The following is a 143,677-nucleotide window of genomic DNA, read 5'->3' on the forward strand; positions in this document are numbered from 1 at the left end:
ATTATCCTGCAAAGAGAAAGGTAACCGGGTTTGGCACACAAATGTTTCATCATCTTTATTTCTGACACACACACCGCGAGACCGAACAGGTTCAGGTTTCAAAGGAACCACCGACGGTACGGTAGTAGCAGCGGTAGGGCAGTCGGCCCCTGACCGTTTGTATAACTAAGCTAGTAAAGGGTATGCCTGTGGCGGCCGAAGTTCGTAGGGAACCGGAAGAAAATCGCAGTCGGTCCACCTGCCACTCTCGATGATCTTGATCCGTATGCGATCGTTGCGACCAGATGACAGTTATTAGGCGGAAGGTGCAGCAGTACTGAATCGCCCCGTTTCCTGCCCTGGCTGCTTTTAATGATCGAGTGTCGCCTAGCCGAGCCGGAAACGATAAACCTAGGCGAGAGAGAGACCGTGTGAGAGCGAACGGGAGATCACTTCACAGGATCACCGCTGAGCGTGGTGACCGACAGTAGGTCGCGGTGCTCTGGGGTTGAAAAATTAGACAAAATCCGCGAGAGCCGGCGCGTAATTCGCGGGCGCAACGAGAGGCTCGGCCGGTGCGCGTGTGGTCCACTAAATGTTTTACTTTTACTTTTTAGCAGACACAGACGGCGCGCACACACGCCTTAGTCCTCAATTTGATTAGCGCACGCGGGGTGGGATCGGACGAACACCATCACGCGTCGTCGTCGTCGCGGGTTGCAATCCGGCGGGCCGGTTGCTGCTGCTGCGGTGGCGGGGGTCCGCCGCCAGTCGCTCAAATCGTGTGTCGAACTGACGTAACAAGCTGAGCCCACTTTCATCAAACGTGCGCGTTTTTAGGAGGAGATTGTTGCATACCGAGACACCACGCGCGAGTGATCCTCAAGAGGATCGCGACGATGACGATGATGGCGATGATCGTACGATGATGATAACGTCGTGAAGGCGAGTGGCTGCACCAATACGCGGACCAGGCCGGGTTTTTCTCGTAAACCCTTATAGTAGTACCTTCTCAGGTGATTCCTCAGAGAAGGTCAGTATGATCAGTGTCCATAATCCTTGATTGACACCCGATCAACAGTCCTGATCCTGGCTTCGGACCAGCACCGATCAGTGCGTCAGTTTCGCATCTCGCTCGCATTTTCAACTTGACGTTTACGTCATAGTGCTGGTGCTGCCCGCCGGGATCTGGTTTCCTTGGGCGAAACGGCATTCACATTCTGTTTCAATTACCAAAGCGGAGCAGCAACAGCAAGCGACTAGAAGCGGAGCAAGCAGAAAAAAAAACGACAGAACGATCTGTCGACAATGATTAGTTGCGAGTCCGAGGCTGGGCGAACGGTTCTGTCCAGCGCTCGCTCCGAGACATGGTAATCGGCCCCCGAAGCGGCTGCACTTGCACTTGATCGGGGGGCGCACCAGAACACGAACACCCCACAGAGTCCATCGCACACGTCCATCGGCGTTAGACTTCTTGGCGACTCGGTGCACGGCCATCGGCCGACTCGCCACCAAGTCTGCCAAGTGTGACGGGTGCCAAGTGTGTGTGTGCATGTGGGTTGCAATTGCAGCCAATCGGTTCGCCCGATCGCCGTCGTCGTCGTCGTCGTCGTCGTGACATGCACCACCAAACAGGTTGCCGTGCCGTTGGCAGTGCATCGGAGTCTTGGCATCGGACCTGCTGCAGGCGGCGGGAAGATGGTTTTGATTTCATCGTACGCACTTAGGCGTGTGCTGCTACTGGACTGCTGCTGCTTGTGTGTGTGTTTGGGGCGCGGACTGCTAATGTGACTCAATCACTGGGCTCCAATTAAAAGGGCAACGCTTCTAGAAGGCGTTCGAACCGTGGCACAACCTTAGAGTAAACATTGGAACAAAATGATCTTCCAAAGATCCAAGTCTAAGGCATCTGAGTTGTGTATTTTCTACGACTTAGGACGCGCCTTCAAGGGCATCCTTTCCTCACAATCCGCCACACCAGTTCCGTGGAAATTGACGAGACTCGTAAATTTGCCACCGAATACCAAGAAACGCTCAGCGAGAGAGTGACACGCGCGCTGTTGAAGATCGAATGAAGACGCTGATGAAGATGGCCGCCAAAGAGTTTGTAGCAAAATTAGCAGCTCCGGCTCCGGGTCCCGGTGGCCCAAAAATATCTCTTTAGCCGACTTTTTGCGCGGTCGTTTTTATCCGTTGCCCAAACGAGACCTTCTACCGCGGGGCGTCTTCTGGAGAACCCGCGGCGATCCCTTTTCCTTTCTATTTTTGGTCACATTCCGACGCGCGGGGTCCCAAAAGATGCAGAGGTTCAGTTCAGTTGTCAGTCAGGCGGCGACGGCTCCCACGACAGTGCGTCGCCGCGTGTTTTTTTTTTTTGGTGTTTTGTTAGTCGCTTACATTCTTCGAAGCCGCCACGGGTGGCGCTAATTTTTGGCGCACAAACATCAAGGCGCCAGGCACCCGCTCCGTCGCAAGGTCGCCCCCCCAGGCGGCATGCAAAAAACGCACACAAAACCCGCGGCGGCCGACATGAGTCAGACACGTGCGTTTGCGTGTGTGATTTGTTTTTGGCCTCTGCGCGCATCGTAGGCAAGAGTGACGTCACTACACTGGGAGCTTATCGACCAAACGCCAAACGTGCCCTGCGGCCGCCCGGTACAGAAAGCCCTAGAAAGGGGTCTCTCTCGCCTCAAAGCCTCGTGCCGGTGGATGATAAGCGCACGCAGGTGTTAGCGCCAAGAATTTGTTCTCCGGCGCGTTATCGGTCGCGGAAAATATTGGCGTGCCCAGTTGACGGACACGTTTCCAGCGTGCGCCTCCGGCATCACTCAATGGCGGACACGCGTGTTTAGTTTGTTGCGTAAGAAGCGCGACACGTGCACTGCGCAGTGCAGCGGGCTCGCTGAGCTGTAGGTCCGGTTGGTCCAATTCTGAGGTACATATTGGGGAACTGATCAGCCGAATATCTGGACCGGAATCTGGAGTACTAGGTAGTGAAAGTAATGTAACCTACCCAGAGGGACCCAGTTGAGAACGTCCAGAAACAATGAATGAATTGACGTCCCGTCCCCGCCGATTGCGTACGTGGCACTATGGTACTCTGCAAAGTAGTTTGAAGTGTCTTCCGCGCCTCTAGTGATCGTGTGTGTGTGTATGTTGCGGCTCGGTGAACCCTGCGGTGCACTTGTTCCGCGAACTAACCCGACCCGACGGCAATGCACCCGACAATCACTCGCGTGCGCGTATCTCTGATGCCGGATCGGATCTTGGCCCTCTCCATGTGATCGGCATTGGAAAGAAGTGTATGCTGGCCGCACACACACACACCGAGCCGAGGAGGGTGGCACACCAATCGAGCGCGCTGCAATCAACACTTTGACATTTAAATTGTCCGCATTCCTTTTGGCACATGAATTTAAATACAATGGCCGCCATCGAAACGCGCCCGCCCGACCGATCGTGAGTGATCGCGGGGATGCCTATGCTGGAACGGACCGGCGTGGCGGGGGGCCAGATACTTTCCTCGACCGCTCGGTTTTCCCAGCCAACCCGGAGCCGCGCACGGCCTGGGTCTGGGTCTGTCCGATTAAGTATTCCGAACAGAGCCAACCCCAGCGTGGACGTGAGAGGAGGTTTTTGTGGGACGCGCATTCCCCGAGTCCACCCGAGGGTGTTGCACCGCCGGCGACGTCACGTTATGAAATGGACCCGCGAAAGGGGTGTGTCACGCACCACGGCCACAACATAAACTGTCGTTGGCATCCACCCAGCAACCCGCACAAAGAGAGGGAGGCCCGCAGGCGAAGCGAGGTACAAGGAGTTCTACGCTCCCCGCGCTGCGAATGGCGGGCGCACGGGCGAACGGTTGATAAAAAGTGTATAATTATAAATAATTGATTTATTTATCTGCCAACCGAACGGCGGACGATGTCTCCTTCTGTTTCGCGCGCCAAGCCTAGGCCGACGAGAGGGTCGAGGGTCCTCTATGGCTGCCTGCTGGCCGTTGGCTCTTTATCTCGCGCTAAAGTACGCCATCATCATCATCGCCATCGCCACCGCCATCGGTCACAGTCGGTACGGGGAATTTACGCACATTAACGCGGATGACCGCGCGGTGCCGTCGGTGGTGGTCGGTGTCATCAGCCGACCCCACACAACCCCCAGTGCTAGAGGTGGTTCCGGTTCTTGTGCCTGTTCTTGGTTCGCGCGGTCTTGGCGCTGGAGGCCCCAGGACGTATCGATGCAGCGTAATTGCAGCGCCGAGGTCTGGTGCGATGATGCGTCTATTTATAACACCCAAGTGATCCTCGTGGATCCTTCCCGACGTGAGAGGCGATCGATATTTTCCTCCGGCGCGATGAATCTTGGGAATGGCATTTCAAGTTCGGGGAATTTGCGCTTAGAAAATCGACAGGTACACGATGCATTGGCGCAACAATATTTTTAGCCGATCTCCATCCGAATTGTTTACCTTGGCCGCCTATGACCGCGGAGCTCTCAGTTGGAGGGCGGCCCACTCAGTTCGGTGGCCTATTTTGGTAGTAGCTGATGTCATCACGATGATGATGAGTGCAACGCCAAAGTCGATCGTTAGATTTTCCCGGAAAATCACTAATCCCCCTTTTGTGTTGCCCTTTTGGATGGAATGCTGGACCGTGGCCTACAATGAGGGCCCTGAGTCAGCGCCAGTATGTCTGTGCCAGCGAGATCTAATCACTGTCCGGTACACGCACACACCATCACGGTCGCGACCCGGATCGGATTAGGATCAGCCGCACCTCGCCGCGGCTAGTGCTCTCCGAGACGGCCAATCGAACAGTCGAGCGGGGTGTAGAGTGTCGAACGATCGAAACGAACGATAACCCGCGTGTGAGTGTGCTCCTGCTCTGAGAGAGCGCCTGACACCGAAGGTTGGTGCAGTCCTTTGGCCCGTATGCCAGGCACGCGCATATCCCTGCCCGGCGCGCAAATCAGTGTGCAGCGCACGGCAGGTTCGCAAACTCCTCATACGCTCGAACCCCGATAACGCCAACGAAATACCGATCGGCGTACGACGAAATAAGTCTTCGCCTTCGAACCGCCACCCTGTCTGTCACGGCGATCCGCCGCACGGCTAAGTGAAGGGTTTCCAATCGACACCAGCAAAAAAAAAACAGAGAGTGTAGATCACATGGATTTATTTATTTACTTTTTTCACGTACACGCAAACTGCGCGCAGCAACAGCCACAGTGCCTTAAGCCTTAAGAGAGGAAGGGACAACACTCACGCACACACACAGAGAGAGTTGGAAGGTTGTGTTGTGTTGGCCGGTTTGCTTTTTTTTCGTTTTGGGTGATTGCGCGGTTCCTTCCCCACCGATCACCGGGCTGGTGGTACCATACTGTCTGTCGTGATCGCCACCCGGCCGCCCCGCCGGTTTCCCTTGCCGGGCGCAGCGATCGCCAGGTAATTAAAATCCGGTTTTTGGTGGACCCCCCCGGGTGGCGACTGCGTAGATCGCCCCGGGTTGGAGTTTCCAGGTGTTCGGGGAGTTGCTGCTGCTCCCAATCTAGAGCTTTAAAGTAACACCCTCCAACACTCGACTGGCTCCACTTTAAAGTGGATCACGCAGCCGCGTCCCCAGAGAGCTCCCGGGAACACTCGGGAACATTCCAGAGAGTAGCGCAGTTAATTAGAAATGCACCGATCGCTAAATCAGATGAGTAATGCTAATCGTTTTATTATCATTCGAGCGCCTTAGTTTAACGATCAAAACAACCAATCAAACGATTAGCGCGCGCTGCAGTTAATCAAACGTCAAACGAGATCAAGCGTCACACAACGGCGCACACCACCACGGTGGGTGAGGGGGTCTAAATGGGTTGTCCCATTAAAAAAAAAAAAGACCGGGAGAATAACAGCTTGCAACCTCATCAACGGCACGGCTCTTATTACGTAGCAGTTCGGTGCGGTGATCGCGTTAGCTTTGCTGTTTGTTTTTTCGCCCGACTGGAATGGAATTCCATTCCGTTCGCTGCGTGCTGTGCATTCGCAGTCGCGGAACCACAATTCCAGATGGCCACACAAACACACACCACGAGCGAGCGCATCCTGAAAAGAATCGACTCAAGAACTCAAGGAGTAAACAGAGAGATAAAGGGCAGGGATTGTTTGGAAAGATTGGAGCGTCTGCGGATTAGTTTGCTTGCTTGTTGTAATTTGTTTGAGAAGCAAATATTTTGCCAATTACTCGGACTTGGGAACCGCGGACCGCAGGCGTGTGACACACGTGTGCCAGCACGTGCTGCGCCATGCGACTGTGTTTAATTAGAGGAACCTGGAGTCGGGCGCAGTCACGCCGATGTCGAAGAACTGTTACATGATACCGCTACGGGGATCACCACACACACAGGCACACCGTAAACTGTCTGTCCCGTCACCGATGACTTCCGTTTGATCTATTATTACCTATGATACGATCATCAGCGCGACGCGCGACGCGCACGGATTCGTCTCACCTGATCGGCGGTAGGTCGGCGAAATATTATTAGACACTGCCCCGGGGTGTTGTTGGCCCGCCTATTTCTGGTGGGGGGGTAGCGTAAACAAATGGGCCTATTAATAGGCCGGATGCACCCTGTCACCTGTCTGGCCGCGCGATGACACCCGAAGATCGCCGCCGACAGACACTGATTGATGGGTTGGCGATGTTCCTCAGGTACCTAGACCTACACTCGCACTTGCCCCAACAGAGAGCGACCATTCTCCAGGAACGGTTTTAACTTCTTCTTCGACGGTGCGTAGAACTCGGGGCCACCCCGGGGGGTTTAATTGAATGCTTTATGGACTTCCGAAGCGCTGCGGGTGACATCATGGGTCCACAAGCCTTGATTCGTCCGCGCGAATTCTTTCGTTAATTCCTTCGCAATGACGACACGCGCGCCGCACTGCGCGGCACTGCGCTGCGTCGCAAGTGATCTTCCGTTTGAAGTCGGCACCACATAAATCACAATCACCCTCTTCCCCACCCCGCCCCGGACGGACCGGAATCGCGCTCCTTCGCAGGATGCAGGCTCCCGATACGCCGGGCGCTGCAACTCCTCTACTCTTCTAATCGACTCCAATTGTCGGGAGTCTTCGTCGGGTTCGTGCGAAATGGAATCAATCAATATAGTTAAAGCCGGGCCCGGGTGGCCAATTGCCGATGGTGGCCGCATGGAAAATGCCAAACCAGGCAGAAAAGCCAGCTGTTGTGTCCCGCCGCAATGGCAGCCGCGCCGAGGTGTTCGATTGCAGCACGTCGTTTGTGCCGCCTCGTCGGTCTGTGTCGAATTTTTGCCTGGACAACTGTCACTCGAGGCTAAAAATAACTCCCGGCCGGCCGGCCGGTGGACTAAACCTAACGCGAAAAGCCTGTCTGCATCGCTGGCCCCATTCCTAACCCGACCCACCCGACCCAGTAGCAACTGCGTCCGTTCGATCGGTTTTATAGCAAAATAATTGGTTTCCAATTACAAAACGAAAGGGACCGAGCGAGAGAGACAGAGAGAGAGCGAGAAACAGATGGAACATTGGCTGATAGTATCGCATCCGTGGACTTGGAGTTTGTTGCATTTCTGGAGACATCGAGCTGGTGTGTGACCCGGAACAAGGATCTTTCGGGAGCTACGCACCCTCTCGGACCTTCGGTTCCCTGTCCGCTGGAATGACTGGCCGCTCTGCTCTGGAACACCTGCGCCGGGTGGCCGAGTCGCCATTGCGCTAAAAATAGAACCTCGCCAAATGGGAGTGGGAGTCAACTAAGCGGCGGCCACCCACAAGTCCGGAATGAGCCCGGAACAGTCCCCATTTGGAGACACGCGGGGCACGCAGAACAAGCTTCCAGCCCTACTCTGGCCATCTAGAACCCTCCTCTCTCTCTCTCTGTCCGCTGCACCCTGAGAGTGTCAGCACAACCTTGAGGCCGGTGGGGGACCGCGCTTAATGGTGGGTCGGTTGCGGTCGCCGCCGCACTCGGCAAGTGCATCGCGGCGCGCGCAGTGATTTGTGTTTTGTTGGTGGCGAGCTGGCGAGGAACCGGTATTCTGTGTTTCCCTTCGAGAGACCGACGAAGTGGAAGAGGGGGTTTGCAAAACTTCCATCACGCGAAGGTTGAGCCGTGGCCGAGCTCTGCCCCGGCGGCTGGAGGGAGGTTGGGCACTGTTTATTTATAGGAAAAACCAGATCCGAAGGATCCGAAGGGCCGTGACACGCTTGGTACCGGAGAATTTGCTCGCTACCCGGGCCGGGCCCTTCCTCGGCGGGCCGGCCAGTATCCGGGCGCTTCGGGTGAGCTTCGAGTGATGACGACAGCGAGCTCCAAATCACGCCCCCCAATCGCCCCTGTTCATTAGGAACCGCGCGCGCGTAATTCCAGGCGTAATTTCATCTGGACCCCCGGACGAGGAAGCTGGCCATTAAGAGCGCCTCACCTCGGAAAAACCTCGGTAGGTCGCCTGTTTTCGGGCGATCGTTCGACCGTTGTCCGGGAAAACGCGCGGACAGCCGGCGCGGGGAACAATCAACACGCACCTTAGCGTTAGCGTGCGATGGCCGGACGGTTACCTCCCATATCCCGTCCGATTGACGTCAATTCCCACCGATCGGCCAGAGACGACCACCTGATGCTGACGACGGTCCGCATCCGGAACCGCTATAAATAACTCGGGCCCGATCACTTACGGCCCGCCCGATCGTATTACGGATTGCGGCGGCGGATCGTTCCGGTCGATCAAAATCATCACCCCCGGATCGGTCGGTCGGTAGCATCCGGCCCGCGCGCTAATTGGGTACCGTTTATGCCTCCGCGAGAAGCCCTGGCCGGGCAAATTGTTCTACTCGGTCCGGTTCGACACTTGGACGTTCCGACGGAAATTGAAACTAATATCCATTGGCCATTTGATATCCGAGCACGACGACGCACGACCTTCGGCAGTGATTAATAAACTGTTTGTCGTTTGGCCACACGAAACGCCGAATGTGCAGCCCGCGGGGCGGGATGTTTTCTTTCTTTCTCGCCGTTCGTATTTGCATTTCCCTTTCCACGCGGTGGCCAAGTGCGTCGCAAGGCGTGCAACCGTCGGGCGAAACGTCGAAGATCAAGGATTTCCGCCGTTCGCCGATTACGGTCACGAAATTGCGCTGCAGCCGCTGAGTGCGGTGCGTAGCGTTCTGTGGTGCCGGGTTTGTTGGTTCACTAACCTACCGAAAAAGCCGCCTCAAGGGCACAACATCCGGTGCCCTCTCCCGGAAGATGAAAACCCGGCATCGATGATAAATGGCCGATCGGCCATATTAATGGCCCCTGGCACACGCACGCACGCACGATCAAACGAGTGTCACGATCACCGCCCGAGTCCCGGTGGATTTGCGTGTCACTTTATAGGATTAAATAATTAAGTAAACATTAGTCCGCCCGGGGTCCGGCCGGGCGGTGTTTTGCTGTGCTGTGGCCGACTGTAAACAGCTTCTTCGGGCACCTTTCAAGTCGGGCGCTTTCCCAAGTGTGCGACGCGTGCTCCGTGTTGGTTTTGTGAATGAACGATTAATTCGGACTGCGCCGGTGATTTATGGGGACACGCCGCCGCCGCCGTTGCTCAGCCAGCGGTGGGTGAAAACTCATTCAAAACGCGTCTGGGTGAAAACGCGCTTTAATCCGCGATGCAAGGGGTCACTAGGCAAAGAGGTGATGCCAGGTGCCGCGTGCGGGGTGGTGCGATGAAGCGACCGCACACACCGCATCGGCCACTCTGGCCAGGTTCGGTTTCAGGTTCCACACCACGACGCAATCGGCGTGTGAAATCTCGACTGTGCGACTTTCGGGTTTTTAGTATTGGCCTACCCCCCGGCGCGGGGTGTCACCTTTATCACACACACACACACACACACACACACACACACACACACACTCGAAGTGGTGGTTGGCATTTAAGTTTCGATTTTATAATTCGCGGTTCCCATGAACCACCGGGTGGCTCCATAAAACATCGGGCGGCCGATCGACGAACAGGTGGAAGGAAGTCCCCCGGGTGCCGGTGATTAACCGCTGCGTAACTCACGTCACCTGGCTTAACCCTTCATATGGAAACGGTGGAACTGGAACGTCGCTTCATTCTAATGTTACTAGCGCTGGTTCGAGTCGTACGATAAACTGTGATCCGCGATTAGCTCACGAAGGGTTTAACAACCGGTGACTCAGTTTAATGGGCTCATAACAGCGAAGATTTACAGCGCTCGACGGCGGCGGCACCCCTGCGAGGATTACCCGTTTCGCACTGTGCAGCCGCGGGATCGGATCGCGCTGACCACCCTCGGAAACATCTGTTCCCCAGAGCACGATTTTTTCTCTGCTTTGTGGGTCTGGTGCTCTCCGCGAATTTGAGACACACATTTGCGGCTTGGTGGTTCTGTTTTGTCAATTTTATTATGCCTTCTTTTTCATGCTCATTTGCATATTCTGCTTCCCATCGGGCGGCGGTGGCCTGCCCGTGAAAGAGCAGCAGCGACACTCGGGCCGCCCGCCCGTCGGTGCAACACGGCCCGACACGGGCCGGCTTCCTTTCAAGTTGACCAAATCTCTTCCCACCACCCGATGTGTGTGGATGACATTATTTATAAGCTGCGATCCGTGCGTCGACGATGCGGTTCGCCGTATGTTTGGTTTGTGGTCGGGTGTCACGCTGTGAAGCTACTTTTCCTTCCTGTTTCTCATACTACGTATTATTATTTTATTTTTACTTGCGATCATTTGGGTTCGGTTAACAAAAAGCAGATAAATCCGAGAGGGAGCGCGCCACATGGAGACGCATGGTGTATTGTTTGGGAGTCAATTTAGTACATCGGTCGACTTTGGATTCAACAATCAATAGGCCGTCACCGACAGACACTCCCTCAGAAGTGTCCCGACACGGCCGTAAAACCTGCTTGCGCAAATTGAGCCAGCCGCTCGCGTCACGTCGGGTGCGCATAATTTGGCTCTGAAATTGGCAGCAAAAACCGAAACATGGAAAGCCCCACACGGTTGACACGGTTTTACGCCGAACCTTGACGCGGCGACACGAAAGGTCGCCCGTTTTTGGGCTGTCGAACGCCGCGCGCCCGGCACCTTGTTGGGGTGTAATTAACATATCAATAAAAAAAAAGCAGAAACACTGTCGCCTGGGATTCACAGGAATTTCACATCTTCGCCAGCCGCTTCATCGCCCGCTTCGTTTCTGCTCGTTTCCCCTTCATTCCAGATGTGTTCCCGCAATTTAGTGATTTCGTTGGCATTGATTATCGCACTGGTACCACTGTCAACCGTAGCCTTACCTCACCACAGCATCGCGAAGCGCAGCTCCTTCTTCGACATCGAGTGTAAGGGACAGTTCAACAAACAGATCTTCTACCGGCTGGATCGAATATGCGAAGACTGCTACTCGCTGTTCCGAGAACCCCAGATACTGTCCTTCTGCAAGTAAGTAACGGGTGCCACCGGCACGCACTACACTAACACAATGAACCCATGAAGCTCATCTTGGCAACCAACTTCCGTACTAATTCAGCAGAAACCATTTCGTAGCGCAGAGGGGTAAAACTGCGTGCATCATCACGACCGCTTTCCGCGACCCAATCTAAACGCACCTTTTCGCACCTTTCCGCAGGAAGCAATGCTTCACGACAGACTACTTCAAAGGCTGCATAGACGCGTTACAGCGAACGGACGAGATCGAAAACTACAAACACCTGATTAAGGTCCTGAACGGGGCGGATCCCAATACGTTATAAGGGCTACGCGTCGCGCTGATGCTAGTGCGTGTACTAGAGCCGATGTTGTGCCACAATACTACCCCTCCCCATCACAAGTATTTGAGAGAAGAGCGCCCGTGACCAGCCCGTGCAGTGCGCAAGTGGTGCCTCGAGCAAGAAGTGTAAATCGGAAGTCGACGGCAGCGCCCGGAGTCAGTGGGATGCGTGCGAATTGTTGATGGCCGTACAAAATGAACGAGACCAGTATCGAAGTGAAGCTACGGCGCAGCAAGCGAACGAGAGACCGATCGATGGGGGGCAGCCAGTGCGGAGAGCCATGGCGCTTCGCCGCTGCTTACCCGTACCTGTTGCACAAAGCAGAAGAGGAGGGCCGTCCGGAGTGGAACGAGCGATCGGCACCAGTACCAAATATGCACCACCAACACCATGCCGTTTATTTATGTTTCTTCATGCATTTGAGTTCTCTTGAATTGATGGTATGTTTATTTATTTTATTTTATTCATTTATCCTTTCCGTTTTTTTACACTCGTTTTGAATGTTTCGTCCTTTTTTATTCCGGCTGATGCCGGCAAATTATTTTGATTTTTGGACACTTTCGTCCTTCATTTTTGTATCCTTTGGCGAATGAAAACGCATTTTGAAATTGCAAATCCATTGCACACAACACGCACTCCGATCGGTCGGTACTAAAAAACTGTATCCAGCCGTTAGTACACGCGACAAGACGGGCGGGCTCTTTGAAATATTTCAAAGGCAATTTTTCCTCAATTTTCAGGACCATTTTGCAGCACGATTTTTGAACCGCTGGCGAAGCGGCAGTTTTTTGCAACAACTTTTCTGTGATTTCGTGTAACTAATCTTCCCTTTTTTGCGCGTTTTTCTTCCATTTCTCTTCACAGGGAGGGCTGTTTTGGGACGGACTACTTCTTGGCGTGCGTCGAGGCACTGTTCCTTGAGGAGGAGAAAGAAAAGTTCATGAAATGGCGCGAGATGCTGGGTAAGAAGTAAGGGACCACCCGGTCCCCCGCCCGGGTAGCGGCACGTAGAATGGCTGAAGTGTGGAACTTTTTGCTTCTTGTTTTGTGAAAACACACATGCAAACTCCCTTCCTTAGACTGGAACCCGCCACCCCGCCCGAGCTCTCTAAATGTTTTGTGCAACAACGATTTCAATCGAACGAGAAACTAAACCAATATACAAACGTGCAAAGCGGGAATAGAAAGCAGAAAAGAAAGCCCGATACATTTGTTCAGTGTTAGGAAGTTGTTTATGCTTAAGTATGTTTCTGTAAAATATCTACAGATACCTCTGTCGGTCGTAAGGTCGTTTTCCATTATGCGCGCGCAACGTTCAAGCCGGTTCCGTGCTTTTGTGTTTCAATTCGCGTTGAAGCGGGCCAAAGCGGCAGGTTTAGGGCATTGCGCCGGAAGGAAATGTGTGTGTACATAATTATTTCACGTAAAAACCCTACTGAGTATCGAGCTAGTTAAAGTTACAAGTAATGGCGGCATCTAAATGGCGGTGTGTGAATGTTGGGCGGACCGTTAATGGATGTTAGAATCTAAAAGCAGGCAGGCAGACCGGGTTTGAAAATGAGTGTGAATGCGAGGCGCGAGCCGAGAGATGAGATGAGGACAGCCGGAGTGGGTCCGAAGAACGAATGGACAGAGCAAAATGGTATTTATTTTAACCCTTAATCGATGATATAAGAAAACACCCAAACTATATGCATATATTTTATTTGTCGATCCTACAATTGCATCGAGCATGATGAATAAAGTATATCTTGTATGTTAGCAAGTGGTTCCGTGAGCAATTTAACTTATTTAGCTATCATCAGTTCTTCGACGAAACAGCTGACGGAGGGTGGCTTGAGCAGGGCGCGCGCGTGCTTGGTCAGGCGAACGGACGGACGGAATGCAAACACCAAGTGCCAATAGGAATGTAGCGGTGGAAAAGGATTTTTGAAGAATTGTAACGTTAGTCAGTCAAAATGTGGTGGCTCATGGTGCTAAGCTGATGCTATCATGCGGGAAACGCAACGGCCAAGAGGACACTTCAGTTCGCTAGGCTCCGTGACCGTCGCAAGCCCTCGGCTCTGCGTGATACAACTGCGTCGGATAAGTCGGTTAAAGAATGCGCGATCGGGCGCCCGATGCTGGGGATTTTCCTTCGTTTTTCCTTACCTGCTTAGCGAGGGACACCTTTTTTACGAAAGCCAAGCTTCTGTTCAATGCAAGACGAAATACATTTTCATTCAGCAGTGATCGACAACATCCTGTGTAAACTGTGTATTTATAATTTCAAAAGAAAATGGAGAAATGTTTTAAAAATCTAGTCCAGAAAGCACGCACAAGCACACATACACACACTACCGTTTAGTTAACTTTAGAGATACACGTTGAGATGAGAGGACGAACCACTGGAAAACTGCAAAAAGTCAGACAGTGCAGAGGGCAAGGCCGCTACTATACTATAAAATACTGTTTCTTCGCTCCTTTTTTTGTTGCTTTACAATATGATTGCACGATTTTTTGCAAATAATTCTGCGCCGGAACTGCAGAACGGCAACGGCAATCCTATGTGACATTCCTTGTTAGACAGTATTTCCCTCGGTTTTTGTTTCGTTACACTGATTGTTTCTTCGTCTTCTGTTGTTAGTATTGAGTGATTTCGTTACCGATCGAAAGCTTCCGAGTCAAACTTATTCCGCTTAGCTTCTGAATAGTAAAACCCCGACCGACCACAAATGTGCCCTATTTTATCACTAAAAAGTATCAAAAGTAGATTCAATGTGAGATGAAACCCGTATCTAAAAGATACACCAAACCACCAGAACGTAACAGCGAGCGAACCTTGAACCAGTTGACCAGCGGTAGCTAACACTTCTTCGTATAATTGTACAATGTTTTTTCCGATGGCCAAATTAAGCTTTATGTAAGAATAGTAAAGCTGTGACGAAAGCACAAAACTATGCGATTAAACGTGTTTGATGTTTTATGTCGCGCGGATGTGCCCTCTTCTAGGCTCTAGGGAAAGAATGTGGGAAGAAACTCAACCCCTCGTTGGTGGGTGGCGCACGCGCCCCGAATTTTAAGGGAAAACTGTTTTGATTGCAAAAATTGTGACACGGAGCCAACATGATAAACTAATACACTATCGATCGGAGAAAGGAATATGGAAATAAAACACGAGAATCATGAAAGAATCGTACCAAAGCGGTCTCTCTACAGTTTCTTCACACCGTCTGGCCGCTCACTGGGCAAACAGAAAGAACTCCGGTTTGTTAGCACACGCGTTCACCTACTCTCCAAACCAGCCAGTTTTAGATGTAAACATGAAACGTGCGTTAGCAGGTTGGCACAATTAGGGAATGTTTATTGAGATTATATTCATATAATTGTACCGGACACATGAATGTTAAATACAAAACAAGTAGAAAATCGGTGGCTACCGTTTCACCAATCCTGATAGTTGCAGTGGTTCTGGGGTCACAAAGCTCATCACTAACGTTTTATTATGTCTATCACCAATGGGGATACGAGAATTTGATTGAATGGCGAACTACAACTAAATGGGCTGGAAGTCGGGCTTCCACAATACTTTTTCGCCGATCGGGACGCCGATACGAGTATCGGCAATGCGGGAAATGCACCATCATAGCTGTTCGACGGGTGTTGAGTCACGCGGATCATCCTCTACGCGAGAGGGTTGGGGGTGTCGTAGTCATATACGTCCATGATGTCTTCCACTATGTCCCAGAGTGCATCACGTGTTAAATCAGGACAGAAAACCTGCAACAGAAAAGCCCCGTCACAACCGCTTATCTACGAACAACGGTGATCGCTTCAAACTCACGTTGAACCAATGGTCCTTCCCTTCGGCTTCCTCCGTTAGCGGCACTTGAACGCCGTACACTTGAAACGCTAGCGCCAAACTGCAGACCGCGATGTGCGCCGGATTGTAGTCCAGTACTTTGTCGCTGTGGTGGAAATCGTGCAGGAAGGCGGCCGCGGCCCTGGCGACGGGCATGTCGTACCAGCTATCACCACCGAACAAATCTTGCAGCGATTTCATGTAGTGCACCAGGAACTTGTGCGGATGCACGACCGTCATATCGAACTTGAGCATCCGACCGACGAAAAGTTCGCCCTGGACAATCGAGTCCCACATCGCCCAGTACTCGTCGCACAGATCCAACGGCTGTGCTCCCGGATTCATGGTGCAGTGGGCCACGTTGATGATGTCACGTTTGCGCACCTTATCGTCCTTAGCCTTGGCTGCCAAGTACAAGCACGTGCACGCAATCATCTGCAGACGATTATTAATGGAAGATCAGTCAATCATTCAACCGAACTTATATGGTGCAGAGGGCCAATTATATGGTGCAATCTATCCTACGATCTACACAGACACCTGGCAAATGGAATGTTTACATCTAAAAATGTTTAAAGTTTGTCTTTCAGCTAGGAAACAAAATTTAAAAGCATTTCGATAAGGTTACGGGATTGTTGACCTAATACTCACGTATGGATCGTACTCCGGGTCGCTGGTTGCGCGGAAAAATCGATGATACAAAACTGCGGCCGTGGCAGAGGTCAGCGGTTTCATAACCAGCTTTTGAGCGCACTCGAGCAGGAATCGTACGGGCAGAGCCTTACCCTTCTGCGTCCTGCGGGGAAGGGAATAGTACGCATTAATAACGTGACATTGCCGTGACGAAACAGCCCACGGCTGTGATGCGTGCGTTTCTCACTTGTAATCCACCGGAGCCATACGTTGCGACGCAGAAAGCACTTCCTTCCGATGGGGCGTTAGCAGGATTATGCTTTCGTGCATCATTTTTGCGCCGGGAACAGAGCAACGATATTCAAGACGAACGGAACGTGGCGATTTTTACCTGGCGAGTAGAGGAAAAAAAGAAGAGATCGAAACAAGCATCCGGACAAGCAGCAAAGGTGATCGTGATCGAGCAAAAGCAAATCTCACGAGACGAAAACGTGGTTATTAGATCATCAAGCTATCGAAAACTGCTTTTCAATGTTATTCGACCGGTTTTTTATTCTATTGCCACATACGCAGAAAATTCGCGGAGGGGATTCACGTCGGGAATAGAAAGTTCCATCCGCGAGGACGCCTGTTTCACGGAACATTCGAGGCTAAACTTTTTGCAAGGAATTAATACTTACTTTGTGGTTTATTGGTGATCGGCAGTATCGGCGGAATCTGCCCGGTGGACACAAACACGGAAAACACTGAATTTCTGGAGTAGAACCGGAATGTACAAAGGATTTTGTTAATTTGCCCCTAACCTAAAACACGAAACGTCAAATAATTTTTTTTTTAGCTTCTCTGGTTGGTTTTATGATTTCGACCGATTTTTGAACCTAACTTTGAAACTGCGAACTTGAACCTGACACCCGAGTCAACCTACGAAAATCCCGAATAAATCCGAATCCAACCTACGAAAATCCCGAACACGAAATGCGCTCAGAAAAGACATCCCCACTCTTGAAGTTCGATGCGCGGGCTTATTTCAACCACATACGTCTGTAATAACAAATTGCAGCATTCAAGGCGTTTTTTCCACACTTTTGGAACGATTTCAACCCATAAAATATTAGTGTTAACAGATTTTTGTCAACGTTCACGATTCCTTATTACATCTACTCTTCTTCAAACCAGAAAAGTTTTACTATTTACTTTCATAAAACTGGAAAATCGAAGCTACCTTTTGCAAGCGTCAAAATCGGTTGCCAAAGCGCTGTTTGCTATGCATTCCGCAGTGCTCATTTGAATGAAATCCTTGCCTTAAATTTTCAAAAACCATGCTCGATCGCTTGCCGCCAACGGTTGAGAAAGCTGATTGTTTACACACAAAAATCATATGACGCCCGAAAGGTCATCGCAGACAAATAGTACCGCAAATGGGCGAGAGGAGCAAATGGCATTCGGACCGCAGTGCGCAGGATTCGCGCGCGTGCTCCAGATTTTCCGCCCCACGATTGACAGAAGTCTCGGAATCGACGAGAGTGAAACTGTGGCTATACTGCAAGTGTGCGGTAAACAAAAGTTATACAACTTATTCTAATAGAAAGCCGAGCAAATTAGTTGTACTGACATAGTTCAACCGCCGTACGTAATGTGGTTCGTTTAGCTCGGACATACGCTACAACGTGCAAACATACAACACGTTTGAGTAAACACTACATTCGCCCTATGATGAATTATTAACATTCGGCCGGAAGCATCGTGGTGTAATCTGTTGGTTGTACTTCGTACAGTGTTTTGCATTGCGCATTAGTGTTACGTGATGCATGTCACACGAGAGGACATGATGACCTCCAGCTAAAAAAAAGCAGCCAAAAATACAGTGTACGTGGGTACGGCGCCTTTCGAGCACTGTAGAACGTCCAGGAACTGAACGCTATGCTAATCGCGCGTGTGTAAATTATTCGTCGCCATTATGCGATGCGCTTCCGATCTGTCCGTCATCATCGCAACCTCGGTCTCGGCGGAGAGAGTGTCGCCCGCCAATGCCGCCTACCGTTACGGAACGGATTAACTTACCAGTCGCCGAACCACGAGAGTCACTTTGGGGCCGTACTTAATCCTCTCCTAGCCAGAGACGTTTCTGCTCCGTTGGCGTCATCTCGGAGCCGAGAATGCCGCCGACGTTCTAGTTACGGTGCGAGAGGACGTATCCCAAACGGGCCGGGAGATTTCAAACAAGGGGAAAATAAATTTAGTCCGTCGGTACAGCTTGACCGGTCCGCTTCGCAGGAGTTAATTTTTCGTTTCAGTTGCCCATTCGTTTTTTTGTTTCCATTCGCCACCGTTTCCAAATTCGATCGCTCCGAGTTACGCTACGAAATTGTGTTTTTACGCGAAATTCCCCATTTTGAATCTCGAAATCGACTCAAGCTGTGTTGTGGCTTGGTTTTCCGGCCGCGCAGTTCAGGGGTTAGTTTAGTTTTCTTTTTCAGCGTGCTCGCCAGCGCCAGTGATCGGACGGTCCGGTCGATCGGTTTGATCTTCGACGTGATTATCAGGCTGAAAGATTGATGCGCCAGTTGACGAACGGCGCACGGTGGACGCGCGGCAGCGCAAAGTACGAAAATAGAAAATTTTCTGCATTTCTGCAAACCGAACCGACAAAACAAAACCACAAACCGAAAAACCGTTCGGGTGACGTGACGGTGTGGACTGGTGAATAATTGGAGAAAATTTGCCACCAACGCGCGGATAACGCGCGGCGACGGTGACGTCGGCGCGCCGCGGCGTTGGGCACAGTGTATAGCAGTTATCGGGAAGATGGCCGAAAAACCACATGCATAAAATATTCCGCCTATAAATAGGTGCTCGCCGTCCAAAAATACGGTCGCCCATCCGCACCGCGCGCCCGTGGCGTGACGGTGACCGCCGACCGAGGGGCGCGGGGGGACGGGCGCCGGAGACACCGATACAAGGTGCGGGATTAATCGACCGCGCGGCCATTTTGGCGGCCACGGCCTGCCTTTGGCGGAGTGAAGCAAAAGTTTGGCGAAAACGTTTTGTTAAAGTGCGAGCATAATTTCACCTCCGTGATCCTTCGTCGCGGTGCTGAATGAAAGTATAATCCGTGCCGGCACGACTCCCTGAGATCATAATCAGTTTTATTCTATTTTTGTCAACGTTTAGCAGTGCGTTTGCCGTGATTGAAGATCAAAGTGCACGATCGGCCTGTGTGTGGTCATTACCGCGGTGTGATTTCAGTTAATTCCTCCAAATTAAACCCGGCAGCCGGTCTGGTGGAAGCCCGGAATAGGGGGCACCGATGTGCAGTGTTATGTAACCGTTCGGTCCGTAAACATTCAACCCTAGATCTCCATTCTGGTGGTCGGGAGAAAGTGTAGCAGCGCAGCCCCGTGAAGATCTCGGACGAGAATAGCGTGAGTGACGAGTGAGTTCAGCGGCGTGTCGCGTCATCACGCGGTTCGAGCCGGCATTGAGTGAGTCGGGATCACCACTAGCAACAGCAGCAGCAGCAGAAGCAGTAACCCGACGGGTGACATTCAGGATGGCCACGGCCAGCGGCCACCGGTTGGAGCCGACCAGGAGCGGGATGGGGCCGCGGAAAACCATGATCATTATGGTGACGGTCGTCGGCTGCGTCGCTATTTTGTGGCCCAAGGTTTTCTACCCCATGATGATGGGCAACGGGCAGAACAAGAATGTCATCAAAGACCACCGTGGCGCCGGTAAGACCTCTGCGCTCTGCGCCTTGTTTTCTTATTTACGCCCATCTCCCGTCCGACGATCGCCGTTCAAGATGGACGATTCGGGGTTCGATCAAAGCAATTTGTAGGGCTTAAAACAAAACAAACCAATTGAGATCATGCGCAGGAATTCGAACGAAGCTATGGCAGGCATTTTTCAAGTTAACGGCGTCGTAACGGTGCAATTCAGCCCAAAAGGGTTCAATTACGCACCGAAAGTGATCGCTTTCGACGCGTTTCGTAACGTCAGCACTTTATAGCAGGGTCAGCACGTGTTGCCTGACACGTGACATAAGAGAACCTTCCATCGGCGTTCCGATGATCCCAACAGCGAACCAATTCAATCTTCCAATTCCGCTGCACACACACACACAGGTTGCTGCGGCGTCGTGTTGGACCAGGAAACGTTCGCGAATGCATCGATCAACGTTGCGGAGCAGGAGCAGCAGCAGCAGAATCTGTTCCGCAAGCGGAACTATGCTCCGTTCGTCGAGATTGACAGTAGGTTCCGGTTGCTGTTCATATTGTGTGTGTGTGTGTTTGGAGGGCCGTTCCAGGAGTAACACTACTAACCAAGTTTGGCAGTTTCGTGTGCCTTGTGTGTCCTTGCATAACACCTTGTGCTGCCCCGAGGGGCTTGTAATACACGCTCCACGCAGTCGACACAGTTCGCTGACGCCGGTGGGCCGGGATCGGGTTCTACCGCAGCCCAAATGGCCGTGTAATTGAAGCTTTAGCATCCCCCCAGCCCGCTCGATGTATACCGCATGCCTTTCTCACCATTGCCGACGTTCCGTTCACACGCAGGTATACGACAGGAACGACCTCCTCATCTCCGACCGGAGGCGGGGATGCACCCAGCGATGCGCGAACGGGGCCGTGCCATTCCGCACGCCGGCGCCGCCAGCGGGGAACGTCCGCATACCGCACCCAGGATCGTGGAGGGCAGAGTGAGTATGACTTTCGGCCTCCCCGCAATCTTTCGGAATTCTTCCGATTCCCCACAGCACCGAACGCATTCTCGGACGAGGATGTGTAGCATGAGGCACCGGAGCAGAGTGTTGCACTCACGAGCATCGGGCACGATCCTCACCGTCACGGTTCTGGTCTAACAGCATTACTTCGGGTCCCGCTTCCAACACTCAAACAATCTGTTTCAAATTAAGGCCACATTAAATCGTTTCAATATGATCACCGAAATTAGGTGTACCGCCCGTGCTGCTGAGTCCATATTTCGGCCGCAACACCCAAACGGTGTTGTTGTCGGCGAGGATCTATTTTTACCATCAAAATGTCATTGAAGCAATTAGCCATTATGCTGAGCGAACGAATGGTAACCCGTTTGGCAGAGCCGCCAACAGGTGGTGTGGTCGCCGACAGGAACACAATTATGCGCCTCCTTTTTTCTGACATTTCTCTGACACTTTACGCACGCTCGAGTCTCGAGAGCGGGCGAGAGAAAGTAACTGGAACTGGTCTGCCAACCGAACCGTTACACCGCAACCGTTAATCAGTTTGGGGTGGGTTTCCTTTTGCGCCGGCCACCGGAATCGGTGATACGTGAGAAGGCGTCTCATCTCAGTCGGCGTTCTATAAATACCCGAGGGCCGCGGATCATAGTTCGCTACCGACACTTGACTGTGACCTTCAGCATTGTGTCTGTGGCCTAAATCATCCTCTAGGCCGACGAGGCCGCTGCAACCAGCGGACTTATGCAACGTTCTTCAACTCATCAAGAAGACTCAACCGCTCAAATGAACGAGTCCTAATTGGTTCGACTGTTGCCCAAGCACTCGATGCTAATCGCAATTAATGCCTGTCCCCCGTCGGCTATCGGTTAGCATACTTTCGACGGCCCGATAGTTGATGGAACTTACGATATGCATCATTCAATATTTGACGAGCCGTCCAATTAAAATGAAAATCGTAACTCTTACCTCGCTCGCACTGTAACGGTGCGTGAAATGAACCTGTTCCATATTCATTATCCGCCACCGGCCACACACACGGTTGGTGTGAACGAAATGGAGGAAATTGACAGACACACTCACGGTCGCTGCACGGTGCATTATTGGCCGCCCAGTTTCCGTGATAAGATCACCGCCCCGTGAACCTGCCCCGCCCCGAGAGTCTGCCCAGAGTTGGTCGGTGAAAAATTACCAAAATTTCACTCACCCATCATCCGATTTCGCTTTCCGCGGGCACACTGTGCGGGAAAACTTTTCGTTGGCCCGTTCGCCCGGGCGTTCGTTCACCTTTTTTACGGTGCGCCGCGCCCCGCGAGTTCAAAGCCGCCCGCGGGAAAATAGGTTAGAGCGGCCACGACGTCGTCGACGTGATTATTAGTTTTACGCCACTACGCCTGGAACTACGTAGAGGACCATTATGGAGCGAAAGGCTTGCAAAATTACGCTGCACTGCCAACCCGGCGGGGGCCTTAGGGATGGCCGACTACGTCGCCCGGTGATGGGCCGATGATGTGAAACCGGTGCACCGGACGTGTCGGACGTGTCGGACGTGTCGGACGTGTCGGACGTACCGAGATGGATTTGAAAGCCACCGAAACCAAAGACCCGAAAATTAAAACGAGAGTAAATTGGATTTCTTTTAGCTTCGAATAAAATTTGCTGGACACGCTCGTCACGACGGGGCTAACGGTGGCGATGGTCCGATCGAATGAAATCCTAGCCATCGGGCAAGATATCCACGGGTAATGGCAGTTAAAGTAATAAAAGTTTACGATCATTAAAACATACTTGATTGCTAATGCCACAAGACCCCGCAAGGCGAATCGTCAGATCGTGATCGATTTCGCTGCTGGCGATCGATAGATGAAAGTCAAGGTATATGGTGCTACTACCCAAACTATAAATGATCGTACGAAACTAAACTATTTGATTGCAATAGACGTGAGTCTTTGCGCCATTGTCCACAAGATCTGTCATACGATTTTTCCGGTCCAGCCAGAAGATAGCATCCTGCTGGAAGGTTTTGGGATCTTCTTGAGATCCATCCAATCCCACTAGCCGCAAGTCGCATTCAATTGCGCATTACATTGCCCATCCAAGCCATTCCAACGTTCGGCCTCGGAGCTCCAGATAAATTCCCCAACTCCCAAATGGGCTGCCAAAACGGCACGTTCGGCCGTAAATTCGGCCGCCCCGGGCCCGTTGCGAAAATGAGACCGTACCGGAGTTGTCGGAAATAAATCGCCCCCTGTCCGGCCGCCCGCCCCGCCCGCGCGAACTGTTATTAATATTTTCAACTTATCTCGGCGGCTCCATGGCGCAGCTACCGTGGCAGCCGTTCGCGGCACTTCCGACCGGCACCAGATGGCTCCAATCACGGCCCTGGCCGGTGGTGGTGGTGTTAGTGACTCTCCCTTAGCCACCACGCAGTTGCGGGGTGGTTCTCTTTTTCCGAATGCACTTTTCCGCCCGACCGATCGGCTCGGCACACGCACACCGCCGAAAGCCTCCGAGTGGCCGAATAAGCGAACCCACCGCAACACACCCGGAAAACCTCAATCTCTCAATCGTGCGCGATCTTTTCCCGGCGACGGTACACGCGCGTTGATCGTCGAGAGCTGAAGCCGAGTTGTGAAGAAAGTTGGAATTGGGTGAAACTGTGCGGTGAAAATCGATCCGGGAGTCGAGTAGAGTTCGATTGCTGGGCTCATCAAATCCTCCGTCCCCGACGGAAACAGTAAGTGGTCCCGTACCGTTGATGGGTAGAATACACCACCTCCGTGTGACGATTATCGATCGCGCCTGGCCTGGCAGCAGCCCAGCAATAAGCCCGCCCGTAATGATGGCTCACGCGATCCACGTGTTTCGTTTAATCGCACCGCATGTTCACAGGCCGAGTTGTTGGCGATAAGGCGCCGAGTGTTAGCAGATTGTAAACGATCGGTTGAACAAACCGATTGAATGTCGCGCGCTTAAGACGAGCTCTCGAGTGCGGGGTGCGGTGATTCGGTGCCGCATTTGCTACAAACTAGCCGGCGGGCGAGTTCGAGTGGCCGTGCGATTGATTGCTCACCTTCATTACCGTCAGGCTTATCAGCGGGGCCTAACCCGTATCCACGTATCGGAAGGGACGCTATCCGTTGCGAGAACTTTGCGCACGGCAAACAGTGGGGTAATAAGGAAAAGAAATCCCCGTGACTGGACAGCGGACACTGAGATTCCTTTTCCACCCGGTTTTGGAACCCCGGCCTCGGCTGGAACTTTTTTGTGCTTGATCGCAACGCTTGATTCGCTTCGTTCCGTCGATCAGCAATGAGAATGGGTTAAGCAGAAACAGGAAATCGGGGCGGGAAAATGAGAAAAACCCACACCGTGCGATGGCTGTGAGCTTTTTTTTGTTGGCCGCAAGAAAACCGCAAACTCCCGGGTGTCTTGAGGCCCGGCCCTGGCCCCCGTTCCCGATCTGCAGACGCCGACTGCCAATAATTGCAAATCCGTTTCCCGTTCTTCTTTTCTTCCCCTTCTCTCTCTCTCTATCTCTCTCTTTGTCCCGTTGCAGCCCGGTCCCATACCTGGTATGCGTCCACCTTTGGGAGCTGGATCACACCAAGCGACAAAGTCCGCCAACTCCATGGGTTTCATAATGCCTCTCTATACCATCGGTATAGTTTCATTCTTCATCTACACCATCATGAAAGTAAGCACAGCTCGATCTTTCTGCCCCTCGGCCACTTCCCTGATTGTCTGATCTTCCGCTCTCTCGCTCTCCCTGTGCAGTTAATATTCAAAAAGTCACCGGCCACACCGTACGCCGAGATTAAGCCGGATCCGGCGTTCCGCAACGAGGTGTTCACCACGGAGCAGTACATCAAGCGACCGGACGATGGTACGACGAAGCTCGGTAAGTGGCATCCACTCTACTGCCCCCCACGTCCACTACTCGTCCATCTGCACTCTGGCGTACCCTCTCTCTGGATCGCTCTCTCGATATCTCCCTCAAAACTCGTACCCGAATCAGTCAGTAGAAAACTCTCGCTCCGTCCATGATGCTCCACGTCGCCCATCGGCGAAGATCGGTGGAGCATGCCGAGACGACCGGCTGCTCTACCGTGTGCCCACTCATCCTCATGTCGCGCCACACCATGTCACTCTGTAAGGCTTACTCTCGAGCCCCAAGTGGCCCTCCGGTCACCCCAGCAGCTTCATCCCCGCTAAGATCGCACGCGTCAGCGTGGCTCAGATCTCAGTAGTAACCGCTCGCCAGTAACCGCCACCGCCATGCCCGCGATCTTCTCTCCACAAAACTGTAACAACCGTGCCGTGTACTTACACACCATTCTCTGTCTGTTAACCTTCCCACATGCCAAAAGCCTGGAAAGATCATAGAGCAAGTAAGCACATAGCCGTAGTGTCAATCCGTATTCTAGAGGGTCTGTAGTACTCACACCTCACACACAGCCCGGGGTCTAGCACATCAAGCCGTGGGAATGTGGTTTTGATTTCTTTCAGTTCAAGTAGCGTCCCGGTCAGTAATCCCCCGCGGTTGATCCTCGCGCGAGCGTAGGTCCCCGAGTTCTGTTGAGTGCTGTGCATTGGCAGGATTATCTCCAAATGTGTCTCCCTTCACCTAGCTCTAGCGATGGCGTGGCTTGTGTTTTGGCTTTAAGTTTGAACCCCAGGGTTGATCAGCCCCAGTTCCCGAGTGCACGGCGGGTTCCAGTCGGTTGGGTTCACGCAATGCGGCCGTCGTAAACGATTCCCACAACTCCCGCCCCAAAACTCCGCACAGACCTTTCGAAAAACGCTGAACTAATTAAAGATTCCTAATTGCGCACCAACCGAGTCAGTCAGTTTATTATTTCAGTTCAGCACACGATCGCAAGGTCGTTGATGACACCGGTCTCACCGGTGGCCCCAAACGACCTCTAGCTTGTCCCACGTCCCAAGTGGTCCGTGCGTGCAATCGGTGCAATATTTTTATACGGGCGCTTTCCGGCCACGACCTCTCGCTGCCGTGTGTTCCGTGAAAGGAGACCTGTCCTCCGGTCGAACGAGCAACCAGCAACCCGTGCCTGTATTTTGCGGGCACGCGCCCCTCGCAATTACCGTAGAAAGTCCCGTCCGTCCGTGGTGTTGCGCTTGATTGCTTCCGTGGATTTTCGGCTTAACTGAGACCGACCGATCCGACCGACGGCGGCCGACTGTGGTTTGTAGAGTTTGTGACGCACCTGAGCTACCCCCTTGTGTTCCGTATTCTTTCGTTTCGTTTCGTTTCGTTTTTCCGTTTGTTGTTTTGGGTTGTTTTGTGTTTGCTATTTTTCTTTACCCCTATCTACTTCTAGGCCAACAACCGCATGCAACCGGCCCGGTCACGAACGGTGAGCTGGTTGCATCGGTGGCTTCGTCTGCCAGTGGCGACGAAGCTGCCCCGGTAGATCATGTCTCTGTGCCTGTGTCAGAGCTATCGATCGCCCACGAGCCCCTGTCGGAACCTGCTGCTGCTGATAGTGGTGCATCTGAACCATGTGCGGCCGCCGTGGCCGAGAAGCCCGAGGAGCCGGAGCAGAGCGTAGAGGCTGCGTTGTACGAACCGCCACACGATCCCACTACCGCGAAGGTAGTCGATGGAATCGTCGTGCAGAAGTTCGTCCCGCTCGAGGAAGCGTGCTCAGGAGATGCTCCCGAACCCGAAGCTGTCCCTCCAATTGCCACGGTGCCGGTTGAAGTCGCAATCGAAGAGATGGTTGTAGTACAGCGACTGCAAACTATGGCTACACCACCCGTGCAGCAAGACATCGTGGAGGAGGCGTCCGAAATGCCCGAATCTAAACCAATCGATGCTGTCCCTGAGTCAACCGGAATGCCCGAAGAAGTAAAAGGAACTGATGAGCCCGATCATGCCCCACATGTTACCCTGGAAGCCGCCGTTATTCCTCAAGAACCTGTTGTTGAACCGACCACTGGTAGCGATGTGTCGGAAGTTGGCCAAGAAGCTACACCCGAACCAACTGCCGAGCCGATCCGTGCTGAGGAGCCTGTGAAAGAGGCTGCCGTCTTGGAGATCGCAACTAGTGACGAAGCAGAAGCGGTGATCGATTCGCACGAAGTCACCGAAGAACTTGAACCCAATGTTATCGCCGACGAAGAAAGTGTCCCGGCATCGAAAGAAGAAGACGACCCAGTGCCCACCGACGAACCGAAACACGCAGAAGTTGAACAGAACGAAACGACGGAGACGTCCTCTCCGAAAGACAATGTTCCTGATTCGGAAGAGCTCCTTGTCACCGTTGCCGTGGCAGAGGAACAGAAGCTGGAAACTGTTGGCAGCGCCACGGAGGAGCGCAACGAAGGATCAGAGCATACTGACCCGGCCCTGGTGTTGGATACGGAAACATCGATCCGCGTCAATGAGACGGTCGAAGACATTACGCACGCGGCCGAGCAGTTGGTTTGCGAGGTCCTCGAGCAAGCGGAATGTCTGGCCAAGCAGCAGGAAGAGGAAGACCAATTTCCAGACCTGCTGCCGGCCTACGACCCGGCCACACAGAAACTGGTCGATGGGCTGGTGATTGATCGATTCGACGCGGAAGCTGTGAAGCAGCTGGAAAGCGGAAGTCCATCCCAATCCCTCGATCCCAGCGTGGCCAGCGAGCTGGAAGACGATGGCCCCGAAGGGGATTCCATCAGCGAAGACACGTCGCTCAGTGTGGCGTCCGTGATCGAGCAGTCCTCAGCCTTACCGGAAGCGCTGATCACGACCGAACTGGTCGCGACCGACCGGACGTCCAGTGAGCCCGTCTTCGTCGATGGAAACGATCCCACGCTCACGGTGGAAACGGAGACCGTGCTGGAAGTGGAGGCGGACGAACCGGCCGCGGAACCGGAACCCGAAACTTCTCGCAACCGGAAGAGCGTCTCCATCGAGGAAGTGCATGATGATGCGGCCATTGTCGATCAGGCCGAGGGAAGGGTGATCGAGGAGCACATCATCATACCGGTGCGTATCGAGAAGGTTGCCGGTGGCGCAACCACGTCCATCACGGAGGTGGCGGCCGATGAGCCGTTTGTAGAATCACCGCCAACCGCTAGCACGCTGCCTAGTCCGCTTGCCGGGCTGGACGCGATCGACGAAAAGCAAGAGCAAGCTCCCGAGCCGGATCACGCCACGAAAGAGGCGCTGGTCGAGCGCACGCTAAACGAGGCCGCCGCCGTTGTGAACGAAATCGAGTCCATCGTGGACCACATCATCACCGAGAAGCTCATTCAGAGTGGCGCCGAGCCGCCCAGATTGGCCGCTTCCGCCGCGCTGGTAGTCGAAGCGTTCGAGTCCAAGTCCGCCAGTGTGCCAAGCATGGTCCCCAGTAGCACTAGTAGCAACCTGCAGGACACACGGGTCACCACTAACGGGCTTACTAATCCGAGTGACGTGCCGATTGTTGGCGTTACTAATCCACCGCCGGTGGTTTCCCCGCTGGCCCCGACTCACGAATCATCCTCGCTCACAACATCCACACGATCGGACGCATTTCCCGCCACACTCACAGCAGCCGCCAGCCCCACACCTCAGGTTCCCCCCGAACCGCACGCTGCCAGTTCCAGTGAGACACACAGTATCACTCTCGTCGCAGATACGCATCCCGACCGGGCCAACGACCGCAACTCGGCGGGGACCGGCAGCGCTAGCAACGGGCATCTAGGGCCCCAGGACGAGCACCGATCCACCGACGCACCGATGGCGACGGCAGCGGCGACCACACCAATTGGCCAAGTACCGACCAGTGTCAGCAGCGTGACTAATCCCAAGTTTCTCACCTTGACTCTAGCTAACTATAGCACTAGCAACAGTAGTGGTAACAATAGCAATCGCTCGTCCTCCGCGGTGCCTAACCTCGCGCAGCCAGCGGCGGCCCTGTCGGTTGGCGGTGCCGACAGTACCGACCAGCTGATGGAGCTCGAGCTGCTGCGCAAGAAGTTGGACGAAACGGAACGGGCCATGACTAAAATTATCGCCAATATGGGCACCATCCCGAAGGGCCAGGTTAGCTGATTTTCGTTTCCTTTCTTGCTCCCTAGCTCCCCTAGAACAGTTCCGGTTTTGTTGTGTACGTTTTGTGTTTCTTCTGACATTTTAATATTCTATTATATTTTCTCTTCATTACGTGGGGCTCATTGCGCTTTGATTTTATCACTGGCCTCAGTCACTTCCGGTTCCGCAGTGACCTCTGGCTCCTCAGTCACTTCCGGTTCCTCAGTTTCCTCGGGCGCCTCAGTGACCTCGGGTTCCTCAGTAACTTCCGGCTCGGCAGTCACCTCAGGTTCCTCAGTAACTTCGGGTTCCGCGGTCACTTCGGGTTCCTCAGTGACTTCTGGTTCATCGGTCGCCTCTGGCTCCTCGGTTTCTGCCTGTTCGGGGTCGGTTTCCTCAACTCTTCCCGGTTCACTTGCGGTGCCATCCGATCTCTTTTCCGTGGGGCCACCTGCAGTGCCGTCCACAATTACTTCCAAACGCTTGCTTGCCACACCCTGAGCCACAGCTGAGACCAAAAAGTATCCTCGGTCCTTGTAATGTCCATCGGCGGGTAGTGCACTCGCGTCGTCGAACACACCCGACGCAACCACTAGGAACAGACAGAGTACAGAGGCCCGGCACTTTGCCATCGGAGCGGCGTTGTTGTTCTGGCGACGTCCGACTGAAAACTGATCCACGGCGAAGGAGGCAAACTGGCACCAACCGGCGGCACTGGAACAGAAATCCCCTTCGGGGTTTGCCGCCTTATCTCCGCTATCGCCAATCGCGGTCCATCTGTTAATCGAGTACTTCTGCAAGGATTAGTCGGTACCGTTCAAGTGCTCCGCTATCGTCCAATTAAGCCCAGGTTTCCCTGTGAACGTGACCCTGACGTTGATTCACGCAGGCGTCCCCAGGGACATACCGATTAGCTCTCTAGCCCTCAAATCAACGCTTCTCGCGTCCGGGACGCGTTTTGGGCCGACGGTTAGCGATGAAGGGGCCATATTTGATAGATAGTTTGCGATCACCTCGATCCTCGCCGGGATCAACCCGGGGCGCCTCCTTGACCGGTTTTGTTTTCAGCAATCATTGCACTAATTTCGTGCGTGCCCCTCCGTCACACCACACCACTTTTGACCACCTTTTTCTTTGCTGTTGTGTTTCGTTTTCGCGTACGCTCCTGACCGCCGTGTGTTTGAAACGCTTGGGCGCCAATTTCTTTGTTTTTTTTTTCTGCGATCATCCCCAACAACCCATCATCGCACAGACAGAGCCAGACAGAGTTAACTTTCACCCTGCGCTGCGCCTTACTAATCGATATCGAACTGTGTCTTTCATTTCTCTCCCTCACGATCCGGCTCCCGGAAAATCGAACCCAAAATGATTCCCTCACACTCATGAAACACTCACGCAATGCGAAATGCTACAACAAACACACGGAACGACACAACTTTCCAACAACCCCCCCATTTTAAATGTGCCCAAATACTCGCGCGCGCCGCCACGCGGATGGCCCCTCCGTGTGTCGATCGCAAAATCTGTCTGTCCTTCGCCAAATCTTTATTAACAGTCGTCACGGCTATTCAAGGTCTAATTACCGCGGCAGACGAACAGTTGCTGAAGATAGATAACATTAAGAAACAAGCGATGAGCAACTTAAGCAAGGTTAGAACACACTACCGTCAACTTTTACCTCTGTTTCTGTGTTTTTCCCTTTTTGTCGCCATTATTAATAGGTTTTGTTTTGTTTCTCCCATTTACCCTTAAAACAAAACAGTTGATGTTGTTTGCGTTGTTCGAGTGAATCCCCCGCAACATCACGGCCCCCTTATTTACCGTCTCTCTGTCCTGTCCCGATAACCCCGCAACGATAGCCTCCTGGGTAGCTGGGCCGCCGGATCCGTCGAATCTGAAGGCAGTTCCGACCTAAGGGGCTGATCACAAATTTAAGCCCAGTGGTGTCCCAGTGCTCAGGAGACTCGCTGTTTGGGAGCCTTTTTTAATTTCCCAACTTTTGGTTTTAACACACGAAACACACGAAACCCTTAAAATATACACAAAATTCAACAACATTAAAGCCAAAGAGTGATTTGTCTTTTTGTTACCACTACTCAAGTGTTTTATCGTTTTCCTTCTTCCTCTTGTAACAAACATCGATCTGTGCGTGTTTTTCTTTCCTTCTTTTCTGTCTATCTATGAGTTTTTTCAAGCTAACTTCAATCTATCAATTGGGGACAAACCATTCCCCGTTAGCAGTTCTTTCCTTTTCAAACACTGTTCAACAACCTACAGACACACACATGCCTACGACTTCTTGTGTTTGTTTTCCCGTTTTTACTCTTTCTTCGCTAATGTTTCGCGTAAGAGTGTTTGGCTTCTGTTTCCTATTGCCTAATGTTTCCGCGGATTGCGCCAAGTACGATAGTAATGCGGGTTTCATATCTCACCTCACGCCGGAACTGTGAACGCCAATCAGGAAACAAACGCAACGTCGGACGAGGCTGACTCTTTGGCGAAGGAACCGTCGTCGACGGTGGACGAAACTTCTGCTGCGGCTGGCACCGAGGACACCGGTGATGAGACAGTGACAGCGGCCGCCAATGGACATGCAATCAAGCCGATCGAATCAAGCGACGCAACGGTGTCCGAGGCCGGGGCGCAAACACCCAAGGAAGCTACCGGTACACCGGAGAAGTTGGCCAAGAAGCGCGATCGTAGCACCGAACGGGGCACGGTTAAGGTGATGGCCATGGAAGTGACTGCTCAGCGCGAGAATGGCAAACGGTTGAGTCGACCAACGACGCCACTGCTCCCGATGGGACATCCGGAACCGGTAAGGGGCGGAAATGGACACTGTAAGGACGACTCGACTCCACAATGCTCTCTCTCTCTCTCGCAGGCTGCTGCCGCCGTGGCCGAAGCACACGAAACACGATCGATCGTGCTCGATGGACGGTTACCGCACGATTCGAAAATCCTGGTGGCCGACTCCGAGACCGCGGTCGAGAAACTGGATCCGGAAAACTCCGACGAAGAAGAAGATGCTCCGGTAAGTTGCGTAGCCGTGTCTGTGTGTGTGAAGAATGGAGGATCATCAACTTGCGGTTTCCGTAGGTGATATTGAGCGGCAAGATGACACTCTCGTTGATCAACATGGACTACATTGAAAAGGATGCAACCGGAACCGTGGCCGTCGGAGGTATGTCTGGGTCGAGCCACCTCCCTGGTATTCGCGGCTCATTCCTACATTTTGTTACGCATTTTTCTACAGAAATCGTGACGGAGCTCCACAAGCCCGAGCAGGAGGAAATTGCGACAGTCCCGACCAAAGGCGGCGATTAGATTTGTCTGCCTCGTGGCACACTATTGCCCGGTTCCGGTACCGTTTCGTTCGAGAAACACAAGTCTTATAAATACTACGTGTACTTTTCTATCGATAACAACGCAACGCAGGTCCAGCACTCGGTGTACTGCACACAATCGTAAAACAACAATAGGGCCTGAAGGAGTTTGCCAACCTAGACTTAGACCGCCAACTGGCGGTCCTTTTCGATTCGCACAGCCGAGAAGACTTTACTGATGCCAAAAGCAAACCACATTTCAATCGCATGCACCTACCTGTTTATTACTGCGACTGGATTGTTACGGCCAAACGGAGTGATAGGCAGGAGAGGAGACGCCCTCGGCCGTTTCGTTCTGTTTGTTTCACTTGCTTACTGATCATCTTCCAAATATCTCAAAAAACGAAGGTAGACACCTTAAACAACTCGGCACCCCAGTGACTCCCAATCCTCGTTGAGCCAGATAGGGTGAAGCAATATTATAGTCACTTATTTATTATTTTTATGTTTTCACGCCCGATCCGATCGGGTCTGGAAGCAGTAATGCATGTAATACTCGAAATAGTCAGTAGCACAGATTTGAGAGAAAAGCAATGCCGTTATTGGGAAAAATATATAAATATAATTTTATTTCACTTCCATAGGGCGAGCAGAGAAATTGGGCGAGCGCGTACAGTTCTGCGCGCGAAGGGATATAGCAATGAATTATGAATGTATGAATTTATCAAGATTCTAATAAAATCGTTTATCTTTATAAAGAACACCGGATGTGCGATTTTATCGAGCAAGGCGAAAGCAGGACATCATTTAGTAGTTTAATGCGTATCCTTCATTCGTTTTGATACATTCAAATTGGGAGACCTCGTATCGTATCGTAAGTATATCGCCTAAATGCAGACAACGCGCATAGCATCAGTTTAAATATCTTCAAATCCTCCTAACGGATACCTCGAACGTTCTTTCTGTAACGTATTTTTTATTTAACTGGGTGGCGGTGAAAAGAAGTTGAGTTGCTAAACATTTAAAAAATATGTGAAAAATGAGTACATCTTCTTTTTCAATTCAATTGAGGTTCTAATCAGCGAAATTTGGACGATTAAATGACATTTAGATTTAATCTCGTAGACTGGTGCGGCCATTAGTTGCCAAAGCTCAATTTTATCAGTGCGTAAACAAGTTTAGTTTAAGTTGAAAGCTTGATCAGCCAACCATTGAGAACATGTTCAATATGTTTTACATATTAATGTTGGTGAGCTGTAGTTTTGGCAGTTATTAAACTTGTTCTGAGTTGAACTAAAATTTCTTCAATGCTTCTTCTCTGCTGCCTGGTAAACGAGTAATTCGTTCTTCAGGTTCAATTTTGATTTTCTATTCATAAATGTGACACAGTTTCTAAAATATCTTTGCCCTACATGTTAAAAACTCTTCGATGGATTTTTAATAGGGTAGAAAAGATCTTTCGTGCTTAGGGGTGATTCGGACATTCGGATCATATTTTCTCATGCATTTCTAGTTTTGGTTCAAACGACACATTGTACTATATTGCTGGAAAAGTTTCCTAAAAAACGAAATTAAACATATTAACTATAGTTATTTAATGAAATCGTTTGCAAGCTGAAAGATGAATCAAACAAAAGGTTGCGTATTTAAATGAAGCTCTACGCACACTACTAAAGTAGCAAATGGGACACACCAAACCATCGGAGCCCGAATTCCGCCTACACCACTAATTTCCTATCAAATACAGTGATGTAAGCATCGTATGCAACAGCTCCTTGGTGGTCTCGAATCATTCTCGAATAGGGTTTGAAGTATTTTAATTAAAAGCGCTAAACTAAGTACATGATCAGTTTCGGAACTAGATTCCATCAATAAATGAATTACGTATGATACGATGCATTACCATTGGCTAGATGTCACCTATTTTTGAAACCCACTGTCGATCATACACGATAGCGTTCCAATTGATTCCCAACCATCGGCAATCCGGACACACGAATTTAGTTACCTGTTAAACTTCAACGGAAAGAGACGGATTTCTGATTCTCCGTGCGCCGCTGGATAATTACCGTTAACAAAGAAATTCCGGCTTTTGGTGGTATTCGTGTGATAACGCGTTGTATGTTCTACGGTCCGTCGCTTGCGCAAATTTGCCACCTACGATTTCGTGCTTCCAACAAGTGTTGGTGGTGGTTCGGGAACGGTTCTCGGGACAAATCCAGTGCCGGCGGGCCAAACTGGCGTGTCTTTAACGGTGTGTAATTTTGCGCAATGGCGCAACGCCTTCTGGACGTCACCGGGAGTGCTCAGCGGCCAAAATCCAAAAAACGTGTCCTGGAAATTTTGTCCGCAAATGCATCTACACCGTACGCGGCGACGGAGAGTGGCCAGAAGCGTTGTTTTCTGGACGTAACCTCGAGCGTGACGTCGTCACCGGCGGTGACGTCCTGCACGCCACACTCGTCGGGGTTCTTTTACACCTCCATGGTCCGCATTTCACGTGGCGTTCAAACGATTGTTCCACAGACAGCCAACCGCCAGTGTCAGGTGTCGGTGATACGGAAGATCCGGTCCACGGCGGCCACGCAAACCACACCGGCACGAGAAGACGAGGAGGATCCCGTAAGAGACGAAGTTGGTTGCCAAACGGATGATCCCGCGCCCTGCCAGGAAACTGGCTGTGGCCCGAGTCAACCACTGGTGAGCTCTTCGATGGATGGAGTCGCCTGCCAAACGGAACACTCTGCCCTGTCGGAAATGGCCTTTACGCTGGCCGACAGCCTTCAGACCAGGAGGGCTTCGGTGAACGATGAGGACGTCACGCAGCCATCGCTCAGTGACCCGGTCACGGTGTTTCTCGACGGTATAGCCCAGGAGTACGGCATCAAAACATCCACCGTCCGAAAGAAAAAGAAAAAGAGGAACAAAGAGAAAAACCATGCACTTAGCGAGGAAATGGTGGAGGCGATGCAGGAGCGGATCGTGAGCAAAGTGAGCAAAGAGCTTACGCAGAATCTCAATCGGACACTATCGCGGTTGTTCGCGCGACATCTGAGCGCGTATCGGCGCAAACTAGTGATCCATCGGAAACGGCAAATCCGCTGGATGGAGCAGCAAAGACGTCACCGAGCATCCGCCGGTTTGCGCAAGGTGATCGTCTGGCGCAAACCGTTACGACCGGAGGTCGACGAAAAAGCGGTCCAGTGCGAACCCGACGCGAATGGACCGAGAGTGGTGAATGTGGGGACGCAATGGATACGCCAGAAACCACAGCAAACCGGTGCCAAGCGGAAGGCCACGAAGGTGCCACCGGCCACCGATTCGAAGAAACCACCGGCAAAGGTAGTAGCCTCGAAGAATAGTAAGGCCAAAGTAGCAGCAAAGGCAGCACCCAGTAGCGCTACTAGCATTCAATCTACTACCATTCCCACAGGTTCACGGAATTGTCCCCCGGCATCGTCCGGTGCCGGCGTTGTTGATGATGGATGCGACGAAGCTACTTCCCGACGACAACCGATGCGACAAACCAAGCTATCCGGGTACGTCGAAAGACGAAACAGTAACGATGCTACCGTTGACCGTCGACCCCGACGGAAACAACAAGGAGAATGTGCCTCCGAACGATCAAAGTCAGTAGAGCCGGAGGATCGTGAGCCGCCCGCACCCAACACGAAAGCAAAGACCCAACAACGGAAAAAAGAACGCCACCGCCAGTCGCCGGAATTGTGTATCGATGAAACGCCATCCGAATTGTGTGAACCGTGCGAGCGGAAGCACTACCCGTACCGTAAGCCGGACTGCCACTATCCATCGCAGTGCTCCAAATCGACCGAAACGTCATTTTTAACCCCCTCGAGGCTGCGCGAACCACCACCGCACTATTGTGACCGCTCCGTTGGCGGGATTCCGAACTACTCGATGCTGCTCAGTCCGTTGGAGCAGCTGTACATCGATCGACAGTACAGTGGCCGCCCGCTGTCGAACCGTGATCATTTCGATCACTTTTTTCATCCACTCGACGCAGACAGTGTGCCGCCGACACCGACACCGACACCGCCACGACGGCCACCGAGCATGGTGTACGTGAACCGACCGGAACCACGTGTGCTCGTTCGGAACAAGCACAACCGGAGCACCAGCGTTCTGGCGCGAGACAAATCACCACCGACGGTGCGCTTCATTAGCAGCCAACAGTTGTACTCGCAGATTGGTCGGGCGGTCGAGAACGCACTCAACAACAAAACCCTCAATGCGCTGGCCACCATGTACGGGGAGCCGATTATCGAGACGTTCAACGCGATGGAGTCCGAATCGAACGAGGCACCACCGGTACCGGCCGCCAGTGGTGGAACCGTGGCGTCGAACGATGCCTGCAACTATCGTTCGCTGGAACCGGAGCCGTTTATTTGTAGCAGTGCCAAAGACAACCATCAGCAACCACCGGCTCCGTTCCACCCCGAGCGCTCGCCGAGTCTGTCCCCGATCGTCTACGAGGAAGAAAGTGGTGAGGAGAACCTGTAGCTCTCTCGATAAGGCTGTCGCGAGAGGCTGGGATACATTTTTGAACCATAGAAATGTTTATCCTCAAGCCACATTTGCCAGCCGTTCTATGTTTATTGCATTATATACTTTTAAGTGAACTTTCAAGAATTTGGGACGCGTGAAGGGTTGGCAAGAAGCAATTTTAAAACAGCTTAAAATTGCCGTCTATAGTTGACTTGTGCGTAACTGAATTCGGAGCCGGTTTCCTTTGACTATCAAATTGAGTGTTGTCTTGAAGATCTTTCTTATTTTCTCTCCAAGAGAATTAATTAAACCCTAGCAGTAGTTCCTCAGAACGTTTCATTTCCGTATCGATAAAATGTTTGAAATAAATACATTATCTTCTGTTTTAAACATTAACTATGTGAATGGCCTGTCGTAACGTTTAAAAAGAAAGTAATACTTTACCCATAATTAATCAGCAAAAGAGAGAGTGGCACCACGATTTGCAAAAACCGTTTTACCAAGTTCGAATCGGGCGACCCATGCGAAGGCCACAGTTGATTTGCTGACACAACATGCCGGCTTGCTTGCAAAACGTAGCGTGCAAGTTGCATACCAAGGCAAGAGATTGACCATTAAAAAATGAAGCGATCCTTCCAATGAAATTTCCTGCGAAAAATAACTAAAAGAAGTAATCTAAGAAGTAATGTATTATTATTATCTTAGAATTCCAGATAGTCTTCTTCTGGGTAGCTCAAGTTGTAAATATTTTGAATCACATCAAAAAGATTTAGTCGAAATGTGGACACCACCACGAGCGGTTTGGTTTTTGATCGGTCCGAAGTCGAGCGAGTTTTTTTGACAAGAAAAGACGGGAAGTCCTTTGTTACTGTGGCCTGGCCGTTTGGGCGTCTCTGCGCCGGTGCGAAAGAGACGGATATGCCGTGCTGTGTGCTTTTTTGGTTTTTAGAAAAGTTGGACGCTATAAAATTACACACTATACAAGTTTTTGTGTTTTATGCGTGATAGTTTGGATAAAGCTCCAAACGAATATTTGGAGAGCGCCGTGAGATTTCCCGCGTGACTTAGTGAACAAATAGCGATAGCAGTGGTTTTTTTTGTCATATTGGCGTTTCTTCCGGGCAGGCGCACCTGCCGCAAATCAGCACCGTGTTGATGGTCTAGCATAATTCTGTTTTTGTTTGATAGTGTGTAAACTCGGGGCCAAGTGAGGAAACAAATAAGTAGAAATTTTTTCCCGAACACCAGTTTCAATGGTCATATACGTACCCCATCTTTAAACAAATTATAAATATCAAAATTCTTTTCGCGTGTGGTTATACATACAAATCTACTTTCGAAAATCGTATATTCTTCCGAGAACGAAAGTCAGACAGACGAAAAAGCAGTCGACGATGTTCCAGACATTGTACCCGTGCCGCCGCATTGTTTGGGGCGCGCGCCGGCCAGCGCGCCAGCACATAGTGATGGTCGAGCGTAACCTTTGTTTTTTGTCGTCGATGAAGTCTGGAACAGGGGGCATATAATGTAGGAAAGGGAAAAAGAGAGAGCCAGCGGAGCACAGTGAGAAGGCTTACTAGACGCGACGTGTGGTACTAGAGCAGCAGCTCATCAAAATTGTAACTTTTGGTTCGGGCGAATATAATTTTGACCCCCACATTACCAAAGATCGCTAGCGTAACTTTTTGGAAACACCCAGGGTTTCCATTATTCATTTTTCCATTATTTATTTACCTAAATAAAAACATATTATATGATCTGAAATTGATAAAGTAGAGTCGAAATAAGTCAAATCAGATACTCATTACATAAATCTTAAAATCGTAGTTAAAAAATCCCTCCGAAGGAAAGTCTAAATTTACCACAAAATCTCTGATTCGACTTAAACTAGACCTCACTGAAATCGATCTCAATAGGCTATGCCATTTTAAATAATTAGTTTAAGAATTTTTAGGTATCACGATCATTATCACTATATTATAAATTTATAGAAACCTAAATTAAGGCATATAATAATATTTTTGGATTTGATGAAGTGGAGGCAGAGCAGGTCAAATCAGATATTTTTGGGAAAATCCCAAAATCGTAGTGGAAAATCCCTCTGTAGGGTTCCTCGATTCTCACCACAAAATATCTGGATCGATCTAAACTAGACCCCACTGGAATCGATTCAAATAGGTTATTAAGATACAATTATTTAGATATAGTAGTAGTTAGTCTAGTATATAAAAGAGATAAATGACAAGCTATTGCAGGTCAAAGTCCCTAAACGTCATCAAACAACAACCAGTTTACGTCTCTCGGAAAGGCCAGGGCTTCAAACACCCAGGAACCCTGATTGACAACTGGTAGTTGAATGAAATTAAATTTAAAAAGAGACGAATGCTAGGCTATTACAGCTCAAAATCTCTATAATACAAAAGAAAAAAAAAAAAAAAAAAAACATCAAAAAGAGCAACGATTTCGACGTCCGTTTTTGATGTTTCGTTTGTAGGAAATAAAAATGGTCTGGAAAGAGGCAATAAAAGGACCCAGTCGGTTTCCGAAGCGAATGGCTCCCGATATTTCTTTCACAGAAAGCCACAGAAGCCACAAGGTAAGTTTTATGCAATCAATTTGTTTTTGTTTATTATTATTTTCTTGAAAAACGTCTTCCATATACGCCATTTCCATTGGTATAGTTCATATTAACACGCAATAACGCTGCGGAATTCCTCCTTTCATTTCGTGTGACTATCTTCAGTATTTCATTGCTGGCCTCAGTCGGGTTATCGCTCGACTCTATATTACGCTCGGTTGTGAATTCTATTATTTGGTAGTCCTTATTGACTGATTTCATTGAGTGTGGTAGATGTGGTTGTCTGCTGTTCCGATGATCAGCCTGATTTCCGCCGAGGTTCAGGCTTCTTGCTGCTTAGAGCACTACAAAATTTTGTCAGCGGCAAGGCCATTCGTGGTATATGTAGACTGGAGGGATCCATGGGTGTGTGTGTGTGTGTTGTGGTATGGGTGGCTTTAATATCTGCACGTTCGGCAGAAAGGACGGCAAATTTGAACGATTCGATACTTCGTTTACATCAAAAACCTAATTATGAGTGGAACAATAAATTTCCCTCCCCTTGCGCGCTGCTTTCCCTCCCCTCGCATAGAGTTCATCTTTGGTGTTTCCTTTGAAAACAAATTCTAGATGCACAGTCAGTGATCGTTTCCGATTGCGCCCTGCTTTTGTGTCGCTCTTCGTCCCTTCGTTCACACATTTCTGAGAGTTAGTTTTATACGAGGTGTAGGTAGTGAGATCGTGGTTGTTGCCAATGCCATAATATTGTTGCTTCCTCTGCTAGTTCCTTCGTCGTGCCTTTCGGGGGTTGCCCACCACCGAACCGGGCGCGAAAGGAGCTCCCCTTTTTATCCTCCTGTTTTGCTGAGTTTACTCTTTCGATTTGGTAGTGTATTGACTGGAGTACGTTTTTTTGGGAGATGTTGTAGTATATTGTGGTTTCCTTGGTGTCTAATTCAGTAGTAGTGCGCGGTCTCTGTCTATTTGTTTTTCGGTTCGCTCGTTTGCGAATCGTGTTCGTTTCGTTTGTTGCCTATCTAAATGTGTATCTCTTTTACATGCTTGCCCCCGTTTTTGCCACGGGGGTTTTGCCCTATAGTGTGCCATCTCCGATGATTGTTTGTCGATTTAATTATTTCATGATTTTTTTCCATTAGTAGTTCACAATTCCGCTGTTTCGTTTTACTAGAAAAGTAAATCGGATTAAGTTAATTTCTTGCTTTCTTTAGAATAATAATACAATAATAATTAGAATAATATAATATAATAATAATTAGAATAATTCCGTAGAGATTTGACTAGACTCGGTGATTTCCGTATTATCGATTATTAACTTATCGCGCGCTTTCTTCTTCGCCGCCGCCTGTCGCACGATTTTCTCCTTTCTGCGCTTCGATGCGCCTTTAGTCTTTAGTCCTTTTCTGGGCGCGCGCGCGCACCGGCTATGAGTGATGTTGAGCCGAAACGGACTTTCGAATGGTTCCCGCTCAACACTCGCGCGCGCGCGCGCGCGCGTCCGTCATCATATTACCTTAGCTGCTCTCCTCATTTCAATCCTTAAATATTTATACACTTTCAATACTTCGTCCGTTGTTCGATCGTGCCACCGACACCAACATCAACCGTGTTGTACTACCTCCTCTCTTCCTACTATCCCGTCCAGTAGGGCGCGCGCGCTCGAGAGCAAGAAATTGCACCGAAAACAGCAGTGTTTTAAATGAAAATAAATTATCGCGAGAACGCGATCCGTTCTCTCGCAGCAGTCTGTACACAATTTTCTTTTGGTTTCTCGCTCTGCACACGGTTCCGTTTTCCTCCAAGTGCAGTCCTTCAATCACTAGCCCTGCCTTCCTGCCCTTCGATCGAGCTTTCCGAACCAGTGTCGCTCTCTTCGTTGTCGAATTTCACGTGCTGTCGGCGGTCCGTTGACCGTGAGGTGTTGTAGAGGAACCACCAGCCAGCCAGCTAGCCAGCAGCGCTTCCTGATTGTATTGGCAGTTACTCCGTGTGTACTTCCCTCCACTGGATCCTCGAACAAACGGACGGAAACGTCGAGAGTTGTTGGATGGTGTTGATTGACGATGTGAGAGAGAGATAGACAGAGCGCCTCCCTCCGCGATGTGTCTCTCTCGGCGCTCTCGGCAGTCTTTGGTATTCTGGGTATGTTGTTTTTGGAATTCAGGACGGTCGAGAGGATCACCCTCACCCTCGAGTCGCCGTCGTCGTCGTCGAGACCCGTGTTGCTCCGTCAAGGCGCTGCGGCGCTGTTGCGGATTTTGCGGTAGAGTGTCCTAACAGCTAGTAGTAGTAGTGGCAGGAGTCGCTTGCAGGCTGCTGTGAGGGCAACACACCACACGGCCGAGCGCACACACAGGTATCGTTATAAAATATGTATATGTATAAAGTCTATATACAATCACAATTGATTTCCATGTTTCATCGAGGTTTGATTTTCCGTTCTCCACACTCTCTGCCGGGGGGGGCCGGTCTCTTCTCTTGGCCGGATTCATTCGGATGGCCCGAAATTTCGCACTCTCTCTCTCCAGAGTTAGGACCGTTGTGATCGTTTAGGGTCCAACACAACCAAGCACAATAGGGGGGGTTGCGTTTAGAACGCACAACAGGACGAGAGAGAGAGAGAGGAAGAGATGAGTCCACCCATGAGTTCGGGAGTCCGCTTAGAAGCCAAAGTTGGTGAACAGATGCTGCTTGAACACCTCTTCGCTTTCCTCCTCGAGCCGCTGCACGGTGACGGTGTTGAGCAGGTTGAACACGATGGCGAAGATCGTGCAGGCGGCGTACACGCCGAGGGCCACCCACCACAGCAGCTGCTCGTGCAGCTTTTGTTCAAAGTTTTTCAGCACCAACAGCCCGATGGTAAGCCCGGCCAGGGCCCCGGTGAGGTGCGCCACGTACGATACCGTCGGCGCCCCGCTGGCCGGTTCCACCGCGTACCGGGAGTAGATTGCGAACCCCACATCACAGGAAGCTGTGGGAGAGAAAGACACACAACAACGTTCATTAGTCACCGAGCGGATGACGGGAAGGATCACGAGGATCGCTACCTACCGAATAGGAATATCGCCAGCAACCGGAGGACACCGTACTGCATGTTGCGGTAGTTTAGCATAACATTGGCTAGATGGGCGGCCAGCAGCGCGTACACGCCTCCGCTCGCTCCCACGAGGTACACTTCCGGATCGAACACACTGGTGCCTGTAAAAGAAGCGGGGGGAAAGGTTGTAAGAAAAGTGTGCAGGTTGACGCGTTTCGCACACACTTACCTAACGATCCGGCCAGGACGCCCGCTAGGTACACGCATCCTATCCTTGCGGAGCCGTGCACCATCTCCAGCGGTAGCCCAACCAGCAGTTGGATAATTAGATTAAACCCTAAGTGGAACCACCTACCGGGAAGAGAGAGAGATAGAGATCATTAGGACGGAGTGTTCGGGAAGGCAAGCCTTTGTGGCGCACTTACCCTGCGTGTAGCACCATGTACAGTAGAAACCGCCACACCTCTTGCCGTTTGTCTGGCCGATAGATGAACATCGAGTCGATCGGAACCGGGCCGGCCGGATCTGCCGGACCCAGCGTGAGTGAGTGGTACACGAAGAATCCGAGCTGCGGAGAGAGAGAGAGAGAACGAGAAGCGAGAGGTTAGAGCGATCGAACTGTCAGAGCAAAAATCATAGATCGGTTCTTCCGCAGAAGCGATCTAACGATCGTTTTGCGTTATTACCCCGCAAACACAACCCACACAACCGGGCGCCCGCCCGCCCGATGACGTGTGCTTCCGGTTCCGCTGCGCAAAGCAGCGCACACCAACCAAATCAACGTAAACCAACAACAAACCACAACGGCGGCGGCGGACGTGTGGTGCTAAAATTAGGTTAGCATAAATTCTCGCGAAACAAACACGGGTGTTCGGTGGGTGGGTTAACGATCACGCGGCCAGCTCCAGTGGCTTCTTGGCCAAAGGGTTCAACAAAACCAGACCGCGGCGTGACTCATCAGCGCGCCAGCCAGCAAGCAGATCGCGGCAGGTAAGGAGAGGTGTTAGGTGTGTGTTTATCAATGAATGGGGTTCGGAAGAACCAGATATTCTTCAATGAACCTCGGGGTTAGGGCGCACACCCTGCCGGGCGCGTCGTAATGAGATTCGGAAAACCCATTTCCCAACCAGGCGCACGCGGATCATTACGCAATGCGGACGCACCGTGAAAATAGCTGTTCAATTTCAACAACAGCTCGGAACACAATGTTTCGGACGTTCCGTTTCCGGGCCGGTTCCGCGCAGGACGCGCACGAGGATACGATCTATTAGGGCCTGCGGCCACATTCTCGAATTAGAGCACGGTCGTAAATCATTCAACGGTCGGTCCGTTTGGGCCCTCTTCGCCGTGGAGAGGTCGAAGAAGACATGCAGAGAGAGTGTCACATTCCATATTCCACTTAACAAGGATCATCCCGCCCGCTTCGAGAGAAGGCAGCAAAAAACGATGGCCTCACTAAAAGCCTCCCGAGTTCCGAGGAGAGGAGATCCGTCGTTTCCGGGGTCTCGGTTCCTTCCTTTGACAGTTTTCACTTCCGCGCGCGATCGGTTGACGGTTTTTGGAACGTTTTTCTTTTCGGGGGAAACGTCGACAACACATTTGCCTGTTTGTTTGTTTTGTTCTCCATTAACACACCAAGCATATTGGAACTCCCGATCTTTGTCCCGATCTCCCACAGAACAAAAAACCCGGGGGCGTTAAGCCAGGGCTTTCGTCGGCTATTGGATTTATGCAAGACGGGAAAACATTGTATTCTTATGTATGAAAGTGCTGTGTTTTACCCGTTAGACCCAGTCATCGGTTCCGGCCATGATGCAAATTTACCGTCGTCACGCAGGCGATTTGCGAGATGGCGATCGAGCATTGAATATCAATTGACATTGCGCACCGGAGGGACTCTTCCATTACCAGCCGATCGTGCCCTTGTAGAAACATCGATCATCAGCCACCGAGAACTGTTACTTAAACGAGCCGCTTCCGGCGCACTATTCATCAGCGTGTGACCTTAGAGAGCGAGGGCGGCTACTGATCGTTATTGGGAGCAGGAGCAGCACCCCTTAAACGTAACCTCGAATCCCAACAACCGAACTCGAACTCTCTCAATCGAATTTCCCACAAAACCCACAGCAGTCTATTTTATGCGAACCGAAAGAGATTTGTTCCCGCGACTTGGACCGCCCCATCCTCTATTTTTTACTTCCGATTTATGGCTTTTTTATTGCTCGGGGCCCCCGTCCCTGAGTCCCGACCGCCGACCCGGAATATGACACGCAGTCCAGGGATGATGGCTGGGAAAATGTCTCATGATCACCACCATAACGTTGTTGTTGTTGATGATGATGATCACGCGTGTTGTAAATTTTTAAGGGAAATGCTTTTTTCAAAGAACTTTCCGTCCCGTGGGAGAGCCCAGTTTTCACACAGACTAACACGCGAAAAGCTGACCGGCAGCTTTCTGAGCAAATGGTACCGAATCACTCCTGGTGGATCACCGCTTCATGTTGGTGGCCGAATGCTTTTTAATCGAGTTAAGCGTATCACACAACACGACGCGGCCTCTGCGGTGTGTACCTAATCCCCCGACCGGGTTTCGGAGAGCTGGGCAGGAGTGATTTATGAATTTACACAGCAACATTAGAGTAATGATCCTCTCAACTCCACCTCTGAGAGATGGAGGATCCCCACGGATCCTAGTCTGGAGTGTGCGTGCGATAGATTAGTCACGGGTTATTAGTAAAATCAATAAACATCAAGGGCGATTAACCATCTCCGCTCTCGCTCGCTCTCTCTCAGCCTTTTGCCTCATTATTCCGCCGTTAGGCGGCATTAAAGCGAAACTTTCGGGGTCTTTGAGTGATCCTAGAATCCCGAGAGCCACGGGATGTGTTTTTGTCCCCTGTCACGCCCGCCAGCCCCGTTTGTGGTTTACTATCCATCCAGCATATGATCATCATCATCATCATCGGCTCGGCTGTTGCTTTTAAAATGCGTTGCTCTACAACACGCAGCTCTACTCAGAATTGTGAAGAGTAATTACGTACGCCTTTCATAACGTGTACGACACACAGGCCCCACTCTGCTCGATTTTATCAGCACCTAACCCACCCCCGGGGGGGAGGAATCAATTGGAGAACTCCCAAAGCCACTGCTGGCGCGAGCTTTATAATGAGTTCTTTCGAAACGCGGCACATTACACGGACGAGAGGGCCCCGAGTGGGGCCCCCGAAAAGCGTGGCGGGTTGTGTGGCGCACGCGTAATACGTATATATTACCAAATAATTGCAATAAAGTTGGGGGATGCGGATCGGGAAATCAGTGCGCGCAGTTCACACCCCGAGCAGAAGGTTGATGTGCCGGCCGGCGGCTCGATAACCGCCGTTCCCCGTAATGGGCGACCGGCAAGTACCGGTACCTGTGGCCACTCTCTTCCTCCCTCCATTCCCCGGCCGACCCCCTCTTGATCCTTGATGGATTCCAAGGAGCCACGCGAACACAGAAGCCGGTCCCCGAGTGGTTTGTGGAGCGAAACCAAGCTAGAGCGAGAAGAAGGACCCCGTTGCTTTGCCGCGGGGCCGTGCACGGCAATAAACACCCCCGAAACACACAACAACACGCACAACGCACCACCCGACCGACCGACCGCCCAACGGTGGTTGATGATGATTTCAACCCGAACGGAACTAATTGCCTGTGCCTCTCTCTCTCCATAAGAGCGCGCGCGCGCGGCGCGCGGTGGTTATGCTGCTAAAACCCTCCACCACCCACCCTGCCTATCTCCCCCGCGTGCGCCCGCGGTGGGTGAGTGGTGAAATAATTGTTTTTAATCCACCCCACAAAGAGAGGCACACAGCAGCGCGCGTCGTACCGTTACCCTGGCGTTTCTGCCGCGTCTTGGAGGTTCTTTTGCCACACTCCTCTTTCGGGCCGACTCCTCCTGGCCCCCACAACAACAACAACAACACGGCGGTGATCTCCATTTGTCACGGTCCACCACCGCCCGGCCGGCGGCCGCGAGAAGGAATTGTCTCACACAATTTGCTCCAAAGCCGCCAGCAACCGAGAGCCCCGAAAGCGTTGCCAAAACATAATTCTCCCACCAGAATTCCCACACACCACTCGCGGGACGACCCCACAGAGGAGCGCACCCGGGTATTCTTCGGGTTCCGCCGCCGCCGTTGTTGCTGGTGCTGTTGCGAATGGAATTTGTTTTGCGCGCGCGCTCGCGATGAGAAAAGATTCAACCCGAAAAGACGACGGTTTTGCGCACGGTGTCGCGAATGGCACCTGATCCGATGGGAACCGACTGGGAAGACCGGAAGTGTCGTTGGAGTCTCTGCTTGCTTTTGGGCAAAACTGTCGCCACGATCGCTCTCTCTCTCTCGTTGGGTCTCTATATCGACGGAGCGATCATATAATAAGTAATTAAAAATAATTAATATTCCTAGCATTCGATGGCCGCCGGATCGGGGGGCAGCGCGCTAGAAGAACCACTCCGCTTTTAATTACCCCCAAGACTACGGCCGCCCCTTGTCTAGCCCTGGCATGGGGAGCAGCGCCAGCAGCTCATACGGCTGTGTGGGCTGTAAAACAATCATTAATAACATTTCATAAGTCTGCCCCTCGGGCGGCGTCCAGTCGCCTGGAACCGCGCCTGGAGAACGGACGGAAGAAGGTAGCACAGGCCCACAACCGACAAAAGCGCGCCGGTCGGTCGGAAGTGCGATCCTAACGCGGTCGACGGACGGGTTTAGTACCATATTCTTAGAATCGACACACACAAAACGCAGAGTAAGACCCCGATCCCGTGTGTCGTGATCCGGGATCCGGGGTTCGTAGGTGGGCTCTGTGGCTCTCCGTGAGTTGAGTTGTGAATGAGCTTCCGCTCGACAACCCCGCGTGCCGTTGTTCTCTCTGCGCTCGCATTCCGCAGGATCCGCATCCGGGGGTTATATCCGGCCCTCTTCTCCGGCGCACGTGCGCACCTTCACAGCCCCGGAGAGGGACACGGTTGGTCGATTATTAAAACCTGCCGCCGCCGCCTCCGGGTCCTCTCCCCTTCAATATCGGTGATCGGCCGCCTGCCCTTCGGTGCAGGAGCAACAACACCTGGCGCGGCCGGCAGTTCTTTTCACCTGGTGCAGCTTTTCAGCAGCAGCACAGCGAGAAGAGACTTGATCGAACATGTTCCGTCGGTCCAGATTTGGTCCTCAGACATTCCACCTCCAGCAGCAGCACGCTTTCTCACTCTTTCTTTCTCTCTTTCTCTACGTCGTGTGTCTCGATGCACCGGATGGTCCCGGGGCCGAGGTCCTGTGGCCCAAAAGAAGGACCACAAAGCGGAGCGAAGCGGAAATAAACCGCAACACAAGCTGCTAGCTGGCTGCCTGGCTGGAGGCGAAATTCGAGACAAACGAGCGCTCCGCAAAGAAGTGCGGCGCGCGTGACATATGGTGCGCGCACTGAGACCGGGCCGCCGTCGTGCGTGTTCGACCTCTTCCTCCTCGGAAGCCCGTGCTCCTCCTTCGAACACACACGTCTGTTTGTTTTCGCCGGTTTTTTTTCTACCGATCGACCCCCTGGGTCTAATTATAGCTGATCAGCGTGCGTGCGTGCGTGCGTGAAAGATCATCCATTTTGCCTCCATTCTTTCGCGGAGGAACCGCCGTCACGGGTTCTTGTTGGTGAACGATCGAGAACACGTGCCGCTCCGTCGAGAATTGATGCTTCTTCGATGGTCAACACGTAGACACACACACCTCGCTGATGATGATGACCACACCACACCGAGCAATCAGCAAGGATCACAGCAGGACGAAAAGAAAACGGAAGCGGAGCGCAACAGATGGCCGTGCGTCTGGTGCCACGACAATTATTTGGTCCTCTCTGCCTTTCGCAGAGAGGGCACGCATACCAATGTCTGCGCGTTAATGTCCTTTAATGTCACACAAAACACACAGTCACACGGACCTTGTCTCACAGGTTGACAAAGAAATATCGTTAAAAAGCAATTTAAGAAGGACAATTTAAGTCCCAGAAAATCCCAGATCCCGAGCAAAGTCCGTCCGGCTGAGATTTGGTTGACTCTCCTAATGCAGGAGAAAATTTTTGCAACTTGATCAAAGGAGGCTCAATAAAGACACAGAGCAAAAATATGAGTAGCATTTTGCCACTGATTAAAGGACATATTGAAGTTCAGCATTAACGGCCAAACCGTTACAATTATAACATTGATTAAAAATTTATAAGAAGGTCCGGGATATTGCTACATCAACAAGAAGAGTTATCAACAAGATTTTGGTGATCGGTGATCGATGATCGATATGCATATTGGGATGTGTCTAACGCTCCAACCTTGAAGACGCAGACATGATTCTTAGAGTTGATGACATGAACACGTACAAATTAATAATAAAAAGGCTAAAAAGGCCCACGGAATTTAGACACAATTTAATGCTGCAATAAGTACGCCCCGCTAGCTACACATTCATCAAACGTGAGTTAATTACATTCAACAATAACAGTTATCGGCCCCCAATGTGGTTCAGTGACATTCCAGGAACTCCTCCTCAATGACCCCCTTTCGTCTGCACTTGCAAAACACAAAAAGCTCAATGTTAAACAGAGCAGCAAAAAGCCAGCCCAACAAGCAGCGCGCGCGCCGCCGCCGCTAATCAGGCCATTTACGCGCCGCCACATTCAATTGAGAAATTACAAAAACCGAAGCGCGTAAACCACACGCCGCCCTGCTCCGCCCGCCCCGCAGCAGCACGATCGGCCGATGGCACGTGACCAAACCAACGCCACGCGCGCGCCACGAAATTGAAACAATTTGCAAACCCCGCGGCCGGTGGCGGCATCTCCCCGCGCGCTCTTTCTGGCGGAAAGAAACGAAAACGAAATCTTAAACGTGGCCGCCACCGCAAGGCGCGAGCCCAAAAGTAGCCCCGCTCACCAAACCAACGTGTAGAACAATATTTGCTCATGGCGCACGACTCAAGAGCCGCCGACCGCAATTTGCACGCCACCAGCCGGCCAGCCCCGAGACGAGTGCGCATATCCCACACGATTCCGGGTGCATCCTCCGGGTGCATCTGCGCGTTATGATTGGTAAATCACGATTCTGCACTTAATTCCCTGCCCTCCGTGCCGCTGGCGGGATCGAAGGGGGAGAGATAAACGATCGCACCAGAGGGAGGATCACCGCCGAAGCGTGGAACGGTGCTGTGTGAAGGGATTAGGGCGTGAGGGTATGGCATTATCGAGCGCACTGCTTCTCTTTCTCCTGCTGCTGTTCGAGGCATCGTCCCCCCAAGTCCCCGACGACAGCTTGGTGGTAGGTTCCCTCATGTGTGACGGTGGCCCCGCAGGTGTGCGCACGACCGCACTCAATGGTGCATCGACAAAGGGGAGAGAGAGAGAGCAAGAAGTGCATATGACTCAGCCCGACGACCGGAACCACTCCGGCATCGATGCAACAAAATCATAAAAGAAAAATCGTACGAAATGGTGAAGGAATGCTCGCCTCACAACCGGAAGTCCCTCGTCCGGGCCGCTCGTGTTCCGACTATACGCCGAGACGCCGACGAAGTGCAACGAACCTGCGGCTGCGATGATGATGAATGAAATCGCTGCACGCCACAGGGCGCGGAAGGAGTGCGAAAGAGAGCGCGAAGAGTGACAACATCCGTTTCCGGGTGATCAGAAGAAATCGCTTCCACCTCACATTCCCACACGAGGCGATGGCGATGATGATGATGGCGATGACGATCGCTGCCGCTGGTGCAATATGGGCAAACATAATAAACGGGAAGAAGAAGCTGGCCATGGGGACCGGGCGGTCCTCGAGTTGCCGTGCCGTGTGCGACGTGAATACTAATAATCGACCTCCGCCGATACAGGCGGCCCCTGGTGGAGTTTCCTCTGCCTCTCCCGGGCCTGTCTCTGTGGGTGGGTGCAAGCGCCACATACGCCCCGGTAAACACCCGCGTCCACACCCCGGGGGGAGTGCATTTAATTTAGTACATAAAATCTTGCACTACGAAGATGATGCTCCCCAGACAACCGCCGATCACGGGACGGATGACGAGGAAGATTGACAGAAGCAGAGGCTGGAAGAGCACATGAATGGAGACGATTGTCAATTATGATGTTAATTTAGGACCGCTCTCGTCCCGCGGGGCAACTATGTTGCTGGGCGGGCGTGTGCGCGCGCGCCCTCGAACATCGCCACGCGGGAACGTGAGAAAAGTAAACATAACCGCGTCGTGTCACCCTTCACGGCGCCTTCCCTCCACACACCGGGAAAAGCATGACAAAGTCACGCTGCTCACGGGCCGGTAGTGGAATCCACCGAGAGGACCGATGGCCGATGACTAATCTGTCGGAACGGAACACATTCCCGGCCCACGCGAGCGCTCATCGTCAGAACGCGCGCGGTTCGCCAAACGAAAGACTTCAACGCGGCGCAATGCGAACGCAAGCGACGAACCTCTTTCCCAATATTCGATTAGCGCAATGCGCCAAGCGCCGAAGCTGGGCTGCACAATGGCAGCATGGTCTGGGCCAGGAGATAGATTTGGGTGGGTGCGCGGCGTTGTGACAACCTCACCCCCACCACCGACCGGGGGGAGCTTATAGGAAGCACCGATCTTCGTGCAACGCGCGGCGGCGGATATTAAATATTGAAGGGCAAAAAGGGGAACAGGGAAATGATACATACCTCGACAAATGTAACTAATATCACAAATAACGGAGGCGGACAGCATGAATAATTGTCTGCATAATACTTTCGATCCCGCTCCTCGGGCAGCACCTCCATCGCAATTACGTGCACCATCCTGCGGAAGACGGGAGAGAGAGAGAGATCGGGGAGTTAAACACACATTCCTGTGGAGCCTGCGCTGAGATCCACACAGCAACACGATGAAATCTGGCCCACACGGGGTCGGGGGGGTCGGGTGGTGGGTTTGGGGGATCACAGAATCGGAAAGAAATTGGCTGGCGGATTAGCATAGAGGTCGCCCGCCGTCTCGCGACGACGCATTTTCACGACCAAGCGATCGTCTGGAGGAGGTCCTATTATGTCGCGGCTCGGGTGGTCCCACCTTCGGGCGGGCGATGGAGTGGGAATGGGAGGACACTTACCTGCGGAACAGTGGTGGATCTTCGAAGAGCAGATGAAAATCGTTCTCGGAACAAACCTCGCGATCGCGATGATGTACGGCACACTTGAAGCTACGCGAACGTTTGCCGCTCATCTGTGAGAGGGAGAGAGAGAGAAATCATTAGAATAATGTGGTGGCCACCCCCGCTTGTGTGTGATCCAAGAGACTAGCGAACTGACCACTTCTCGGGTGAGAAAACCCAAAACCGCGTGAGCGCGTGAGATGCTGCCCGAGTGGTGTCCGTGAGAAAAAATGCATCCCAATCGCGGATGCACTTTTCGCAGACCGACGCGGCAAAGAGAGAGAAAGCAAGACTGAATGCAATTAAAATATGAACCATTGTGTCGCCGCGGGCGCCGGGCCCCGCCGGGAGTGCTTCTCACGGGGGGCCTGGTGGCGATTTACAGTTACGGGGAGAAGTAGTACTCCAAAAACTGTTGAATTGTTTCACAAAACCCGCCACACATTGTCAACCGACCGACTGGTGGCCCCGTTACTCTGTGTGAGAAGGCCGACGGTTTCCCACGGTGACTGTTGTTGTCACTGTTGTTGTTGTCGGCAGCAGCCCGGGGAACAATTGGTTCATTAGCTCTCGCCACACCAGAGAGTGCGCCGCGCCGCGCCGCATTCCAATGAGATAAAAAGTTTCGGCTTTCATCGAGAGGTGGTCCACAACGCACACCACGATGACGATTGTTTCTCGGTTCGACACAATTAAAACAACGAGGGGGGTTTTTGAGGGTCTGCTGCCGTTGGGCAACCATTACCCGCCACCAAACCTGACGCGATCGAGAGGAGGATATTCACCTCTCGGTGCGCGCGCGCGCCTACACAGGAGCAACACCTTAATAAGAGCAGACAGACAAGAGGTCCCCCGATGAGCATCTCTCGCCGGAGCGACGAGTGGGCCTCCAGCATCCGAATCGCTCTCCACCGTGTGCTCTACAGTCTATTGCCCCCCACCGGCGGGGGTGACACTTCATACCACGCTCTCTCTCTCTCCCGCTTCAAGTCGACTGCGACGCGGGTCACTAGCCGGCTAAGATTTCGGGCCCAAAAGCGTGACATCATCATTCAAATGTCAATCATCAACCAATTCCGGAACGGCGCTGGCGCGACCGCGCGTTCTTTACGTCTAATGTCACACACACACACACACTACTGAGTTGGTACGCACTCACCACCCCCCGCCGTCAGGCACAAGTAGTGGGTGTCGCATTATTAGTACAAAAATATATCCAAAAAACAGGGAATTTTGGGGGACCACCAGTTGGGACGCTGGAGCGAGTTCCCCAATTTGGGTGTTGGATGTGACCTTTTACTGTGCGCGTGCTTCCACCAGATCAGGGTCCACACCACCAGTGTTTGATGATCGCATTTTGCGTGACATTACCCCCGGACGGATGTGAGCGAAAGAATGGAGATCAAATCCAAATTAAATGACTAAGATTCGAGTCAAAAGTTAGTCAGCGATCCGCATAAGTTCTGAGTGACGCATCTGAGTTCTTGTGGCAATGTGTTCCCTAGAAATCCCTGCATGGCTCTCGAACCGCACTGCAAATTTATGATCTTCTTAGGCATATAGGCAATTAGGATTAGTTATGAGAATGATTAAGGACTTTCGTGACCTTGCTGGCTTTAAGGTACCCTCGGACTTAAATCTTCTGACTCCAGAGCCGTGGATGCTCTCTGTTCCGGGCCGCTTTGTTGCGGGGCTCCTGACCAACAATATCGTCTCTCCAATCTGACTACCGCCATCTATGTGACGTTTATCAGCGCCATAGCGTCCAGCTCAAGAATTCTTCATTCTTCACTCACAGAATCGAATCAGAGTCCGGTTCTTCATAACGATACATCAGTGTGGTGAACTGTGTACTACATGGCGCCCGTTGACAGCCGTAGGGAGGGTACACCTGCAACACCTGCTTCTTGTTGTCGTCTTGTCGGTCTGTCTGACACCGCGTTTGACAGGCTGCTGGATTAAGACCACAAAGGACCCTCCAACGAAATGAGAGTGTCCGACCCGCGCTGGAATGTGAATTTATGTTGCCTCCGCGAACCACGAAACCCCTCATCATGTTTGTGGGACATTAATCGAGAGAGAGAGAGGGCCATAATGGCCCACTCGCTCTCTCTCTCGCTCGCCCGTGCACCCTTTAGCGGACAATTTCCCGCCGGAGAAACGTTGTCGTCCCCAGTGTGCCCGATGATCGATCGGAGTTTTTATGTGGAACCAGGGCGGGCGGGAACGGGAGTTCGAATCACATTTCACGCGCCAAACGACTATCCTTCCTCTCTCTCCCCGTCCGCAATTGGCCAGCGAGCGAGAGAGAGAGAGAGAGATAGAGAATCAATATCGTTCTCGATGGATTTTAATTAAAATAAAAATCACCATTCTTCGGTGGCGGCGCGATCATCGCACCGATCTTAAGGGGCATAAAATGGTGGGACGGTGGTTGGGAAGTGCTACCAACCGTCAGTCACTCAGGGAGATGATCACCATCATCAGCTGCGGGGCGGCCAGGGCCAGCGGGGGCCAGAGATTGGGCATTGTTTGCATCAACCGATTTACTGTGGGTGCTGCTCCCGACGACGACGACGCCGACGACGAACGGCGCATCATCATCAGCGGTCGTTATCATAATCGTTCGCAGGCTGCCCTACATCGTCCGGCCCAGAAGGAGTCAAGAAGGAGTTAAGAAGAGAGGGACCGACAGACAGAGAGAGAGAGAGATCAAAGGGGGCGCGCGCGCATGGGAAATGCAAAACGTTTAACGTCAGGCGGAACCAAAAGGGGACGGGCAGGGGACAGAGGAGTGTAGTGGCCGCGGCCACTCACCATCTACCTCACCACGCACCCCCCGCAGCAGCCCAACAACAATGTCCTGCGGCGGAGCAACATGATGATGATGTTGCGCGCCGCGCGGCGATCTTCCCCGCGATCTTTCGCTGGACTCCCGAGAGAGATCACCTGCCGCTTCACCCCTCTCACACCCTTCTCTCACCTCTCTCTCTCTCTCTCTCGCTCTGTCTCTTTCGGGCGCAGTGCACGAGGCTGGGTAATCGAGATAATGATTGATGATGCCGGCGGCGGCAGCGGTAGCGCGAGGATCGCGCACCGATCGCCCTTTAATTTTCCCTTTAACGGGGCTGCTGCGCGCAGCTGCTCTTCCCCCCCGGGGCCCGGTGGCCGTGTTCCGGGCGCCACCGCCATGCACAGAGTGCCCTCACCTGCCTGTCTGCCTCTACACTCTGTCTACACTCTCTGCCACTCGCGACTTCTGCGTGGCGACGAATGGCGAATCGATTTTCAGTGGCCACCTCAACGAGTGTCCCACCCGCACCTCGCTGTCCTCCTTCGCCCACCCTTCCTTACCTACCGCCCGCCCTCCCGGGGGGATGTTGTGACTTTTCTAATCGCATTTACAACACGAAGGAGAGCGTTTGGTGACAACGTGGCGAGGTGTGACGAGACCATTTTGCAAATCGCACCGCGCGCACCTCTCGTGGCCACCCCTCACGGCGGCCATGGGGAAGCCTTACAGGTGCCACTGGGCAAACAGAATTTGTGTGTCGCGCGGTAATTAAATAATCACGTGACCCCCGCCGCCGTGGCCCGGTGCGGACGCCGGCGACAGCGACGACGTGACGACGGGTTGTGTAATCCTTTTTCGCCGGCCAGAGTGGGAGGGGGGAGCGCCACAACCCCACACAGCCAACGGAATCCTGTCGCTGACCTCTGTTGTGTCCGTCGCGCCGTCCGGCTCTCTCCAACACACACACTCGAGCGCTCTAAGCATGCAAAACGGTCATTAGGAGTCCCACCAAGCCCGCCCCGCTCGCCGCCCGGGGGACAGGAACACGTGCAGGAAGCGCAAGGTCGTTCCCCAGGAGAGGGTCGCCCGCCCCGGTCGGGTCACCAACCCCTTCTCACACACACACGTCAACCGTAGTGCTGCCGGACGGCGCCTCCCTTCCTCGCCCTCCTCAAGGGTGCATCACGTTTTTGGCGGCGCCATCAAACCACACGCAAGACAGGCGCGGCCAGCAAACTTGTGAAGGGAGGAACATGGTGACCGAGGTCCCTTTTGAGACCCGTTGCCGCCGCACGCCACCCGTCGTTGCCATCAATTATTATAAAATTTAAATTTAAATATTTTTCGGCCACGAGGAAGGCGCCGCCGACTCCGAGGTGTCGGATAAGGGCGCAACAAGTCACCGATACACGCCGGGCTCCCCTTGTTCCGTCGCCCCCGTCAATCCCTGTGGACGGCGTGCGAATATTGGCCGAAAAATTTGCACCAACACTCGGCGTCGGCGCCGACGACTCTCTCCCCGCCGCTCTCACTTCCCACCCGGGGTAAGGATAATGGCCAGGGCGTAAGTGGTGACTTGCGCGCATTCCTTCTTCGCGCCATTTGCATGTCTGCCCGCTGTGTGGGCCGCCTTTTCTCCCGCTCTCTCTCGCTCTGTTGAGCGAGATCAAGAGGACACCGAAACGGAATTCTTAAAATTAATTGCAAATTGGGTTATCTTCGGGGCGGCCGCCGTTGCCGTCGCCGCCGCCGCGCTTTGGTACACAAAAAAGGTGCAACTCACCACCACCCTCTGCACCGCGACCACGGGGAAGGACAGTGCGCCTGGGCGGACCTGAGAGCGGAGGAGAAAGAACACTGTGCTTTCGGGACATAAAACAAAACCAGCATAAAACAGAGAGAACGGAGAACTCGTTGAGGGGCGCGCGCGTTCCATTTTAAGCGCCGTTTTCTCCGCCTTTGGCAGTACTTCACCACCACCCCACTAGCACCACCTCGCGACAAGAAACGGGGGCGCGCGCGCGCACACGATCGGTTATAAGAACGCTTTTGGGGTCCTTCTGCGTGCACACACACCGAGAGGATCACTAAGACAAAACCGAAAAGGCCCGGACATTAAGGCGCTGCACTTTTTGCAAATGCACTCCCCCTGGTTCGGCGAGACCGTGACCATCATTTTCAGCTTTTTAGTACAAGATTTTTAGTACAATCGTGTACTAAAAAGTTGTACTAAAAGTGGATTTTGTACTAAAAATCGTGGTGCATTCTTCGCGACACCGCGCGCGGCAAAGCACGGTCTCGTGTGTCGTCTGAGGCCACCCGCCACACTTTGTTAGGAGGCAAAACAATCGCATCCCCACCACCACCTTCCTCTTCCGCGCTTCGGCTCCGGAAGGGAGATCAAAATAATACGCAAACCCCTGGCTGGGCGGCACGACACAAACGGACCTCCGCTTCCATCCTACCACAGCTCCCCGGAACCCCCAGGAAGGAGGGTTGGTGATGATAAGTGTGTGTGGTGCTGCTGCTGCTGCTGGGAGAACCCTTTGCGAAGAACTGGGGCGGCGCCACCGTCACCTCCAGCTGCCCACCCCGGGGATAAATAAGGCAAAACTATGCGCGGGCGACGCCGCGACTTACCCTCCCCCGCCTGGAGGATGCAAAAGCGCAACGCGCAAAAAACCTAGACTGAAGGAACGAACTGGAATCCACACACAACACCGCGGCTCTAGTGGCGCGCAAAAAGTCGGACGACCTACGCCGCGCGCGCCACAATCCCCGTGCGAAAGAAAGCTGGCCTGGCTGGCGGTGGCCTGGGTGGCGGTGGTCTGGGTGGCGGTGTGTGCCTTGTCGCGATTATAATTGTAAATATTGCCACAGACACACAATGGACGTAAAGACACCACACACCCGAGCCAGGCGCACCAGCGGCAGAGACAGAAAAGAGAAGACGATGGTGGTCGGTGGTCGCCCCCCCTCGAGAGCGAGAGACCCTTGCCAATGTTGTGACCAGCGCGAGGACGGACGCTGTCGCATTGTGCTGCCCAAGATGGGTCCACCTCAAGAACACCAGAGCCAGAGAGAGAGAGACGGGAGTTCCTGCCACCGTTTAATTACTACAATGTTGAGGAGGGCAGAGCGCGCGCACCCCAACCTCGGATGACCTCTCGCCAGAGCGCCAGATACGCGCAGTAGACGTGGACGATGGCGGCGGCCCCCCCGCGCTCGGGAGATGAAAGATCCATTCCACACAGATGCCTCAAATATTTACATGGTTCCTATCATCTGGCACCCACCCACCTGATTGATAGCTTCTCCGCTCCACTCCGCACCCAACACACACACACGCCACACCACACCAGCTGATCATCATCGTCCACAACCGGCCGGCCCCGGGGGCCAGATCTTCACCAGAGTTGTTGCTCTACCTTTTTTACACCTTCTCCGACGGCCGGCTCCACCGTTCTTGGCCGTTAGTCAGTGCACCACTCCACATAGCCCCACAACGGACCGCGGATCGGGGAGAGGCCCGCGCGCGATAGTTTATTTTCATTACCGCGGCTATTATTAACTACCGCAATCGATGGAGATGTAAACATCTATATAATTGAGGCTCTCTCCACACCACACGCCGCAGGAGCGTTAGAGCAGCGTCCGGGTCCGGGGGTCCGGGGAGGGCAGTCCGAGCGAGTGTCGAGGAGAGCATTTTCACACTTAATAATTCTTCCATTCACGCGCGCGCACGCTCTCCTCTCATCCCGCGTATCTTGAGACCCAGACGCCAGACCCGCCAAGAGGGAACAGCTCCCAACAAGGCGCAGCGAGGATGCTGCGCGGTTCTTCCAGTGGCCGAGAGCCATTTCGTCACGCGCTAATCGGGTGTAGCGCTCAAGAGATCACAGACTTCAAGAGACCTGGCGCCCCGAGATTAGCGGGATACAGACCACAACACTCTCACTCTTTCTCTGGTCTGGTCTGATCTGGTCCAGAGTAGAGACGGAGCACGACACAAGAAGATCAAACAGCTTCACGCAACTCTATTGGACTCGCCCCAAGAAACATCACAGATGGCCACGGAATTGAAGGGCTCCTCTTCTATCAATCTGTGAGGTGCAGCGTGCGCCGCAGCTGGAATCAATTTACAATTGACACATACCACCAAGAAGCTCCAAGAGATTTCCGGGAGGGCTCAGTCCGCTGCCTGCCGGCCACTACTGGGGGAAGGCGGGAAGAAGCGGGGGAAGAAGAAGCCCTAATGTTGGCCGACCTCCTGCCTACCTGCCTGCTATATCTGTTTCACTAGGCTAAAGTCATTTCCGATTCCGACGCCGAAAAAGTACCGCTGCTGCTGCTGCTGCCGGTCGTTTGGCCTCGCGCGTTGCTGGTGCCCAGCCAGGCGGAGAGCAGTTAGGGCGGTAGTGCCGGTGGTGGTGATGTAGGTGTTCGCACAATTTTGGCCCCCCTCGGCCAGTGTCTTTGGTGCGCCCGCGCTCTGTTTAATGAGGCTTCGCCCACTTCTTCGCCCTTTTAAAGTGCCGAGGAGGTCTGGGTGGGTGGTGGAGGGGTTTGCAAAACCCACAAACCGAAAAACCCGAACCCGGCCGTGAATGTGGAACAGGAAATCGGCATTTAACCCTCTTCCGGAGTGGTGGTGGTTGTGGTTCCGACACTGCTTCTGAGACGTCGGTCGGTCGGTCGATGGGTATCTAGATCAAGACACGGCACGGCACGGCCAACCAACGCCCAGAGAGGTCAGCGCGCGCAGGAGGTATTGAAGCGCGAAGACCTTGCACGCACCGCCCCAGGTCCGGAAGTGTCCGGTGTTCTGGCAGGCAGAAAAGTTGGGCACGCACACGCATTGGGCGATGCTCAAATTGGGCCGGGGTCCTCAATCATGCCACTCTACAAGGAGAGAGAGAGAGCGAGAGAGGATGTATTGCTGCCCTTCTCTCTTTGGACCTGCTTCTGGACAGAGTGTTCCTCAAACATTTAATTGCACCCCTCAAAACTGTTGACAGGGCGGCGCACCTGATCGACGGTCGGCAGGTGCACCTCACAGTCCAAGAGCTTGACGATGGACGGATGAGGCGTCACCGCGCTCCTGGAGGCGAAGAAACGCGGCCAATAAATTGACCATAATTTGGCGTATTATCGCACCAGTCGCGGAGCCGCCGGCGGCGGCCTCCTGTCAATGTCAATGCTGCTACTGGACATCCTCGCCGGGACCTCACTGGACACCTCACTCACAGGCAGATGGCTTTGGAGTTCCGGGGTTGACCTTCAACAACAAAAACCCCGGAAAGCATCTAATTCGGGGGAAGAAATGAATTATGGAGAAGCCGACATCGGCATCACTTAATAGCCGACGGGACCACCGCGAGAGAGGATCAATCTTGGACCCACGCGTCGCTTGGGGTCACGCCATGAAGAAGTGAAATTCAAGGGCAGGCCCTACCCAAGGGTGTCTCTCTGTCCAAGTCTATGCGCTGCCGACGCCGCCAACTAATTTATGCTACACGACGACGGCGTTAGGTTCAAGAATCCTACCTCCACCCCCCTTTCCGGGCGGTCCTGCCCCTCTTTTAGGGGTCCCTTTCTCCCAGGCAGGGCCGAGCGCATTGTTGTGACCGCCGGAGTGGAACACAATTCATCGGCCGTTGTTTCACTTTTCCGGCGCCGAGGTCTAGCTGGGGTCTCTCTCTCTCTCTCTCGCTCTCTGTGATGTCGTGTGCATCAGGAATGCAACACACACACACACACACACACACAGACAGGGGCTCGCGCGAATCTTCTTGGGGGCGCTATTACGCGCGGTCGCTTTCCCTCGAGGGCGCGCGCGCGATCATCTGTTTCTCTGGCGTGTCGGAGTCGAAACCACAAAAAAGGGTCCACGCCACACACTCAACACCACGACGACCTCTACACACTCTATGTCAGGCTGCAGTGCATTGGCATAAGACATGGGGCGGTGAGGTCTTCGTTTTTTTTTCGTTGGAAGGAAAATGCAAATTTCAAAGGAGAGGAGGTCTAAAGCCCCCAGCTGGGGGCAATGGGGCGAAGGGCGCGAGACAAGTTCAAGGAACTCACCTTCGAGGGCGCATCACCACACGGAGGATGCATAGAATGAGCGAGAGAGAGAGCCGGCTGGCAGCGCCTCTCGAGGATCCTTTTCCATATGCTTCTCTCTGTGGCCGTTTGCTCTAAAACCCTCCACTCGTATTAGGTTACTCTCTAGCGGGGCCGTGGGACGAGGGAAGCCGCAACCGCGACAACACCTGTTGTGCGCGCGGACCATCGGACACGTTGGTCTCTGGGGCCTCTCTCTGGGGTGTAGCGTAGAATGGGAATATAGGACATTAACCACGCGCGCTTGTGGTCCTTAGAGGGGGCTGTTACGCTTCCTTTTTAGGACCCGTCACAGGTCGTTGGACCCTTCCTCTTCTCGCAGGGCAAGTTAATTACTTTCGTAATCGTCACGGACATGGATAGTGACCTCTCGCTCGGCACAAACCCGCATCCCATCATCTGGTTGGTGTGTATTATCCTTGCTATCCTTGCTCTTTTGCTTCCCAATTCCCAACTGGACCGGAACTTGTGCTTTGAAGAACATCCGCCACCAGCAGCTGACTGTTCCCACGCGCGACGAGGTCCGTCGGAAAGACATCGTCGTCGCGGACGCGCTCCTGATTCCTGCTGGAGATGCGCCAATTTGGGAGTCCCTCCCCACGCCGCCAAATTGGAGGTATTATTTCCAGCTTACCACCGGGCCGCACCTCTACTACGTCCTCATCATTGTCCATATCCGGTGCCGGTGCCGGCCGGCGGGCACATCATCCCCCCCGAGATAATTTCACGCCTTGATGAGCCAAAGACAACGGGGCACACGGAGCGAAGGAGCGAAGAACCCGCCACGTCATCTATCTATTGTTTGCCATCAAAACTCTACGTCCCGCAGTCCCCCAGAACCCGCAGAGGCCAATCTGTCATCCGCGGCAACTACTACCTGCCCTGCCCGGAATGTGTCTCCCCCGGAACCGAAAGTTGTTGGACCGTCATTGGGCACCACCACAGAAGAGGAAGAACCGCACACATTATTTGACACTTTAATCGGGGGCCGCGCCCGGGGGGAAACGCCCCGATGAACGCCGCGCGTCCGCGCGATACACAAATAATTAGGCTGACTTGTGTCGCCCCTTCCTATGGGAGACTTCCACTCCTTCGTCTATCTGGACATCTACGTGAGTTCTAGCGGGTCCACAGACCTCTCCCCGCAGTAGGTTCCTCTGGCGGAGATCCGTCACACGGATTCACCTGTCTCGGTTGACACACAGGGCCCTCCGATCCCAAGAAAAAAAGCCCACAACAAATCTTGGCCAAAGACCTTGTTGCTATGTTTTTGGGGGCGAAAATTGTTTACATCATAATTGCCCGTCATTACTGGACCCCGGACAGCGAGAGAGAGCGAGAGAGATCCCTCCCCGGGATCGTTAGTTCGCAACCGGCGAATACTAGGGGAGAGCGAAATGATGGCCGGCTGGCCCGGGGATGGCCGTTATCATGATTTTAAAACGCATCGTACCCCCGAGGGGTCCCTCCTAAGCCTTGCCTCTAAACCCCTAAGAGGGTGTTGTTTGCCGGACAAACACAGAATGTAACGCGTTACGCGCGCGCTGTCAGAGTGTGGCGCGGGACTGACTTATGGGGGAAAGGCAAAATGGGTGTAGAACCGCGCAAAACATGACACGACATGATTTTCTCGACGGGGTGTTCCTCCGGGCGGCGCTGTGGGAAGCCCCGAAAAATAGTTCTAAATTGAATAGCGATTAGAGCGGCGCTGCTGGGAGAGGCTTTTGGGGATTATATGCTCTCGGTAGCCGTTAAGGAGGGCCGTTCATGCAAATTGCGCCATTCGGACACCCCCCGATAGTGATCGGTGGCTTTGCTTAAGGTGATCTTCTTCTTCTCGGACGTAACAGGAGTCCGATGGTTCCGTGGTCAGCGGTCGGGCGGGAGGGCGCATAAATCATACAACAATTAATTATCCATTTACCAGGAGACCACCGAAGAGGCAGCGGACAGGAGCAGCAGCATATGTCGCGCGCGCCTCTTGCTTGTGAGAGGTCTCACATTACGCGGCGCACAAAACACAAGAAAAGCAAACAGAACAACAATAACGCGCCGCCAGTGCCACCCAAAAACGGGCCGGGCAGGGACCAGGACACACACAGCATTAAGATAGCCTAAATACAAGAGAGCGAGAGAGAGACCGAGAGACACCTCCAAGAGGGACAGAGGTTCGGTGAGAATGGTGGTGAGAATTCTTCGATTTTCTTATGTTTTGTCGACTTTCGCCGAACGCCAAGGGAAAGCAATAGAGAGGAAGAGAGAGAGAGAGTGTAATTAATGCCTATAAATTAATCAACACTGCACACAACACGCCATTAACCCTCCCCGAACCCCGAGAAAACCCCCGAAACTAGTTCCATCACCAAGGGATCCACAGGACTCTCCAAGACTTGCGTGCGGCGAGAAACCGATGGAAAACTTCATCAACTCACTTGCCAAACGAGAGTTCTGACGAGCGAGTTCCAAATGTCAAGATTCCGGGGGATTCTATTTGGTCGATAGACACCGTACGCAACCCAAAGAGTAGAAGGTTCATCCCACCGATATCTAGAGCAGCAGTAAGCATTATGCAAATAAAATGTATCACTTTCGCCGTCGGCACCTCTTTCTGGGTGTCCCCCAAAGAGCGTCTTAATTATGGCGCGTAGCCAAATCGGGAGCGGCTCGACGGAGATCCTCCGCGCGCGCGATCCAATTGAAGCCAGGGATTTCTTAATTAGCACCTTCAGAGAACCTGGGGTCCTAACCTGCCTTTCTGGGCCACCATCACTAACGGGCGGGGTATTTATAGGGCGCCGCCACCGCCACCGACGACGACCACCAACGAGACACACGTGAATGTCCGTCCCGGTTCGGGTGCATTCTTACTGCGGTGGCGTGCGGCATCCCTTAAGCGGCAGCAGCTGCGCGTGCGGGAGCCTCCGAAAATCAGGTTTTTCTTCACCATCAGGAGCATCTTTCGTCCCGGACCCGGGCCAGCGGACATCAACATTCCAACAACCTACCCGGCGCAACTACTGCGCCGGACTACACCTCCAATTTCGCGGACCGTCGCGGGCGCGCGCTCTCTTACATCATATCCACGATCACGATGCGCGCAGAAGCAGAAGGAATGTGTAATGACCGTCATCACCTGGCCCCCACCGGTGGTCCTCCCCTCGTCCGCCCGTCCGCCCCCCATGCGCGATTTGTATCGACGACGTCGGGGGGCAGCTGATGCATCAGCGCAGCGCAGATGCCTTCGCGTGCTCCACATATGGTGGTGGTCCGCAGGACCGCCGGACCGATTACAACTTACGTCTCCGGGGTCTCCTCCGTGTGAAAGTGATCGTGTGGAATCGGGGGGGCTCTCTCGAGACTTCCACCGAAGAGAGAGAACCCGAGAGATGGGACTCCAAGAGAGGTTCAGGTCAGAATATTGGTGAAAGTCTCGGTCACCAACCAGCAGATGATGTCCCTTTCCAGTGGCGGACACGAAACAGAGAGACACAGAGAGACAGACCAGATACTCCGGTGAACTCCCAAGTCTAGCTACTTCTTGGGGAGCTCATTAAATGGCCATCATCGTGGGAGTCGCACACTGGATGGCCTGGTAAGGATCAACACACACAGTGGCGAGTACGGCACCGACTGACTGGCCATTGACGGTTGTTTGTGTTTATATTTTCACACTTCTCACCGCACCCGGCGCATCACCCACCCTAAGGGGGGAACCGATTTTTGTTTAAAATAAACAAATTATGATAAACTTCCCCCCGAGGGAGTCCGAGGTCGTCCCGGGACAACTTGGACCTCTGGGTTTGCTTCTTTCCAGCCCAACAAATTCCCTTCTTCTCCTGTTTCTGCTGCAGCCCAGTTCTTCGGGGTGCATCTCTTCGATCGAGAGCTTCTTGCTTTCACATCGCTGCCGCCGCCGCTTTAGCTACGGTTCTTGGCACACACAACAATGATGTGCGCCGCCCTCGAGAAGATCGATGATCGATCGGGAAGATGAGGTGTGATCGCGCGCGCCGCATCAGATCAAAGGCTGCACCCGTATTCTTCATGGATCCGTGGGCTCCTCATTCGCTACGCCTATCAGGGTTTCAAAAAGGAGGAGGTGTTGACGTGACCCCTCGGCGGCTGCTCCTTACGATCCTTGTGCGGGTTCTTTTCTTCGAGTCCGAGAGCCGGAGAAGTCCGAAAGGAGAACGGAACGTCGGCGTCAGGTGATCTTACACAGAGCTGAAGCTGCTGGGGTGTGATCACTTACTTGGCCCCTCTCTCTAGCCACAGCTCTTGAGTGGTCCCCCCCGATTGGGCTGCCGGGAGTAGTACTTCCGCTCTCACGAAACAATTGACGACCGCCCAAAAATCAATCTGAGAGCCGCCAGCGGCTAATCAGCCACCGCCGCCGCCGTGCGGAGGATTTGATTAAGAAAAGGAAATTAAGGATGATGTACGATGATGATTGGACAGTGATTGAAGAGAGCATCGGCAGCAGCAGCAACAGCCCGGCTTCGAAGCCGACGAATAAGACAACCAAACGTGTGGCAAAAAGTAATTGAAACGAGCCGCCCCACGCCTTCTTGGGGCGCCTTTTCCTTGTCCTGAGCGCCTCTCTTGGCTTCTAAATATAGCATACACTTCTTAATTGCCATCGCGAATGGCCCCACACGCGTGTAATTATCCCTCCCCACCGGGCCAGGCCAGGCTGTGCGTTCTTGGCTATGGCTTGTTGTTGGTTTTGGTCCGCACGCCACCTCCAGGGCCATCACACTGTTGGCCGATCACTGGGGTGTCTTGGGGGCTACTATTCCTCATAATGATCATATATCGTGGGCTTTCCCCCCGCCGCGGGAGAGTTGGGCGTGCTTGAGATCTATCCAATTTTGGCAATCCAGGGGGGCACCTCACCTCTACAAATGCCTAGGCCTCTCGAAGGAGGAGAATCATCGAGATCACCGATCGCTGCCGGGGACTTCCTAGTGGCTTCCGCGCGGTCGAGAGAACCAACTCATCACCTGCGTGTCCCACAGATTTGGTGGTCTAGTTTTGGTCCGAGAGACCCCACACACACACACACACACACACAAACACACCCATATTAGACACGCCTCACCTTGGCCGCCGTGGGTTTTGAAGTTCTCACGCAACAACAAACGGGAGCGCCGCCGTCGTCGACACGCCGGTGACGGAGAAACGAGACGATCTGTACACAAAATGGATTCAATCAATCCGATTCCGCCCATGGTGAGAATCTAATTTTCCACCCCTGGGGGCCACCACCAGCACCTTACTGCTCCGGTCGATCCGGTTCCCGTTAGAGAATCGAACGGAAAATCCGATTGTCGTCGGCCCCGCGTTTACCGTTTTGGCCGTTGTTGATGGTGGGTTGTATGCACCGGAAAATGGGCTTAATTATGCTGCGCTTCGATGCTGCTGCTGCTCGGAAGGAGGATTGATGATCGCGCAGCATATGGCGCGCGCGACGTTTGGCCTCATTTTGCGTGCGAAAGTAAACAACTAAAGTGTGTGTTGGAAAACGCCACTGTCGACAATATGTGAGGAGTTTTGGGAGGGAAGAGAAGATTGTTTATCATCAGCGGGGACCACCGACGACGAAGTGCAGTTCCGTCTGGGCGTCTGTGACAGGCCGCAAGCCCTTTTTCGGGACAGGACGATGATTCATCCATCAGCAGCAGCAGCAGCATCGGCGAGAGACGGCAATGAGGCCGTCGACGTCGATCTCCGGTGTCCCCCACGCACTCCACAGTGTGTGTGTGTGTGTGTGTGTATGGGTACTTTCATTCATTTATTTACTTATGCGTCCCACTCTGACTTCGCATCATGTCTGGAGTCTGGCGAAGTCCTCCCAAGAAGGTAGGTTAGGGTCTGTCGCCGACGACGCCTGACGAGGGGGCTAATGAACGCGACTCTCGGAGTTGGAGGTCGAGTGCGCGGGGTCTGTGCACACCCACACACACACACAAGATGGGGCACAATACGGCGCGGTGTGCGGACGTCAACAATTAATCTGAACCTCGAGAGTGTCTGTCTGTCTGAGTCGAGAACCCGGCGAACCCGACGAACCCGGCGAACCCCCCTCCGGAAGGGCGCCACTATTAGTGAGAACCCGACACACACATACACACGCACACACACGCATCATAGAGGAGCATAAAATGCATTCCCAACAACCGACCGGAGGGAGGGCGCGCGATGATCATTAGCGCGCGAACGGAAAACAAAAGTAACAATCAACCCGCGCGCCGATTAGCATCGATCACCGAGCGCGTACCCCCCTGCGTATCTTCCTTCCCTCCCTCTCTTACTTCTGGAGGATCTCCGGCAGCACATTAACCAGGGAGAGATCGCGATCATCGGCGGCTGCGCTTGCATTTCTATTGTGCTTCGCGCGTGTGCATTGTGACCGAACAGGAGGCGCCGCCGACATTTGGTGATGGTGTCAGCCAGAGTGGACCTCTCAAAGGTCCCACCCAAGCCCCACTAAAGGGGAAGGGAGGGTGTGCAAGTGCAGCCAAGCGCATCGGCCGGCCAAGCGCGGGCGCGCGCTCTGATTTTGTTTTCGAAATGAGCTTCAACAACACCCTTCTCTCTCCGCACCCGACTGCTGGCCGGCCGGAGGTGTTTTACCATTTTCACCGTTTCCCCCCGGGCTCTCCCCTCCCTCCCGTGGTGGTGGGGTCTGTGCTTCCGCGCCGTTTGTGGAATGCATTTTAATGAAGTCCGCGCGCGCGAAAGGGGGCCGCCGCCGCCGCCGCCACGAGTGAATCAGAGCGTGGAGTGGAGAGTGACCCACCGTCCCGCAACGCAACTTTCGCACCGAGCAAAACCCCGTCCCGTCCTGGTGTGCTGGCGGTGTTGTGTTGGTGGGTCCGGGCGGAAGTTTACAAAATCCGGCCACACCGGAGTGAGACCCCCGGAACACGCACCAGTGTCGGGACCGGAGCCGGGCTGTGTTGTGTCTTGCTGCGGGGTGGTGGCGCAAAAAACGGTTGGCCAGCAAGCAAAACCCACGTCGTCGTCGTCGTCCACAGTCTGAGGCGTGCCCTGACCTCCTCACAACACCGAGAGTGCGGTGTCGGGCCAGACTAGGTGGGAAGGGGCTGAAGGTCACAGCCAGGCAGTCACTGGTCAATGGGGAGCTGACGTCAGCAACTCGAGAGCGCGTTAAATGCTGCGGTGTTGCGGTGTTTAGTAAACTTTAGAGACCCCTCGTTGGTACCGCCACAACCTGGACTGGACATAACACCGCGCGTATTATCGTAACACTCACGATCCACATGACGACCGACAAACGGATGAATGGCTAACCCTGGTGCGGGGGTTGCGCCACCACAAAACCCCACACACGTAGTATTCATTCATAGAAAGCTCGAGGTCCCAAGACATGATGATGTGGTGGCGGCCGGCGGCGGCGGGATGGATGGAAGGTACAGACCCCCCGGCGGGAGTGATTGGCGCGCGCCTCATCGGACACGCCGGTCCCCGCGGGCAAATAGACGCCTTCGAAGCGAAGTGAAAGAGGAAACCCAAAGAGGCGCCTCAAGACCTCAAGTTGCGTCTTCATTTCCCCATCGAAGGGATAGATAGGAGCGGGAAGATATCGAATATCAGGCCCGCGGAGCCCCGCTGGGAGGTCGAGAGAGCTTAGCACAGCTTCCTGCCACTTTGTATTAAGATTTGGCCTTTCCGCGACGGAACCGGATGATGACCGGACAGAAGTTGAGCGCCGGCGCCCGAGTGTTGGAGTAGGTCAAGACCTAAGGGAATTCCCCCCACGAGGGTGTCTGGGGTGGTGAATCACCCAGACACGCGCCCCGACGAGTGAGTAAGTTGTCGTCACCATCGTGCAGCGAGGTGATGCAATTGGAATTCCGCCAAGGTGTGCAAGTCGAGTGCGCCAAGTCATGCCCCGCGATAGGGGCGACGACAGCAATCCGCACCCTCAAACATAGGCTCTCTTGAGAGAGAGAGTTGAGGTGCAAAATGACGTGCCGCGTGACGTCAACGGATGTAGCGGCGCCGGATAACTTCGTGATAAGCGAACGAAGAAAGGTGAGTAATGGTCCTTGGTGTGGCACGTCGCCGAGGACTACCCTCAGCACCAACCCCAATCAGTCATCGCTTGTTATTGATCAGCGCGATCCGTTGGGGAAGTTGGGCTCTTTACTTGGGGGAACCTGGCTGGACACTGACTGAATCATAGACGAGACCACGACGAGGCGGACAAGAATGCAAATCGCTTGCAGCAGCCAAGGAGACCCCGGAGTTCCGGGGTCCGGGTCTCCCCGGAGAACACCTTCTCGGCGGCGGCGACGGCGGACGTAAAGTAATTTTTGCGTTTTGCGCACCACATACAATTAACGTTTCTCCAATTTCGCTCCGCTAATTGAACCTCTTTTGTTCGCCACTAATTGTCCGCCCTCACCCGCGTGTGTGTGTGTGTGTGACGGGGGCCTTTCTCAGTGCTGCCATTTTAAATTCTTCCGCCAGCGCTCTCGTTTAGAGCTTTTCACATGCATTTCGCGCACGTTTGACGAGCGGAGCCAGGGGACAGGGGGGCTCGCGAGGAAAACGCGGCACGCAACGTGGCAACAACAAACACACCTTTGGCCAGCACGGCAGCAGCACGCACCACGCACCGGTCTCGGCGTCAAATCGGAACATTCTCGTGGGAACCGCCATCGTACCCTAGACCGAGAGCGTGTGTGGCCCCCCGCGCTCTACCCTGTCCCTTACACACTGCACACCATCGAAAACCTCGCCGCCGCCATATGTGGGTGTTCAGCGGACCGGAACTGGCGAAGCCGCCATGGATGTGTGGGAGAAAAGCCCCTGCGCGCGATGGAGTGCAATTTTCTGCAGCCCCCGCCACACACACACGGACACGGAGAGAGACACAATTGGCACATAAACTTTGGGGGCCCCACCGCCGCCACCGGGAGGCAAAAGCTATAAAAATATCTGGGCCACACCACGGAGGCCCAAGAAGAAGTCAGCCGCGCGGAAAAGATAAAGAGACCGCGCGGGGCGTGATTGCATAAAACAAATGATAAAACAGCAACAGTGACGCGTCCACCTTATCAGTCGCAGCCCCCCCCAGTGGCGACAAGAGGCCAGCTAGTGGACAAGAGTGGACACGTACGTTCCTGTACATTTCGGCGACCGGGACCAAGGGGTTCGCGTGCGTGTCCTTGCCGTCGGGGTAGACATAGAATGCAAAAACCACAGCCAGCCCTTCCGTAACATCCGTAATGAGCGCGGTCAGAAGAAAAAATACTGGCGACCCCAAACGGTGGCTCTGAATTGCCCGGGGTGGCCCCTTAAATAAACAGTGGCCACTAAACAATCACACCCGGCCACGCACAGTGGACTGTACTCTACACTTTTTGTCTTGGCGCGACTTCTTTCACAAAATTTTCTCACGCGGAATCGAGCGAACCGTTTTTCGGTTTGAGTTGTTGCCACTCAACGGGGTAAGTTTTCGCAAAAGAAAAATTGGCCGTCACTTGAAGCTACTCTACGTGTCCATTTCATCGTCATCATAATGCTTTATTGGGACCGTTAGCCCTTGTTTTGGACATCTGAGGTAAAGAATTTAAACTCAACTCAAAGAAAAAGCACGAGGACAACACTGAAATGCAAGCACTTTTGGACGAAGCAACAACTTGCGGATACAACCACATGACAAATAAGCTACTCAAGAGGTACAAAATGAAGTCACTTCTCCATAGGATTGTGACTGGCGATGAAAAATGGATTTATTTTGAGAATCCAAAGTGTAAAAGACCCTGGGTAAGTCCTCGGAAACCATCAAAAACAGTTGCCAGGACACATAGCTATGGACGGAAAACAATTGCTCTGTGTTTGGTGGGATCGAACGGGTTTGCTCTACTATGAGCTACTTAAACCTTGTCAAATGGATAAAATGCAACGCTAACCCATTTGCTGGAAGTTTTGGATGGAAAAACGGCCACAACCCGGAACATAATGGAGCTGTGTATAGTTAGCAATTACAAATAGTCCGAATGAAGAAGACTTCATCATTTTTAATCATCATCATTTTGTGTTTAATTTGAAAAAATACCTGGTTGAAGCTGGCATACTTCCTAGCTGCCGCCTGAAGTCGCGAGAATTCAGAGGCCGCGTCAGACGCATTAGTCATTTGTATTTGCATTTTCAAAGCATTGCGCAATGCGCAGCATTGGAGATCTCCAAATCCACCTTCTCTCTTTCTGACGCGTGTCATCGCTTGTGTGCGATCATCATCATCATCGGTCGGCTATGTGTGGGGCCACAGTGTGTGTGTTGTTGCACAATGGCAACCTACAAACGGCCCAACAATAACAGAAATGGAGCGCGCAGAGGAGTGCAGAAAAGACGACGTTCACTGGCCGGGAAAGAAAGAAGCCATCGTCATCATGACGTGGTTTCCGCTATCTCGCGCACACAGCACTACTTTCTCCTCCTGCCAAGAGGGGCAGCAGGTGGCGGGCAGGAGCTCAGGGAGGGCCATTCCATTTTCCATTTTCCCAAAAAGTTTTCACACAATTCTCGCGTAGGGTGCGCCGACGAAGAGACGGAAGGCTCTGTGTGGCGGGGCGCATCGTATGACAAATGAATGCCCGACGTCGACGACGCCAGAAGTCCAGGTGTTTTCGGTTCCCCGATTCCGATTGTTCCCGGGGGGCGACGGCTGCGCGTTGTCAAACTTCCGGAAGAAAGGTGAATCCGCAGCGCATAGAAACGGCATCTCACAGACAATGCTAGGGGGCTAAAAAATAAACGGCAACGGCCTCTTGGCAGCCGCCTAGAGAAACTCTCCCACGGTTGATTACGAATCTCTTAGAGACCGCCCGCCACCGCACCAGCCACAGCTCTCGCTTTTCGCCCTCGTCCCATCCCATCCCACGTATTGTTATTTTCCAACCGGAAGCGCCACACGGAGCGCGAGGAAGCAATTTTTCGCTGTTCACTCCGAAACTCGAGAAGGACAATCTTCGGAAAGACGACGACGACGTCTTGTCCCACGAAGGAACTAGCAAAATTGGAATGCTTCCTCGCGCTCCTCGCGACAGATGCCAGTTTCGGACGCAAAACACCGACATAAAAATGGTATCAGAAAATTGCAGATTCGAATGTCCTTTGCGAGAACTCACGGCTCGCCGGATTGTCTCCTCCGCAAGGGGTATCTTCGGGCTCCGGGACAAGAAGAACCACATTACGCAACCCATCTTCACCGGCAGTCGGTCGGCGATTGATTGAGATAGGGAAGTGAAGTATCGAGGCGCTTCAACCGGTCGCGGCCGGCGATGCTTATCATCATCTCCTCGCTCGCTCTCTCTGCCTCTCTCTCGACGGACACAATCCACCCACCGGAGCGCGCATTACATAGATTGGTGAGTCATTAATTTCCACGGAACCCCCCGTCCACCGGTGGTGGTCTGTGGCCAACAACCCCAACAAACCGTACGGAGAATTGACTTCCGAACGAAGCGAACACGCGCGTACGTAATCCAAGTTCCGGTACCGGTCCCCGACCGGCCGGTCGGTCGGTCGTGGACCGGGTTTTGCAATAAATTTCCTCATTCTTCGCGTAATCTCGTTGTTGTTCGCCAACCGCCCGCCCTCCCTATCGGATAAATCTTGGGCCAACCGGAGCGAAAAGAATATTCGGCTCCCTATTCCCCGAGCTAGCGGACTTCATGATACGCGGGGCCCGGTATGGCCATGTCACTCCGCCACATAAAACTATCCAGACAGCTACCGGGCCGAGGAGCAATGGGGCGGAAGAATTCTGACAAACGGTCGTGCCCACGCGTCGTCCTCTCTCGGTGGGTCTGCCACAAGGGACAACAACAAAACAGGAAAAAAACGAACAAGAAACAAATGACTTACCCATCATTGTGACGCGGAGGAAAGGAAAAAATGGCCGGAAAAAAGGTCCCACCAACGTGACCGGAACTGCCGAAACGAAAACACTTCCTTCCGCTTCCGATCCGGTCCGGTGGCGCGCTCTATAATGTGTTGCTTGAAGGACCTGCGTCTCTGCTCCTTGCAGAAGGACCCTAGCAAGCCCCGGGGTGGCCCACCGCGCACGATTTATGTTGCCGCCCGACCACTTGAGATTATTACGTAAAACGGCCTCCTCGGTGGGACACCACACACACACTGCACACGGGGACCCACGAGGGGGCTCTTCGTTGGACACCCCACCAAACCCGCACGTAGCACGTCGAAATATCGTGGATCGGAAACCACTAACTTTACGCACCGAATAGGCCAAAAGCTCGTTAATTTTCGTTGTTTCTTTTGACGGGGACACCGCACACAATGCGAAACCACACACGGCACAGACAACGGAACACAATCGGACACAATAACGGCGCTGAAGTCGCAGGATACCCCGCGAGCCGGCTGACTGATGGCAGAAAATGCACAGCAAAAGCCCGCTACTGCCGCTACGCCTCCTATTTGTCGCGTGGGTCTACTTTATAGCAGCTCACCCGCACGGCTCGATTTATTGTCGAAAACAGTCGAATTCTCCTGTGTGTTGGTGCTCTTCAGACAGGCCCCCAAATACCCGGAATGCAGCGGGCAGTTAATAAATTCTATAGCGCTCGGCACAGGACACAGGACACACGGAGGCCTGTGGACCTACGACCACACCGGACAAAGCAAAAAACAAAGCCGGTGACTGACGGACGGTTGCGACTGGCACGTGGTCTGCTGGGCTGTCGTCTGCCGGTAACTATTTTGAACGGCACACACACCCACAGGACGCTTCACAGGAAGCGATCAGCCGTGTGGGGGGGAGAAACAATTCTTTCTTTCTCCCGGCACACACGGTATGCAATCGGGGGGCAGGACCGTCCGGGGACAAACGGGCAGACAGCGCACACACACACGCACCTGAGCACACGCGACGGATCGGACGATACTTTTGTCCGGTCTGTGCGGTTCCTGGAACACTTTGGCGCAGGATGTTGTGCACACCACCACGACCGTTCGATAACAGGATGTTTTTAACAAGCGATCGTTGGTCACGCGGATTACGGATTCCACACGCTTTGGCGACGATCTTCACTGGAAATTCCGTCGATTAAGGACGGAATATGAGAAGCCGAGGAACGCTTTGAAATTCGGCTGTGACTTTCTCAGTTCGGCGATGATAGTTTGCGTACCGTTTGTAATGCGGCACTACGGCGAGGAACACGGAATCGCTGCGAATGCGAATCCCACGGAAATGCCCTCCACGCGCACACCAATTTGAATTTGAACCGATGATTTTTTTTCCGGCTGTTCGGTTTTGTTTTCCAGCAGATTTTTGGTCCCAACTTTGTACCCTCGAAACTCACCAATAAACTTGACTTTCGAACTGGCTCTCTGTTTTTCTATCTGTATTTCTCTATTCTCTCTCGTTTCTTTCGTTTCGGTTTCCGAACCCAACCCGAACGGGAAAGAGATAGCTGACGCTAGAGCGAAGTAGCAAGGTTTTCTCACAAGCCATTCTCTCACTACTCACTACCGCCCGACCCGAAGTGAGCACGTGAGAGAGAGAGCGTCTCACTCGGTGGTGGAAATTGAAAACCGAAATCGAAAGGACTCTTCCATAAATAATACTTGCAAATGTAACTTGATGTGAAATTTCTTATCGACAGCACCACCAATTTGCACAGAATATCCTCCAAGGAATACTCCAAAGTCCAGGATACAGGGTGCTGGTGACTTAAACACATTTAGCTCCTTGGAAAACAAGGGGAGCCGCTGATCAAACGGTGATTTGGAACATTACTAGAACTAGTTTATTAGAATCAATCATTTCGTGATCAGTAAAAAACATAATAATTAACAAATACTATTAATACATTCTGAATATCCTTGAATCCTTTCCACTTGGAAGATTTGGAAACATTTATCCAAAAAAAGCGATCTTGATTGATTTGAAAGTCGATTACTCGCTTTTTTGTTCTCATTCTGGTTTTCTCACAAGATGAGAGGAAACATTTCCGAAAATTTCCGAAGTCTAACCTTTGCTTCGGGAAACGAGAGAGCAAATGCGAGAGGGGAAATTGTTTTGGACCCTGTCGAACGCAACATAGAGCATAACTCCGCCCACGTTATGCTTTATGCTTTATGTTGCAACACCGTTTCTTCATTCGGATGCGCAATCGATCGGTTGGATTGAGTAATTTAGCAAGACATTGGTTTGAAAGCGATTGGGGACTTCAAATCGACCAAAGCTCCCGTTCTAACTGCGTCCATCTGCAATGAATTCCAATAAACCAATTGCGAGATTAAACATAAAGCTCCATAATCGGTTTGCGACCCAATCCAATCACGAGCTCTGTTGACACACAGCACAGCCAGCACGGCCTAATCCTACCCACATTAGGGCTGACCGCATTCTTGGCCGATTTGCCGCTGTATGGTAAATATTTGGCCAAACCACATCTTGGCAGTTTCTGGAAGAAGATCAGCCGCACGCAAAGATCCGGCTGCAGCCGAAAACCCCAACAATGAGGCTTAGCTCCTTAAGCAATTTCCGACAGCCCGACCGGCTCGGTTTGTCCGGAGCAAGATATAATCGAATTTGCACGAAAATGCAGCGCGCTTCGTGTGGCCAGCGGTCATCCCGGGGCTCCGATCAAGCGAGCATGACCGTTGCAAATAGGCACATTAGCATTCATGCCGCAATCCGGAACCCCGGACCACCGAATCTTCGGAAGAAAATTGGTCGCATCCCGAAATGAGGCACACCCGCAAGGGTCCCAAGAGTCCATTGAAAACCAATAACGGGAACCGCCACCGTCACCGGAGAGGACGATCGTCCCCGCCGTCGTCACACCCGTGGACGACCCCGAGGTCTCAAGGAAATCGCCGTGACAAACGTGACCGGGCCCTAAGATACGGATCAGTACATGTCAACACAATGCGAACGGGAATAAGTCGTAACCTTAAACAAACACGTCCTCGGAGACTAATTGATTTACCTGGGCCACGGTGATCTACACGCCCGAAAGGGTCGCCCCGGAGGGTCTCCTAGCGGACCGATAGAGAGAGCGAGAACCAACCTGTGGCGGTTCCACTTAGTTGCAAATAATGTTGGGAAGCCGTGTCTTCGAGACGGGACCTTTCGGGGCTTTCGAGCTTCGAGCGGCCATTGTTTTTTGTTTATGTTTTATTACTGCCAATCCGTACCGGTCAATCCTGCAGCCGGTTTCGGATCGGTTTCCCGGGCCGGCCCGACCGTGTCCAGGAGCTTCCTTTTTTGGGGAGGCAAAACATAATAGAAAGCCCTTATCGGCGCGACGGGACTACTGCCCACCGAACACGGCCCGAATTAGAAATCGCCGAACAATTACTTCCGACGAGTCGTGTTTCGGTCCGGGACATGGCCTAGGATGCCAAGGATTCACTGAGACATCGTTGATTGAACGACTTATTCAAATCAACTACTAAACGTTAAACTAAAGCACAGAAAAAGAGTATTCGAAACAATACTTAACCTCTAATTCCGCATACAACTTCAAGCCCAATAAACTGTCCTTTTACGATGATGTTTGTAGCAATTATTAACACGAATGCGCAAACGAGGCAATCCCAGGCAATAAACAGCCTCAAACCCATAGCTTCCGACATTCCGACCAATTCCACCACTGACCACTCTGTGTGCTACCCAAAAACGGAAGAAAAAGGATACCCAAAAAAAGGACTCACAAAGAAGGAACTGGACCCTGGTGGCCACTGGCTGGCTGGGAACAAACACTGCCACCGCAACCGCTCCCGGGAGGTATCGGCTTTCATGGTCCGTTTGGCCGTTGTTTGGGTGTTTTTCCTTCGGTGGCCTTGATCCTGAACCCGTCCGCTTCGGACGTGATGACAACAAAAAGGATTAGCCGATGCCGATCCAATCGGGCGGCTGACGATCGGGTGCGTAGGCCACCGCCAACCGAACGTGCTTTCGCTGTGATTTCGAAAGGATACGCGAAGGAAACTATGGCCTCGGGAGGATCGGGAGGTATTTCGGTGTTTTTTCGCTTCGCTTAAAAGCACGTATTATCGGCAGGCGTTCGGGGTGTCTCTGTTTAGAGCTTGATTTATGATAAATGTACGAGTGAAAACTCAAAACAAAGTGAACCGACAGCGAAAATCTTGCCAGCTCATCGCTGTAATGTGATAAATTATCATAAATATTTGTGTTTCGAGTGTAGGGTACGGACAATTGGAGGCAACTTCATCCTACGGTTGGCCGACCTTCGGAAAGGATGCATCGCCGGGAAGAGAAACACTCCACTGGGTCCACGAAAAGATCCCACGCTTTTGTTTCCCACAGGATCCGGTGCAGGATTTTCCCGAAAACTCCCGCCCCAGTACCCTTCAGACCTCTGGAGCTCCGGGCTCTGCACCATGTAATTGTCGAGCCTCATTAGGAGAGCCTTCTCAAGAGCTTTGCTAGTTATCCACTTTGCCGGTGCCGGTGCCGGTGTTACGCACTCTGCCCATTGCGGCACGGCCAATTTCGGTGCCCCATCAATTGAAGCTGAAGCAGGCCCAATTGAAGCACAAAGCCGATAATGTTTCAAGTCAAAAATCAACACTGGTCGAAGGCGAAGACGAAGGAACGAAGCGGCGATATGGGATCTAATTTTGGTCTCGTGTAGTGATCTTTATCTAGCAGATCTGATCTTGTTTCTACACAAACCACACTCTGGTTGGGTTATGTTTTAGAAGGGTGGCAACATAGCGATAATGGGTGTAAATCGGTTGGCTGAATGAACGAATTATGCTCACCACGGAGATACAGGCCCAGATACAGATCGCCGGATTCGAAAAGGATCCCATTACCAATTGTCCGTTCCAATCGGTAACATGTTTATTTACATGCTCGACTGCAACATGACAATTGACGGAGGTCAGCATTGGGTGCTTGAGTTATTGTTTAACCTTCTGGCAAGAATGAAACATAGACCGAAAGGCTTTAGACCCTTGAATTTCGTGGACCACAACAAACGAAGTCCTAAAAAATTCGAATAGAGAATTTGTCAAATTTATTATTGTAAACATAATGGTTTGATGGTTCCTGCTTGACACATAATCGAATGCTTACAATAAAATAAAATCCGCCCGCAGTCGTTTAAGTGAATGATCAGTGACGATCAAGTAGCGAGGAATATGCAGCCGTTTCTGAGTCCTCGTGTGGTCTGCGGTCTGCATGTCTGCCAGGGTCTGCGTGTCCAGAAGTGGTCAGATCCATAAATTCAAGGTAAAGCAAACCGCGTGGCCATGTCAGAAGCTTAGACCAAGTTGGAACCCTAAACTGACAAACAGCTTTGTAGTGTCTTGTGGAGCTAGTATTCGATATTGGTTGGGAAAATTCTTTCTAGTTATTGTTCAGCCGCTACGACGATGCATTTGTGGGCTTCCCTTAAACAGCTTGCTGCATTTAAACGTCTATTCACATCATTCCACCCACAGGGTGTCCCGTTGCGCGAGGCCCTCGATGGAAAATGCAGCCGGCTTTAATGTTTCAATCAGAGCAGGCGAACCCGAACCCGGCGAAGAATTATTATGCCCGTGTGCATGTGCAACGAATGCATGCCGAACCGTTGCATACGATTACCGAGTGGCCAGCAGTACCATTCTTCTTGTGCCTTGGCCGCTCACTGGCCGCCAAAAAGGGCCTGTTGGAGGGGAGCCTCGCTTTTAATTAGGTCTGGCGACTGGCCACCGACCGACCGACTGGGCATGGGCTGACGGACGCTGACTGGTCCGGCAATTATGCGGAATATCATTAAAGATGATTCGCATCATGCACTCCCACTTCATGCCGGCGACGGACGGACGGGCGGTGGAAAATCGGCCCCGGGGGCGAAAGCAGATCCCCCAAGATCCCGTGGGCGCTTTCCATCGGTTGCGGGGCAATTAAAGTTAATCACAGTCTGGCACTCCTAAATGGCACTTGCCGCTAATGATACGATTGGTGTAATGGATGGCAAACAATGTTCACCCGACTGTGCGGGTGCGCCGCTGCCCTGTGGCGCTGGACACCTCCCGGCGGGCCGTAGATCGCTTATCAGCCCGGGCCCGGAGGTCCACCAGGGGATAATCCAGAGGGCCCTTGCCTGAGTGGTCAGGATTTTTCACTCTCCCGACTGACTGACTGACACTCAGTCAGTATCGAGTGTGATTGATGACAACCATTTACCGCCCGGGCCGAGGATCATACTTTCCCCCGCCCGATCGGGTGTCTAGAATTTCCCAGCCGACGCCAATTCCCGAGTGGTTGCATCAGCGGTGGGTAAATGTTGAAAAATCACTCGCTGACCATTGAAGTCCGCCACCGGTACGGTGTTGCCTGCCCAAGACCACCATTAGTTTCAATTACGCGCGGCGTAACGGCGTTCGCTGTAACCAAATCACGTCCGTCCGTGACGGCTCAATTATGAGTGTGTGTGGGGAATAGTTCGGAACCGCGGAGGCCCAATTTCAACCTATCAACCCGCCGCGAAACAAACCATCATCATCCTTCGGAAGCCTCTGGTGCGTAATTGGCCCGCTGGCCCCGAAAATGTGGCGCTGGGCCATCGCAGCTTTTCGCAGCCGAAGGAAAATGAAGCCAAAGTCGGTCGCCTCCGCCGGTGTGGACACGTGTGGCCGGATCGACCCTCATCTTGCCTCAATTCAAACGCTGTGCGGGTCGCTTCAAAAGTACGCCACTGTTTCGGTACATGACCTCAGCATAACCGGATTTTTTCGGAAAATAAAAGTAAATTCTTAAAATACTTGTCGGCTTCAAGGACCTCAACGCGGCACGAGTGAGATCCTAAGCTACCTGGTCGTCGTTTGTGCCCGACACTTTTGAAACAACCTCTCAAGGCTCTCGATCTCGAGTCTTCGGTTTTCTTGGGGCTCTTGGTTTTCCGTGTCCAAATTGGACCGCCGGGGGCCGGACGTAGAGGTCGCGCGCGCTATTGCGGGTGGCGCTCGGAACCAGAGCCGTGTGGCGGCTCTCTCCGCGCCCGTTAATTGGAGGTCATTTATAATGATTAATTTTCGACTCCGATTCTCCAATTTCTGGCGGTGGCAGCGTCTCTCCGGTTCGGTTCGCGACTTCGACCGCGTTCAGTTAATGGTGTCTCATTTTCGGCCCGCTCATTCTCAGGTTCCCGTCGACCGGAGTGCCGGGATCGGTGAGTCGTCGCGAATGTCGGTGTCAGGTCAACTGGATGCTGGTTGCAGTACCCAGACCCGGTTGGGCCGATGATGCAATCAATCAAGCGTCATCGTGAAGTACCGTGGGAGAGGCGTTATCGGGCGCTCTGTTAGTAACAGGAACATTGTGTTCAAGTCATCGTTTAAGTCAATTCTTCTGTTCACAAATTACTGTAAAACTGTCATACACATGAACCATGGCCGTACCATGGCCATATTGACGTGCTTATCTGCTTGATGCTCGTTTACTCCAAATCAACTACGAGAATACAATATCCGGCAACTAGGTTATAGCCAAAATATTCACAAGAATTACCTTATTTTTAATAATTACATTTCAAAGTTCCAAAGAGGAGACCCAAAGAAAGATGAGCACTTGAAGCTTCTCAACGTGCGCGCGTACACCGTAACGGTGGCCACTGGAAGCCACGCCAGGAACCAATGGTGGCCGCTCGGTGCATTTCGCCATTGGACCATAGCCAATTAGGGCGAAACCTCTTACGGGACCACCACCACGACCGGGCGCGGCGCTTCATAATCCATCGATGATCCCCCGATTAGTGGCCAGCCCGGGTCCCGGCGATGGGCAATAAAATTTTGCGGCACCACGGCACAGTGTGCCGCTTCGCAGCATAAGTTCATCCGCCGTTCTGACCGCTTCCGTTACACCTGGATGCGTGTCATAAACTGGCCGGAATGTGAACCCGCGGGGTCAGCGAGGGCACACACCGCGGGGCATTGTTGTTGTGTCCCGCAAAGGGGTCCGCTCTCCCTCCCCCCCGAGCATCACCGCAACATCAAACAATGCCGCCGGGTCTATGAGAACGGCCATTAGAAGTAGAATGGCTTATTAAGTCAATAATGCTTATTAATCTAACGTTAATAAAAATGGCTTCGACGGCTGGTTGGCTCGGTTTTGGGTTGGATTTTTCGGGCTTTATTATCGGTTTCATGTTTCAACCGGCGCTAACTAGCAACCGGTTGATTACCGAAGCCACCGCCGGCCTGTTACAGTGGCCCGGCCGTTTGCTTTTGGGGATTCATTTCCGCAACTCGAGTTCGCCCGACCCGCCGGCTTTCCCAGGAAGGCCCCAATTTGGGCCCTTTGCTGCTCATCTTTTCCCGTCCGGTTTTGTTGTCAAAATGCTTCTTCATTAATCTCTTAAATCGTGAAATAAAACAAGTCAATAAGTAAATAAATCAATAAAAATGATCGAAGGTGTGAAGCAGCAATCGACACCTTTCCCACCATCAATCCCGGATTGCCCCAAAACGGCGCGCTGTTCGCGGACTGATCGCGGACGGACATTCCGATCGAGCCGGACGATCTCTCTCACCGGGAAGGATCTGTGAGTTGCATAATAATAATAAAAAGTCGACCGCGAACGCATTAACCGGTCGACAATATCACACCCAAGGTGGAGCGGCCGAAAATTGCAACCATGGCCCGAAAGCCTGCGGGGCCATAAATGCAGCCACCCATCCCGGCCGCCCGCCACCGGGCGGAGGGTGTAATTTACATTCTTCGATGATGGCCCGAAATATTAATAAAACAGAATAATATCACAGCTGACGACGACGATGATGCGCATAAAGAACGAGAACATAACTTAATGCACCTTCGCTGGGGCAAATCAATGCACCGTCGGAAGGAGTTCGCATAAAGAGCATTAATAAGGTGAGAAGCGCGGTAACCCGGGGGGAGTCGGGGGTGGGGGACTACAGGAGCCGGCCACCTGTGCCCCGGGCCGGCCACCGATCGGCTATTCAATCAATCAATCGCGCGCATCGAGAATTCATTGGATTCATTCGAATTAATTGCTGAAATCCAATATTAGTTCGGCGGGAGTGTGTGGGCCCCTCCGGGTTTGGACACATACGCACCAGGGCCGCCGCCGCCGGACGGGGCGCGGCCCATACTTTGTATGTTCGCACTTCGAACCCGCCGTCAGGGCTCCCGCTGCTACCAGCGACTTCATTCGCGTCCGTTCGCCGGCCATTCGTTCCGTTCGGTGGCCGCGCTGTCCCCGGGCTGCGCTTCCCCTCGCCCCGGGCCGAACTCTTGGCCACCACCCCCCCCGGGGGACCGGGGTGTACGAAATGTATAATGGTGGGCATAAGTATGTAATAACATTTAATCGGTATCGGCATCATTTGATTTCATTCAACAAATACGCTTTAAAGTACGGACTCCGGTGCCGGGACCTGGGCTCTTCGCGCCGATTATTATTCCTTCGAGAGATGAGCGTTTCTTTCACGGAAGCTGCCGGCCTGTCCGTGTGTGTGTGTGTGTGTTCGAGTTTTTGCCTTCTTCCGGGCAGCCAGGAACTGGACGAACATTTTCCCACACTTTTGTGGCTTTTGGCTGGGCGGCCGGCCGGCGAGCCAGTTTTTCTTCCTTTTCGATGCCCGGTGGCCCCGGTGGCGAGGTGGCGGGTTTCCAGGCCCCCATTGTGTTGGTGGCTACGATCACCAACCACCCATCCGCTCTCCGGCCCCGGTTGCTGACGCGTCTTGAAAGCGTATTTACCTCCGCTGATTGATTTCGGCCTCCAATCAATCAATGATTCAGTGGCCGACGCCGCCGCCGCCGATCCCGGGGTCGGAATTATCGCCCAGCCACCATTACTGAGCACCAGCTATCCCCCCCCCGGGGGCGATCGTTATCTCCGGCGCTCCGGCCGGCACGGGATCCTCACGGAAGCTGACCGACGAAGGTGTGCGCTAGTGTTCTGCTTTGCATTTGTTGTTTGCCGACAGCCTCCAATTCCGGGGGCCGCACTGTCTTCGGCACTTCCTTCCTTCCTTCCGTGGTGGGTGATTTTCTTTGTTTTCTTCTCCCCTCAGTGGCTCAGTGGCCACTGTTTTTTTTGGGTGCTGCGCAGCCGTCGCGCGGCCGTGGGAGCGTGGAGCATAAGACACCCACGATCATTAGCGATCGTTCCGCGTACCGGCAGTGGCGGCGGCGGAGGAAGCCCGACGCCATCGCCTGGGGTGTGGGAAAAGGTTTTCGGTGGCCAGGCCCGCCAGTGGCCGACGGAGTGACACACGCGAGCCCCATAAAGAGAAGAAGCGCGGTGCCGGTGCCCGAAAAACACGCTGAGCGTGACGAAATGGCGGCACCTGTGATTTCGAGGGGCACCGCCGTGTGTCGAAATAGGCCACGGGTTGGTCACTCACGGGAGGGCGCCTTCCGCGCGGGCCGTCGCAGGTCCTTTGAGACGTTTGCCGCATTTTCTCCGGAAAATTATCAACCCAGCAAGTCGCAGACAACGAAAACCGATTACCGATGGCTTCAATGAGGTGAGGTGAGGGAAAGGGCCCTCGGGGTTGTTTCGGGGCCGATCCGTCGGTTGGTGATGGTTTGGATTCTTTTCTTTTGGTTTTTGTCCTAAAGTGGTTAATCTGTAACCACAATGTTTCCAGCAATTAATTGTATCAGCGTCGGTCGGTCGATAAAAGGCTCGAGATGACCGAATTTTATGGGTGTTCTAGGTTTTAACAGTCGCTAATATTCTGTGACATGTAATTTAAATGTGTAGTACTATATTGGGTCTGTTAGCTCTGTTAATTACAAAAAGATTCAGTTTACTAAATATGAATGACAGTTTTAATTGACTTTACTTGTCCCAATAAAAGTGAAATAAAACTATTGAATTTGAAGGGAGCATCCTATCGAATAGTAAAACACGCGAGTGAAAGTACTTAGAGAAGCTTAGGCCACTTGATTCAACACGCGGAGATGATCCTCAAGTCAATCGATGATCGGTTTCATCCATGCGATCGTCTCTTAACAGAAGACGATGCTGTGATATGTTCAAAAAACTAAAACAAACCCGCCATATTGTAGTAATGTTTCCTTTGAATGTGACATTAATTAGGCATAGAATTAGGCGCCTTTATAGCAAAGTGTGAAAAGGGCACTAGTTTGCGATGCCAACAATAGCTACCACGAGCCCCGACGCCGAGCCTCAAAACGCTGTTCAATTAAAATTCAATGAAACTGTAAGTTAACAGTGCGGGGTGTGAACCCAACCCGACATTATGTATTCCACTGCGGAGAGCCATCGTTTCGAGCCGTTTGAGATCCGCCAAATCGTCAGCCGGGAAACATTGCGGAATATTTAAAAGAAGCCCTCCCAACGGTTACAGCACACACGCACACACAGACACATTCAATTCGGCGAATTATTGTGCGCATAAGCAAGACGAGAGGGGGCCACCACGGACGGGAAGCAGGCGAAACCGAGGCTTAAAACATAAATAATTTCGCCAACATTTGCTCGTCCGCCAGCTCGTCCTGTGCCTGAAATACGTAATTTGGAAAGGCCCCGAAAGGAATGTGCGCACCCCGATGGTGGCGGGGGCGGCGGCGGCGGCTGGCTGGGTGGCTCGGTGGCTGGCTGGCTGACTGGCCGTCCGGCTGATGTGGCATCGAACGCAGCAGCAGCCCCAACCGTGCGATGACGAACTAATGTTTTTCGCCCTCCGGACGCAAAACCGTTAAACGTTTGCGCAAACCGCGCGCGAGCGAGGTAATGAACTTTTCGACTTTCGGTGTCCTGGTGGTGTCCTGTCACAACTGGCCGACCGACACGGAGGAAAAAGCAAATTAAATCGCCCGCCTTGCGAGGGAAAATAAAATGGGGCGCGCGCCTGGCGTCACCAAGGGCCAGCCAGAGCCAGCCAGAGCCGGATTAAGCCGGCAAAGGGGAGCGAGTCCCGAAAGTCCGCAAATGTTTAAATACGCGCCCTACGGCAACCCTACCCTTCGGGCGGGAGGTTTCGCTAATAGGATCGAGCGGACCTCCGGCTCCGAAAGGGGGTTCAGGAAGGAACGTTCAGGATGTTCGTTCGCCGGGCAGAGATCAGCGACCTCCTTTGATGGGGTGCCGAAGTACCGATGATCGTCGGATAGTTTGAATTCCAAATTTGGGCCGCGTGCAACATAAAACGATGGCTCACCTGTTCACTGCCCTCGCCCGATGATGTGCTGCTGATGATGAAGCCGACGATGATGATGACGGGAGATAGCGTGCGCCGGGAGACTGTTTTCGGCAACATTTGGCAACATACCTCGTCCCAGGGTGGCAGGAAGTTGTTTAAAAATTGAGGCCGAAGTTTAAAACATTTGTTGTGGAAATTCCGCGCGAAATTGGCCCCGGTAACGGTGCTTTCGTTCGTTCGAGTTCGATCGCGGCCCAAGAGAAGCTCAATTTTCTGTCGAAAATAGGCGCCCGAACTCGACACTTACGTAACAGGTTGGCGCTCTGATGGGTTGCCGTTCTAACCTGGGGTCCCCTGTGGATCACTATTAGGTCCCATTATCGGCACGGAAATCAGAGCGAGTACCCGGGCAAGGTATCCACATAATTACAGCCAACACAAACGGTCTGCAATGTTTTATTCAACGACAACGAGTAGCATCCAATAAAACGTTAAACGCATGTTCCGTGTGCCTAAACGGTAACGACACTCCGGGACACTCCTGGGCCGTTTGTTTTTTGTCGCCGATCCACCCGTCCGAGGCTCTCAATTTTCAGCTCGCGCAAGCTCCTGGCACAGTGGCCCGTTTCGCTAGACGGTGGACACATTTCGCTACGCAACGCGAAAACAATTAAATAAGCAGCGGCTCGACAAGGATCACTTCCCAACACTCGATCGAACTTCCCGCTGCACCCGGCATTAGGACACGAAATGATCCTCTTTTCACCGCAAAACAGGGCTTTACATAATTCAGCGTTTCCCTGTGTGTGATCGAGGCCAGTGCGGTGACCGCGGTTGACTTTCTTCCGAAAGCCTGCGAGGATGCGATCGTCCCGCGATCGCATCTCAATTTTTATCGATCCGTTATCGCGCCCGGCACATCATTAATGCACATTTGAGCATTTTATCGTTTTTCCCTCCATTTCGCCCGGGCGCAGGTTCCGTTCGAACCGACCGACCGGCTGCTCCGGTCGACAGTTGCTCCCCGGACAGCCAGGTGGCCCCCGTGGTCCATCATCAGCATAATCGAGGTCCGCCGTTGTCTCGAGCGCGGCTCGGGTTGATTTCCAAACGAACGCGCGTGCGACTGATCATTCCTTCGCGCGACCAACACCCCGGCCAACGATGGCGCGGACGAGGTCCCGTGTGGACTATGCACATAAATGCATAAAGTGCGCCACCGCGAACCTGCTGCTGCTCGGCCCCATGAATTATGGAACAAATGTTTGTCCCGTGCGCTGCATTTTCAATTGCAGCGAAAACTGATTCCTGCCGCCCGGTGGCCGGTGCATACCCGAGCCTGGATTCGTGTAACAGGTTTTTAATTATCTCCCACCCGGAGAGACAGAGAGAGAGAGAGCGAGTTCTGGAGATGTACGCCCCGTTCTGTGTGTCGTTTGGTTGGATTCTTTCCGCACTTTTTTCTGCAGCGCCTCAGCATTCGATGGCTCGTGCCACGCCACTTGTTTCGCGGAGTCGACGGCGAACGGCTTCACCTGGGCCTCGCGAATCCCCATATGCCCGCCTGCCCGCCGAGTGCACCAGTAACGTCCTGCGTCAGAATGTCTGCATCGCCGAATTAATTAATAATGGCCGAGGGCGTACGGGTGGTGGGCTTTTTGGGAGCCTTAGCGGGAGTATGTACAGTTACCGTTACACCGCCGCAGCATAGCGATGTGGCGCGGCGTGTTCCGAGAACACGAGGCTCCTGTTTGGGGCCGGCAATTTTTAAGTTATTCGCTTGCAATGCGGCAATGCCATGGGCAAATATGATGGACCTCTGTTTTTTTGGCAGCTTTCTACCGTTAAATAACATGTCTAGTGGATTGGAGCCGAACATTGATACATTCACCAGAGAGCGTGCTGCACAAAAACAATCGTTCAGTGGCGGATATGTCTCAAGCGAGTGATATCAGCGAGGCTTGAATATATTATTGTTTTGAATTTTATTACATCGCCCTACTCTTGATACTAACTGAGATATTAACTGACAGCTTGACTTAAATTTACCAAGTATTTTATTCGTCAAAAATTGAACGCAAAATATAAGAATTATAAGTTTGATCATGATAGAATAGAACGTGATTACAAACAGTTGAGTAAGCCATAAGAGAAAAAGTTATGAATGAAAACTAAGCTAAGCTATAACGTTGTACGTTAATACATAATAATACATACATAAACAATAAACTAACTAACCCACTAAAAAGACTCCATGAGGGAAGAGGGAGGAAAACGGAGAAGCTCCATGCTCAAAATCTCTCAAACGATAAAAACAACACCTTAAAGACATCAAATAGTATTTGGATAAATGTTCAAATTGTTAAAACTTAAATAAAAAGGTTCAAAGAAACTTCTCTGTCTAAGAACTTTAGTTACAATGCATTTGAACTTCCAAAGAAAATCATTGTCCATTAATAATGATAAGTGGTTAAACTGCTAAGTTTGTAATACTAGGGTGATCATTAAGTTTTGACGTTCGATACCAGAAGGCGCTGCTACGAGTCTGATTTTTTTTTGTCATATTGGTACACTCTTCAGATGAACGTATGTGAAGTTTCATTTCAATCGGACACTTAGTTTTTTTTTTACAAGCCATTTAGTATCGACATTTCACATTACTGTTTTTCAGCTATTATGACGTCATCATTTGATGAAAAACGTTTTCCGGGCACGATTTTTTTTTGGTTTGAAAACAGGTGGATGTCGCTGAGGGCCAAATCTGGTGAATTGGGTGGATACTCCAACAATTCGAACTTTAATTCATGGATTTTTGCCGTTTTCGAAATGCTCTTCTGACAGGGTGCGTTGCCCTGATGAAAGACGATGTTTTTCTTCTGCAAACCGAGTCTTTTTTCACGAATTTTCGCTTTCAGTTGCTCTAAAATGTTACAAAAATAATCAAAATTTATTGGTTCACCAGTCTGCAAGCAATCCGGTAGCAAAATTGCATTCGCATCCTGAAAAACTGATGCGAACACCTTTTTGGGCGATTTCTGGACACGAACTCGTTTCGAAGCTGAAGAACATGGTTCACACCACTCTTTGGCCACTTGTTTTGATTCAGGATCATAGTGAGAGACCCAAGCCTCATCTACAATGATGATTCAATGCACAAAATCCACTTTATCCTATCGAAAACGCTTTAAATGTTGTCAAGAAAGATGCATTCGAATGCGTTTGTAGCGAATGCGGCACCCATTGTGCAAACAGCTTTCTGAAACCCAAAACTTCAGTCAAAATATTGGTTATACTGCTCAATGAGTTGGTTAGGTGTTGTACTTAATTTCTATCAGTGATTGGACGTTTTTAAAAACGATATTCTGTATTGTTTTACGATTTCGGGTGTTGTGTCTGTTTTTTGACGTTTTTGACATGGATCGTCTTAAAGGCTACTACGACCATATTTAAACTCAGAAAACCGCCTTTTAACCCCCCAATTAAAGGTGAAGAGTCCTTATACACTTTCAGTATTGGTTCATTATTTTCCTTTGCTTTTAAACCTTTTAAAAATAAAAATGAAATCACTGCACGATACTGGATTTTTTCCATTGAAAAAAAACTGTGACATGTCGATACTAAATGGCTTGTAAAAAAAAAACTAAGTGTCCGATTGAAATGAAACTTCACATACGTTCATCTGAAGAGTGTACCAATATGACAAAAAAAATTAGACTCGTAGCAGCACCCTCTGGTATCGAACGTCAAAACTTAATGATCACCCTAGTACTCCAATGAAAGGCATAATGAAGGAACACGGAAGTTGCTTGTGTAGAATGTATAATTTCAGCAAAAAACATCCAACCCCCAATGGTTGATGTAATAATTTAAAAAGTTTTTTTTGCTTTCGGTTCCCCTTTTAAATTGACGGACCTCAGGGGCTCGACGTTTAACAAACTTTCCGGACAAATTACTACCAATTATCCGATCGATTAAACCCTTTCGATGGCTCGTTTCGAACCGGAAAAACAGATCCTTCGGGTCGGGTCGGGCCAGGCCAAAGGGTTACAATATGCATGTCGGATCAGAAGCCTGGCGGGACACAGACGGGCAGTAGGTGGCAATCGCTACGGCCACACATGCTGTACCGCACCGCGACCGAGAGACCGGTGCCATATGCTCCGGGCGAGAGACGGGCCAGCTTTTCCATTTCCCATGCCGCGTGTCGTCAATCAATCAGCCACGAAATTGAACCCTTTTACTGGTTCGAAACGAAACGGCCGATCGCTATGGCCGATTACACGAAAAGGACTTTACTGGGCGAGAGAGAGCGAGAGTGAGGTGTTGACGGCGACCTTAGCCGCAGCGCCTTTGCTGCGTCCCGGGACCTTACCGGAACGTAATTAAAGGCAATTAAACTGCTCGAAGACATCCAATTCAGCAGAACTAATCGTTTACAAACAATCTACGTTTGTCTACGTGCCGCAAGTAGCCAACCGCCGTGGGTCCGACACGACGACGGGCCCAACAAACATAGTCGGCCGCTTGAAGTCGCCGCAGAGCGTCAGCGGGTTTTATTGGTTTTTCTCAATAGCCATAACTCGCCGTATTTATGGACTCGCCGCTTTTTTCCCGGTGGCCCGGAAAAACTGCATTCGCTGGCCGCTGGCGATTGATGTTCGCGTGTCTGAGGCGGCGGCGGCGACCACGGCGCAGCTCGGGTTTCGGAAATGTGTCAACAAATAAGGTCGCCTTCCGAACGGCGGTGGCGACGGAAGCATAAGAAAAGTAGAAAAAACGGAGGGAAAACAAAAAAAAACCAAGATCAAGAATCGACCACCGAAAAGCCTAGAAACCGACCGACTGACGTTTTTTTTCCTGTCGTGGAACTTTCTGTTTAGCCCGTTCGTCTCCGTCGGGGCCTCTGTCGTTAGTGATCCGTATCTGGCCCCCGCGCCTGTGACACAGGGTGCGGGAAGGCGGTGCCCCGGAAGTGTTGGGGGGGGGGGGGACCGGCAGTGATCATAAAATAGTGATATTTACGATTTTTTTTCGACGCTTTGCAACGACGCCGCCTCACGGCTGACAGTTGACGTGTTGTCGGTGGGTTTGTTCAAAAAAGATTACCGCGAGGCAAGCAAAGGTGAGTGAAAATGCATCCCAATTTTTATGCAAAACATGCAAAAATATTTAAAAACCTTAAAGGAATTGTTTGTTGTGTAAATAAAGTAAAAAAAATCCTTGAAGTTACAAAGAAACATAAAAGAATGAAAATATACCAAAATAACATTAATAAAAGAATAGAATAATATAATAATGAATGAAGAAGATGTGAAAAAGTATAAAAATGCACGGAAATGAAACATGAAAAGATTGTTGAAAAGAAGCTCTCGGATATGGTATTTCTATCAAGTGCGGTTCTATTTTAGTGATAAACTTCTGACATTTCGTCAGTCGGCGCTCCGCGACCAATTCTCCGCGGTACTTGAAGGAAAACCTCCGTCAGCCGTTAACTATTGCCGGTTCGAAAATAGAGTTGGAAATTTATCGCACAAGCAACTGTTCTTGGGTTGCCTATCCCGTGCGGGACTTTTGCCGACGATGTACGGATCCTTTTTTATTAGTCAGAAAGAGAGCAGAAGGGGGCAACTTTCTCTGACGCCACGACGTGTCGATCACGGACACCTCCAGAACCCGAAGGGCCGTGCACAGGATGCACACGTTCCGATTCTGCACGGTTCGTCCAAAAAATCCTGCTCACGCGCTGACATTTATGAGTGTCTAATAATTTCTCGCCTCCAGACAAGCCAGTTGCGTGGCCATTAGCCACTTTTAAGCTCGGCAAGCCACCGTACCGGCCGCGGTTCGGAAACGAGGCAACCAATAAAATTAAATAATTAATTTTTATGGCCAACGCACACGCCGGTGCCACATCCTTTTGCTCTCCGAGGATCCTTGCGCTGGAGCGCTGGATCGCGGGAACCGGCTTCCTGTGAGGGGCCCACCAGACACCAGACGGCGGTAATAACGTTCGGTTAAAAACTTTCACCCAAACCGTCGCCACCGGAGCACATGTGTGCGGCATTAGAATGTTGAAGAGGTTGCCGTGCCTTTCCCGGCGCGCCCGGTCTGGTGATCCTTGGCCTACCTTTGGCTCGTGCCACTTTTCCACCACCGTCGTCGTCATCGTCGTCGCGACGATTGGCATTTTGTTGGCCGTTGCCTGATAAAATCGCTTCCGAGCTGAAGGTCACAGAATAACTTTATGGCATTTAATCACGCGCCGGTCGGCCCGCCAGCCGCGGCGTACGGCAGTGTGTGTGGCGCAAAAGGTGCCACAGACCGCCGGTTGGGAAAAACGGTTTTCGAAATCCAGAATATCGATTGCAGGACGACGCTTTTTCGTCCGGCCTTTCTTAAGTAACGTCTGGAGTATCCTTAAAGAAAATTAGAAACTATGTATTGGCCAAGTCATAAAACTTCTGCAGAACATCCTGGCAATTGCTTTCACCGAGCACTACTTTCGCGCCACCCCGCTGTTAGTAGGTCAGGAAAGGAGTGCGTCCACCAAGAACCTAGACTAAGTTTATGCGCCTTCCGGCTTTGCATCAGCGGAGCCCGGATCGCATCGGAGTCGCGTTTCGTGGCGTTGATTGATGGTTCCTTGACGCGCCTTACAGAAAATCAATACCACAATGAGCAGCCGCTGCCAACATACTTACTCTCTCTCTTGGCCTCGGCGACGGTTACCTCGAATGCTTGAAGACCCTAGCAGAAGACCCGCCATGTGGACCCTTCTGGGTCACAATTAAATAGAAGGTTTTACTACGACATTAAATTGGCGACGACGACTGCTGGCTGCCGACGACTCCCGTTGAAGGACCCGCGATGACAGAGTACAAACACCGAGGACACCGGGCGCACTTGCTCGGAGGTCAACTCCAACTCCAACCGGTGCTGATTGCGATCGAATGCCGATAACCTCAATAAATGTCACGGCCCTTGACCAAAATTAGTTGATTCGGCGGTGGTCGTCGTCCTCCGCGCCATCTGTGGTCGATGTGCCGATTTTGCTTTCGTTCGCAGGAGCACGTGCTCAGCGCGGCAGCCCCGAAAGCAACTGTCATCAAGTTCCAGAGCCCCTCATTGCTCAAACCGCGAGCCGAAAAGTGTGTTTATATGTAGCAACAAACAAGAGATCTTCGAAAAAGATTGGCTGACAGGCTGCGGATCCCGGGACGAGGCCGCCATCTGGTGCTGATGCCACCGGGCGTCTCGTGGCGTATAATGCTGCTGGCGCACTAGATACCGGGACCTAGATTAGAATCGGGCGTTTCCTTGAAACTGTCTCGAGTTACCACGAGGCCCACGGGTCCGTGTCTTCGACCACGGCTGCATCGTGATGGCGTTAGGACGATTAGATGCCATCCGAAACCTGCCACCTTCGGGTCAGATTTGTTCGCCCCTCTTCATCGCCCTCGGTAGTTGGCCCCTATCGGGTGGGCCATCATCGGGCTAATTTGTTTCTAATGAACTCTTGGGCCGTGCTCTTCGCCGTGTATGATTTCATCCCGAACGGCCGATTTTATATTTGCGTTTGTTGCTAATTTTTCAGCTGCCCCGTGCCTCGTGACCGGATGGCGGACCGAGACTCCGGCTGCACCCAGATGATGGTGCTGCGAAGGCAACAACATAAAACGGGAAACCTGAAACCGGTCGGCCACCGCAACGGGAATGAGCCTAATTTAAGACTGGACTTCTGGCACCGTTTGACGATTGACCATCTGGGAGTGGCCGAATCGGACACGGACGACCCGGTCCTCAGTGGTTTTTCTGGTAACATGAAGCGCCTTGAGTGATGGTCGCCACAGAGCGCCGACCTGCGACAGTTCCGTATGCAGCCAACCGACTCGACCAACTCGAATTTGGGCTGTTTGCGAACACTCGAAGGGCTTCCAGCCGGAGCTTCAAAGCCGATCCTTCATCCAGCAAACGCCGTGTCAGCTGTCGGTGAACGAGATGGACTAATTACAACACTTCGAACACTTTTTGCTCTCAACTGGCAGCACTTTCTGCATGTCCTCTTCCTATGCGATGCCTACGAGTTAGTTAAGTTTAATAAGTTTAGTTCATAGTAAAAATCAAACATAGACCCCGTTCATGGTCGGTCCGATAACCGATTCGAAAAGGGCGCCCTGAATGAGAGTTTATCAATTTATGACACAAACACTCTACAAAGAACCGTTACGTAGTTCTAAAATTGGTTCCAAAGTGCTGGAGCCTTTTAATGGTGACAATTTGTTGAAGCCGTTGAGGCCCTCAAGTGGAAGCGTACAAAGAACTAGAGAGTGCGCCGTGCGCCTAAGTGCCAATTGGGCTCAGCAGCAGTAGCAGCAGCATCCACTTCGAGCCTGATGCAGCTTGCAGGTTGCCGGACATGTCAAATGTGTTACGGAACCGTCGCTGCCGGACGCAAACCGGAAACACTAACTGCCCCTTTGGGAAGTTTCCGAATGCCGCCGTTGTCGCCATTACCAGCGATCGTCCTTTTCCGTCCGGGAAGATCTGATCTTACCCAGCCGGCGGGCACGACACTCTGCACACGGTAACCACACGAGCGTCTTCAGAGGTCCTTTTTACCAGCCCAGCCAGCCAACAGCCGGCCTCAGACGTGAGGACACGTGCTGCGTAGCATGCCGGCAGCGATCAGGTTACACCGGCGAAGGATTACGGTCGCCGAGCTGTGCCATTACGTCGCCTCCCGGAGCTCAAGTTCCAAGCAACTCAATACCCTTCCGGCGATCTCCGCTCGACCAGTCGAGAGCAAGATGTGTTTTTGAACGCTTCGATTAGTCTTTTTTCCAGCGGACGGCGATCGTCACGGATCGACGCCTGGACAGAAGGAAGTCCGGCCCGGCGGCGGGCAATCACAACATTCGGCACGTTGACGCTAAGCAAACAACAACGCAGCAGCAGGAACAGGATGGGTGTACTGGCGGCACCTTCCTTAAGCCTCCCGCGGGAACAAGGAAGTGTCTGCTAATGGCTGTTCTGATGGCGTTTCCTTTGGCGAACTGCAGGACTCGGCCGGTGCAGATGGTCTGCAGCAGCCGCGCAACACCCGGTCGGGCAGGTCGCGTGTGTGATGATGAGGTTTTACGACCTCTGCGCAGCATATGCGACAGCTAAGCGATTGATTGCTTAGCTCGGCTTGCTTCCGAAAGCCATTTTGGGCAGTTTAGTTCTGTTTAGGTATTTGAAATGTGGTTTATGACACAGCGCTCCGAATGGAATGGCTTATGACGGACACGCGTCTGTGCTAGCTGAAGATCGGCTCAAGTCTAGAGGATTCAGACTGAAAGAATGGACGTTCTGAAGAGCTGATAAACAGCGACTGATCAAAAGAACCATTTTGTCAAAATTTTACAAAATTCCTGCATTTAAACGCCTAATGTTCCTCGTAAAGAAGGCCACTTCTTCAATACGCACCGTTTCGATCGACTGCGACTGCCAACTGTGCCAACGATCGATCTTGCAAACGCTTTTCTCCCGAAACCCCGACCAACGTAACCGAATTCGAAAATGAAGCATCCTGAAATCGAATCGAACCGCCGAGCAGGTCATCTGCCTTTACAAGAAGTAACAAAAACCCTGGATCACGATCTAAGCTCGATCATCGAATAAACATGTTCCAAAATTGAACCGAAGACAAAAAACGGCGACACCCGGGACTAACGGAGCTGCGCGGACCACATGTTCCCGAGTTCGCGTTTGAATTTTTGGTACACGCGTCACACGTCTGCTTCCAATTTTTTAATTCCGACTCTCGCTCGGGATAGGGGATTTTGGGATCGTCGTCGAAGAAAATCATGAAAAAGGAAGCCCACAGAAGCGGCGGCGGCGGCGGCAGAACAGAAGCCTTCAGTTGGTCTAGCGGTGCATGTGCATCGCGTTTAGACGGCCCGCAAGAAGGTTGCCAGGACTCGACCCGGAACAGCCGGTATTTCGGCGACCTCGAGCTTGTGGCCCCGTCGATAAAATTGACGGCTTTTCGCTGACACTCGGCAATCGGACCGAGCGTGTTGCTAAACGGCAACAGCCGGTTGACCCGGGTTTCTGCTACCGATCGCGGCTGCTGCTACCGATCAGGGAATGATATTTTGAAAATGGTTGTTATGTGGAGCCGGTTCGATCTGCTGCCTCGCCTTCGGCTGAATTTTGGCGTCATTTCTGGAGAATAATACATTCATTTCATCGCAACAATCGGCCCAGAAGGTACATCAGTATCAGTGGTAATGAGTTACATTCTGCATACAAGAAAATGTAAACTGATCTCTATATCCTTCTTCTGAACTTTAATAACAAAACGAAGACCCAAAGAGCCCTAAAACCGTATCATCCTTTACCGCGTTCAGTGCCAACAATGGCGGTTTGACTGTACTTTTTCCGACAATTCCAAAACAACCGCCAAATGGATACTAATGATCCCAAAGCAAACCCGGAACCCGGCGAACACATGGTTCCCATTCGCTTTCCGTCCCGAAGACCGTTCCTAGGCTAGAATCGCGTGCTAGGATTTTTCAAATTAATTCCGACATATTTCGGACCCAAACAATGTTTCCCGAAAATGATACTTCATTAATACTTGTCAAATTCATCTTAACACCCCGCCGTCAGGCATCCTGCTCCGGGATTCCGTGAGCGCGATCTCGCTGGGCACGTGGCCACCGAAACGGTGGCAACCGCAGCAACCGAAGGCCAAAAGTTCGTGACACCCGGCGGGCCGATTCCAGACCGATTCCTACAGGGACTCTCCAGCGAACGTGAGCCATTTCCTTGCAGACGATTAAAAATAGGTCTAGCCGAGAGCAGAGTCCCGAAAGAAAGTAACGGCAGCGCTGGAGAAGGTGCCCGCGCGAAGAATTCGACCCCCGGGACCAGCTGGTTCGCGCCGGACTCGACTAACGGTCTGGCAGGCAGCTCGTCGAGCAATTCGTTCTGGATCGTAACTCTCGGCAACCTCTGGGGAGAGACCAGAACGGGGGGAACGCGGAGAGAAGCGCGGACACATCCCCGTTAATCACTTCATTATCAGTTTGTTTTTCCGACATTCCCGGGGCTCACGCTGGCGGATCGCCGGGACAGTTAACACGTTTTTCTTTGCCCTCCGTGCCCGGGTTCCGTATGGTCCCGAGAAGAGGTCCATCCGTTTTTTCTCCTTCTTCTCGCTACTCCACCGAGACTGTTGCGTTGCACTTTCTCTGGCGGCAGTCGGCTTCTGGGCTCAGGGGCCTCGGGCTCTAGACGGCAGCTGACGCAACGATCTTTCCGAGGATCGTATTTCATCTTCGCTGCCGGCACTGAGAAATCGGTCCCGGACGGAATGTCTGTCGCTCGGTGGCTTTCCCTGCACATCGAGATGGACGGAGCGATGGAAGTCCAATTAAAAATTGCCTACAATCTGTCAACTTTCCGTACGCACCCGCCGCATTATCGCCGCTGCCGTTTGAACCGGACCGCACCCCGGGCTGGCGACCTTCTGGGTCGCCCGGGATCGAGGATCGTTGCAGGACCTGCGTTTATTGTTATCTAAAGTCTTTCTCGTCCTGAAACGATTGGCCGGACACTTTCTTGACACGTCGCCAGAGTCGCTTAACGTGTTTCGGGGCCGCTCGCCGGGTTTTTAAGGACTCGATTCGAACGTCCCTTTTTACTGCACACACACACACCTACACCTTCGTGGGACACCGGTTCACCCGCACCCGATTCTGTTTCTTTCCGTGCCGTGCCTCTATTTATGTTACAAATGAGCGAAACTGACCAAACAAATCCTCCCATCACAAGAGAAGGAACCGTCAACCGGCATGTCCCGTCAAGACAATTCTGAACCGAGGTCTGCCGAGGCCGATTAACCCCACGGCGACGGTGTGGTGGTCTTAGCCAACACAAAAACTGTCCGCTTTGGTCTGACCGACTGACATTAGGCCACTTGCGGACACTCGGAAATCACTCCGGAGGACGACCCGGTCGACGGTGGCGGTCCAATCACCGAAAGCAAACAAAACCGAGAATCGAATGTCGTTCAGGGTCCGTCGCACCGCCTCGAACCTGATTAATTCTAATTTATTTCCTGCCCTGCCCGGGACCCCGGAGGTCCCAAGCTCAAGGGGTGCGGTGCCGAAAACAGGACGCTAATGATATTGTTTCGGGGCGCATTCGAGGCGCTTTTTGATCTTCGGCGATGTTCCAGGCGGCGGATGAAGACGCCAACCACCGGCGAAGACGATGGTCGGCACGGCACGGTGGACGATAATGATGATGATGACGGGGTCTTGTAATTTCCCAGATAAACTATCTAACGACCGGCCTTTGCGACCGAGCTGCGCCGGCCCGCGGCCCGCGAGGGTGACATATTGGGCGCGAGGCCCCTAATGACCACTTCGGAAGGTTCTTGACTCACGCTTGACGAGGCCGGCGCATTCTTGGGACACGGGGATTCGTCGGTTCGTGGGCAATCGAAACCCCGCGACCGAGCGAAGCGCCAACCGACGGCGCTGGCAGACACCATTAATGGGTTATTGATGGCGCCCGGTGCCATACCCGATCGGAGCACGGGGGAGATGCTCCGCGAGCAACATGTGGGGCCATTGGGCCCTTCTAGTTTTTGAGGACTTATTTCCCAAGTTTATATAACTGAATGGTCAGTTCTTCAAATTATTTTAACATTGAAATACATTGACTTGCCGTTTGGCCGAGACTTACCACATTGACAAAGTCCTGGAACGAGATGGACTCCACCTTGGAGGTCTTCGCTTTCAGCGCCCGGTCGTACAGTATGTCACGCTTGTTGGGCGGAACGTTAGCGAGAAATTCCGGCGATTTGAGCGCTGCGACAAAGTCGTCGACGGGAATTTCGCCAAACCCTTCGGGATCGAACTGTGGATTGGACCAAAGAAGACGGACGAAGAATGAGCACCACCCGGGCAAGCTAGCGAGTGCACCGCTCTTACCGCATCGAACAATTGACGCCATTTCTGCGGGAAGGACGGAGAAAATTAAGCAATATTAGTCCGAAGGGAGGCTGAGGGTCCGCGGGACCCGAAAGGGACCACCACCGGCGTCACTTACGTCCTTCATGAGCTCCCGGCGCAGCTCCACCTCGTCGTACTCGGAGTTGAGATCGGTGTGGTCCGTCTCGTAAACCGGTTCGCCGTCCGCGGACTGGGAGATCGTCCCGATGCTGCCGAGCGAGCCGGCGATCGTCGAAATGTGCTCGATATCGGCCAACGTTTCCTGCTGGCTGTTGCTGGCCGCATCAAGCTTGCCACTGCCACCCTTATCAAACCCGGACCACATCGCTCGCCGCCCGCCGCCGGCCGTGGTCGTGGCCGCGAGACCCTCGTGGGTCGACCCGCGTGCTCCGTTCTGTGGGTGTTCTCTTCAATTTCTCGGCGCGATCCGATTCTCGGCTCTGCCGGCGTTCCAAGCGAGCGTTCCACAGTCTGCCAGTCACCAGCCGTCACCTACGACGGGCGCAATCCTTGCTTTGCCGTTCGCTGCCAACCAACCACGAGCCAGTCATCGAGGCATACCCCATTCGTGCGGATTGTCGATAAGCGGACTCAAAATCCTTCGACTCGCCAAACGTTGGACGCCATTCGGCAGTTGAGGTACTGGGAGTAGCGTCTGGCCGTGTAGTTGACACCGAAGATCCGAGATTATTGAATGATGAGCTGAGCTGAGCTGTGGGAATAAAAAAAGGACGTTAAGGAGGAACGGCTTCAACCGCACCGGATGATTAATACGCTAGATTTATGTCTCAATGTTATACCATATCCTGTACCACTACTGCTCACAGGACACCACGCCGGTCCCGTTAGTGGCCACCGTGATTGTGCGTATGTTGATTGCGTACCATTGTCAAGGCAACGCCACCAGCGGCTAGCAACCGTGGACGGGGCCGAAAACAAACAAACAAACTCACCGAACCGATCACCCGGAGTTGATAAACTCCTTCGGTAACGCTTTCCCAATCAACCCGGGGTGCTCCTGGCGCACCTAGAATGGCGCCTCGAAGCAAGGACACACACACACGGGGTGCTTTATGAAAGTTCCGTTATTTTTATGACTAAATCGAACTCCAACCGGGCAAGAGGTCCTGCGTCATTCCCTGCCGGAATGGAGGCACCACGAAGCGGCCCTTAAATCATTATTCTTTCTCCGGTGGAACCGGTGACACATACATGTTTCCACGCCCGAGTCCCGGCAAGGACCCCTGGATGGGCGCCCAGGACCGGCATAATGCGCCTGATGACGGTAAGCGATGGATGGCCGAGATATGGTCCGAGTGATGGAAGGATAAATTTCTCCATCTCTCTGCCCGGCTCGTACCATTCGGACAATCGTGGCACTTTTCGTTTACGGCTTCATAAGTTTGCGGCCATTTTCACCAGCCTTTTCGGTTCCGATCCGATTTTATGGCTTCTGGTGAATTGGACTTTGTCGACCGGGCGATCCCTGTCGATGGACCAATTTTATATCCCATTGTAGTCCGCAAACGATCAACCTTATCTACGCAAGATATCCAACGTCAAATGTATTCGATAATCTCACGGGCTAGGTTTGAGCTGCAGTACGCAAAACGCCGGGAGGATTATGAAATTAGAACCAAACACTAATAATACGAATGTCTAATGAGATTAATTTACTATAGGCATCCGTTCGTCGAATAATTTAGTACCGGTATTCGGCTCAAAATAAAACTGTTTCTCTACCGTAACAAGCGCACAATTACTATTTACTGATCAGCTTGAAACATTTATGCTACAAATTATAATATACACCAGCGGCGCCACACCCGGCACCCGGCCGTAAAACGGGCCGTAACCATCAATCAAAGCATTAACTATTGAACATCGATGGCCATACTGGAGGCCAGGGCACACTGGCGAAACCGCACCGGACCGTGAGCCAAACGGCCATCACCATCCCGACGGCGGCAATTTTGCAGCATAACTGCGGCGATGGGTTACGCCTAAGTGCACACCGCACCGCAATGAATAAATTACAAACGGCGAACGGTCAAGGCAGCAGAAGTGGATCGACGCCGCTGCCGTTGCTGGAGCTACTGTTGCTGCCCACGTCCTAGTGGACCTCACATTTCACGCCCATCGAACCGATAGGGTGCAGTGTGATAAATGTGCCGTCCGGTTTGCATATTTCATGCCTCCAACGGCCGAAGCACCACTGCAGTGGCTTACGGAACCAATTTCGGGTGAATCCTCCCGGCTTACGGATGTACCATTTAGAAAGGCCGCCCCCCAATCCAACTACTAATCGGCCCCGTATCGGCCAGCACGGAACGCCATTATTATTGGAAGGCTAGTCTTTTCTTTTGCCGAATGCGGAAATCATTAAACAAATAAATGCGAAGGCCAGTCACGTGCTTCACTTCAATTTATCAAGCAACATCATGCTGTTGGGAAACATATCAGGAAGAGATACGGAAGTGAACCTTACGGCAAAGTAAACATTACAAAGCCAGTTCTTAACCTTTTTTACCGTTTTTATGTTTCTTCAATTTGTTGTTATTATTGTGCATACTTCTAGATGACATTTTCGTGCGTTCGTTCTGTTTACCATCAATCAACCCCAACACGGTGAGTGATCATAAATTCCCGGAAAAACGTGCTCCATAAATTACCTTCACGTTCGGAGTTTGACGGTCGTCGATGGCACCATCGGCACCTCAAGCCTGGGTTCCCTAGCACAGCAGCCGCATAAATTCTTCGCCGGCGAAATTGGCGAGTTTTTGCAGCAACCGCGAGGGCGACACCCGAAAGGACACCCTAGCGGATTCTATACGTATTTTGCCTTTTTGTTCGACACTTTCGTTGATTAAATTGCATTACATATTCATTCCCCCGGTGCCCCGGAACCGTTTCACAGTCGCGCCCTGTGCCGGCATGACTCACAGCTCACCAACACAACGACACCGACACCACCGGCAGGCGCTGTGGCAGGTTAACGCTACCCCACTCACTACTCCAGCACCGTGACTTCGCAACCCCTACGCAAGGCACTTTTGGAACACGCGGGAACACGCACACTGGCGCAGCTGGCGCATCACCCCCTATCAACACTGACCAGGCACAGGACTTCCGATTCACAGAAAAGAATTCTCACAAACTTTGGACTTTTTGGCACAATTTGACTGCCGCTATAACCGTGAAGAAGGCTTTAGTTTCTTTGCTGACCACGAAAGGAGGCTCATCCGTCGAACACATTACACGCTCACCACACCGTTTGGCACTGGACGGCAGAGTTGATTGAACTCACGGCACTTTTGGCAACCGAATTCCGGGCATTTCTTGACTGGAACAGGCGAACGGAACGGAACAGGAAAACGGAATGCACCTTCGGGTTGCAAACGGGACGAACGGTACCGCACGGTTTCCACCTTTGGCGACACTAATTTCAATTCTAGCACTTCAGCAGGTCACACGCACGCCACCGTTGTTTACGCCATTTGTTGTCGTTTGACGTGTCCGCGACGAGCTGTGCGGGAGGGTTGGCACGAGGCCCGGGAACACTGCGGTGCACGTTGACGCATGCGAGGAAAAGGCCGCGCGCTCGGTGTGTGTCGGCAGGACGAACGGATGCCACATTTTGATACTGGCGGTTTGCTGTGGGACGGAAGTCGGAAGTCCGTGCGCATGTGTCGCATCGCGTCAGTTGGTGAGTGAAAGATTTCGCCGGAAATATTTCCCCCGCTTGTTTTGACAATCAATCGTGAGTTTTCCGCGGTAAATACTTGGCCGGTTACCTGGAGTTGGACCACATAGGATGCTGCCGGTTCCGGGTCGGCACGGTTGGCAGGCAGGAAGCGAATCAAAGCCTGCCCGAACATCTCCATTCGATTCCGGCTAACGTTCAAAGACGCCCGCCCTAAACCCTGACCTCCCTGAAGGTGCCGTCCCGAGACCTACCTGACGGTCACATTCCCAGAAGTCGAAGGTTGACTCACAGACGCACCGCGCCACAATAGCGCAACTTGCGGCTCGGCAAAAGAAAATATTTTGCTTTCATCTCTGTTGTGTCAACGTTGGTTACACGTCTTCGGGTGTGACATTCGGGCACGTCCGGTCCGTTGCGAAATGGAAATTGGATTCGGACACAAATGGGATACGAAGGCACGAAGACTTAGGAAACGAATTTAATTTCTCAATTTTTTTGGAGTCGAGAAAGTTGATTCTCATCCGTTTTATGTTAGAATTTCTACGATACCGGCCGGATTGTGTTAGTGAGAAAAATGATCAAAATATAGAGACAATTTTTACAACACAGCCGAAGGATTCCTCCGGCGCGATAAAACACGAGCAAACCTTTCGGCACTATCGTGTAATGGCGGAGCGCGTACAAACTTATGAAGTTGTAAACTAACAAACACGCACACACGCGCCTAAAGTGTCCTTTTGGTGCAACGAAAGATAAATGGTTTCGAAAGACCGGCCTGTTAATCAATATATTGTCACATTCCTGGGGCCGAAGTCGTTGTCCTTGATCCTGTCCGGACTATCGACGGAAGCACCGACCACCGGGAGCCACTCGGACCGAGCTGCAGTTAAACGCTCTCCGAAAGCGACATCGAATCGCAGTGTCATTTTGATGTCCCTTATCTGCGCCGTACCCTCCGAGAGTGGACGGACCCTCCAGCGTAACCTACCCAGCAGAGATCCCAGGAATGTTATCTTAATTTCTCGATGAGGCTTACCCTACTCACTACACCTCACGCATTTTTTTCGCCTCGTTTGGTCTTCACCTAAGTTGGTCCTTTTATGTTTTTTTTTGTTGCTGGGACCGCTTGGGAACTGCCGGGAAGCCGAAGAGAGCCGATTGTCGCCTGTAGAGCCCGGCAGGTCTCGGCAGGTCCTCTGCGTCCGGTTTCGGGTGGACAGAAAATTAATCTTCACTGTCAACTCCAGTTTCGGGAGTCAGTTAGAAGGAGGTCGTGCTGCAAGCCTTGGCCGAAGTGATGACCATTTCGACTCCCGATCTCTCCGGTTCGGAGTTCGGGCCCACCGGTGCGGCGCTGTGGTCCTGTGATCTTCTCGTCCAGATCTCGGAACATTTTGTGTGTGTTACCGACGGAGGGTACCGTAATGACGCTAAGGTAAATAGAACCACCCGCATGGCTCGACGTCGACGTCGTTGTTCGAAACGTTACCATAAATCCTACTTAGGACACTTTGAGCAGGCCGCCGAGTAAATGTATTAATCGAACGGTGTGAGCAGCACAAGAAACACAAGCGAGGGAGAAATGGTCAACTCTGACCGAATCTATATAGCATCAAATTGTAATAAGAAAAACAATTTAACAAGATCCTGTATGGGTTACGCAAGTCACACGATGTCGGCAAATCCCGACGCTAACGCTGGTCCGCAATTCGTATTCTGATCTGATGCTGTTTTCGTTAGCCAGTCCGTGATTTGACACGAATTCTCACGCAACGCCATCAAGGTGAAGCCGCCCGAATTGCCGGAACCCTATTGCCGAGGCATCGTTTACAAGTCCTTACACCGATCTTGTCACGCACGCCCCGGAACGGTTAACCACAATTCCTTACCGCTAATGATCCCGTCCCGTTTGCTGCGGCAAACCAGAATGCGTGTTTGTAGCAATTGTTGTGTAACCTAGAATTACACAAGACCACCGCCGGACACCTGGACCGGAATGTGGCAGGCCTTCGACACCTTCCGCGTGGTCTGCGACTTCTCGGGAACGGAACGCTTACTAACGACACGGAAGGGTTTCGCATAAAAACCGGTCCCGCCAACGCTCAAAGTACTTCCGCCGGCCCGTTTTGGCCAGCTGAGGCCAGCTCGTTGTCCCGGTCCGGACACATTGTCACATCACACAGGCTCGCGCTCGTCCAAAAGACCCGAAAAAGGTACGGCCCGATTCGGCAAAGTTGTTGCAGATGCTGCTCCGTTCGGCCCACCAACGTTTTGGTCCGAGACCGGAGACCGGTCCCCATTCACCGGTACCATCCGATCTGGCGGGAACGCATGCGGTGCCCGTGATTTATCTGGTCCGACTGCATATTGGTGTCCTCGGCGCGCAGCCCGCCATCACCATTAGTGCCGGTTGTCCCCGGTGTCCTTTTGTGGGCAGAAAATTGCCGATAATTTTTCCTTCACTAATGTCTCTCTTTGGTCCCTCGGGACCTCGGGGCTGCCCGATTTCGCGTGCGCTTGTGTCCGATGCGACCGGCAACGCATCCTGCGCGGCATATGTGACCCATCGCACCTTTCGGAGCTCGGGGTCCTTACCATGTTCTCGCTCCCCCGTCTGTGACCTTTCTGGTGTGGCCATTCTTCTGGCCACAGACACCGTCGTCACCGGCGGCGGCGCGTCGTTAGCAATGGTGTCTCAATTTATTTTTATTTATTTATCCTCTATTTGCCAACATTAGTCCCGTTTACCGGCCGGCGGCCTCCCTAGTGGTGGTCGACAAATGGCGGCGGCGGCAGCATGAACGCCTCTGGTCGATCACGGAGGATCCCCGGGTCCCGGGATTCACCGTCTGTTCCGGACTTTTTCTGGCTTCTGGCTGCCTAAGCTCATTAATGCTCCTCACAGCGGCAATTCTATTATTGGTACACACAGCGGCACACATGTGGCCCCGCAGTCAACGCCGAGGGAACCGGGGGTCCAGGTGAGCTGACAGTTTTGCAGCCGGAACTGGAGTTTCCGCAAATCCGGGAAGCATTTGCGGACGGCACTGAAGCGAACCTTTCCGCACGATAACCTACCCGGAACCGAGCGCACCACTGAGACAGTTAAATCCTGGCAACAACCGCACTGGAGTCGCTGAAGGAGTCATGTGTGTTTCTTCACTCCGCTGCGATTCAGAGTAATGTCGCTTTCGGTGGCGTCTAATTCGCCGTGCGTTCGTTCTTAGGCCAACCATACCAAGATTGTGTCACGAACACACACTCAGGGACGCCAAGGAAACCGTGGGAACAAACCGTGGCCGTATCGGGCAGGGCAGTGTCGTAAAATGCGGAGTCGTAAAAATAATTTCCTTTCGAAAGGCGAAAAAACAAAACTTAGGTTTACGATCGGGGGAAAGTCCTGAAAAACTCCCACCAAACCCAGGTACAGAGGTACTGACCACGGTTCGCAGGATGATCATGATGATCGTGGTGTGTCGAGGCGAAGGTGATCCATCGCTGCGTGGGATCGGACGTGGTACGTGATTAGCATATTTTATCTCACCACCGAAACCGATACCACCGATGCTGCGGCTGTAGACCTGTGGGACTTCTTGTCGGGGCCCGACTACGTGCTTCGAGGTGGCGTATCCTGGAAAGGACCAACTGCAGCTCTTGAGCAAGGTGTGACTTTCGTGGGAACTATCTTCACACACGGACCGCCCAGCGGAAGCACCCAGAGCGGGCACATCTGTTTACACTAGCGAAATTGTATTTGTTTTGTAATGAAGGTTGTAAACCTTTCCGGACGGTCCAGGTTTTGCCGAAGGAACCGAATGTTGGTTGTTGAGTTTTCCAAGTTGAAGAAAGAATTGTTTCAAGATACACGATCGTACTCAACTTGACTCCAGACATCGACCGTCATCTGTGTACGATGTCTCTCGTCTATCTCGTTTGGACCCTGAAGGTTCTGAATAATAAATTAGTTAAAAAATATATATTTCCATAATTTCCAAAATATGTGTAGCTATGGATCTAAATCAGCACACATCGAACCACAATCAGAAGCCAAGCACATTAACGCATTATTCAAAACAGTTGTTGGAATCGGCAAAGGGTTCCAAACGGTCTGTTCCGTAAATCCTTACAAAGCACGTCACTATTAGAAGATCAGCCTGCGTGATCTGCGTGAAAGACGTCTTTACAACGGAACGGCACACAGGACAGCACAAAGCCACGACGCTGAAAGCCAACCCTAAAGCTGATTATTTGCAAACCGTGCTGTCCCTCGTGCGATTCAAATCCGGCCCAAAATCCTTCCGTATGCCCAGCCCGGGCCCGATCCATTGTTGTGTCCTTAAACTCACCTCAGCCCGTACCACAATCAGGCTGCCGCTCAATGTGGCGCACACATGTGCCCGAAACCGGTGAAAGACGGCGACGCCGTCCACGGTCCTGCGGTCCCCGGAAACCCAGCGCAGCCCCTTCAAGATGGTCGGAAAAGTGAAAAGCATTCGAACGCCGTTTCACAGCGAAGCCGAACCCCACCGGAGGTGATCCGTTTGAAGACCTCCCCGCCATTCGCTTTGTGAAGTGTTTAGAAAGGAATAATTTTCCAGTCAATAGCGCGCCGCGGCCTAACCCTTCGCCTGGTAATTGAGGGATAATTGTCGACCACGGCAAGAGCTCGCCGCGTGGTGGGCCGCAGCGCGTTGAAAGCGGCGCGGCGGGTTAAGAAGGGACTTTTCTCGCTTCCCTCGGTAGAGCCGCGGTACTGTCAATCTGTTGAGCCGAAACCAGAATCGAACGCCGGGCGAAAGGTCGCGCCGAAACAAGCATCTTCTGGTGCCGGCGATTGATGCACGGAAAAAGGGGTTCTCCGGCTGCCCGGGCGCCCTCGATGACACATCTTGACATCCATCCATCGCGAGCTTGTTTTGGGAATGCGTGCGTGCTCCGCGACGCGTCTAATCTGGTGTTCTGGCCCTCTGTTCTGGCGTGCAATTAGGCAAGGTAAGTTACGACCGCGCGGGGAAAACATCCGAACCTAAATGGAGCCGGGTCAGGCGGGTTAAGTGCGAACGGTGGCGCCGGGAGTGAGTGCCGGCGGGTAAGTGAGTTGTGAAATTTGTTTGTTTTTAGAGGCCAACCTTTTCCTGGTCGGAATGCGCCCACGAGTCCCGCGGGAGCGCGGGCGGGCCTTGCTTTTATTTTTAACCCACCAAGCCACTTCAAACCACGGTTGTTCCTCGGGGTACCTCAAATAAGGGACACTCGAAGGGTTGCCCGGGTTTGGTTCTTCCGAAACGCGATCCGAGCGTAATTAAACTGATCAACGCCGGTAGATAGCGTCTCGATCGCTCCGTTTGATTTGGGCGCGAGATCGAACCACATGTGCAGGATGCGCCGAACACGTGCCAACAAAAGCGCGGCCTACACTTGGCTTTCTATACAAAGGCTGCTTTCCATTATTTCCTTTTCTACATGTTCCAATTCTTGCCGAGCGATCGCAGCGGGATCGGATCGGCGCGGTTTGTCTATCAATCATCTGCAATATGGTTTCGCCACTGTCGGAGTCGCCTACTGTGGTAGCACCATCACCCGCCAGGAAGGCAAGGTTTCCTTGGCAACCCGTCTAGCCAAAGTACCATATGGCGTCGGCGCAGGATTCTCGCCGGCCCCCGTCGGACTTATCTTACACCGGCCGATCTTCCACGATCGGCAGGAGATTACTGAGCCAACCGAGAAACGGCCACTTTATGGAAGTGATACTCGCGTCTGATCGTGTCCTTCCGATATTCCGGCAGTCATCCTTCTGGACGGCGGTGGCGTGTGGAACCATGTTTGCTGTTTGATTTATTTCTCACTCGGGCGATGGTGATTGGATCTTCGGAAGGACCCCTTCACCGAGCCAGGAGCCGCAAAATATTCAAATATCCTGTTTTCGGTTTCCGGGCATTTCGGAGTGTTTTATGAATAAGACCCGCAGGACCCTCAAGTGTGCTGGAACACCTTTCTATGGCCGGTCCGCCCCGGTGGTACCAGCAAATGGTCGCCCCGTCGTCTTGCGCGAGTCCCCTACACACGAATTTAATTCATTTTCGTTTCGAACCATTATTTGACTTTCTTCGGGTAGGGTCGGGGCCGTACACAGAACTAGCATGTTTTATGCTGCTCGGTGGTGCCGGTGGCGTGGCGCAACACGAAGCAACGATAATCAAAACGCTGATGGACGGGACATTGAAACAAACAAAAAGGAAGAAAAAAGAACCACCACGACACGGCGTATCCTTCCGTCGGTCGGGGTGGAAGATTAAGGCCCCTTCGCCCCCGGATTCGCATCCACCGTTTTCGCCGCACCGCGCGCTATCTGACGCATCTCAGACATCTGTGGCTCCGTGAGGTCCACGCCACAAAGTACGCGAACGCGGGGCGAAGGAGAAGCGGAACCGGGCTAATGCCACAGACATGCCGTTCCCCCACGGAACAAACGGAACACACACACTCACAGATGGATTATACGTTTATGTCGCGCTCCTGAAGTTCCCGGCCCGGCCCTGACGGGCTGACGTGGGGCCGGCTCCTTTTCCAAATTAAATGGTGTCTTAGATAAAAATGCCATTCCGGGTGTTCCGAACGGAAGGGCGCGCCTCGGTTGGTCGCGTTGCCATGGTTTCCGATTGTTTTGGCAGCCGGAACCGAGACAGCCGTGTGGTCCGATCTTCGGCGCGGGCCATCAAACCATCAACCAGCAGTCACTTTATGGGCCAGTTTTCAATCGAATCGGTGCCGAGAACTTGGCTGTTTATTGCCTTTTCAAAGTTTAGCGAATTGCTCAATAAACTGCTCATCTCAAATATCATCAATATTTTATTGTCGAACTTCTTTGGTGGGTAAGTTTATTATTACTCATCGCCTGTATTGGACCTAAACGTCATCAGAGACAAATGAAATTGATGGTATTTTAATTTATATAACTCATAGCCTTACATAACATTATGAGTATCTCAATGTTGAGGCTAACAGCAGAGCCTAATGAAGGTTAAGATGTGTCCTTCGTATGTCTAAAGAACTTACCGAGATTACTAATATCTAAGACTATGGCTTGATTGGGAGCAAACTTGGCAAGACTTGTATACTTTACCCGTGTACCAGGATTGGTCTGCTTTGCTGGTAGTTTGTTAAAACAATTACAATAGATATTTGAAGGTGGCAAATAGATAAAATAAAAAAATGATGTTTGGAACAAGTACCTTTTAAACTGCATTTATTAACAAAGCCACTAAATTCAATTAAATGGACCTGCTCGTTTGGATTATCACCAAAAGAAAAAACTATCCAAAGATAATCATTTAATTGAACTTATAAGTATGTTGACGTCACGCCGAGCACAATTTAATACAGCGGTATAGCGAACCCCGAAACAGGAGGAGACCGGACCCCAGAGACCGAGCGTGAATTGATTCGCTTAGCGGTAGCATCCTGCACCGCGGAACGTGCCTGATGAGGTTGCAATTTTTTTGTAATCTCCGATCCCAATCCACACGCCCATATGCGCCCGGTTCCGTCCATCGTGGCGAGGCCCGTGCCGAGAGTTGCACCCGCGCGGGTCCATCCGGACCCGGTAGGTCTGCAGAAGCGCCGAAACATGTATGAAATATGATCGACATCGGGTGCTTCCTCTTGTGCACGCCTTATGCGCGCACCACACGGTGCAACATCTCGCCTTACATCATTTGCCAGCTGTTTTTTGTGTTGCTGTTGCTGTTGTTGTTGCTGTTTTCGCTTCCTTACTACCGGCTGGGTTCCCGATGGGTCTCTCTAGCCGCTTCCTGCTGCCTGGTGGTGCTTCCGAAAGGCAAACAGGAAACTGAAACTGCACATGGTGGGCTCAAGGTGGGCCGGAGAATCTTTCCATCAATCGGCCAGCTTGGCGATCTATAACTGCGCGGCGAGTGTGACATCCGGTCCCTGGGTTGCCCTCGACATTGAGACACGGATCGGAGGCACGATTTTTTGGGCAAACCTCTCAAGCCTCCCAGGTCCATTGTGTGCGCCAGTTCCGGTGCGGGGCGCGTGCCGGGGTCCGTCAAATGAATCGTGACTAATGGAAGCGAACTTATGCAAATGCGCCCAAACGCCAACTCATTAACATGCCTCGTGGGGTGCGTGTGGGCCATTGTTTAAAGTTTTCACGGCCCTCGCGACATTCGCGCACCGATTATGCCGCCAAAGAATCGGGAGTCCGGTCGTGGTCTCTGAGTCACTGACTTTGACAACTCGTGACTCGTGCCATCAGAGCCGGCCGGCCGGCGGTCCGCTTCCGATTATGATTGATGTTGTTGACCTGGTCACGTTAATGGAATTATGCAATCAATAAACGCGTACGGGCACGGACCCCAACCCCGGGAGGAATGACCGGAAAGGGTTACATGTCTGCGCTCAATTTACACATCGTCGCAGCTAGACGTTGAACCTTGCCCCACGGACCACGGGGGCAGGATTCGAAATTGACCCGTAAGGTCCGCTCGCGGGTGTAGATGGGTTAGGATAAGGATACCACCGGATTTGCATTACCCCCTGAGCCGTCATTAGCGTCGGGGCGATTTAGAAATACCCCAGAAGCGAGAAGGGGAGAGCGTGCTACACCTTCAGGCTGCGGGGCCGAAGTGGGAAAAAATGTGTTATGAAATAATATAGAAAACCGCTACGAAGGACCTGTCCTCCAATTTCGGTGACCTGGGCCGACTCTTGCGTGACTCGGTGGCTAGTGCTCCGGGAAAGCCTTTCGCCGGGTTGCGGGTCTCGCGCTAAGCACGCGATCCCGGGACTATTCCACCACCGGAAGGTTGTTCGCCCGACGAAGTAATTGAAAATGGTTAGAAGCCGGTTCTTTCGGAGGGGGATGGGATGGCTTGGTGCTTTACCAGTTTATTGGGGGCTTGCTAGCTGCTGGGCCGAGCCCCCATAAATATTGCTCCATACCGGTTCACCGGTGGCGTTCGGTAATTATGTACCTAGCCCAACTAACCAGTACTGCTCGTAATAAACCCGCAAGAAATGGGCATTTTTCTTGATTTTATTCCGAGCCAACGAACCGCTTTCGATCGTAATGCGCCACCGGCGTGTACTATGGGTTGAAAACATGAGTCGCATTAATTATTTATTTATTTCCCCAAATCGATAGGATCAACAACATTCGAGTTTTATTGCTTTGGTTAAAATTTTGGGGTCACAGCGGAATCTTGCACAAAATAACAGGAGCGCTCAGAGTCTGCCTGAACATCAGTTTGCATACTTTCAGGCGGCAAACAATACGTCCTGCGGAACACTACGGGTTGCGGTTACGGTAGACACGGCTCTAATCCTAGAATCCAATCCCTAGCCGCCATCGAAATGTCCTCCGGTTGCAAATCTCTCACTTCTATGTTATCCTTATCACTAGCTAAGCCGTACAGCGCCTTTCGCTGTGCTAATCCGTGAATCCTGTGCAACGCCCGTATTCCGGTTACATTCCGGGTTCTGGTTTGGTTTGCGGTCAAGCCCCAATCTAGCCTCACATCATCACCTGTAATCCATATTGCGCTCCGTTCTGGGCTCTGCCAAATGGACGATAATAAACAACGAACTTCCATTTGGGGTCCGTTCGTCCGGATGAAAATCAAAACCCTAGCACGACCACCGCGTGTCCCGATATTGATATCGGGGCACGTCGTCACGCTGATCCTTTGCAGTTTGCAAAAGCAACGCAAAGCCCGCCGTCCCGACTGCGAACGGCTTGCCGGGTTTCTGCACGTTCGCAGCGGGGCCTCGCCGAAGGGCCGGCCGACGGCCTGGTGATTGAAAGGCCACCTAGAAACGTCGCACATGTCACGTACCACCGATACAGGCCCGATGATGAGCCATTAAGTGCATTAAATGCACCCTAAGTTGGGCCCGCAGCCACACCGGGGAACGGGGTCGCGACGCTACGGCCGAAATCCATATCCTTGCGGAAGGAACACGGCGGACCTCCGTTCAACCTCCTCGGGCCTACGCCACCAGTCGGATCGGATCAGGTTTCCGTGCCGTGCCGTGTGTTGGTGGTGGCACCTTTTAATAGGAATAGGCTCCCGGAAAGAGGGCCCTTCCTGATCGAATCGGATCGGATCGGCTGCGCATAAGAATGAGTCTTCTGTTGCTTCCTCTTTCGCTGCCCACGACCTGGATCCCGCCCCCGTCCCCGGTCACGTACCCGAATTCCGGTTCGTCCCGGGGAAGCGTCTGGGCCGGTGGTAACATACGGTCGTCAGGACACGGCCATGGCCAGGAGCGAGTGAGAGAGAGCGCGCCCCAGACCGAGGCCAAGTGATTGCCGAAAAGGTGAAAGGTGTACAAATAAAGCAGCTCCTCGCAGCGCAGCGCACGTTCCATATGCTAACCTTTTGCCGGTCCCGCGCGGCAATGGAGGTCCCGAAGCGCAGGTCCCCGGGCCCGACGCGTCAGTTGTGCTCAGACGGGCGGAATGGCCACCTCGAAGCGAGGGGTCTTCGAAATTAACAAAAAGTGAAACGAAATACACGCCGAAAGCCCCTGAAATGCCGAGCAGGTGCAGCAGCGGCAGCAGCAGAGTTCAGGATCACGAGCCTTATGCTGTGGCGCGAGCCACGGACACGGCGCGTCGGGGGTAAGTATTCCGGCGAACGGCCGGGAAGGTAATTTGAGCGCACCGAGCGCGTGGTACTGTTTCGCTACAGACACCAAGCGAAGGAAGAGCGCCCGGGTCGATGATGTCACTCACTTTGGGCCGGGCCCGGGAAGCGGGGATAGTAATTCGAGAGGGGTCTTTCTGGTGCACCGGAGGCCCTTAATCCGGTTGTAATGGAGTTGAAGTGCACGCACCCCGTGGGAGGTCATTAATTGAGGTGTAATGGGAATGGATGGATTCGGGCGACTCTTGACTGAGGCTGAAGCTCTCCCGGGCTGGTGATTAGAGTATGCATTACCGATGGCGTGGCCCGGCGCGTGGTCGCCGGTCAATGGGTGGAGTGTTTAAGAGGATCAGCGGACTGTGGCAGTGGCAGTCAAGCCATAATCCGAAGGACCCGTAATCAGTTCCAGTGAATGAACCCTTAATTAAAATTTTAGCAATTGATTTAATGTTCTTCTTATTTTATGTTGAGTCGTTATGATGACAGGAATGTAATCTATCATCAAGCATTTATTGTTTAATCAATTTTCACGCTAAAAATTCATGAAACATGTATGAGATATAACATAACCTACGTCAATAATAACAATATCGAACCTCGAAAAAAAAAACCTTAAACCCAAAGAGAGCTGCTGGCCGCATAATCTAATGCTCTACGCCACATGACAACCACGCGACCACACCCGCCGACGACGAGATGACTTAATGGACCATAAAACTAAGATGACAGGATTGTTTAACAAGGAAAACAAAACACGAAGACAGAAAAAAAAACCCACAACCGCGCGCGCCCGGTGGCCGCTCTTTACCGGCACACAAAAAAGTGTGGTAACGAGCGCCAAAAAAAACCAAACTTCTGAGACCACCACGGGCATCATCACCCGCGGCCGAAAAGAGCTGAACCCAGTCAGGACACACGACGACACAAAAAAAGCGAGAACCTCCGCAACGAACGCAACGAAAATCAAAACAGTACCCTCTTTAGTAAATAAACAAGATTTTTTCTCAAAGTTGCGGTGGCCTCTTTACGGAGGGAAAAAAAGATGATTTTTGTGGTGCATTTTTTCTTGTGCGCCCGAAAAGCCGGAACATTGGGAACAAGGAAGCCAAACCGGAACGGGTGACAGCTTGCACGTACGCGCTGCAAGTGGTTGTTAGTTCCGTTCGGACTCTATCGCCTGGATATTGTTGTCAGAATGATGCAGCTCTCGCTCTCTCGAGCGAGAGTGTTAAAACTAAATTTATTGCTTTCGACGGGGGCTTAAAAACACACCAAGTATGGCCTATGAAGTTGTTCTCGGTTTGGGGTGCGCTTTGTCGGGCTCAGAGTCAGAATCAGAGACCCTAAAGACAAAAAAAGTACTCTGAAACGGTTCCTTATAGTGAAAAAAGTCCTCCCTAAGGGAGCTGAAAGGGAGCTCCGGTTCCGAGTGCCGGATATAGGGCAAAGCGTAACACGTGGTCGATTATTAAAGTAAGTATTTATCAGAAGACAAAAAATGTTGTAAGCGCAGATGATGGCTCGCTGCCCTTGAGGTTCATTTATTGGTTGTAAACAACTCGTGATCGTGAAACATGATCCTTTACACACAATGTTCACTTTCACTTCCGTTTGAACTTGTTCGAACTTTTAATACCAGGTCATGTATAAAAGGTGTTCTGTCCTTTCGTTTTACCGGATGATCATTGATCGTCAACCTACTAACAAAGGGACTTTTTGGAACTTTTTAAGCCAAATTTGACAATTTACTAATCTATTCAAAATTCTAAGACACTGACCACGCAAAATAGCGTTTCCCTCAGCTCACCGAACCGGATCGACGAGGTAGGCGACAAAGTACGAGATCACCGAGCAACGAAGGACCTCCCGCCAAAAAGGGGCGATCCACGGAACCGGACCGAATCAGGCCGGCACGTATAAATTTTAACGTTAGCCGTTATTTTCGTTTTGACTGTAGTTCGCTTTTTGCTGGCCGAACAAAAAACCAACAAAACCGGACGGATGGAGCAGAGTGATGCCTTCGAAATGATGTCTCTTTTATGTTTCGTCACACACGGCCACCCTAGGAGGTGGGCCCACCAGCGAAAGCGGTTGTCCTTGCCACGGCCAGACGACAACGACGACGATGGAGACAGCGTCGGTGATGATGATGATGGGCACGTTGTCGGCGCGCCAGGCTCCAAGGTCCGATTTGCAACCAACGACGGTGCCGCTGGCCAAGAATCGGATCACGGACTGGTGGGCTCACCCCCAGCAGAGGCACTGGAAGCAATAAGAACAAGAACAGCAAAAAAACAGGATCCTCGGTGGGATCCATATACAGGGCCATCAATTTTTTGTTACTGTTTGGCCTTCAACGGGCTGGGAGGGAAACCCTACACGGAGGAAAGGAGAGCCCTCTGGGTCCCGTACATTGAGCAAGAAGAACTTTGTCACAAGTTCCCACAATTAAATTAAATTGGGAATTTATTTTGCCCACTTTTTGTGTGCGCCCTGACCCGTAAGAAGTGGGAGCTAAATAAATCCACACACAGAAGAAAAAAAAGCGCCACGGACCCCGGCGCGAGGTTCCCGGTGGTCTGGACGGTTCCGGAGCGTTGGTCAGGCCCGCCCGCCCCGCTCCAGTCGGCTCCAGCGGTGCAGTTAATATAAATCTGATTATAATAAACTAATGATGCCTGGTTCTGGGTCCGGTTCTGGGTCCACCACGGCGGCGCAAGGACGCCCGACCGGGACCTGAGCCTTGCGGGCCGGGACCTCACAGTGCGGTGGATTTGGGTGCGATTATTTACTGGCGCTCCGGAGGCGAAGCTGCAAGATCTCGCGCCCTCTCTCCCTCTCGCGCGCGCCCCGAGTGCCAAATCCGGACCACGGGGGTCGTCCTGGTTTTCCCGATTTCGCGGTTCCCGGATTCGAAACGGTGTGCTTTGACCCCATTTTTTGGGGCGCACGTTTCCCCAATTTGGCTGTATGTGGAAGTGGAAGAGGAGGCCACGCCGCCCGGCCCCACTGTTTTCGGCCCTCTTTTCCACGCTCACGCTGAGTCAGTTGTGAAATTAACCTTTGGACATGTCTTTATTATGGTTCAGGCGCAAAAGGCCCCGAAAGCCGACAGCCGGCTGGCTGGTTGGCGCAACAAAGTCTCTGGAGCCGACGACGACGAGCGGCACACGAACGGCCCAGTCCGGCCCCCTCTTCCGGGGGGTGTTGTCCACGGTATTAGCACCTCTTTACGCCCCTACGGTGGCAAGATCGCGCAAAATGTTCTCCGGGCGGGGGCTGGCGGGCGCTTCGCTGCGCCTTCGGGGCGACTTTAGCGATGGCGGAAATCGCTGAAAGGTGCTGCGTCAGCGGACTCCGCGGTCCGGTGGCCCGCCCGGTCTGTGTGGGAACCGCTTTATTACTTATCATGTTGTGCCCTGCCACGGAGACACCGCAGCGAACGCGCCGGAACGAGCTTTGATACGCCGCGCCGCTGGGCGGAGAAGACCCGGGGCGGCCAACACTACGGCCCAGCTCGGTCCCGGCAGTGAAGGGAGGAGCTAATAGAGTGCCGAGAGGATCCGCGGTTTCGCCGGTGGGCCCTCTGGGAAACGGAGCGGTCACTCTTGATTGACTTCTGATCATTAGGTTCTCATCTAAAGTAATTGCTTTCGCGCGCTGCCGATATGATAGCGACTGTTTGGGCTTTGGACAGTTTAGCAGATTTAATAAAGAGCTTAGAACAGTGGTGGATCCGAAGAGTACTGTAAGGATCGACACGACAGTGACCACTTGAATCCGTTAAGATCGGCAGCGTTCGAAAGTTGTTGAGTAAAAATACAAAACATCATCTTGACTTCTGGTTAAGGTATTTAGATAAGATAACACTAAACGGTTCTAATATATCGAAGACGAATGAACGAATCTGATCAATGGATCTTTATTAAACAAACGAAATCTGGTAGTTAAGAAAGACACTTTATTTAGTAATTAAACCTGTCGTGTATTGCTTTTCTATCCAGATTCCTTCAAGTCGTTAGTGAGTGCCTTTCAAGAGTCCTTAAAATAACGACAGAAAGATAAAATTGTTCGAGTTGTTGGTGAAAGGATACAGACCTTCGCCAATTCGTAGGTCTTCTCAAATTATTCCACAAAGTTCGATCGCACCTTCAAGCAACTCTGAAGGACACTCCGCTGGGATCTATATATCACAGCTGATTGGTTCCCATAATCACTGTTATTAAGTGGATAACAGGCTCCCTCTAATTTTATCTAACACTCTCTCCTTCTGTCTGCCTCTCTCTCTCTCTCCCGTTCCCCAACGGTGGAATGTGCTGAGCTAGCGAAACCCCCTTGAACCGCTTCGGACTTCGGCGGTCTTGCTTTCGGACGTCTTGCCCCAAAGGGTATCGAAAGGCGCCACGGCGAGACGTGCGTAAAAATTATTAAAACATAGTTAAGCCGCATTAATGAAGCAAATGAGCTTCGCGAGTCACCGGCCGGCTGCTGGCCGGCCGGAGCCGGAGCCGGAGATGAAGCTTTTAAGTACCGGGCGGTTCGGGCGGTCGACCGTGTCGACTTCATTTGTGGCCCCGGCACCACTTTGCACGCCACGGACGCCCTGCGACGTGTGCTGATGCTGCACATTCGGCATGCAACCGCATGCTCTGCAGCCGATCCGAAATGACGCCCTTCTCGGACTCGGGCTGGCAATTATCGTGGAATGTCGGTAATAATGCACCAAACGCCCGAGCGGGTGCAGGCTCCCGCGGGCTTCCTGGCTTCGTCCGGGCCGGCCGGCCATGCCCCAAAAGCTCGGGCTTCCTCGGGATCCTCGATCCGTGCCAGACTCGTGCTGTTCGTTGTTATGATTGGCTTTCCCGGGACCTATAATTATCTCCATCAGCAGCAGCAACCGAAGCAGGAGCAGCAGCAACCCGGCCGGCAACCTTCAGTCGACTGCGTCGCGAACCGCACCGGGGCGCAAAAAGTGTCGGCCACCGCCAATGTTGCAGCCCGTGTCGCCCGGGCGCCCGGGCGGCAGTTCCAGGGCCACATGGCCAAACTGCGCCAAATTATGGCCCGAAATGCAAAGCACACCGTCGCGCACACTACCAGGAACGCCCGGCGAAGGAGGAATTCGGAATCGAATCGGTGATTTAACTACGCCCGACCGGACCACTAACGCCGCCGACGTAAGGCGGGGGGGGACCCCTTTTTCGAAAGGATCGCCGGCCTCTACGCTTCTCGGTGTCTTAGAGGAGCGCGACCTTAGAGGAGCAAAACCTAATTGGGTATCTAAATGCAGACAATCTCCATTTTTATGGCCAACCAACCGACGTCGTCGTCCGTCGGCGGCGGCCGTCCCCAGGATTGACCCGGAGTTGGCGCTCCGATGCGCTCCGGCACTGACCAGATGCACTTTGCTGTCTTTCGGCCATCGCTTAGGCGAACGCAGGAGCGCATAATAAGGTGCCTTCTCTTGTTCGCTGTTCGCGGCAGATTGAAGCCCACCCGAAAAATCGGACGAAGAACGAGAAGTGTGTCTTCGTTTGTTGACTGATTTATTCGGGACCGGATCGTCCGGATTTTGCAACGGTGTTTTGTTTTAATAATATTTCTCCATCGTTCTTGCCGCGTGCATTCCCGTTACTGGGAGTCGGCAAGTCGAGCCAATCGGAGACACTGGAACCGCACACACGGTGCGCAACGGGTAAGGCTTCCTGCTGTAGTATGTTCAAACAGGAAAGGTTTTGTTTAGTCTAAAGCAGCTCGCGTTTTAAGAGATTGCCACCAAATGCTAAGATACTCATCCACGTCCACACATTCGTGAGCTTAAATAGGTGTTCTTGTCGTCTGATTCGTCCCTGGCGATGAAAAGTGGATTTACAGCAGTATTACGAAAATCCTAAACGCAAAATGGCTCTGGTACAGCCTGGTGAGCCAGGTCCATCGCAACCAAAGCGAAATATTCACTTTGCAACGGTTATGCTGTACATATGGTGGGATACGAAAGGGGTGGTGTACTTTGAGCTTTTAAAACCTAATGAAATTATCGATGGACAATCCCATCGACAACAAAAAAAAGGACCAGAATGGGATAAAAGGCTTAATAAATCAGATATTGCTCCTTCGGATGAGGATTTCTATCGACACGGAATCCGGGAAATGTCAAATAAAAACCGCATGAATTATTTCAAAGTCCTAATAGCCAACTGTTTTGTAAACATTTCATTATTCTTGAATTTAGTGTATCATAGCTTGCTGAGCAACGAGAAATAATTAAGGACCTACAGACCTACAGATCTTTGATGAAACGAATGATAAACTCTATAGCTCTTGCCACTGTTAGACGATACGGTGGTCACGATTGTACCCGATTGGACACGATGTTAAGCCTACGGAGTTATCATAAAACTATAATAATGCTGGCGTATTTTCCAAAACGAGACACAAACGACTCACACCGATTTCGCCAACGGACATGCGCTGAATCCGTCCGAAGGATTGACCCAGCTTTCATCAGTCTCACAAAAACCCGCCTCGTTTGATCTCGGTCTGCCGACCGAGCCGAAATCACTTTCGGTGGTCTAATTTGGCCCATTTCGAACGCCATTTATCCTTGATAAAAGCATATCCTAACGAACAACACCAGTCCGGCCCTGACTCATTCATCATCTCTCATCGCTTGTGTTGCTTCGGCTTGTGTTTTTTGTCTTTTTCCCCTTGTTTTGTGTTCTTTCAGTTTTGCCGCCGACGCCGATTTGATTTCCGAGACCCGAGAGCCCCGTACCCAGATCCCTGGTCGGTGTCACTGGTATGCCGATTTGGCACACAGTCGCTGTGTGGTGGTGTCTGCCCGGTCGGAACCGGTCGGCGATCGAAAGACTGTAACGCGCCGGCAGCGCACGAACCTCCCGCCCGGAGCACGGCCTCGATCGGGGGTGTCCATTTTTCATCAATCCGAGTTCGGCCATGAGACGATATAATTACCTGCGAGTCCTGCGTCCCACCCATAACGGGCGGACGGTCTGTCACGCGGTCCGGCGGCTTTCATCGTTTGTTGGTTTATTTTTTGGTCGGTTTGCCGAGACCCTCGGGGCCACCGCACCGATGCTGCCCTCTAATTATCGAAAAACAAACGAACGGCAAACGACCAGAACACACGGTCCGCACTTTCGGGGTGATAATGTGAGCGGCCCAGCGGCCCAGGCCCAGGACTCTCGGTCTCGGTTTCGTTTGTCGGCGGCGTCGTGTTGGGTGAAATTGTAGAGATGACGCTTCCCGGGAGAGGCACCTGTTGTGGGCGCCCAAGTCAGTATCGGCCGCCGGTGCAGCACTTTCCCGCGGCTGTGGTCGGTTTTCGTTTGTGCCGTGCTCGAGCCGCTCTTGTTAAATCATCGTAATCACACAAATTTGTGTTAATATTTGTACAGACCCGCCGGGCCCGCCGGGCCTCGGGCTTCGGCGAGCGAAAGGCGATCCAGCTAATTGCCGATCGGGCCTAGGAAAGTGCCGCAAACGGCCTCATGACAAGCAACCGCCATGACCGGGGCCCCCACAGGGACCACAATGTGTCCAATTAAGACAAATGACCGTCGTGATTGAGGGCCGTGAGGACCGTAAGGACCCACAGGCTACGGCGGTGCATCGGTGCAGTGTGTTTTGCTGTTTTAAGACCATAATTGATCAGAAGTTACTTAGCTCAGGGCAACTTGCGGGCCACGGCGGCGGCAGGATCTTTGAGGTCCTGCACCGACCGAATGCAACGATTAGAGTGCATTACGCTGAATGGATGTTCCTTTGTTTGTTGATCGAACTAAAATGCCTGGGCATGGGCCAGTTGGTTAAGCTTCTTTAATTCTTATTATATTTTAAACTAAATAAACATTGAACGATCCTTTTAACTGCAGCGAAACATTATGATTATTATTTTGAACTGAGGCCTGAATTAAAACGAAGATGTATCCACTCAGTTCGGATTAAGTTACCACGATTCCCAGTAACGTATTACTCATCGCTGTAATTAGATTAGATCCCCAGCAAAGTGGAGTCCTTCGTGGCCACCATCACTTCCAATATACGCGGGGCCACCGTAGACTATGGACGGTTCCATCAATCATCCGGAGGATTACGGTGGGGCGCACAGCTCCGCACCCGGTGGCGAGCCGAGAAAGGATCGACGTTTCATCGAAACCTCGGCCACCTTTCTCGGTGGCCGCGACGATGATGGGGAACTCCCCCGGAACTTTCGTCACGGGGGAGTCGTCATGGGAAAATGGTCCGAGACTTTGGCCCGAGATTAGATCGAGATCGGGGCGGTCGGATCGAACACAATCGACAGTCAGCCGGTCGATCATTAATAACGCTCGCGTCCGAGGCGCGACTTAGAACTTAGGCCCGCGCGAGGCAATCGGACCCCCGCGAGCGAGACACTCTCTGTCCGGCCCAGCGAATACCCAGAAACCAGAAAAAATGCCCAAAATGAAATGTCCGGAACCTGAGAGCGAGAGAGACGCTAAACTAACATTTATTGAGAGATAATCAGCCGCTGAAGGGATGATGTGGGGTGCTTCTTCGGTTGCCGTTCGTTCCTCCGGGGCCTTCGATTATCGAGTTCCCTCTGCTTGATCCACGCCCCGCTGAAGCCACCGGCAACCGCCCCGCCGCCCCGAATCGGAGCGCGGGACCGCGGAGACCACCCAAACTAGGGTCGCTGCTGAACGGACTATTTTTCGCGCCAATTACTGATTAGCGGTGTGTCCGATTGCCGGGGATTTCGATTAGCGTTTCTCTCGCTCTCTCGCGCACTAGTCACTCCCAGCAGCACCACCACCGCCGCACCGTTCATTATGTTGCGTGACTCGATCGTGCCGGCGGCGATCGGGAGTGTGACATTCCCAGCCTTCCCCGTTTGGAGCGAGAGAAGCATTTCCGATCGAGAGTCGATCCGATCGAGGTCCGCCCCCCACCCGAGACACAGGGAACAGATTGTCTTCACAGCTGCCCGGGTGTTCCTCGGGCAGAGGGCGGTTCCATCCCGGCATCAGGCGAGTCAGCGAGTGGCTCCGGCTTTGATCTCGGGCCGTCGTCGCCGTTGTCGGGCTTCGGGCGCGCAACATCATTATAACCGCTCAATCCGCAGCCGCCGCCGCCGCCTCGTGTTCATGCTGATGGGAAGAAGATAGGTCTGCGCCACCCGAATGCGCCTCGGAAATACCCATCAGAAGCCGGATTCCCGCCGTTCCAGGGCCCCGAGCGGCCCACATTGCTGCGATCTCGATTGCTTGGCTTCTTTTTCGGTAATTGATTTCGGGATTTTCTTAGCCTAGACCGCGGCCACGCTTCGGGTGGCCCGATTTCGGCGTTGCGGATGAAGCAATGAACGCTGAGATGATTGGCGCACACGGTGTGCCTGGCCTGGGAACGCCACCCGGCAAGTGGCAATCGTCGAACCCATCCGGCCCATCTGTCCGGTCTGTGGTAGGCCAGCGCCTGGTCTAGGCAAGGATCACCCGCGGTCGGAAGTTTGCCGTAATTGGTGGGTGATGTTTGCTGGAGGTCTTAAGTAATGCACACACACACACGTTGGTCTATTGTTTCTTTGTTCGTGTTTTGAGCTGCAGGCAGCTGATCTGAATCTGAGTTAATCTGGAAAACATTCGCCATTCTAAGAAGTGGTCCCATAGTTTGGAAAAGTTGGTCAAACGAAATCTGGCATAAGTAACAGGAGGACAGAAGCGGCTCAATTTAATGCTTGATACAGTTTTCAAAACTGGTTTAAAACTTTTTTGATGATCTGGTTAAGTTGTCTGGCTTGCCTGTCATTAACTTGGCTTTTGACAGATTTTAAGTTAGTCCCTGCGAATGTGACTCTCTCCAATTGTAAACCCCAATAAAAACCCTTAAGCTTCTCAATCCTGAAACTCAATTACCGAGCCCGATGCTCGGCGCTAATGTTGCGTTATTCAAATTCCCTTGAATAACGATTACAAGCGACCCATCGACCCCGAAGAATGGTCTCGGACAAGGACCGTGAACAAAAGAAAGACCTACTCGACTTTTGATCGACAATGGGACCCGAGTCGTACGCACCGTGCGCGCGCCGCCGAAACCGGAACTGCGCAAGCTGCACATTAATTGCAGGGTATGCGGCGCAAGGACAATTTCTCCAAGACGCAAACGCGGCCCCCTCTCGGCTCGGTTGCTTCACTTCAAATCTTTTGTTTGCCGGGCCGAGACGCAGGCCGCCAAGACACCGGCCGCCGTTGCAGCCGTTGTGCGACGATCCTGACGTGATCATCTACCACGGATGGCAGGAAGTTCAGGATGTTGGTTTTCGTGTTTTTTTTGTTCGCCGTTATTGTGAAACCCGAGAAAACGCACATTGCGTCCGGGAGGACGTTGGTATCGGGACCTGAAATTACCGCCCAACATTACCGCGAGTCCTGTGCCACACGAGGCCACCGTTCCCTGGACGCGCGCGCGTGCCGCGACTTGTTTGCTTTGCGCTCGCTTGAGTCTCGAGTTTTCAATATTTGCCCTCGTGCCAACGAGAGTTCCGGTTTTCGGTGGTTCTTTGGTCTATTGTTTTGTGTGTTTGTTCCGACGACGATCTCTGGACTTCCGTCGACCGCGGTTTTGTTCTGTGGTTTCGGTGCTTCAGGGATCGTGTTCCCGTCGTTTTGTTTGAGGGCCACAAACAAACCATCAAGCAAATCAACGCAGCTTGCACCGATTTGGAGCGAGGAATTGTTTTCACAAAACAACGCCAGCACACTTGCTCCAGATGCTGGTGAGTGCTTCTTCATCTGCCGTTGAAGAGTATGCTTCACAATTAAACCCAATTCAATCGGGGGCCCATTCTCTGACGCCGGCGCATAATGCTGCCGATGGTGCCTCGCTCTCGGCGCTTCCAAATCGCACTCGCCGTGGCGCTGTCATCGCCTCGTTCGGCAATATCAACAATCATTAGCGCCGCCGCATGCCCCATGCACCCGCGTCTGGCGTCCGTAATTATGAGATTTGTTTTATGTTCCCGGAGAAGCGCTCTCGGAGCGCCGTCATGGGCGGAGGTCAAAATTAATGGTACCAGAAGAGCCCGAAACATTCCGGCCCATCAACCGGACCATCTACCGCGGCGCTCCTTACCTGAGGTTTGCATCTTTCTCCTCCTCTTCTTGTTTTTCTCCACCGTCTGGAACGTGTGGAACCGGAATCGAAGAAGGAAGGACCTTCTTGCACCATACCGGGACCGCGACGGGTCATTGCCGAAAAATTGATCGATAGAGCGAACGAGCGCAGGAATGCAAAATCCAACACGAGCCGAGACCCAGCCGTCCGGCGCAACGAAAGCGAGCGGAAAGCGACGAACCGAACGAATCCTCGCCGGCCAAGCCCACGCTGCGTTTGGCCGACCGAAACGCGGGGCATCGGAGATTTACGGGTTGTTTGTTTGATTTGTGGTGCCACCAGAGCGAAAACTGCACCGACACCGATCACCGAGGATCAGGTTTAATCCGTTTCGGGGTGGCGCTCCGGCCACAGAGCCACCGCCATTAATTACCTAATTAGCCAGCCAGGATGACGACGGTAACGAGCGGCGCTCCGACGATGCTCCGGTGCATCGGTCCCGCCTGCGCTGGTGGGCGGCGGCTCTCGTTCGGTCAAAAGTCATAAGTCATGCCCCGCGCGTTTTTTTCCCGCTCTTCCTCTCATTCGGGACCGCCTTTTGAACCGATGCGACGATCCGATCGGAACCGGGCACCCGAAACGATAGACGTAGCCCCCGATTGCAATCAACGGATAATGATCGCTTTCGGGTCCGGGACCGCCGTCGGTGCCGAAATTGGCAAGTTGGGTCTCAGGTGGGGGTCCACATTAGCGCCCGGCGCGGTTTCAGATTCGCCGCGAAGGATAATGTGTTTATGATTTATCTGATCCCGGGGTTCCGGGGCCACCCAGGTCACACACCCCCGGCGGGGGTCGCCGTTTAGCCCGGGGCCGGGACGATGCAGCGGAGACGGACGGCCGGCGAGAAACAAACAAAAACTGCAGCTCCTCGTTTGAAGAAGCCGAATTATGACCCGTGGCAACACGGTTGCCACGGTTGTCAACTCGGTGGCCCTGTTTACTCCTTGGGCTTACCGGTTCGGTCGGTCGCTCGATGTTTATCGAATTATTTATTTCTCTATCGTCGTACATCTTGCTGCCTCGTTGTTTGCCTCGTTTGCGGGTTTGTGGTTAGCTTTCAGCAAAAATGTAGAAATGTTTCTGAAATATTTGAAATGATTGGGAATTATCATTCGAAGTACCAATCTTTCGCTTCGATTTAGTTCACAGGAACGCGAGCTTGGAGTTCCTGAGTCAGCAAGACGGAAACTCTGGTCATTCAAAGTTGTTGAAACAGCCGTTCGAACATCTTGCATGTCGAAGGCTCTCTTTCCGAACACTTTTAACTATGCCAACTTTGGGAAGTTGGCTACAGTTTTCATCAATCTCAGCTTCCTACTCCGTTAGCTTTAATTTAATTTAAGTAACATAAAAACCATCAAAAGGAAAATTTGGATCATTATATCAAGTAGATTTCAATTATGATTGATTCTCGTTGATTATTAAACTCTTTAATAGCAGAAAACTAGAGTTTGGAGTTGCAGTTAATCGAACGACACACTATCTACAATAGATTAAAGTTTTACAGCGTTGATTGTGAAATGTTCAAATTTTAACATTTGTTCGTGTTAACTAACAGAACACTGATAACGAGAGCGTTTAACAGCCGAATTCGGTAGGATCAAATTTCGGGCGACGCAAAACATCGTATTTAAAGCGTCCTTTGCCTTGCCCGTGTACAGCACGCGCTGGCTGGTGGCTGGTTGGTCGAAAAAATCAATTAACGAACGCTCGATAGCTTTTATCACAACCATCAGCTTCAATAATTCATGACACGTCGTTTCTGAGCGAATGAAATTGGCTCCTCTAGCAAAAACCCAGCCCGCCGATCGCGGGGCGTATCGATCGCGCGGCAGCCGGACCTTCGCCGAACGCCGGTCTCGCGGGACCACTTAATTTATTCAACAACTAATAGCTATTCGAATACATTATGCACACAACTCGCTACAAAATGGGCGCACCAACTCGGGCTGGTCTATGGAAATGAACCCGACGCGACTGACAATTATTGTTTCTAATTACAAAACGCGAACTAATTGCGAACGCGTCCACTAAGGACGCCTGACAGGACGAAACCAAACCACCCGAAAGCTCCTGCTCTCTCTCATTCGATCACCTGTTCCAACAGAACACTTAACAATCCGAACAAGTGGCTCGTCCGAAGCCCAGGCCAGGCCAGAATGTGAATATATTTTTGGGTTTTTATTTTTTTGGACCACTCCGGAGGTTCCGATCAGCGACGTACAACACCTGTGGTGGTGCGCTGGCCGCCGCGGGGCAACGTTGCGCCGTCCCAGGCCGTCCGGTAAGGTATCCCCCGATGCCCCGCAGCAGCCAGCATCAACATCTGGAGCAGCAGCATCAACGAGCAAGAACCATAGCCAAGGGCAGTCACCGCCGATACCGGCCGGCAGCCAATTTACGAAACGATTCCTTCGAGTTTTTCGGCCGATTTTCGACGGCGTCTTCTCTGTCGTCGTCTTGGCCCCTTCCTTCGGGTGGAGCTTGGGTGCGCAACGCAACGGAATTATAAATGCGCACCGAAAAGACGGAAGAGTTGCCTGGCCAGCCGACCGCAGGCGAGCGAGTTGCATGTTTCTCCGGGCTCCGGGCGGTGCATCTGCGCGCAGCTTCTGCTGCATCGGCGGCCCGCATACCGATGGCCGCTGCCAATATCCATAAAAACGTTGCGCTGAAAAATGGCACCAGCCTGGGCCGGGCACCGCCGAACGGAGCCGAACGGAGAGTATCGCATGACGCGGACGCCACGGCGTTGCGTTAAGGCTAATGAATAGTAACATTTTATGGAAGGATAATTTTAGGCTTCCAAATTATGCTCATGGATCATCTCGCCTGCGGTGGCTCTCGGTCTTCCCCTCCTCGCCCGGGGGGAGACCGAGTTCATGTGCGTGGCTCGCCCGGCATGATTAGAAGGAAGGTCGCCCCGGTCGCCCGCCTCGGACTGCTGCTGAGCCTGATTGGTGCAATTTGCGTCAGTCCCTGAGCCTTCCACGGCGCTTGGCGTGTGGAATGTGCGAAGCCCAAAACCTGCCGCTTCGGATCCGACCGACCGGTCAACCGATTAATTGCCGCCGTCATGTTTTGGGGCGACTCCTGGATCCTGGAGCCCAGCCTGGAGCCACGAGACAGTGATCTCGTGCGCATCACAAGCGTTTCCATAAGGCGCTCCCGACCCGGAGCCTGCGCCCCGGGGCTGCGCTTCTGAGAACGATGGACGATGATCGATGAACCAATCGGAGGGCCTTGTCTGGGACCTGCGGGAGCACTACAACGTCAAACGTCGACGAAATCGAAGTCCGGCCACGCATCAACGCGCCCCGGGGCCATCTGTCCTCGCCGATTTCCGCCACCGGCCACGCTTCGAAACCACAGAACGCTGACAGCGCACCGACCGCTGGCCAATCGTCCGAAACGGTGAACTCCCCCCCCGGTGGGGGACGCCATTGTTAATTGTCCACCGGCGAAATAGCGTGAAATGAGTTCCGGGAATTGGACGGAAGTTGTGAAATTATCGATTACCGGATCCGGCAGCCGGCAGGTGTCGAAGGCGCGCGCGCGCCCGCTCACTCGTGAGCCACGATCGAACGATCGAAAGTCAGTGGCCCGGAACCGGACCCTCTCGGGGGACGCGACGGTGAAGCCATTCTTGGGGTTGCCATTGTTTTGGGTCGATTTTCACACACACGCCCTCCCGATGGCCCGCTCTGGCAGTTGCTGACACTTTCAGCTCAACTCATTTGTGGCGTCAATATCGATTCCAATCGAAAGCCAATGTACCGTGAACTCAGAGCGTGAGTTTGACAGCACGTGTTCCAGAATGTCGATTCTGGCATCAGGAGAGGGTAAAGAACAGTTTGCCCCGTGGCTTTCGGGTGTTCGATAAATTGATGTGGGTCTTGCAACCTTGGCGATCGATGATCTATAAGCTCCAGTGATTGAATCATTCAGTTACATATCCGAAACCGGCACTGATGCGCCATAAGCTGTCAGATGAAGAGTGCGCCATTATTTCCGATCCTATCCGGAGCATTGTTTCGCTTTCTATTCGCTACCCGACCGACACCAATCTAATCTGCATCAGTCATCATCAGGCAGGAGTTGTCAGGGAACTCGAGTTTCTTCCGCGAGACCGTTCCACGATCCGCGGGCGATGAGAACGTCCGCGTAATAATCGGCCTTCACGCGAGGCCTGGGAAGCTAATTATCACATTAACAGCGCCATTATGCAACACGCGCTTGGGGCCGTTTGAGGCGCGAAGCGCATCACAAAACGGTCGGTGTTTACCTTTTCGGACGTAATCGGGTGAATGGAATCTCGCCTCCACTTCCTGTTGGCAGAAATCGCAGACCAGTGGGGTAATTAACCCATATGGCACTCCCGCTAGGCTGGTGGTTCATTGACGTCCGTGCGGTGGCAAAACTGGACCACGGATAAACAAGGAGCGGAGCTGGAGACATTAGACAAACGCCTGGTTCCAGATACTCCGAACCGAGAAACTGGTCGCGAAGAATTTTAGACCACTGGACTCTCTCCCTCTCGGTGTACTGTAAACAGAGTGGCCGCTGGCCAGTAACGGCCAGAATGTAAACCACGCTTCGCCGGACACATCGCGGACATAAACACCCCGCCGCCGCCGCCGCCGTCGCCGCCGCCGCCCCTCGGCTAAGGAGGCCAACCAAGATCGCGATGGAGCAGCCTGGTGGTTTATGTTTTCGCAACGAAATTCCGGTCGCCACTAAACGCGAGTGGGCGAGTGTTGAATGAAAGTGAGTGAGTTCCGGCGAGGATCTGGTTTGGCCGGGCAAGAATGTTGCTTACCCCCTGCGATTGCCCCATCTTCTGCGGACCCCTTCGGATGGCGTTACGAAACGCGCTTTTTGGTCACTCGAAGAAATCAAACACAGTGGCAAGTGCAGGTAGAAAAGGAGGTTTTACGACCTTCAGCGAACCCCCGGCCTACGACTTGCCCACAGTATGGCCTGCGCCTCCCGGCGCCTGCTAAATCTCTATTAACTAGCGGAACGTGGTCGTAAAATCGATGATTTCATTTCACTTCTGCCCCGGTTGAGCAACACAGAGTTTCTGGGTTGCCCGAATGCCCGCTTTCACCTAGTTTCGTGCGCACAGCAATCGATAGAACCCTAGCGAGCCCTGGGGTCTGGGGTCGCCGAGGACGCCGATCGATTCTAACAACAACCTATCGGTTGAGGTGGGCGCCGAAAACATGAAACATAATCCAAATACAGTCATTGCGGCCCTTTGGCTCCCTTGGGTTGGTCCCATTTCTCGCCCGATTTGCTAACCAAACAACGTCCGCCGCCACACAAGTAAAAGAGTCATAAAATACCGCGTGTCTACTCCGTTGGAGCTGTTGGGCTTTGCGTGTCAACATTTGGGAAGGATGTTTAAGGGGCCCTCACCCAAATGTGTTCAATCATTTTTATTTACTACCAACCAGAACGCCCCCGAATCGTGCATCTGCCCTCGTAAGAGCCTGGCACAGAACACGGTTCACAAGAACCAGGAATGTCACGCACATCTTAAGCCGCAATGTTGTGGCCACGTGAGCTAACAGCAAAACTTTGTGACTTTGATTTGGACAAACAATGCACAACGATGTGAAAACATGCGGCATGCGGTGCGTGCTCCTGTCTCTCCGGTCGGTAGCTAAACAATGTGTGGCCTAAACATGGCCAGGTGGCGATCATAAAGCAGCGTTCTAGCGGGCATCTCGCCAGGTTGGTCCATCACACGTTAATCGTTACAATATGGTTCACATCAAATCAAACACATTTTTACGCGATAGTCGATAATTTGTATTGATATTTAAATCCCGAAATAGAAACGAAATCCTCTGAATCCCACCCAAGGGTGGTCCACCGGAGATCTGCGAAGATCCGATCCTTTTTCAAGAGTTTTTTGTTGCTCTTCCTTCTTGCACATTATGATTGGCATACTGTATCTTCCAAATGTTTTGGCGTCGGATCGCTATCTTGGTCTTGGGGTGGGTCGGTGTCGGCTGCCGGCCGCCACTCACCTAACGACATCGCGAGCCTCCGTCCTGTATTGAAAATTAAATTTTAATTTGATTTAATTCATCGTCCAGCCGCCCGCCCAGCCGGCCGAACAGGACCTTTGGCGGACAGCCGCCGCCGACGCGTCCGATGTGTGGTCGAGGACGCTTATCAGCGATCGTGGATCGCGATGTTGGGCCCGCGAACGATCGAGCGAATATGAATTACTATGCGCGATGTTGTGTCGCGCAGCCGTCGCGGGCTTCTGTTCTGTGCCCGGTGCGTACCCCGTTCCGAGGACCCCGGGGACACGGAATAAGGGGGGAACGGCCGAAAAAGTACTCCGCCGCCGGAGCCGCCGCTCGGGGTACATCGATCGATTCGTAATAAGATTCATCGACGTGCGGGAAGGTGCGGTGCGATCACGAATTCCACAACAGCACAAACACAAAGTTCTGCCCTAAACAAAGGGCCCCGTCCCGGCCAACTAACAATTGCCGGTCCATCGAAGTGCATCCAATGTGCGGCTGTGTGACTGCAGAGTCCCGTCCGCCTTGCGCCGTCCGCGGAACCAGGAGCCAATGGAACAATGCAGACGCGCGCACCGACGTCTCACCTCGGGAAGTGATCCTCGCCGTGAGTAGCCGTGCCATCTAACGGTACTTTTTGGAGAGCGTGGCGGGGAGACGAGGAGGGCTACGGTCTTAGAACGTCGGTCCGAAGGTCAGTCGCCGCAGCACGTCGCCGAACGGCGTTCGCTCCTGCCCCGCTCGCGCCGTATTTTGGGCGATTTGGTATTTCGGTAAACGTCTGATCGTTTCGCTTTTTGCGTTTCGCCGCGCGGATCTCCTGCCCTGTTCCTGGCCTGCCTCCCGGTCGCACACCGACTGGCTTGCGGCAAGAGTCCTTTTATGGACAAACAAATGGTCGATGCGGCGCGGTGCACTGCGCGTTTCGCAGGCACATTCCAGCCGCGTTCGGCTTTTTACTTTCCCATGTTGGTTCCGAAGGGTTACGGCGCGGTGCGTTCTGTCAAGTCTGGCCAGCATAAGGCACCCAAAGTTTCGAATTCAATTTCTACGGAGAATGCATATTCAAGAAATTGAAATTGAAACAGTTCCAATCTCACTCTAAATTTTTCATGATCTACTATTCTTTAAGCTATTTTCATAAACATAAACCGTTTACGGTACTACTTATGTTTATTGGGGTGTCCCACCGAAGGACCTGTGTCAGGAGCACCAGCATTTCGATGGAAGTGAAACGAAAAATGTTATTATTGTTGTCTTCTGTTGTTCGTGTGTGTGTGTTTTTTGCCGTTCGTCCCTTCCTTCTGTCGGCTCAGTCCATTTTGTTATCGCTTTTCGCCGTTTCGGACGGCGTTTCCGAATGACAAACGAAAAAGAATCGGAATGCAAACAAAGCCACCGAGCACCACCACAGGGAGATGGATGGATGGCTGGACTTGGGATGGATTGGGAGAGAAGGCAATCGGCCATCGGCCGCCCGGTTGATCTCTCCGGGCCCAGGATCGTACGTAACGGCACCGCCGGGTGCTCGCCTCGCCAATGTGCAGCGATCAGTTTCTCAACACACACACGCACACGCGGCGGTGGCACACAAAGACCCGCACGAACCGCAAACAACAACAGCAGATGACATTCGGGTGAACAGATCGGTGCAATTTTTAAATATTTATACGATCTCGTCCGAAGCATGCACCGATCGTCGAGCACTGTGTGTTGCTGAAGAAAGGGAATAAAGTAAAATTAAGAGGCAATAAAATTGCGCAGAACTTCGATATTTTGAAGTACTTTTTAAGAACAACGAGTTAGTTCAAGACTATTTAGAGAAATCTGTTTAATGAACCAATTCATTTTAAAATTATTGCCTTAGAGTGAGCGTTTGCTAAAGCATCCGAAGACGCGTCCCATCCCATCCGAAGCGGACAATAAGACCAAGAACGGCCTGTGTCAAGTACAGCCAAGCCATTACGTGCTCCATCACATCTGCAAATCAGCAGCAAATTGGGGCATTTTTTTGCCCACACGAACCATACGGTACTCATCTCTCGTAGTGACGGAGTTTTGCCTTTCCACGGCCTTTGGTTTTGCCCAACACCTGTTAAAGTCACCGCCGAGTCGTTGGTTGACGACGACGGCCCCAGGGTTGAAGTGTAGCAACAGTCGCCATTAAAGGATCGCCCGGCACCGGCAGCAAAGGGGCCCCGTAACCAGCGAACCGATCCATCAGCGATGCGATTTGACAGTCTCGGCGAAATTAGCCGACACCTCCTGCGGGCATGAGCAGCAGAGCGGGCAGAGAAAGATTGAGATCTTATGCTGAGCGAAACCATACGCCAAACAATCTGGTCGTGGAGCAACAATGTAGTCGCTGTGCGGCAGACGATGGAGCAGATCTGGATGGGGAAGAAAAATGAACGGGAAGCGTCATTTGGGATGACTAAATGAAACAGTTGGAAGATCCCGACGCGAACGCCAGTCGCCAGCCCTGGGGCAGCGCAAAAAATCGATGTCGTCTAGACGTCGTCGTGGTCAGACGTTGTTTTTCCGCGGCGAGGCAGCCCCGGCTCCCCGTGAATGCCAAGAGCAGCCACTATTTTCCTTCGGCGATTGAGACGCCCGACTAGTTTCTGACCATTAATCTATCCTGACTGTCCAGGATCTAGCCTGTAGACTGCCGGGAAGTTCATGGCCGGAAACTGTCGGCTATGGGGAAAGCGAAAGGGACACTTAAAGGAGGAAGAACGGAACATAGAGATGCCATCCGCAAGGACAGCACTTCAAGAGGATGGTTGACATCTTTGAACACCACCCGGACCCGGGGATACTGGACACTTGTGGAGATAAACATTTGTTCACCCGAATAGCGCCCAGCAACACATCACCCGGCCGGGACCGTAATTGTCCACCGCGCACGCCGCAAGCCCCGCAAGAACTTCGAGTGGCTTCCAGGGCACCCGGCACCAAGTTCAAAGGCGTTCTTCCGGCCAATTTTTGACAGATGTTCCGGACGCTGTGCCGGCTTCCTGGCTGGCTGGTCGGCCCGTGTCAACAGTCCGAGACAAACAACGCAAAACGACCCGGCTCTAAATGGACGCACACTCCTGGGAGATAATTACTTCGCGTTTTCGGGACACGCCACAGCGCAACATTTGCAAACAAGCTGCCCTTAAAGGTAAACACAGGCGGCCGGCCGGCATCTGGTGACAGAATCCACATCCGCCCGAGAACGGCGCCCAATGGGTGCTAGGAATGTGGCACGGTGCGATGGGTAATTTAGCGTCCTCGGGGCCGGGGACCGTAGCTGCACCGGGCTAATCATCACGCCCGGTGTACTATGTAGGTTCTGGCACCTGTTACACGACCGGGCCGCGCCTCTGGTCGTCCGGCGCACTAGGTCCAGAAGGTGAACGTGGCAGCCGTACCCCATTCCAGCTCATAAGCGAACCGTTCTGAGCCCGGCCCGTGTAATTATGCTCTCCCGAAGGGGAGGCCATTTTCAAGGTGGCCTCCGCGACAGCCAACACTCGCGCTGCTCGCTCGCTGCACCTCAAACTAAATGAGATGATTACAAATCATTGTCGGAGCCGGCTCGGCGCATTGCGGCGAGAACGAAAGAGAGAGCGAACGAGAATGGCCGAATGCATTCTGCGGCGAGTGCAGCGAACCGGCAGAACCAGCACAAATTGTAGCATAAAACGCGACGCACGCGGCCGTAAGGGGTGTAACGCAACATCGACCGCCGACAGGAATTTGCAGTTAAATTACTGTTTTGACTGCGCCAGCCAGCCAGCCAGCCAGCCAGACTGGGGTTCGGTGGCCTGGACCTTCACCTCTACCATCACGTGAAATCCACCAATTGATCGAAGGAATAAATACCAATGGCGCGCGTGAAGACCCGCTAAGGTATGCGCCCAATGTTGCGGGGCTAATGCGAGGCGATCCTTGCGAGGCTCGAATCATCAAAGGAATCTTCGATCCGCGGGGGAATGTCTCGAAAATTGAATGTCAAAATTGCTCTTAGATCACTTCCGCAAAGCGATCTAAACCAATCTAATGAAGAGAAACTAATCCCAACTTCCTATTCGTTGCTGCGAAATTAATTTGGCCGCCGAGAGGTGATGAAAAGCGCGACGGAAACAATTTCGAAGTTGACGCGCAACGGATCCCCCAAAAATGCATCGGCGAGGCGCGCAACGGGTACCTCAAGAACCTTGCGCGCGTTTAGTGCAGTGATGACGGTGGCTTCGTTTTTTTTTTTGTTTCGTCATTTCCCGCGTGCGGATTTATGCCGATTTGGGATTTGTTTTGTCTTTCGGTGGGTTTTGGGGTGTTTCACTTTGTGGCTCACGGCTGCTCGGGGGCATCCTAATTGGATTCCTAACGTTTTCGGGCTCGGGCTTCGGGCTCGTTCCGCCAGACTGGTGTCCGAGAGAATGCGGCCACATTCTTCTTCATTGCCCTTCAGTGAGGTGGCGCGAGCCGAACCAAAGGACTCGTCCTGAGCCAGAGTCTAACGAGCCCCACGAGCGGGACGAGCTGTTTTCCAACGGATTTTAGACCAACACAAAACCCGCTCATTATGGTGAAATAAAATAAATCAAACGAATTATCGGTCACCTTCAGCACCGGCCATGTTAGTGCCCCCGGGGCCCGGTCGGAATGGTGAGTTGGAAAAATTACAAAATTTATATTCGGTTGTTGCAATTTTTATGTCATAATTACGCTGGTAACACCAACGGGCGAAACGGGCGAAGGAACCTAACGGCAAGAGTCCAGCCCGAGCGTTCCGGTTGAATGGGATCCAATTTGAATAACAATTATTGCAGCTAAATTAGTTTTTGTTTTACTGTTTTGGTTTTAAGACCGATATGAGAGGCCCAAAACCAGGGAAGAATTTGAAATTGAAATTTTCCATTTTCCGCAGAACTAAAGCGGCGCTCACTTAACGGGGCCTCGGGGGTACGGAAGCCGTCACGGCTGCTGGGACTTCGAACGTCCAGTGCTGCGAAGGGTCTAACTGCAGTCTTGACTTCGACAACCAAAGGAAAGCCCAGATCTTCGATTCTGTATGCGAAACCGCCCGGTAAATTTCTATCAAACGCCTGCAAAAGGCGTCTAGGTCTCGCTAAGAACCTCCGACACTCCTCGCGGTGGTTCCGCTGACGATCAAGACGAGCCACAACTTTCACCTGCTGCTGCTGCTGTTCCGGTCCAGTGTGGCCCGTAAACCCCCAACACGTTGCCCTTCGCAGAGAGCGGGCCGGCAACCGATCGTTACGTCCGTTACCCCGTAACCGAGAAAACGAAGCGGGAAGTCATTAACCGCACCGCGCTTTCGGGGGTGCTCTTTAGGGATATTTAATTTAGCCAATATCTGTTTCACTGGGGTAAAGTGATTTTCGTAATGTACCGCTTTTTCCCCAAAAAGTGGCGCGTTTTATGACGCACCAGCCGGCGCCGGTGGGTTCGCGAGTCTTCTTCTCGCTTCTTTTCCCGCTCTCTCGTTCTCTCTCGTTCGAGTTCAAGGAAAGTAGAACAGGAAATTGATGTTTATCTTGTAGTTACATGCTAATGAGTGTAAATAATACTATCGTTCAGCGCTCTTGTTCGCGGTAAGGAGGAGCGATGTCGGGCGATGGCCCCACCAAGCGAAATGCGCGATTGATAAGCGCGAGAAATATTCCCACACCTTTCGATAATTAGATCAGCGTTAGCGTTGCACTGCTTGACATTGTTTTCCTCCATTTGTTTACAAACAAACAACAACACGATACTTCACACGGTTCTCTTTTCGGACTCAACAGCGCAATAGACAGCGTGCTGAATAAATGTTTGTAGTCTTTCAATTTATCGATTGTTTCCTATTTTTAATTAGTGCCTATGATTCTTCCACTTAATATACTCTTCTTAACATATTATTATTACATAAAAGGGATATCGCCTTTACTTAATAAACTTTAAACAAATTAAACGTAAGCTGTTCTTTCTTGCGAAACACACTTCGTTTCAGAACGCCCTTAAATAGACCAAACCCGCGCACCACAGGAATCGTGTGACCTTTGTGGGCAAGAATTCAGGCCCCAAGGTCCCACCGAGAAACCTTGTGTGGCCGGAAGGAAGAAAACGGAAGAAAAACATATTTTCCCTTTTTGCCGGTTACGACGGCGCGAGTTACACAACTTTTGATCTTGAAAATCTACACACCATGGGCCGAGGCCACGGACACAGGTTCTGGGTTTCTCGTTCCCATCGTCGGGCCATCGTCAGTTCCGGCTGACCGGCCGTGCCCGTGCCAGCCCAAGAAACGGGTGCTGCTGCTACGGTGCACCGGAAATATATGTAAACTTTATTGAAATTACAGCGAGTAACATGAATTCGAATTTTATGCCCTTGCCGAAGGTCCGCAGTCCACACGCACACTAAAAACCCGTACGTAGCCCAGCACACACGCGTAACAGCCATAAAAAGGGGTCCGGAGAGTGTGGAAGCCGTGCGATGCGCTACAGACTTCCGATGAAAACAAAACGAAAACATAGACGGTGGTGAAGACACTGACCGGCAACCCCGGTTCCAGCGCCACCGCCACCTCCGCCGTCGCCACCGCCGATGATTTATGGTGAGAAGAAAAGTCTTTCAATGATAATCTCGAGCCTGGCAAAAGGGTTCGGGAACGGGGAGCACCACCCTCGCCGCGGGCCCCGGTTCTGTGTTGTTCTCAGCCCTCGGCCTCAGCCTTTTTGCCTACGATTCGTTTCTAGGCACCATTCCATTTTTCTTCGTCTCATTGCGCCACACCAGCCGTGCCGTGCCGTGCCACACAATGACGTGCCGTTTCTCGGCGAGCGACTTCTGCACCAGCGATCTTCGGGGTGGCCACCGGAGCCACCGGACCGGAACCCGGTACTGTCGGTGCAACCTGTGGCCCCCGTTTTCCCGGAACCCCGCGGAGAGGGTTTCGTCTTCTGCTCGGCCAATTGAGACGGCCCGCGGCCGACCGACGGGACCGATCTAATCGGGGATAAATGATTTTGTTAAACGTTTTCACCGCCAGCGCCCGCCTGGGGTGGAAAACTCCGGTGGAAAACCGTCTCCCGAGCCCCGGAAAAATGGGGCGCATTTATCAGGGCTTACCGATCGGGGACCCAATCACCGCACCACAGAGCTCCCCATACATTTCGTGGCGATCGCTCCGGATCGCAGAAGGGCTCCACGGGTGATCATTATTAAAATACTTTTGAACTCCCAATTACGGTGACTTCGGTACCGCGGCGGCGGCTCGATTCGGATTCCCAATTCTCGGAGGCTTATGAATAATTAATTTCCGCACAATCGTTAGCGAATCATTGCTACTCCTTGGTCGTGGCCGATTGCTAGGCCGGTTCATCATTAGCCGGCCCCGGCCATGGACTAACTCGTCATCGCCTGTAACTGTACCAATTAGGCACCCCGGGGGCGAACCCGTGGTGATGGGTTAATTTGGAGAGTCCAGTGCCCAGTTCCCGGAGCTTCCTGGAACGGAAAGTAAATGAACTGCTAAGGGAAACATTGAAATTAATATTACGCGCCTAATGTGTGAACATTTTTGGGGACAGTCGGATTGTGAGGAGTAAAGTATGGCTCACGGGAACCCAACCTTCAGACCGATGGGAGTTGGAATTGCCACGCCAGATTAGTTATGCAGCGAGACGGGTCAACTATGCAAATGACGGGTGGCAGGTTGAAACATTCGGATATAGTCCCAATTTGAAGATTGTGACCAATTCCGTCATTTTGTTGACGTGTTTCTCAACTACATCCCTTCTTGGGTCAGGGCGATCCTCAATTTAATGCTTAATATGGCCGGGTCAGTGCGAATGATAACAAACATTGATTAGTTCTCCACGGGACATCCTCACTCCCAGTCAAGAGACGAATACAGTTTAATAGTTAAAAGTCCCTATAATTCATTTACAATAACAACATCGGTCACTTCTAGTCAACTTGTACGGTCGTTCGCAGAGTCGTACAATTTTGTTGAACAAATGGCAAAACGAAATGAAGTAGACTCACACGTTGGCTTCCGGCGACATTCAGTCACTGAAGTCAATCAAGCCCAATGCCCTGCGAGAAGATCCCCGGATCGAGTGGGCTTAATTTGTATTACAGATTAGCTTGGGGCCCTTTTCTTATCGCACCACCAAACCCCCCCCTTATCAATCAAAAGTGGCAGCTCGAACAGGCGTTAGGGACGGGACGGATTGACGGCATCGACGAACTGAACGGCCCGCCTGACCGGACCGGAACGAGCCGTACAAGGAGTGCGGCCCAGCACAAGGACAATAATTAAGCGCACGCTGCAAACCGGGCGCTGATTTATCGCGCCGCTTGCACCGAAAGCGTGCACCTCCGGGGGGAACTGCATTCCGGGCAACCGCAGACATTCCGTTGGCACCTCCGAAAAATCCAGCGTGGGAATTCGCGGGTCCGGTCCCTCCCCCCCCCCACTTTCGCTTCGCGTGCTTAATGCATTTCGCCCCGGTGCAGTTGCAATCCCCGAGCGCCTCTCGTATTTCCATTTCCAGCCCCACCACGGCTTCTCGTTCTTCTTCTTCATTGGCCTTCATTGGCCCTGCCCGCCAAACCTGGTCGCCCACGGACCTGGAACCTGGAAGAATCAAAAGCGAAAACACACGCTGGCCCGCTCCCTGAGACCCGGTGAGGCAAAAAAGAATTTAATCCAGATTCCTTACAAGGCGCGCCCGGGCCCGACTGTGCCACAGGAACCGAAAATCGGTTCAGCGCCCGAACATGGACCGGGCGCGCGCGCTCGCGGAAGAAAGATCCGTGGGGAGGGGGACGAACAGGGACACCACTCTCTGTGGCGTGGATCCGCCGTGGCGTAATCTCCGTGCGCATCCTTTTACGGCGCAGCGCGGCCAAGCCGGGCCGGGTCCGCAAATTTTGGCGTTTGCGGTCGAATAATTTATTTTTCGCCGCTGCCGTCGCTGCTGCCGCCGACACAACAACACAACGCAACAACGAGACATACCTCACCTGGCCGCAACCCCCCGCCGCCCCACCGGCGGCGACGGCCGCGCATCGCGCCGACCTGATGAATATAAATTAAGTCATATATAAATTGGTTCTCGCGTTCGGCGTTCGGGATTTTCGGGAATCAACGCAGGCCGATCGTCGACGGTGGCGGCGACGCCGGTCTGCGGTCTCCCGGAATCGGAAGTGCAGCTGGCTGGCGCGAGGCTGGTGGTGCCCCGAATAATTATTCACGAAAAGTCAGAGTCCGCGGGCCGGACGGCAGGGAATGCTGTCGGTTTGTTGGGCGGCCGAATCCTGCGGCCGACGCCAAACCGGCGCACTGTCCGGCCGAGGCCCGCGCAATTACCGTCCGCGGGGTCCGGGGGCCTTCGCAGTTCGCGAACGATTTCAATAGCAGTGATAAAGTGGGTGTTACCGGAGCGATATTGCTTTGGCCGGTTCCACCGGTGTCGGTCCGGTTGGATGGAGCCAAAAGATGGAGAATTCAAATTAAAATAACAGGCCGCTCTGCCGTGCGCGCATTACACAGGGTAGCAGAGTAGCCACCGAGGACGGGACCGCGAGCATAACGAGCAGGGCGGCCACACGATATTCAAAACATGCCTCACACACAACCGAATGTCAAAACCCGTACCGGGCCGTGGCGCGCAGCATAGTTTATGTCCAGCGGCATGAATCATCGGCCCCTGGCCAGCCAGCTCCATTTCCCATAGTCGGCCCGGCGAAGGCGAAGGTCTGCCCGAAACGAGCCCGATTCCTTTGGAGGGCCCTCGAGAGAGTGGGCTATTGATGGCTCTCGGTATCGGGTTCGGGGTTTTGCACAAAATTCGGGGCGGATCGGAATGTTGATGGGCTCGGGCGGCCGCTCGGGGTGGCTGCTGCAGTCGCGCGAGTGCAGATGTTCCGTCATCCCGGCCCGGCCCGGCGACGGCGGCGGCAATGACCGAGACCTTGGGTTTTGGGTGGCATTTGCGCATTACCAAGTGTTTCGCCCCGCCATGGAGCGGTACCCGCGCCACGCGCGCCACTGTCTAGTGTCTGTGCCGTCACCGCCGCCGCCACAGGAACGCGCGGAGCAACATAGCACCACGGCCCGGCATGCGCCCCACGTAGGCAGACGAACCCGAGCTCGCGCGAATAAAATCGACCAAAAATCCAGCAAACACAATTAGTTCCTGCACGTTCCACCAGTTGGTTCCGCAAATGCGCGACGCGACCAAAATAAATTTCACACATCCGGCGTTCGCGGGCGCGTGCACCCCGGGGACGCACACCGGGAGCCCAAAGTGTTGGCCCAAGGACAAGGACTTTTGAATTGGATTACAATTATCTGTAAATTAATTATTTAAAAACTAAATTAAGCTCCTTTAGTTGAGCTTTTCCTGAGTCGAACATCGTGATCTTGTCGGTTAAAGATGCCCTGGGCAACATTGCTACGTCACATGTCACTAGTAGTGTTCCTTTAGGTAATGGAGAACCATTTCAAAAGAGCACACCTTCATTGAAGGGACATTTTGGCGGGATAGGCCAATAGGTTAATATGATTGAGACGGTTAAAGAGCAGCACTCTCAATGAGTAAATTAAGCCTCCGTCGCGAAAAGGAGCCGTGTGCTCCAACACTTTCACCCGGCGGTGTACGCGTTGCGCTTCGTCGCCGCGACGACGACGGCGGCATGCGTTTGGCAATCGCTCAAAACTTGTCGCCCCACGATCGTGTGGCGACGACGAAAAATGCGAAAAACCCCACGGCCGGTGACGTCATTGGGGTCTTTATGCTCTCAGCCAGCCGCCAGACCGCCACCCGTTTGTCCCTGTTTTTTTTTTGCCTTCATTCGGACGGGAACCGCCGAAGGATGGGTTCTGCTCCCGCTCCCCATGCCCGGTTTTCCTGTGCGCTATTTATTCGCCAGACGAACGTTGTGTCCGCGGCTCGGCCCAACCCCGGACCAACAAGTGAAAGTGGCAGACACGTTCGCAGGAAGGAAATGCCTTGTCAGTTGACTTTGAATTTCTTTTCGCCGTTCGGGGCGCGCCCCGAGCATGGTTTGATTTATTTGGCGCACTTAGGAAAGCCGTTGGTGTCGTTTAAGGATCAAGTTTAATTATATTCAATATTAATTTAAATGGGCCAATTTTCTGTTTTATGTGGTAGTTACTTAAACATGTTGAAGTATGCGGTTCATCGAGCAAATAATGAATATCCTTTACTTCATTCCGAAATCTGGCATTATGTAAATATGCTCAAATGGAACTATTCATGGTGTGTGATTAATAATTTCTTTCGTCTAAACTGTCAATTAACCAAAGCACTTCAAACCATCTTCATTCTGCAAAGTAAAACATCCCCGTTCGCTCACGGTCACCGTCGTTCCGGTGCGCCGCATTTTGGCCGATGACTCCATTCAACACTTCATTTGGATTTGGCGTCCCCGGTTTCGGTTCGCTTAACCGGCCCATTTTTCCGATGGCGAAAATGCAAAACACTCGCTCCGGAACCGCCGCCCAGCTGATGATTGAATAGTTCTTACGGGCGCACGCGGAGATCCGCGGTGTTCCGTGGCGCAGATTGGGGGGCTTGAAGTAAGATTAATTTCCAAATGTCTGCCAAACGCCAGCTCCATCCCCCGAGCGCAGACGCAAGTCGCTTGCGCACGCGAAGCATAAAAGGAAAATTACCGCCCCACACGCGCACAAGCTGGCGCGTTGTGGAACGGATGTTTTGTGGTCCCGTGACCTCGCAGACGCGGTGACAGTCGGCGGTGCTTGAAAATCGACCAGAAAGAAAGAAAACAGACGGAGCAGGCCCCCCTCGGCAAACGCTTGGGGCTGCTCCGACACATGCTGCTGCGGCTCAGCTGTTCCAGGGCGTGCATTTTAAGACCCCCGGCCGCCGACGGGGCCCGTGGATTAACCGACGGAAGCCCAGACAGGCTGAGCGAAGCGCGGTTGGAAGAACGCGCGTGGACGCGTGGCAGCGGAAAATTGTTGAGATTCTCGTCTTAAGCCGCCATTTCCGCCGTCGAAAGCCGCCAGCCGCGCATTTACCGAGTGACACACGCGCGCTTACGGCCTCGGACTCGGTGAAGTGCGATCGGCTCGCCGGCTGGCCCGTCGAGCCGGGGCAACAATTTAGCGCCAGTCGCCGTGAATTAACATCAATTGCACGTCATCGTGGCCACCGATGAGGGACGTCCACGAAGTGCGAAGCCGTGTCTCACGCGACCGACCGCCATGAATGAGAGCAGCACCGTGCGCCGTCCAAGTGGCCGTGCCGTGCTCCATTGTGGCGCGCGCCGTGGATTATTCTTGTCCTTGCCATGCTAAAACAGGCGGCCACAGAAACGATGGATTAAACCTTGGCTCATCCGGGCGCGATCGGTGCACTCTGGCTCTGGCGCTAATGTGCCTTTGAGTGTCTTGATGGCGGCGCATCGTCGCCGGTTGGCGGCAATTAAGATTATGAGCCGGTCCAGTTAATGGGCCGCGACAATGAGGAAGGAAATTGCGTAACCCGGGCCAATGAATGAACACACGGCAGTCGCCTGCGTTCTTGGACAGCAAACACAGAACGGAACATAGAGTGTGTGTGTCCATTCTTGACGCAATGTCCGATACAGAAATCTTGGAACCTTTGTGCATACGATCCGGGTCTTCAGTACACGAGTCAAACATGCCTCACTGTCAAACAAAGGACATCGAAGAAAGGCTGTACTTTCACTGGAACTGACAGATGATTATGAAACCAGTCATTATGTCTGTCCGGGCTGGAACATACCTCTTCTTTATTCTGATTTATCCTTTAACATAGTGAAAAAATGAGGCTTCATTGAGGCATTGAAACTATAGGGTGGTTTTGACTTTTAAAACGTCACACTTAATTCTGAGTTTTTATGTTGGTGAGTGTTAAAGTTAAAGCGTTTATTCCTATTTCTTCAGTTGTTATTCATACTTCTAATTAGACTTCAAACAATCTTCTAATCCACTAGACCCTTAGTGAACTGGATTCGGATCAGAATCGGGCCCAGAGTGGCCCACACGCTCCTTAGCATTCTTAGTGAACGTTATCGATAAGCTACTCGGGAATAATGATAAACCTTCATTGATAAGCCGCTCGGTCTGTGGACCCCCCAATCGAAGCCCTAAACATAGTCGAACGCATTAGGCTGCCACATGCTCTCGGTTGTTTGGGGGGTTGGGCCAATCAAACGGGACAAAATGTCGACCAGCATCGATCGAAATCATCGCACACCTCAACCAGGGCCGGGCCGGGTGGTCGGCTTGAGGGTGGTTTTTAATGCGCCGATGGAAGAAGGCAAAAAGAACGTCCGTAAACCGTCCGGCCGGTGCCGGTGATGATAAATTGTGAGCCACATTGTGTCGTTGTTGTTGCTGCTTCGGCTGGCAGCGGAGCGGACCAAGCGCTTGGACCAAACTTTGGAGAGAAATATCTAGATTAATAACTGTCACACGCCCGATCCGCCCGAAACCGGCCGGCCAGGACGACCAGGATCGAGCCACTCTGATAAGGGGCCCCGCTGCTAACGCTGGCCAAAGGGGAAGACGGACCCGCGGGATGAAGATGGAGAAGTACAAACAAAAAATGTCCCTAATGTTCATAACACCATAATCTACCGGCCCGACCCGACCGGACCGGCTCGGCCTCGGTCGGAATAATGATAAATGATTCCGGCTTTTCCACTTTGGATCTCTCACACTGCCCGAGGACCCGGGGGCCGTGATCGTGATTGGATCGATTTGAAGTGAAGAAGGAAGGCGCATAGAGGCGAAAAAAAAACGACAAGTGACAAGTAAAACACTAAACATACCTCGCTGGCCCGCTTTTTGTCGTCAATCTGGAACGAACGGAGTAATGACGCCAGCATTCCAGCAACCGCGAAACCGCCGCCGATGAACTCCGGCAATGAGACCACCGGCCGCGGCCGCGGGGCGCGGCAAGTGACGATGATGATGGCGGTGGCGGTGATATCGACTAAAGCACACCCGCCGCCGACGCCGCCGGCGGGCAGGCGACATGCAAAAGTGTCATTTAGCACAAACGAAGGCGCGGCACCGACGCGGGAACCAGAAGGCTGGATTCAGCGTCGTCGTGCCAATCCGTGGCAGCCCCTCTAAGGGTGGCCCGTAAAGATTGTGTGCACCGTCCCGGAACGGATGCACTTGATGCACCTGTCTGCACACGCCTGCACGCGAAGCACTCCGGCCGGCCAGCCGGCCGGGCCCCGATAATGACTCGCCGATAAGCCGGGCACTCCCGGGCCGCAATTGGAGCATCGGTGCGCCAAGTGTAACGCCGGCGAGTTCGT

The 143,677-nt window shown here is 52.5% G+C and overlaps 5 protein-coding genes across 7 annotated transcripts in view; 3 read left to right on the plus strand and 2 right to left on the minus strand.

The window, feature by feature from the left end:
- The window catches only part of LOC128278221 (ion transport peptide-like), a 14,003-nt gene extending 1,258 nt beyond the window's left edge, over positions 1–12,745 (plus strand). For 2 of the 3 annotated variants that reach the window (XM_053016898.1, XM_053016899.1), the window contains exons 2-4: positions 11,236–11,453; positions 11,641–12,222; positions 12,647–12,745. In XM_053016898.1, the coding sequence (XP_052872858.1) occupies positions 11,236–11,453; positions 11,641–11,764 (342 nt within the window). In that variant the 3' untranslated portion in view covers positions 11,765–12,222; positions 12,647–12,745. Of the gene's footprint in view, positions 21–11,235; positions 11,454–11,640; positions 12,223–12,646 lie in introns of all 3 variants that reach the window. The other variant, XM_053016900.1, reaches the window with a different exon arrangement.
- Positions 12,746–15,096: 2,351 nt separating this feature from the next.
- LOC128278220 (cyclin-Q) lies at positions 15,097–17,067 on the minus strand. The gene is made up of 5 exons (XM_053016896.1): positions 16,937–17,067; positions 16,504–16,647; positions 16,275–16,419; positions 15,606–16,058; positions 15,097–15,541 (listed from the first exon to the last, which is right to left on the minus strand). The coding sequence occupies exons 2-5, from the start codon at positions 16,587–16,589 to the stop codon at positions 15,446–15,448; spliced, it is 780 nt and encodes a 259-aa protein (XP_052872856.1). The 5' UTR covers positions 16,590–16,647; positions 16,937–17,067; the 3' UTR covers positions 15,097–15,445.
- A 1,442-nt stretch (positions 17,068–18,509) lies between these two features.
- LOC128278222 (mucin-5AC) lies at positions 18,510–33,074 on the plus strand. Its single transcript, XM_053016901.1, has 12 exons — positions 18,510–18,710; positions 19,428–19,987; positions 20,381–20,506; positions 20,813–20,955; positions 24,533–24,670; positions 24,751–24,874; positions 25,344–25,364; positions 26,316–29,011; positions 31,461–31,817; positions 31,884–32,033; positions 32,099–32,183; positions 32,256–33,074. The coding sequence occupies exons 2-12, from the start codon at positions 19,807–19,809 to the stop codon at positions 32,324–32,326; spliced, it is 4,092 nt and encodes a 1,363-aa protein (XP_052872861.1). The 5' UTR covers positions 18,510–18,710; positions 19,428–19,806; the 3' UTR covers positions 32,327–33,074.
- A 1,522-nt stretch (positions 33,075–34,596) lies between these two features.
- Positions 34,597–36,846, plus strand: LOC128267052 (uncharacterized). The gene has a single exon (XM_053003844.1). It carries the CDS (start codon positions 34,597–34,599, stop codon positions 36,844–36,846), a length of 2,250 nt encoding a protein of 749 aa, XP_052859804.1.
- Positions 36,847–42,066: 5,220 nt separating this feature from the next.
- Positions 42,067–98,052, minus strand: LOC128278302 (protein rhomboid). The gene is made up of 9 exons (XM_053017002.1): positions 97,825–98,052; positions 97,707–97,730; positions 97,459–97,632; positions 51,588–51,700; positions 51,163–51,280; positions 42,869–43,011; positions 42,673–42,794; positions 42,458–42,604; positions 42,067–42,377 (listed from the first exon to the last, which is right to left on the minus strand). The coding sequence occupies exons 1-9, from the start codon at positions 98,050–98,052 to the stop codon at positions 42,067–42,069; spliced, it is 1,380 nt and encodes a 459-aa protein (XP_052872962.1).
- Positions 98,053–143,677: the final 45,625 nt, after the last annotated feature.

The sequence above is a fragment of the Anopheles cruzii genome, chromosome 2 (assembly GCF_943734635.1).
Source record: "Anopheles cruzii chromosome 2, idAnoCruzAS_RS32_06, whole genome shotgun sequence".
In the NCBI taxonomy this organism is placed as follows: Eukaryota; Metazoa; Arthropoda; class Insecta; order Diptera; family Culicidae; genus Anopheles; species Anopheles cruzii.

Bases quoted from the DNA above. Each gene is read 5' to 3' on its own strand.
- LOC128278222 (XM_053016901.1), top strand. From the start codon at position 19,807: ATGGCCACGGCCAGCGGCCACCGGTTGGAGCCGACCAGGAGCGGGATG. The intron at 19,988-20,380 runs GTAAGACCTCTG...ACACACACACAG, and splicing joins CAAAGACCACCGTGGCGCCG to GTTGCTGCGGCGTCGTGTTG. The intron at 24,875-25,343 runs GTAAGTGGCATC...ACATGCCAAAAG, and splicing joins CGATGGTACGACGAAGCTCG to CCTGGAAAGATCATAGAGCA.
- LOC128267052 (XM_053003844.1), top strand. From the start codon at position 34,597: ATGGCGCAACGCCTTCTGGACGTCACCGGGAGTGCTCAGCGGCCAAAA.
- LOC128278302 (XM_053017002.1), bottom strand. From the start codon at position 98,052: ATGTGGTCCGGGTTTGATAAGGGTGGCAGTGGCAAGCTTGATGCGGCC. The intron at 42,795-42,868 runs GTAAGTGCGCCA...TCTTCCCGGTAG, and splicing joins TACATGGTGCTACACGCAGG to GTGGTTCCACTTAGGGTTTA. The intron at 42,605-42,672 runs GTAAGTGTGTGC...CTTCTTTTACAG, and splicing joins CGTCCTGGCCGGATCGTTAG to GCACCAGTGTGTTCGATCCG.
- LOC128278220 (XM_053016896.1), bottom strand. From the start codon at position 16,589: ATGATGCACGAAAGCATAATCCTGCTAACGCCCCATCGGAAGGAAGTG. The intron at 16,059-16,274 runs GTGAGTATTAGG...AATCGTCTGCAG, and splicing joins ACCCGGAGTACGATCCATAC to ATGATTGCGTGCACGTGCTT. The intron at 15,542-15,605 runs GTGAGTTTGAAG...TTTCTGTTGCAG, and splicing joins GGAAGGACCATTGGTTCAAC to GTTTTCTGTCCTGATTTAAC.